Source organism: Trachurus japonicus, chromosome 9 (genome assembly GCF_045865225.1).
Source record: "Trachurus japonicus isolate A0001 chromosome 9, Traja_1.0".
NCBI lineage: Eukaryota > Metazoa > Chordata > Actinopteri > Carangiformes > Carangidae > Trachurus > Trachurus japonicus.
The window spans coordinates 31,147,091-31,264,161 of record NC_140915.1 but is presented as its reverse complement, the minus strand read 5'-3'; the positions used below and the strand labels follow the sequence as shown (position 1 = coordinate 31,264,161).

General features: G+C 42.5%; 7 protein-coding genes across 12 annotated transcripts in view; 3 read left to right on the top strand and 4 right to left on the bottom strand.

The window, feature by feature from the left end:
- Positions 1-12,883, bottom strand: part of plpp5 (phospholipid phosphatase 5) — a 23,194-nt gene extending 10,311 nt beyond the window's left edge. Inside the window, exons 1-3 of the mRNA XM_085787381.1 lie at positions 12,750-12,883; positions 11,591-11,726; positions 11,347-11,455 (exon numbers count right to left, since the gene is read on the bottom strand). Of these exons, the coding sequence (XP_085643507.1) occupies positions 11,347-11,455; positions 11,591-11,661 (180 nt within the window). The 5' untranslated portion in view covers positions 11,662-11,726; positions 12,750-12,883. The remainder of the gene's footprint in view (positions 1-11,346; positions 11,456-11,590; positions 11,727-12,749) is intronic.
- Positions 12,884-18,886: 6,003 nt separating this feature from the next.
- nsd3 (nuclear receptor binding SET domain protein 3) lies at positions 18,887-48,160 on the bottom strand. Of its 5 annotated transcripts, none has more exons than XM_085787368.1 (25): positions 47,682-47,900; positions 44,795-45,678; positions 42,982-43,227; positions 42,719-42,881; positions 42,465-42,619; positions 40,877-41,518; positions 40,575-40,794; positions 40,384-40,484; positions 39,850-39,895; positions 39,601-39,731; positions 38,051-38,176; positions 37,832-37,958; positions 37,535-37,735; positions 30,174-30,353; positions 29,233-29,379; positions 26,073-26,229; positions 25,157-25,359; positions 24,953-25,065; positions 24,698-24,844; positions 24,477-24,599; positions 21,615-21,731; positions 21,375-21,516; positions 21,179-21,285; positions 20,878-21,082; positions 18,887-19,176 (listed from the first exon to the last, which is right to left on the bottom strand). In XM_085787368.1, exons 2-25 carry the CDS (start codon positions 45,632-45,634, stop codon positions 18,905-18,907), a joined length of 4,911 nt encoding a protein of 1,636 aa, XP_085643494.1. In that variant the 5' UTR covers positions 45,635-45,678; positions 47,682-47,900; the 3' UTR covers positions 18,887-18,904. The 5 variants fall into 5 exon arrangements, with proteins under 5 accessions (XP_085643494.1, XP_085643495.1, XP_085643496.1 ...); XM_085787369.1 differs by having other exon boundaries at positions 18,888-19,176; positions 42,982-43,230; positions 47,682-48,160; XM_085787370.1 differs by having other exon boundaries at positions 18,888-19,176; positions 29,233-29,256; positions 42,982-43,230.
- Positions 48,161-49,317: 1,157 nt separating this feature from the next.
- Positions 49,318-67,259, top strand: letm2 (leucine zipper-EF-hand containing transmembrane protein 2). The gene is made up of 11 exons (XM_085787365.1): positions 49,318-49,569; positions 51,023-51,091; positions 54,987-55,527; positions 57,328-57,471; positions 58,502-58,645; positions 60,132-60,335; positions 62,101-62,220; positions 62,853-62,972; positions 63,821-63,919; positions 64,776-64,844; positions 65,430-67,259. Exons 2-11 carry the CDS (start codon positions 51,045-51,047, stop codon positions 65,484-65,486), a joined length of 1,545 nt encoding a protein of 514 aa, XP_085643491.1. The 5' UTR covers positions 49,318-49,569; positions 51,023-51,044; the 3' UTR covers positions 65,487-67,259.
- Positions 67,260-68,174: 915 nt separating this feature from the next.
- Positions 68,175-71,703, top strand: LOC146981821 (uncharacterized). The gene is made up of 2 exons (XM_085787363.1): positions 68,175-68,252; positions 68,894-71,703. Exon 2 carries the CDS (start codon positions 68,901-68,903, stop codon positions 70,362-70,364), a length of 1,464 nt encoding a protein of 487 aa, XP_085643489.1. The 5' UTR covers positions 68,175-68,252; positions 68,894-68,900; the 3' UTR covers positions 70,365-71,703.
- A 2,796-nt stretch (positions 71,704-74,499) lies between these two features.
- LOC146981820 (uncharacterized) lies at positions 74,500-89,452 on the top strand. The gene is made up of 2 exons (XM_085787364.1): positions 74,500-74,596; positions 87,722-89,452. Exon 2 carries the CDS (start codon positions 87,729-87,731, stop codon positions 88,908-88,910), a length of 1,182 nt encoding a protein of 393 aa, XP_085643490.1. The 5' UTR covers positions 74,500-74,596; positions 87,722-87,728; the 3' UTR covers positions 88,911-89,452.
- A 2,906-nt stretch (positions 89,453-92,358) lies between these two features.
- LOC146981819 (uncharacterized) lies at positions 92,359-95,125 on the bottom strand. The gene is made up of 2 exons (XM_085788200.1): positions 94,968-95,125; positions 92,359-92,989 (listed from the first exon to the last, which is right to left on the bottom strand). The coding sequence occupies exon 2, from the start codon at positions 92,963-92,965 to the stop codon at positions 92,423-92,425; it is 543 nt and encodes a 180-aa protein (XP_085644326.1). The 5' UTR covers positions 92,966-92,989; positions 94,968-95,125; the 3' UTR covers positions 92,359-92,422.
- Positions 95,126-97,024: 1,899 nt separating this feature from the next.
- On the bottom strand, positions 97,025-112,501 carry rassf2b (Ras association domain family member 2b). 2 transcript variants are annotated; one of them, XM_085787361.1, is made up of 11 exons: positions 112,362-112,501; positions 109,003-109,048; positions 106,394-106,467; positions 105,808-105,883; positions 105,560-105,711; positions 104,397-104,512; positions 100,926-101,068; positions 100,510-100,663; positions 100,279-100,400; positions 100,077-100,174; positions 97,025-97,386 (listed from the first exon to the last, which is right to left on the bottom strand). In XM_085787361.1, the coding sequence occupies exons 3-11, from the start codon at positions 106,444-106,446 to the stop codon at positions 97,317-97,319; spliced, it is 984 nt and encodes a 327-aa protein (XP_085643487.1). In that variant the 5' UTR covers positions 106,447-106,467; positions 109,003-109,048; positions 112,362-112,501; the 3' UTR covers positions 97,025-97,316. The 2 variants fall into 2 exon arrangements, with proteins under 2 accessions (XP_085643487.1, XP_085643488.1); XM_085787362.1 differs by lacking the exon at positions 109,003-109,048 and having other exon boundaries at positions 112,362-112,476.
- Between the last annotated feature and the right edge of the window lie 4,570 nt (positions 112,502-117,071).

Genomic DNA, 117,071 nt, shown 5'->3' with positions numbered 1-117,071 from the left:
GGGTAAGAGGGGACCTGTCAGGCCAAGCTGCCAAGAGGGGTCTTATGTTTCTGCTTATTTTGAAAAACCAAAAATGGAATATAAAATTGACTTTTAAGGTGTTTTACCATAATATTACTGAAAATGTGACTTTTAATTATTTTTAAAGAAATTGCCAAGAGGGGACTTGGATCTCTGAGCGACATTTACCTATCAAAGAGTGGACCTCCACATACTGCAGTGGAGCTGTCTGCACCCATTCATTCACCTAACGACCCATTCACCTAATGAGTCTTTGTTTACAACAATGACTTTCTCAGTTTCTTTCAAGAATGAATAATATAACTTGAGAGTTATCATTACTTATTTTAAAGTCTCTGTAATACAAATTATATATATACATATATAAATATATATATATATTTAAATAATCATGGCCACATTTGAGAGTAAATATTTTTTATTGAATTGCATGCAATTCAGACGTAACATGGCTGCATGCACTAATATCAAGTTCTGCAGTATAAGCAACAACATTTACTTAAAACCAGCTTTAATGAATGAATTCCTTTTTTCTTAACAAAGATAATTTGCTTGTCTGTCTTTACTCATCCATAAATGTGCTGCCTCTGTCATTCTTAGCAGTCCAAGAGGGGACCTACTATCATCTCAATTTTAAATAGTCAAAATGCTCCATACATCTGGTTTCAACCAATTACAGTAATAGGAAATACATTAATATGTAATATGTATGAATAAGAAAGAAATAAGCAAAAGTGATCATTCTTAAGATAATGTTTTTCATCAAAACTTAACACAAACATTTCTAATAAAGTAGCACCAATAATGTTGTCATTATTTTTAAATGGGGTGCACTACTGCAACACACATTTCTACAGTCTATTAATTTTTCCCCTACAAGAGTTTTATACTCCTTGACTGCATTGTTGTTACAGAAAAAATATTTGAATTAAACCAAGGGTTTTAGGTCACATTTAATGTACTTGCATCATGAATCTGTATTTATGAGGATGTATTTTATTTACTGTTTTACATTACAGAAAAAGGTCCACACTTGGTTTATATGGAATGACAGGGGTCCACTGTTGGTTGGTGCATAATGATACAAGTGCCCACTTAGTTAGCATGAAGTGAAATACACACTCCATCATGTATGAATAAGAAATAAATAAGCAAAAGTGATCATCCGTAAGAGAAATTTTTCATCAAAACTTAACACAAACATTCTAATAAAGTAGCACCAATAATGTTGTAATTATTTTTAAATGTAGGGTGTACTGCTGCAACACACATATCTACAGTCTATTAATTTTTCCCCTACAAGAGTTTTATATTCCTTGACTGCATTGTTGTTATAGGAAAAATATTTGAATTAAAACTCAGGGTTTTAGGTCACATTTAATGTACTTGCATCATGAATCTGTATTTATGAGGATGTATTTTATTTACTGTTTTACATTACAGAAAAAGGTCCACACTTGGTTTATATGGAATGACAGGGGTCCACTGTTGGTTGGTGCATAATGATACAAGTGCCCACTTAGTTAGCACGGAGCGACATACACACTCCAGCATGGGTGAATAAGCAGAAATGAGAGAAATTGCTAAGTTTTAAGATACATTTTTAATCTAAATTTAATACAAACATTTGTAACTATTAATACACACACGCACAAACACATGCAAACACACATATTTAAACTAAAGTAGCACTGGTGAAGTTTTCATTGTAGTTTTTTTAAAACATGGGATGTACTGTGAAAATTCAATGGCAACCTATCAAGATACTTAAGTGAATATTTCAGTTATTGACATTTATGGCTCAACAATAAAACATGTATGGGAAAATAAAGGAGGCGCTGGGGGGTCATCAGTTTGTCTGAGATACAAGGGATAATTCTTCTAGAGGATGGATTAACCTCACTAAGTAATATGATATACCACTGCAACACACCTTTCTACAGTCTGTCAAGTTTTTGACTTAATGAAGTTTCATACTCCTTGACTGCATTGTTGTCATGGGAAAACTACTTTAAATAACTAAACTCAGGATTCAACATGGTCTGATGGCCCAGAGCCACAAAGTGTTATTCTGTAGTCACCTAATGTCCCATATAGATGAAGCTCTGTGGTGGCCACCTATTGTCACTCTTCTACTTTTTAACAGCACATGGTTTCAATCAATTTTAATGTACTTGCATTCTAAATCTATATTAATAGGGATGCATTTTACTTATTGTTTTGCATTGCAGAAAAAAAAGGTCCACACTTGGTTTATATGGAATGACAGGGGTCCACTGTTGGTTGGTGCATAATGATACAAGTGCCCACTTAGTTAGCATGAAGTGAAATACACACTCCATCATGTATGAATAAGAAAGAAATAAGCAAAAGTGATCATCCGTAAGAGAAATTTTTCATCACAGCTCCACGTTACACTTGTTCCAGGCTCTGCCCGTCGTTTTTCTCTAGAAATAGAAACTTTTTCCAACTTTTTTATCTCCGTAGCGATCGCACTCGTCTTCTCCTTCTTCTTCACTTCTTGCTCTGATCTACAGTCTCATTCGTTCTACACATCCCAGAAGCCCCAAAATTACTCACAGTGTGGGCAACAGCGTCCCCATTTACCAGCCGCAGAAAACTGCGTTTGACGTATATGTACGTCAATGGCACTCAATGAGTTAAGCGGGAGGTACACAATAAATCTAATTCTAATCAAATTTATTTTGAAAACAAATAGTAGAATGGCAATCTGATTCAGTGATTAATTTGTTACACATTTGGGTTGCTTCCTAATGATTTTTTTGATGTTTTAGTACCCAGCTAAACACAAGTGTGTATATTCCTTACTATCTACAGTATGTATGTGCCTTGTAGGCACTTTACTTGCAAGTGTGTGTATGCAGTGTTTTATAAATCTGAATATTTTTTGTCACATCACATCTACCCCAACACTTTAGAGCGCTTCTGTCTCGACGCCGTGTTTGCCTTCATTCTGACCCGAATACAGCATGTGTTGTTTGGGTTAGAAACATGCACATTTGCAAAGGAAAAAGCAAAATCGATTAGCGGAATCATTAAGCATGCACGCACACAATCCCAAGGAAATGATCACGTGGGAACCAGTTCTGAAGAGGAACCGGTTCTCAATTCCCACCCATAGACTTCAGTCTATGATGTGGACACAAAAGCATTCCTCTACATTGTAGTAGTGAAGTCATCAACACTCATGTATTTCACAGATCCTAAAGCCTGGTACACACATAAAGATTCTCTAAATTTCAACCAATTTTTTTATCTGTGAAAGACCCCACACATGAAGATAAAAAATCTGTGATTGAACAGTTTTGATCGTATTGTGTGTGGTGTGCTGTGATATTCCAAACACAGCGCACCACACACATTAAGATTTTTCAGAATCTTGACCCTCCGGTCAGAAAACTCAGAAAGAGATCAGTATTGTTGTAGCTACTCTTTCGGTCTATTTCCGGAATGGACAATGAGAGCGATGTAATTTTTTAAAAATGAAAGCGGGACACTTCAGCCTTTACAACGATACCATCTGTGTGTGTCTGTGTGTCTGTGGCTTCAGACGCCGAGCAGTAAAGCGGCTGTGAGCGGCGGTCACATGATCGTTTAAACATGGCTGCTCTATTGCCGGCTGTTGCTGGCTATGATCGCTACCGTCTTTGCTATCGGCCACCAGTGTTGTGCAAGTTACTGAAAAATAGTAACTAGTTACAGTTACTAGTTACTTCATTTAAAAAGTAACTCAGTTAGTAACTGAGTTACTTAAACCAAAAAGTAATGCGTTACTGAGAAAGTAACTTTTTCGTTACTTTAAAACGGTTTTTCCAGTGCTCCCTCTAAGGTTGACTGGCTTTCTGCACAGCTCCACTATCCTAAACCAGCCCCTTTATTTCCTGTCTTAATCCAGGTGTGTCTGTGACTCTGGCCTCAGGGTCACAAATCAGGAGCAGCGGATCTGTGGATAAAGCCTTTTCCCCTCTATCCGTCATTTCTGTACTGATGCTGATGAAAAAACGCGTGTTTTTATCTGGAAATTTTACCATCATCATGCTGCATGATGTCAGCCGCTACAGCAGCTTGACCTAACAGAACTGGAAAAATCTTGAGGATACGTCTTGACCGAGTTACATTCAAGAAGCTGTTCTCAGTGACGGAAAAAAAAATTCACTCCAGCGGACGGTAATTTTTTTATCGATCGATCAGCTGTGTTTACACAGAGCTCTGTGTAAACGTTTCAGGTGTCATAATTCGAGTCCGTCCGTCGGACTCCAACCGCTGCTGCTCGGGTGGAGTGGGTGCTTGTGTGTGCGCGCTGTGTCCCAGTTCAGGGGCTGCAGCCTGGGACACAGCTGATCGGTCTCAGATGCTGCGTTAGCTACGTTACCTTAGCTCGCCGTCATGACCTGTCCTGAGGCAGCTGATGTGTGGACAAAACCACCTTGCGTTTCATTCAACCGAACTGTAGTAACGCGCCACTTCACATTCTCAGTAACGGCAACGGCGTTGTAACGATGGGAAAAGTAATTAATTAGATTACTCGTTACTGGAAAAAATAACGCCGTTAACGCCGTTATACTCTAACGCCGTTATTACCAACACTGTCGGCCACCAGGAAATCTCCTGTGTATGCGTGAATGTCTGTGTGAACCTCATGTATTGCCAGGGCTGCACTGTGGCTCTCTGTGGGATTGCCGGTGTTGTGTCGAGAAGTGGCTTGCCGCGAGCAGCATGCAGAGCTTGGCAAGCAGGCACTTCTCAGCACAACACCAGCTTTCCACACGCAAGATGACTTTTGATTCGGAAATATTGAACATGTTTAAGATTTACGATTATCGGCGCCGAACGTTTTCTGAGGCGATTGTTGTGAGAATTTTGACTCTTAACACACCACACACTACAAGAGAATCTCATAAAATAATCTTAAGACCTTAGGATAATCGGCCGATTTTTGTCTTTGGTCGGAAGGGGGAAAATCGGGGCAAAATCAGCCCGATTATCTTTATGTGTGTGGTAGGCTTAACTCTACCTCCACTCTCCACTCTAAATGTGGAACTGGCTTCTGAGAAGTGAGTGAGGGCTTTAAATCTGTGCCAGACGACTTGTGTCAGTCCTTGACTGTCAGCAGTGTGGGGGATGGTTTCTTGTAGCTGACGATGGTCGTTAGCAACTCTGAAGGGCAACCTGGAAAAGACTAACATCCTTCAGCCAAGATCTTATATCCAAATCAGACTAACAGACAATGGAATTCCCCAGTCCTAGGTTGGCCATGTGCTACACACCTATGGACTTCTGTGGCAACTGTAAAGAGTGGGTGTCCCAGCAATAATCCACCCTGTCAAGTCTTTGATGAGTTTTGTAAATGTGTGTGATGCCTTGTGATCAGTATAATATTTTGTCAGCCTTTATATGATCTACCATTGTGTGCCAGTAGAAATGTTGTCTGAAATTAGGTATAATCAGATTTCCAGACATACAGGGGATAAATCAGCTATAGTGGATGGAATAACTCCAAAATACCCACTGTTGAACTACTGCAACACACATTTTTACTTACCAAACTATTAGCTCTACTGGAGTTCATGTATACCTGTCTGAATATTTTTGGTCCACAACAAAAATGAAAACTAAAACTAAATTTGTGTTTTTTTTCCTTCTGTATATTACACACTGTATCACATAGTCATACACATCTATAGATGAAATTGGTGTATAAATTGAAACCTAATTTAAAGTTGTCAAAAGGTACAGGATTGGCACAGGATCAGAGAGTTTACATTAAGTGGGAAGTACACAATAAAAGCTGTATTCAGTTCACACTGGTGCTCAGCAGAAATGGGTCTGGTTGCTTTCAGGATGTGTGGATTGTACATTCAACAATCCCATATTACCTTATTCATAGCATCTGAAGTGGATTATAAACAAATTAAATTAATTGTGTTCAGAAGATGGTAAAACGTTATCTAATTTATTTATATTTTTAAGTAATTAATTTGTTATATATTTTGGTTGTTTCCTAATGATTTTCTTTTGTTTCAGTACCCAGCTAAACACAAGTGTGTATATTCCTTATTATCTAGGTATAACCTTGTGCATGTTGTAGTAAGCAATGCGACTTCATTACATTTACACACAGTTTTCTAAGTAGAGTTGAACATTTTTAATGGGGTTTCAGTCTATGATGTGGGCACAAAACATTCCTCTACATTGAAGTAGTTAAGTCACAGCACTCATGTATTTCACAGATCCTAACTTTAAGGTAGAGTTGTTGAACTGGGATCTGAGAAGTGAGTGAATGGAGTGAGAGCGGAGTGAGTGCCAGATGACCTGTGTCAGTCCTTGAGTGTGGGCAGTGTGGGGGATGGTTTGTCGTAGCTGACGATGGTCGTTAGGTATTTTCAGGTTGGGCTTCAGAGTTTCTACTTTCTTTCAGCCAATATCTTATATCCAAATCAGACCGTCCCAGGTCTTAGGTTGGCCATGTGCTACATACGCACCTATGGCCTTTGGTGACTCAACTTCTGTGGCAACTGTAAAGAGTGGGTGTACCAGCAATATTCCATTTTGTCTAAAGAATTGTCAGTTCTTTGATGAGTTTTGTGAAGGTGTGTAATTACCTGTTATAATATTCTGTGACAGGGCCTTTATATGAGCCACCGTTGTCTGCTAGTAGTAATGCTGTCTGAGAACAACAATTAACATGGAATAAGAAATTAGGATTCATCAGATTGTCATGGATACAGGGAATATGTCAGTGTGTGGATGGAATAACCCCAAAAAAAACCCTGTTAAACTACTCATTAAAAGGTATTTAGAAAATCAAGGGAAACAAAGGAATGCATAAATATAAAAACACATGCAAAGCCTTACAAAGCCTTGTAAAGGACAATTAGGGCACAGCAAGAACTATATTCCTCAGACACGGTCCACACCACTGTTAACTTTTTTTAGTTGTGTTGCAGCAGTTCAACATTGAGCTATTTGGGGTTATTCCATCCACACAATGCCTTATCCCTTGTATCTCTGACAATCTGATGAATCCTAATTTCTTGTGCCATGTTGTTCCCAGACAACATTTCTGGCAGAGAAAGGTAGCTCATAAAAATGCTCTGTGACTCTATATTGCATGTACCCATGTTTCAGTCAGTCTGTTTTGAATGTAAGTAAGTGGAGTGAAATGCACACTCCATCATGTATGAATAAGAAAGAAATAAGCAAAAGTGATCATCCTTAAGAGAAATTTTTCATCAAAACTTAACACAAACCTTTCTAATAAAGTAGCTCAGATAAATACAGTGGGGCCAGGCCGTTAAGTGCTTTAAAAACAAACATTAAAAGTTTAAAATCAATTCTGTAAGGGACAGGGAACCAGTGAAGGGAGTTAAGAACAGGAGTAATGTGCTCACGTCTATTAGTGTTAGTTAAAAGACAGGCAGCAGCGTTTTGGACAAGTTGGAGGCGACTGAGCGAAGACTGGGAGACGCCAACATAAAGTGCATTGCAATAGTCCAATCTAGAACTGATTACTGCAACGCATGGATGGCTTTCTCGAGGTCGTGGCAGTTTAAAAACATTTTGACTGTGTGAATGTGTGTGGCAATAGTTTAACATAGGGATCCTCTCAATGAATTATCCCTTGTATCTCTGACAAACTGATGATCCCCCATTCCCTCTGTATTTTCCCATATCAAATTGTCGTATATCAGTACCTCTTTGATGGTTTACTTGTACATAATATATCATCGTAGGTTGCCATTGAGTTTTCACAGTACACCCCACATAAAAAAACACAACATTACCGTTGCTACTTCATTATAAATGTTTGTATTAAGTTTTGATGAAAGTTTTGAGCTTTTGAGGTTAATCCATCCTCTAGAAGAATTATCCCTTGTATCTCAGACAAACTGATGACCCCCCCCAGCTCCTCTTTTATTTTCCCATACATGTTTTATTGTTGATCCATGAATGTCAATAACTGAAATATTCCCTTAAGTATCATGATAGGTTGCCATTGAGTTTTCACAGTAACTAACCCTAACCCCATGTTTAAAAAAAAAAACTACAATTACAACTTTACCAGTGCTACTTAAGTTGAAATATGTGTGTTTGCATGTGTTTGTGTGTCTGTGTGGAGTGTGTATTTCACTCCATGCTAACTAAGTGGGCACTTGTATCATTATGCACCAACCAACAGTGGACCCCTGTCATTCCATATAAACCAAGTGTGGACCTTTTTCTAAAACGTAAATCAACGAATAATTCCTATACAGATTTATGACGCAAATACATTAAAATTAATTGAAATCACATGTATTTAAAAAGTAAAAGTCTGACCATAGGTGGCCCCAACAGAGCTTCATCTATATGACATGTACGTGGCCAAAAAGTAACTTTTTGTGGCTCTGAGCCATCAGGCCATGTCAAACTGTGAGTAGTTTAAGTATTTTCCCATGACAACAATGTAGTTAAGTAGTATAAAACATCAGTACAGTGAAAAATTAATAGACTGTAGAAATGTGTCTGGCAATAGTTTAACATAGGGACTTTGTGAGATTAATCCTCTCAATGAATTATCCCTTGTATCTCTGACAAACTGATGATCTCCCAAACCCTCTGTATTTTCCCCAAAGATAACAAATTGCCGTGCCAATACTTTAATATCAGTTACTCTTTGATGGTTTATTTCTACATAATATATCATCATAGGTTGCCATTGAGTTTTCTGTAATATAAAACAGTAAATAAAATACATCCCTATGAATACAGATTTATGATGCAAGTACATTAAGATTACCCTAAATCCTAAAACCCTCTATTAAAAAATTAATAGACTGTAGACATGTGTGTTGCAGTAGTACACCCTACATTTAAAAATAATTACAACATAATTGGTGCTACTTTATTAGAAATGTTTGTGTTCAGTTTTGATGAAAAATTTCTCTTACGGATGATCACTTTTGCTTATTTCTTTCTTATTCATACATGATGGAGTGTGTATTTCACTCCATGCTAACTAAGTGGGCACTTGTATCATTATGCACCAACCAACAGTGGACCCCTGTCATTCCATATTAACCAAGTGTGGACCTTTTTCTAAAACGTAAATCAACGAATCTTTCCTAAACAGATTTATGACGCAAATACATTAAAATTAATTGAAATCACATGTATTTAAAAAGTAAAAGTCTGACCATAGGTGGCCCCAACAGAGCTTCATCTATATGAGATGTACGTGGCCAAAAAGTAACTTTTTGTGGCTCTGAGCCATCAGGCCATGTCAAACTGTGAGTAGTTTAAGTATTTTCCCATGACAACAATGCAGTTAAGTAGTATAAAACACCAGTACAGTGAAAAATTAATAGACTGTAGAAATGTGTCTGGCAATAGTTTAACATAGGGACTTTGTGAGATTAATCCTCTCAATGAATTATCCCTTGTATCTCTGACAAACTGATGATCTCCCAAACCCTCTGTATTTTCCCCAAAGATAACAAATTGCCGTGCCAATACTTTAATATCAGTTACTCTTTGATGGTTTACTTCTACATAATATATCATCATAGGTTGCCATTGAGTTTTCTGTAAATAAAATACATCCTTATGAATACAGATTTATCATGCAAGTACATTAAGATTACCCTAAATCCTAAAACCCTCTATTAAAAAATGAATAGGCTGTAGAAATGTGTGTTGCAGTAGTACACCCTACAGTAAAAGAATTATTACAACATTATTGGTGCTACTTTATTAGAAATGTTTGTTTTAAGTTTTGATGAAAGTTTTCTCTTAAAAACTATCACTTTTGCTTATTTCTTTCTTATTCATACATGATGGAGTGTGTATGTCACTCCATGCTAACTAAGTGGGATTGTGTGTCATTATGCATCAACCAACAGTGGACCCCTGTCATTCCATATAAACCAAGTGTGGACCTTTTTCTGCAATGTAAGTCAACTAATAATTCCTATACAGATTGAGAACACATGTATATTGTAAAATTGAAACCCTGTGCTTAAAAAAACTGGACAAGCAACAATAACAAGGTCAATTATTTTTAATGTTTAATCACAATTCAACAGAAATGATCTAAATGACCATTTTATTTAAAATTTTGTTATGGGTGATCAATTTTTTCAATATTTAAAAATTTCTATTATACCTAATACAGTGTTGAGTTTAAACTTAAGACATCCATGAAAACGGAACCTTTATATTTTGTTACAAAGAATAACAAATTATGTTTCAAGGTACTGGTATGTTCACTAAGGAGCCTGTTTGATAGCCTCTCTACAGTCTGAAAGGCTGCCGGGGCTGCAAGTCGTTCACACTATGGAGGAGTGTAAGAAACGACGTGTGTGAATGAGTCGTTAAAACCCCTGCTCCAGCCTGCCGGGGCACTGCTGAATATGGTATTTTACACACACACACACTCAGGTCCCCTCTTGGCTAAAGTTGAAAAAATTAACCAGAAGGTTTTTCACATGATTTTAAGTTGATTTAAAGCATGTCCAACAGGGGACCTAAAAAAAGTCCCCTGTTGGCTGCTTGGTCCCCTGTTGGTGAATGTGTAACGACGCCGATGTCCCCTCTTAGATAGGAACAACAGTGCACACACACACACACACACACACACACACACACACACACACACACACGAAATTTCAGAGTCATGATCAACATGACATGATGTCGAATAAACGTGCGGCGGTTTCGGACAAAAAAACAACAAGAACTCAGTGTGCAAGGGCCTTACTGTCTCCTTCAGGGGCTCTCATTTTCCCTGTTTTCTTCTGTTTTGAATTTCGCTCGCTTGACTTCTGGACTCGACCTGAACGTCTCATGGGGCGGGCGCAGCTGACCATTCAGCCAATCATGCTCGTTTTTCTGAGACAAACGCATGAACGTCACTCGTGATTGGCTGGAAACTTGTCACATGGGAACAGATGCCTTCAGGGTTCACAAAAAAAATCCGGCAGATAGTTGCGGCAGGCTGATTACAACCACACATTCACGAAATGGTCAAATTATCGTACATTTGGCCTTTTTTGGGATTATTGATCGTACATCGTACAGAGGGCCAAATTATCGTACAAATACGATAATTATCGTACACCTGGCAACACTGATATCCCGGCTTAATCCCTTATCTAGGTTTTGTGCAATACCCCTCAGGGAAACATGAGCTAATGATGTAATATGGTTTACATTCTGTGTGATGATTGTGCTCTACAGTCATATATAAGATAAGGAGGTTAAAAATGAACTGAGGGACTGATTTGTCTCAGTGTATCTCACAAATGTGTAGATAATGATACTTACAAACATGAGAGAGGTGGGAACATGATCTCTCTCCACACGATGGAACTTATACAACCACATCTCCTCAGGCTGGATCTCACGGTAGAAAGGAGGAAGCTGCTCCGTCACACTAATAGAACCACACAGTTCTGTTTTTTAATTCACAGTATAAAAACAAACACCCACATCCACTGCATTTGATTGAATGGATGATGCAAATGCAATAATGAGCAGACAGGTGCGACCCAGAGGAGGACATACTCACAGGAACACCACTAGCAGCGCCATCCGGATGGAAACCTCCGAAAGGAACCCGCGAAGCAGCCTCCCCTTCATTTTGTTTGTTGGAGTGAACTTCAGTCGACAGCAAACATCATCACTCCACCTTCTTTTAACTGGGACTGAGGGAAAACACAGGGAGTAGGTTTAGTTCATGGAGTCAGTCTCCATACAAACATCTACTTTGTGGGGCGGTGCGTGGCGCAGTGGCTAAGGCGGCCGCCCCATGTAGAGGCTACAGTCCTCAACGCAGGCGTCCCCGGTTTGAATCCTGCGTCGGGCAGACCTTTCCTGCATGTCATTCCCCCTCTCTCTGCCTCCCCCTTTCCTGTCTATCTCACTATGTACTATCCAATAAAGGCAAAAACGCCCAAAAATATACTTTAAAAAAACATCTACTTTGTGCTCTGGGTTTGGACTAATATAGGCCTACATTACATACCAGCTGCTACTGTAATACTCTATGTAAATCTATGAAAATCAGTATACAAATAAGAAATAGCAGCAGAGGAAGGCCACCAGCCATCATTTCATATGTATTATTCTGTGAGGGGACCCATTCAGATCAAATACATGTAATACATTCATAAAAATGTGTATGTCACCATACAATACATCATTAATGGATTTTTGACTTTAAAACATCAACATCCACATAAAAAGCACAACCAGATAAACATTCAGCCTGGAGCTTCACAGGGTCCCTGGGGGTCCAGCTCCAGACAGACAGTCCTCAGCCTTGTCCCTCAGTCTTCACTGGTCACTTTACATGTCCACCACCTTCCTGCTGGACACACACCAGGTGAAGCACCGAGGACCTGTCCCTCTGTCCTGTCCATAAACAGACTGACAGGCCAACACGCTGCACCTGTGCCCTCCATCTCCAGCTGCAACACACACCTACACGCTGCTATTTAAACAAGTTCAACATTTAGACAGTTTCTAGTGATGCCAGGATGTGAACCAGCCTCCTGCCGGCCTCTGTCCGCGCGCACACCCAAACAAACGGGCTAAAACCGAAGCCCCCCGTGCAGCACAGACAGGATGTTAGCAGCCTGAGCTAAGCTAGGTAGCAACATCTGTCCGACCAGACATCTGGGCCGTTTCCGGGCCGTCAGTCTGCGGCTCTGCGGCTCGGTACAAACCTCAAACAGCTCGTCTTCTCATCTCTTCCTTCTCATATCAACACTGTCCGTCAATGTGAGCGCGGCCTCGGCATCCTCCGCTGCTGCCGGCGGCGGGAGGAGCGGACAGAGACAGAGACGGAGTTGGACTCGGGATGCCGCGGAGCGGAGCAGCGCTGTGTCAAGTTAACTGTTAGCACCGGGCTAAGCCTGCTTGGGATTTTCAAAATAAAGGTGCGCAGATAAATGTAAAATAAGCATCTGACCCGGGTCCTCTTACTCATTCGTCCTCAGTTTTTATCAGTAGATGAAAATATTTAAAATTATTTTTCTCTCTTTACTAGGCTACATAATGCACACAGGTGGATCACTGGTAGGCATTTTGTCAAGTTTTCAGGTTTTCTTTGTATTTTACGAAGTGTGTTGAGACCATAGTCCATTATTTGTCATATATAAGCATGATCAGTAGTATACTGCAAGCTTTTAAAGTGTGCAGTAATTTATTTGAATATTCAAAGGATGTGTACAGATCAAATGAGATTTTTGAAACCATGTGTTCAAGATGGTTTCATACCATCATACCATTAATCTCTAATGTGTGCCCATGTGCAGCCATGTTTTCATTCAATAACCTCTGGAGTTTATTTATATTAATAACGACAAAGCCAAGGAATTTAAGCTTTATAAACCGGAAATAGCCGGGCAGATCATTTGATCTGGCTTGACGAATGGATGCAAGAAGCCACGTCACGTTATAGAGAGCCATCTAGAGGTAAAAAAAAAAAAAAAAAAAGACTATGCCATAACAATTCAATGGGTTTAGAAAAATGTCCTGGGACTTTAAGATACTTCTATATAAATTAAAGTATTTTTTGTATATAATTCTTCATCACTAACACACAAAGTTAAACAATACACACCCTAAAATGGACAATAAAACACTCACCTGTGCAACCATCCCTAATTCCCTACCTAATGGGCCAACCAAAAAGAAAAACACTTTGGCTCTTCTTAAATTTTTTCTTATAAAACTATTTATTAACACGTCTGAATATGTGTGAACGGCTGCTGCAGTAGGTTATTTAAATGTTTTTCATCTATTTTTTCTCTCTTTTCTCTCTCTCTCATGTCTGTCCCTTCTTCTTTGTGTGTATATCTTGTTTGCTGCTTTTTTGGCCAGGCCTTGCTTGGAAAAGAGATTTTTTTTTATCTCAAGCAATCTGCCTGGTAAAATAAAGGTAAAATAAATAAATATATTTCTGTGATACATGACAAAAAAGGCAATCTTGATCTTGAATAATGCGTTGTTTACGGATTATTTTCATTAGCTATTAATGTTTTTTTTTATAAATCAATTGATGGCTTTATCTTTAAAACAGTGAACATAACATGCTGTAATTTTTCATAAACATAAAGTGATATGTTGATACTGCTCATTTAATTTTCTTCAAATAAAAAAAAAGAGCCACGTATACAGTGAGCGTGTATCACTGAGACAGAGTACAGCTTTATTAAAGTCAAACTTCAGGCATGACTGAACTCTTCAAACTCAACTTTAGAATGAAAAGGGACAGAATCAATATTCTCAAATAAAGACAGTCATGTACAAAAAGAGTGTCGTCTCAACAGTCACACACATTTAGAAGCAGAATTGTACAAGCAAAAAGAGCACGCCACAGTAACATGATTCTATGCAAGTTCAATGCAAACTATTTACAAGTTCTTCAACAATATGTAGTATGCAGTAACACAGGCTGAACAGTAATCAACATGGTATTTTGTGTTCATCCACGTTTTACTTGAAGCAACACCACGAGAGATAGATATGACCCCAGTTAGAGTTACTGTAAGCAATTTTACTACAAGTAAAAAGATGAGTGCTTATGAAGGTGAATTTATTTATTTATTCCAACACTATTTCTCCTCTGACAGAACGTCAGGTAAAAACTTAATGACAGTCGGCAACATTGCACAAAAACCAAGAGATGTCACAGTGAACAGAAACATACCCTCTGACAGAAGTGGGGTGGGGGTGGAGGTGGGAGGGGGCTTCCTAAACTTTACTGTATAAAAAAATAATAATCACAATTAGAAAATTCCTGGACACTTAGAAAAAATCCTCAGGTGTATGTAAGGGTCACTTAAAAGCAAACAAACATGCTGTCTTCTCCAAACAAAAACAGAAGTGGGCACTGTACTGAGAGTAAGACGTAACATAACGTACATAAGTATTTTTAAGTGAATGAAATGATGCACGTGGGGACACTTAGTAATACTGCTGCTTTATCAGCTGAGAGGGGCAGAAGAGGACAAACTGGCACAAAGTAATTCATGATCATGTGATCTGTAGGTGCAATAAAATGAAAATAATAATAAAAAAAAACGAAATAAAGGCTGTTCGGTTTTACAGAATCTCTGTGCAATATTTAAAAAAATAAAAAGGAACACTGATCAACACAGACGTCAGCATTAGAATCAGGCATTCAAAGACTCTCCAGCTGATCACAGAAATGAGTTTGACCAGTGTCTAATGTTGGAAGCATGCATTTCAGCTGAACAACAGTCACTCCGAAAAGACAAAGAGGAAAGAAAAGAAAGAGGCTTAAGACCAGTTTTGTCATCGCAACTCATCAGTCAGACCTTTTCTTCTGAAGCCACACACACAAGAGTCGAGGATGCCTGCAGTCTGATAATCACACATATGAATCCCAAAAAAAAATAAAAAAACTTTAATAAATAAAAAAAATTCAAGTTTGACACAGACTTTAAAGTATACAAATAAAAAGTGTCTTATTATTATGCAACTACCTGATAAAGAATACTTAAACCGATAATAACAAGAGAGTTTGGCAAGATTTAGGAGCAAAGCTGCACAAAGAATCCAGCCAGCTCAGTCCTCTGTCAGGGTTCAATTAAAAGGCTGCATGAAATGATAGAAAGACAACAGGAGCAGAGCTACAGAGAGGTCTGAAAGCCGAGTGTGTAAATGTACAGACAGCACAGAAGACGAAGCCCAGGTCCTCTGTCCTGCCTCCTTCTCTCTGATTAAGTGTCTGTATGGGTGCAGGTTTTTTCTCTCTGCTCCAAAATAAAGTTTGCGATTATTTGTTGCTTTGCTTCAGTGTTCAACCTTCACAGTGCAGGATGATGTAGGTGCACGGTTGACAGGGACGTGTTCAAACCAATCTGTCCGAGGTCGAGCCTCAACTGTAAAAGTACAGGATGGTTTTAGAGGGTCAAATGTGAGAGGAGACGCAGAGTTGCACATACACTGGGAAAACTGACTTCTCAGTAAAGTGAAATCACCAAAGTTCTGATGGGAGGAATATTTGCAAATGAATAAATTTTGTTTTTTTCAATGAGAGCGAAGGAGGTTGTGATTTGAACAGGAAAACTGAGCTCATATCAAGCACACATCACTACTTTTTTCACTTTTCAGTATCGCTGGCTGTTCTTCCTCTTTATCCTTCTTTAGGTTTTAGTAATAGTCTAATTTAAAGTCAGTTTATTAGGTACACCTCGCTATTTAAAACTAATATGGTTAAATTCACCAGTCCTGCAATAAGTCCTCCCTGCACATTAAATGTGTTTTAGAGAGGTGTTGGTTCAACTATACGATCATCTTTGTACTGCTGTTGCATTATAAGTGTTATGTAGCCTACCTTAACTGGTGTAGAAGTACAACAGACAGACCTGTCAGTACAAAGTATTCACACACTACAGCCTTAATGATCCTCAAGCTGAATCAGTACCTCTGTAAACGGTGTCAGAGAGGAGGAGAGAGTACTGATGACCAGTTGTGAACAGATGGACAGCTGAGCCCATCTACCACATGCACTCAAAATGACCCGCCATGAACTGAAATGATTCTGGGGACGTTGGCACCGTTTCACCCTGTGGCTCGGCCTTGAACACCGATCACCACTGGAGATGTTAAAAAAAGACAAGAAAAACTAACCAAAAAAACAACTTCTGTAAGGAAGAAGGAAAAAAAAAAAACAGTCGTGAAACCAGGGAAAAGTCGCAGGAAAAACCGCTGAGTCACGGTCACAGGAAAGCTTCCTCCTGTGATGAGTCCAGGTTAAAACAGCAACTAAAACCGCTTGGGAACGGAAACTTTACATTCCAATATTGAACCGCTTCACACTGCTTTAACACCAATTACAGTGAGTCACAATACAGGTCAATGAGCAGCGCCTGGTACCAAATGTGGAATCATTACACCAAATGTAAAAAAAAACCTAACATATGAATGGCTAGATTACAGACAGAATATGTAAAACTCTCCTTGTTTTTTAAATAGTCACTTACAACGTGTTGGAGAGGGAGACAAATTTACTGTACTGGTGTTTGAAAAAGAAATTGGTATAAAATGTGGTGCAATAAATACAAAAGAATTGGATTTGACAGATGAGTGATTAAAAACACTGTACAGAAGTTTGTATTTGTACATTTGACTGGACTTGACAGTTGTTATACCATTATGTCTTTATAGAAAGCCCAGCCTTGACCATGTTCTCCAGCTGGAGAACCAAGACGTGCCTCTCCAGGGCACCGAGGACTTTTTTGTACGAAGCCAGGCCGGCAGTCATTTCTACTTGTGCCAAAAAAAAGAAAAAGAAAAATAGAAACAAAACATCTTTTAGGCCACTTTCCTCAAAAAACAAACCAACCCCAAAACATAACACACTTAGCACTCACCACGTTTCTGACCCGAAACAAAAAGAAAAAAGTTACAATACAGTTTAAATTCCAACGTTACAACAAGAAGAGGTATCCATTTTTAAACACTTGTCATATGTTCTTTTGATATACATTTCTGTATACATATGACCTAGCTAAATTGTGTAGCGACAAGCCGTGTGAAAGTGCTTTTCAGAAAAGTTTGGCAAATCAACAAAACGGAAGAAAAATAAAAAGGAAAGAAAATAAAATTTTTTTTAAATGGATCATCAAAGCGGTCACAGTACACAACGTTACTGAAATGGACTGCACCTGGGCAGTAGTTCCTATAGCCAGAATCAAACTTAAGGCTGGTTAACAATACTTTAAGACAGCACCAGTGATCACAAGCTGGGCTCCTCCACTTACAATACAAATTACAGTAACTGTCTGGAGGAAATGTGAAAACAGAACTTCTCTTTGAAAAAGGAAAATTAAAAAGGATCTGTCTTGTTGTTTTAAAAAAGCGTTTTCCTTCTTCCAGGAACAACCAGAGAGACGAGGCTCCGCCCCTCCTGATCTTTAAGTACTTTACAATATTATGAGCCAATTATGTACACAATGGCAAGTGAGACTGGCAATATGAAAATCACAAGTAATTCTGTAATGTCATACCATTACACTATATACCATTATATTTCACCTTAATAGGACTATTTTCACAAGGAGGTCTGCGTAATGCTTAACACCTAAACAAACAAACATAATACACCACTCACTGAGATGAAGTGAGAGAATCTGTCTGTAAACATTAACAAACATAGATACTGTATATAATTATATTCATCTATACCCATAAGTATATTAAAACCATGTTTAAGGAAGGTTGGAATGTAGTGTGATCCTGAAAAAATTGCACAAAAATCGGTCGTTCTCCCTCCTCCTTTTTTCTCCCAGAGGAAGAGGAGATAAATACCATGACAGATCACGTCCGGGAGTGATGGAGGAAGGCTGCTTCGTTTCCATGGAGCCGTCCGGCTTACAGCAGGTAAACGTGGAGAGGAGCGGCGCGGTGGTGAGGAGAGGCTCCTAACTCCTCTTCCCGTCCTCCACCGCCTCTCCCTCCACCTCACTCCATGAGTTCTTCAAAGTGTCGGTTAACTGATGACGGGACAACACTTATAACTTCCACAGCTGTAAAAAAAAAAAAAAAAAGAAAAAAGAAACATACTGAGGTGGTGGTCTGGGCTCCTCCCATGGGCTCAGGCCGGCTGCAGAGAGCGTCACAGAGATGGGAAAACTGGTGCACGAGGACGCCCGGTCACTTCCTGTGGCGACGCTGCGCTGGCTCTGTGGTGTTGGTCTGTGTCTGAGCAGCAGCCGTCATACTGGTCAAAAAGCTCTGGATTCCCTTTTGTAGTGCGCTGCTTCAGGTCGGAGGTGGACTGGAGCCCAGAGGGGCCGATGGGAGCGCACTTTACAGGGAATGAGGTATCGAGGGAGCGGGGGCGGGGTCACTCGGATGCCTGCTGCTCCGGCTCCTGCTCCTCCTTCACCCGGACGGGGCTGGGGCCGGAGCCGGAGCGCCGCGGCTGCGTGGAGCTGGAGTCGGAGCCCAGGGGGCTGAGGGGGTTGTGGCTGGAGCAGCAGGGACGGCCTTCCAGCGAGGAGGGGGTGAGCGCCCCCGCCTCGTGGTCCCCGCAGAAGGAGCGGGGGCAGAAGTCACAGAGGGACGAGGCCTGGCCGCCGCAGACGCTGCAGTCGTGCCACGGGCATTCCCAACGTCCTGCAGACAGAGGAGGGGGTGATGGAGGGTTAAATACCAAGGTGATGTGATAATAGATCCTGACATGTCAGTAAGACCGGACTTCCTCACTTATAAGTCAGTATTCAATCAGAAGGGGGTCTGTTGTAACAGACTCCACCGCCTGGGACAAACTGGACCAGGATATGATCAGAAAGTTTTTCAAAGTTTGTGGACTGTGTTAAAGGGATCCTTCACCCAAAATCAATAATTCAAGTCATCAAAATGCTTTTGGAGTTCCAGGGGGGGTCCGGCTGGCTACGGATTTTCATATAATGGCGGTGGATAGAGTTCACTTTTGAATAATCCAAAACACACACTATTAAACATCCAGATACCTCCCCACTGCTCATCTGTACTGACCCAAGTGTCCTGAAGTCGCCACATTAAAAATTTGTTCAGAAAAAATTTATTTGATCTCTGTTTTTAGCCTTGTTGTAGCAGTAGCTCCCAGTGGCTGTTGATGTTTGTGCGCATGTGCGAGGGGTTTTCTGCAAGATGTTCTTCCATGTTTACATCATACATCCAATAGAGAGCCTAAGCGGAAGCAGGAAGTAACGGTCACCATGGGACCTCAACTCTGAAAAACTCGCCATTCAAATGAACGGGACTGAAAATTTTATTTCGTGATCCGTTTGAATTGTGCCATGAGAAAAAAATATGTCCTCTACCTGTTTAAAACATCACGTTTCATCCCGAGAAATCAGCAGTTTGTTGTAAAACTATTGTAAAATAAAATTCAGAAGAATCCGTAACCAGAAAGACTACAAGTCGCGCAGGTGACGTCACACACCAAATGCCGCCCTTTCCCTTGTCAGTTGGTGACGTATTTTTTGTGGGACACAGATCTGTAGTCCGTGGAGCGGTCTTTACACTAAATACATTCTTCTGTTGCCGTTTTATGATAAACGGCTGATTTCTCGGCATGAAACGTGACGTTTTAAACAGGTAGAGGACATATTTTTTTCTCATGGCGCAATTCAAACGGATCACGAAATAAAATTTTCAGTCCCGTTCATTTCTATGGCGAGTTTTTCAGAGTTGAGGTCCCATGGCGCCGTTACTTCCTGCTTCCGCTTAGGCTCTCTATGGTTTACAACGAAGAACGAACATCTAAAAACAGATGTGGATGTTTCATAGTGTGTGTTTTGGACCATTCAAAAGTGAACTCTATCCGCCGCCATTATCCGTAGCCAGCCGGACGTCCCCTGGAACTCCAAAAGTGTTTTGATGACTCTGAAAGTTCTCCGAACCCTTCCTTGGCATGACGGTGAGTAGAAAATTGGTGAATTATTGATTTTGGCGGCCTTGCACGGCCAGACGGCATGTCCCTGCTCTGCCTCTGGACCACACACTCTGGTTGATTTCTACTTTATGGCAGCAAACTGCTCTGTGCGCAACAGAGATGGAGTAAGGAGAACAGGTGCCAAGCAGCCCAGGACGAAGATGAAGATGAGCTCCTGAACAATGAGCTTATTGTTGCATATAGCTGCTAGAAATTAACAGAGCAAATGGAAGGAAAACAGAAAATAAGGAGGCTTCATATCAAAATATGAGCAAATATACTTATAAAACAGAGGGAATTAGAAATAAAAGCCTGTCCTCCAATGGAGCCTGGTACCCTGGGCAGTTGAGTAAATAAAGAAACACAGTACACACACACACAGCTCATCTAGTCATTACCATATGGTGGCTTGGTGAGGTTGAGACAGAGCAGGTGGTAGGCTTTGGGACAGTCCTTCCTGTCACACATCACCAGCTCTCCTCCTTCTCCGCAGCAGAAACAGAAGTACTCGTGTGTGTGTTTGCCCTCCGGCCGCAGTTTCCGCTTCTTGGGTTTTAGCTTGGCGTTCCTGGCCTTCTCCTCCTTCTCCATCACCACGGCGCTCTGGAAGAAACATTATAGAATAACTAAATGTTCACCAAACACAGACTCTGAGCCTCGCACACAGAGCTGGACGGAGGTGAGCGTCCTCGTCCTCACCGTCGGCTGCACCCCGAGGAACCCGGAGCAGTTGTCTGATCCGCAGTGACAGGACGTTCTCCTGTTGCCCACACAGTGCAGGTTGTAGTTGAAGGTCAGCTCCGTGTCTGCAGGAGAAGCAGGGACAGTGCATGTAGCATATATGTAATACTCTCAGAGATCATATATGAGTCCATGTCTTTCCATGGGAACTCACCTGACTCGATGTCACAGAGGGCGAAGAGCCCGATGCGAACGTCTCCGTTCACCGTCCACTTCTGGGTTTCACAGTTGGGGCTGCAGCTGTGGTTCATAAACCGGGAGGAGTTTCCTTTGGGGCCGGCGTCTATCACCCGATCCTAGGAGGGGACATGGACATTGGGACACCGGGTTTAAGAAATGCTCGGTTTCTCCTCTGAAAAGGCATTTCAGCGTTTATCCGCGTCCCTGACGTTACCTTGGTGAGGGTGAGCATGTAGAAGTTGGTCACATGATTTTCATGGGCACGTTTGATGCGTTGCTGGCACTCCTCAGAGTCTATCACCTCCCCCACGTACTCTGTCACAAAGTCACCCTGAAGGAAAACACAAACACTGGCTTCAGTACCACTCAACCTGTGACTGAGGACACTGCGGACACTTCAGACAGACAGAGACGGTTAGATTCTGTGTGTTGACATGACTGCAAACTGCTACAACATCACAGCCCTGGACCCAGTGAGCTAACACCAGGCCAGGTGTCGTTCACCTCTCGTTCTGCTCTCTCTACTTTCACTCATCTAGAACTGACTTCTGAATTATGACAGTTCTTCTTTGACGTTGTTACTGTTGTCTTCAAAAGTTCCCTGCATCAGAAAAGTGTAGTTACATTTTTGAGGAGTATACAGCAACAGTAAAAACATACAGGTGCATCTCAATAAAGTAGAATATGAAGGTCAGATAGTGGAGCTACTGAACCAGACTAATGGCCCTTTTCCACCAGTCCCACTCTGCTTGACTCTACTCAACTCTTTTTAGGGTCCGGGCAGCTAAGCTGCCGGGACACTATTGTATTCCTAGGAATTCTTCTTCTTCTTCTTCTTCTTTCTTCTTCTTCTTCCAAGGAAGTCATACTTCCCATGGGTGAAAACTCACCAAACTTCACAGAAACATCCAACCCCATGCCAGATTCACTCAACTCCAAGGACATGTGCCCCCCCCTCCTAGGGGGGGCACAATAAGCGTTTAAATTTAAAAACTTTAAAAATTCCTACCAAACCAACGGTAGATGCTACAGTGTTGAAACTTCACCACAATGTAGCCTCAATACTGCTGAAACTTTTGTCAACTTAAACTTATTACAAATTATGAAGTCCATCACTCTGTTTTAATAACTGTAAAACTTTTAAAATGTATCTCCTCCCACAATTTTTGCTCAATTGACACCAAACTTGCTACAGAGCATCTCCAGACTGTCCTCCACAAAACTTGTTTCTCGGATTTTTGATTAAGCAAAAATTGAGCCTACAGTGCATGAAAACGTTTGACTGTAAACACTACTGTAAACATATACCATCAAATTCTTGATAAATACATTTTCAATCTTCCTGAAAAAAAATGACAATATTCTGGAGTCATGGTTGATGAAGTTTGGCAAATATCAGAATTTTATCTCAAAAACTGAATTTTCTAGAATATTTTGAATTCTGCTCTCATGGGAACAACTGCAGTCAATGTGAGACTGGAATTTATAAACATCATATTTTCTCTTATGAAGCAAAACACTTATCATTAAAAACAAATCACCAACATTTCCATGCTGTCAAGATGCAATTTATGTATTATCAGATTTTTGTTTAGATGACTGAATTTCTGAAATTTTGACCATTTCATCACAACAGCTGCCCGGGCACTGGCTCACCTGAGTGGATAAATGAAGCTACACAGCAGGTCTCACTACTAGCTAATTAGCTCAGCGAGTTAGGAGCTGGTTCTTGGTGTCAGAGATTGTGAGTTCGAGACCCAGCGAGGGTGATGATGATGATTACGGATCAAAATGTCACATGTCCAGAAGCTGTTTTGCTGTCTAGATGCAATTTATGTGTTAACTGATTTTTGTTTAATAGAATTTCTGACTTTCTTAAATCTGCCTTGACAACAGCTGCCCGGGCACTGACTCACCTGAGTGGATAACTGAAGCTACACAGCAGGTCTCACTACCAGCCAATTAGCTCAGCGAGTTAGGAGCTGGTTCTTGGTGTCAGAGGCTGTGGGTTCGAGACCCAGCAAGGGTGATGATGATGATGATGACAGATCAAAATGTCAGTTGTCCTCAACACGAAACACAAGACAGTTGTACTGATGGTGGCATCACAGCAAGCCTCTAAGTTTAAAAATCCAAATAGCTTGGACTGGACCATGTGCGAAGGCTCCTAACATCTTAGAGTCACAGTAGATGTTTAACAAATACATATCATTATTTTACCTCAAAACGGATTTTTCTTTTTACTGTGGTTTCAAATCTGCCTGCGCGACAGTGAATGGCTTACTCAATTTGTGAAGCCACTGTTAAATGCCACTTGGCAATTAGCTCAGTGTGATAAACAACGGTCTTTGGTTCTTGAGGTTGTGGGTTCAATCCTCAACTAATGCAAATTGGACATTATAAGGTCAACTGTCTTGTCTTCCTATTCTCCTGTTTGTTGCTCAGAATTGCCTAAATTTGCCCAAAAGTAGCCCGGACCCGACCCATTGCTGCGCAGCAGCTATAATTTTTTTTTTGCTTTTCCACTAGCACCTAGTACCTGGTACATTTCTGGTAACACCTCAGCCGAGGTTCCACGTGAGTCGAGCAGTTACTAAAACATGACGGCGACCGTCCATAATCAAGGTGCAGACGAGTGAGTGTGTAGCTGATGTGAGGATCGAAAAAAAGAGAGTGAGACGACACGGCCGTAGCCGCCGTGATATGACGACCCCGCCCACACTGAGGAGACACTATGATGTACTCAGCTGTAATGGAAAAGGTCCTAAACCAAGTTGAGTGAATAGGGCTGGAACTGTGTAGTGGAAAAGGGGCATAAGAGACCATTTATAGGCTCAGAAACCTTTGCAGGTGTTTGGAGTTCATCAACTGATTAGAGTGTGACACCATCAGGTTACTAAGGTGAACTTTTTCACTATATTTATATCACTATATTTTTCATTAAATGTAAGCCATAATCATTACAATTAAAAGAATTAAAGACATGAAATATTTCAGTCTGTGTGAAATGAATATATATATAATGAAATCAATGAACTGTTCCATTATATTTTCTATTAAAGGACGGGACACACACCTTCCTGAGAGCCTGGTTGGTCCTCAGGCCCCAGCCACGTCCCTCTGTCTTCACCACCTCTGTCTCCGCATACAGCCGCTTAGAGAAGCACTGGTTCTCACAGTTGTCTCCTGCAGGACACACCTGGTAACAACAACAACAACAACAGCATGAAGGTTACAGTATGTTAGGAGGTGCAACATCACAACTAAACAGTAGGAAATATGCACACACACACACACCTGTGGATGACACTCGTACTGCAGCATGCGGTTGAGACACTGGGAGTCGAAGCTGCACGGATGCTCGTCTGCTGGTCTGCAGTTGCATCGTGGGATTTCTGACAAGTCAGCTACGTGTACCTGCACTTTCCCCACTGGTTTGTTGGACTGGCAGGACAAAACACAGCAGTAGAATAAGCTAACACTCTGCAGTCTTATTGAATACAAGGTCAATACATAAATTCAAATTTTCTGGGGATATTTAAATGACAGTACCTTGATGAATTTGTAGGGTGGAGGTTTGCGAGAGTTGCGTTCTTGCTCCAGAGCCTCCCTGCTCTCCCTCTGCGCCTTCAGCTCCTGAAACCGTCGGGCTGCTTCTTCCAGAGCTGCAACACACCAGCGCTGTCAGAAAACCTTCAAAAAGGACAAAACCCTGGCAGCTCTGTCTGAAGGTCTTCCTGTCCGGAATGAACTTACCTTTCTTGAAGGTTTTGTTGATGTTGATCTGCCCAGTGACAAAGTTCTTGTCATTTTCGACGTAGGGGAAGACACGGCCCTGGTTGATCCAGTAGTAGTCGTGGGAGCCAAAGAAGAAGACGGGGAAGTCGCCGATATCGTGGCGAAGGCTCTGAATGTTTGACGGTACCAAGCGAGGGTTGCAGATCTCCGCGGGCCACCACCTGCAAAGGAACCGGACGTTGTTCAGAGAGTGTCGAAGAATAACAACCTGCATTATATATTCACTTAGTCTTTAACTATATCTCATCAATCTAATCCTGTGTTGTATGTGAGAGTTTAAGTTCATATCTGTAAGATCTACATGAGACACCATTTATGTCCCATCTTTTTTTTATCTAACACCATGTCAGTCAACTATAAACTGTGGTATGAATATTAAACTCTTCCAGTGAATGTGAGACAGGAGACCATCCATATTTCCAGATCTATAATGTCACAATGATTCCCATTAGAGATGAAACGCATATGCGTTCATGGATTAAACATGTTAATCTCAACTAATGCTATGAGAAAAACCTAAATCAACTATACATTAGTCTGTCCCCAGCCTGTCTCTGCTACTCTGCCAAAAATCCCATATGATACATTTTTACAAATGAGTCACAAACATTAGTTAGATAATTAAAAAGTCTTAATAATTTCCCAAAACAGGGCACTGTCTTTTTCAGCTGGAATTTAAATTGTTCATTTGGAGTAAATGGTTAATTTCCTGGGGACTACTTTCAGTGGTGGATTGATCCACACTCTCTTATTTGAACAATAATGGAGCTATGTCAGAATTTAATGCTTCTTTTAACAAGAATGATACCAGACCTTAAATGTAAGTGACAGCTGCACAACCTGCAGCAGTCCGTGTTGGGTGTTCTCTGCGTACCTGTAGTTGCCCAGTTTGACCCAGACAATTTGTTTGTAGTGAGGCTTCTTCCCTGCCCTGCAATCACTACAGGACCACGCACCCTCTGGCATCTCCATCTCCAAACACTCCGGGTGGAAGGAAGCTGGACATGAGTCGCAGCACAGCAACTTGCCTCCTACATTTGTATGGATGTAAGTGTGTGTAAGTGTGTGTGTGTGTGTGTGTGTGTGTGTGTGTGTATGTGTGTGTGTATGTGAGTGTGAGTGTATGTGTGTGTGTGTTTGTGCATGCATTGTGGGAAATGGGTATGCAAAGAGAGGAGGAGTGTATGATTAGGTGATGCACCTTAAAACCTGGACAAACTCTGAATCTCATTTGCAGACACGCCTTAAAAAAGGATGAATACCAAAACTAAACTGAAAAGCAAAACCTACAGTGCAGCATCAAGCCATTTCCATATGAATATAATGTCCTCATTGGGGACAATACTTTCATTTAACCATCTAAAATAACATATGGCTTTTATTCTGCTCTTTGCTGGGGTCAAGGATTCTGTGACAACCACACAGAAGGTCGAAACCCCTGCATGTGATTCACTTACAGCTTTTACTACAGCAGTTACCGCATGTCTGGCAATCAGATTCAGAGCACTGTACCAAGACCAGTCTAGGGGAAATACATGCAGCAGCACGGGAGTAAAATCAGCCAGCGAGTTAACAACGAGTCAGTGTTATACCCAGGTAACAGAACACTGGCAAAAAGCAGGCATGCAGTCCTGCCAGTGAAGCAAACGTCTCCCATCACACAGATCACATCCTGCACAGACCAGCTTGCATGGAATCACATATTTCTTATTATTACAATTTACTTGTTTGTCTGTGATGAAATAAACTGTAGTATTACAAAAAAGAGTCATTTATCAAATCTAGTCCTGATTGGAATGGTGTTCCATCCAAGGCAGGTCAAAGCAAAGAAAATGAGGTATGCTGAAATTTCTGTTCATCTGAAAGTTCCAGAAAAATAAAAACTGGAGTGTCAGTCAGCATAGAGGAGGTGAGGCTGAACGAGGCCTTTCAGATCAAAAAACAAGCCCAGAGCGCTGAAGCAGAGAAGCAGTGTGCCTCCAGCAGCAGAAAGCTCCACAAACCACAGACACAACCTGAGCTGCTCCAGAGCACCCTGCATCAGGTGGAATGACCAATTATATTTTCCCAGGGGAGGGCATTTTACTCTTTGATGCTTTAAATACTCTTTGATTTGATCTTACTTATGGCAGCTTTATTGCAAAGTTATATCTCCAATTGACTATTCATGCACAGTGCAAACAAATCTCACAATGGGCCTCTTGCAAGAACCACCCATATCCACAGGTTTGTTTTATAGTGGCACACACACTACTGTCCAGGTTATCAGAGCTTTTGCATTTGTCAAGGTAGCCTGTCCTTCTCCACAGGAAGAAAAGCTGTTTTTTTACTTTCAGAATCATAATCTGAATCACTCTATTTAATAGTTCTGCTTCCTGAATTTTATATAATAGATCAACAGATTAAAGTACAGATTTTGAGGTCTATTTCTAGGGGAACATCACATTGGACACCAACAGAGACATGGGTCATCTGTTAGCTTACCCGTTATGTGATGACACCAGGGCATGTTCTGCCTGCTGAAGAAGACCACGGCCACCAAATGTTCCAAATCTACGTTACCGAATCTTCAGTTTGTAGTTCTTCTAACAACATCTGTTCTTTGTCTTCATGTCAGGCAGCTGTATGAATATCACCACAGCCGACACGGCTAAAAACATATTGTGTAGGGGTTGTCTGCCCATTTCCAGTGGCAGGAGTTGGAAGCTTCTCTTTTTGCTCTTGAATAAAACCTGCCCACAAATAAGGTGTAGCAGACAGACGGCCTTACACAGTGTTTTAGGGTCTAATGATAGTGATATTGAACAGGCCTTTGCCACAGTATGTTTTAACTTGTCATAGCAGGAAAAGTAGTGGTGTCTCTAACTTTAAAAACAGCTCTGGGCACATCTCAATCACCTTAAAGTGATAGTTCAGCTTTTTTGAAGTGGGGTTGTATGAGGTACAAATGGCCACCAAGTATAATATCTGCAGTAGAAAGGTCTCCCCCCCACCCCCCGAGAAACACCGGTGCACAGGCAGTACACTGTTGTCAATGAGGGGCGATTAATCAGTGTATTTTCAAGTCCTGTCTCAAAATAATACACCAGTTCAAGAGTACCATCAAAGGTAAAAAATTACAATGCATCAGCTGGTCAGAAAAAAGTTTGTTTATCTGGAACTAAACGCAGTTATGACACCAATCAGCTGATAGGCGAATTGATCCAGCGCGTCACAAAGCCTACCTGCGCGGAGGAGTACTGAGTGAGTTGGTTAGTTCCAGATAAACTAACTTTTTTACAACCAGCTGATACATTGTAAATGTTTACTTTAGATCGTACTCTTGAACTGGTGTATTGTTTTAAAACTGGACTTCTCGTAGGCGGCGAAAGTACGCTGATTAATTGTCGAAAGTGTTTTTCATTTGACCAGTGAATTCACTATATTGAATTCACTATATAGTGAGTAGGGAGTAGGGAATGAGTGAGTGATTTTGGACACAGCCATGGTGTTTTTAGCTGAATGTCTTCTGTAAAGGATGGTCTCCTCTGTCCTCAGAGCAGGAGTCAGAGCTTTAGACTGATTTAAGGAAGGAATGATTGGGATCTAGCCCTCCCTTTCTGGCCATGTGCCCCAGTAAACCATGACAGTGTCACAGTGAAGCAGCATAATGTGTTAATGAAACCCGTGATTTTCCTGCTGTGACACGTCAAAGTGTCTGTGAAAGAAAGAAACAAACTAAAAATACTCCTTCTTCTCATATGCCATCCCAAAAACAAAACAAAAAAATCAAGTTTGGGATGAGGATACACTGATGTTCTTGCATGAGGCCCACTGTTATCTGTTAATGTGTTAGGGACCTTGGCTGAGGTTACTTTGCGCAACTCTGCATTTAAATTAACTGCATGTTTTAACCAGTTAATTAACTTTGCACCTCAAGGCTTTGAAATGAAAGATGCGCACAAAAAAAGGGGAAACTAAATCAGAACTGGAGCAGGCACAACACAAACACAGACCAGTGGGACAATGGAGAAAGAGAAAAACTGTTTAGTTACCTTTCCCAACATTCTTTTTGGTAGCTGACGAAGGAGAGGGAATCATAGGTAATTTCAACTCAGCACGATTTGACTCAGTCAGAAGGTAGTGGGACTTATAGGCATATGAACTTAATATGGTGTCAGTAAGGTCTTGGACTAACAGCCCTACACAAGACACACAGGAAGAGACGGGGGTGAGCCGCAGTCAAACTCCAAATTACCCAAAATTCACAAAAAGAGAAAGAACACACACACACACACACACACACACACACACACACACACACACACACACACACACACACACACACACACACACACACACACACACACACACACACACACACACACACACACACACACACACACACACACACACAGTTAACACAAGAAAGAAACAAGCAAACCAAAGTTTGTCCCAACACAAAGAGGCCAAACAGTGCACTCAACTTATTAACAAAGCATCAGATGTGAAGTGGCTCAGAGTCATTCACATAAAAAAAAACTCAAAGGATAAACCCTGTGCTTTCTAACTTGTCACCATCGTTTAAGTGGAGTGCAGTGTAAGAGCCTCGATCATTCATAGTATTAGTATAATGATGGGAAACAAACAGTACATTTCACGGCACTGCTACCCATGAACAACAATGCCAAACATGAAACATGGAATATTAAGGTAAAATATCCAAATGTGAAAAAAAAGGAAAATATGTGAGGTTTCTGCATTCACTCAGAAGTAATGGGTATAATCTATAACCCCTCATGATGGAGCATGAAGGCTGATCAGGCCCTGTTTAGGAACCCTGTTCTTTTGCCAGTGCAAGCAGAAGTCACCAAGTGTGGCGACGTTAAGAGCTCCTGCATTTCTCTGCTCCGTCTGTTCGGGGGTCACTGGTGAACGTGAGCTGTTGGAGAGGAAGGCCATTAGTGTGCACTGCTGTGAGTGAGAGAGAGCTCACCTCGGGCACACAGGAAGCACCAGCCCACGTTGACGGGGGAGCTGAGGAGGCCGTTCCTCTTGGCGCTGCCGTGGTTGCTGCAGATCATGATGTGGTGGGTGAGGAGGACGCTGCCCGCCGCCACGCAGCTGTCTCCTGTGTGATAGGCCAACGGGCAGCGGATGCAACGCATCAGACGACCTGGGCGGGGAAGCAGAGCAGAGGGGGGGGGGGGTGAGTCAAAAAGCACTGCACACACAGAGCTGAGGAGAGGCGCGCTCCTTTCATACCAGTTTTGTGTAATGAATTAGGTCAAATTCCATTATGGGTTCCAGCTGTAATTAAAGTAAATCAGAGGGGAAAAACACAACCACTTGTTTTACAGTCCTGACTTCAGATATCAAAATGTAATTTCTCCTCCATGCTTTTTAAAATAGAAAACAAATGCAAAACATGGTCCCACCCTGCACATTTGCAGTAGGAGGTCTGAGCCTCAGGGACCAAAGGGTCACAAGATAAATCTGCAGGGTTGTGAGATGTTAAAAAAAAAGAGGTTTCACCTTTCACGGGCCTCACACAGTTATTCAAATGAAACTATGTGAGAGTTTTAGAGGAAATGGCTCCCTGGCCGAGCTGCTATCATCTCACAGGTCTCTGCAACTTTTGTCTCTTATTAAGACATTGAAAAGCTTTGGAACCACTTTTTTAGACAGTATACAATCATGTCCTGACAGACATATCCTACTGTATATATATATATCCTATAACATGTGATACATGCAACATGAGGGATGTTGTCTGATGAGTTTGAGGAGTCCATTCCTCTCCATCAATATGTCAAAATGTCTGTTTCAGGTTCTTTTATTTTTCCTGCCCAACTTTATTTCTCTGTTCAAATGTACACTGCCTATAAAGTATTCACCCCCCTTTTATTGCTTTATACATGAAATCATGGTCAATATGATTTGGCTTTTTAGAATTTACAAAAAAATAACTAAAAGCTACACAGAAATGGTTTACAGGTAACCATGTCAATGGTCTGGAGTGGCCGAGTCAAAGCCAAGACCTCAATCCAATCGAGAATTTGTGTTGACGTAAAAAGAGCTGCTCACGCCCAATCCCCAAGCAACCTGACTGAAGGAGGAACTTGAAGGGGGTGAATATTTATGCAATCATTTATTTTACAGTTTTGATTAATTACTATGAAAAATTCCAGTTTTACTTTGACATTAAAGGAGTCATCACCTGTTTTTTTATGTATCCAATCCCCCTTAAATTGCTTTGAATCAGTTTTTTTTTAAATTCTAACATAGAGCTTGTTCTGACACTTTTTCATATGGCAACTTTCTCTCGTGAGAGTAGGCGCGAGGTTTTGACTGGTCCGGATGTTCATTGTATTAATGAGGCGCGCATTGATTGGACGCAGGGAGGACAGAGCCGGAATGGTGGCTGGCCCAGTGAGCTACATGCAGGCCATGGATGTATTATATTAACTGGATACCGGACCGGAAAATGGCCGCCGTTCATTTCAATGGAAGTTGCTCGCCTGGCGCATACGCCGAAAAAGTTTCTGACTTCCGGGTTTACTTCCGCGTTATGCGGCCCATAGAGCATGCGCAGTTGAGTCACCCCCCATAATGCTCTGCGGTCTCCCATCATGCCCTGGGGCAATGAGAACGAGCAACCGCCGTTCTAGCAAAGACGGTTTATAAACCAAGACCTTTCATGACGAGTCAGCTTCCTGTATGCATGTCACGTGGGCTTCTGCACGGCCACGCCCCTGTAGAGAGACCAGAGGCAGTTTGGAGTGTATTGATTCCTATGGGACAATTTAATGTGAACACCGATTATGATCGGGCCTTTCTCCCCACGGTCACTGAAGCAAATTTTGGACTCATTTTTCACAAGCCACATCTCTTCTGAACAGTTTGACACCAAAATGGTAATTTTCATACGGAGAGATCCGGAGAAAATCCACTTTGTTCAAGACCTGTCTCTGTCTCTACGACACACTCTCGCGAGATTTGGCACAGATCTCCTAGGCAACGTCAAACAAACGGCCGCGAACTCCCGTGAAAATGATTTAAATTATTTTTGGCATGCTAAATATTACTGTTAGTAGTGTAAATATTTTATGTTATCATAAGAAAATATAAATATCTCACTTTCATCTACCTAAAAATTGTATAAATCCACACACACGTTCACAGACGAGGTGGGGTGACGGTTGGCCACGCCCACTTAGAGAGACAGGAAGTGTATACCATTTCATATCATTGGAGCAGCCGCTCATGGAGTATCTTTCCATTTATTGAATATCTTTGGTTCTAGTTTTGGCGCTGCGCGTTCATGTATGTGTTAGTTGTGGATTTAAGGAATGAGTATTAAGACTTTTACAGGACTCACACGGACTTTAAAACAAAGATAATGATTTAAAAAGTAAGACGACCGATCGTAGGTTTACTACGGTCGTTTATATGATCGTTAAATCGTTTTGACAGTTAATTAATATACGATGTTACACTGAAAACAAGTTAGTCCGAACCTGTAAGCTTAAATCACAATGGAAAATAAATCATAATTAACTGTATTTTTGTTAAACATGACAGAGATGACCACAGAACACCTCAAATAATGTAATGAGGCCTTACCTTTTTTATATTGAATAGTATATTTAACTTGCTGCACAGTTCACCAGTTGTACAGGATGTTGGTGGAGGTATTACAAGCTTAGTCACACGTGTTTTGTTTTTATCAACCACAGCTGTGATTAAAGAAAATTAGAGCTCTTTGGCAAATGCATCTTCCTTTTAATAATTGTCTGTACTGGCTGTGTTCATAGTTTCATCATCATCATCATTAAGCCTTCAGGTGGATGAGACTCTTTGTAATTCAACAGTTTAACCTTACAATATTTCCACAACACACAGAATATCAGTGTCCACTAAATACAGCTGTTACAGAACCAGACATTTTAATTAAACACGATGCCCCAGACACAGTTGCAGATGTTGGGTTTGGTAGAAGAAGAAAAAAGTCACAAGCATGTTTGTTTTTTTCCGAACAATTTAATAATATGATGAGTTTAAGTGATCATTTAGCATACTGACACTGAACAAACACACACTGACGACGGTGAGGAGGAGGAGGAGGAGGATGAGGACGTCCACGGTTCTTCCTCCGGCCCCGGTGAAGACGGGGAGCAGCTGCACCGTCAGGACACCACGACACACACTGATGGAGGAGTCTGGACAAGTCTCGGTTTACATTTTACCACCGTGGCATTAATTAAGCCGTAAAATAAATTAACGTTGACGTTGTGAACGAAGCAACAGGTGTTGAACATCAGCCGCGATGAGACACTGTTGACACACACACACACATACAGCATAAATGACTTATCAAGCTAAAATGACTGAAAAATATGAGTTTTACAGGAGCAGTAATGTAAAACAGTCCGGGTTTCACGCATAGACTGTAAAAAGAATGGACGTAGCGTCCGTGACGTCACCCATTGGTTTGGGGGAGTCTGTTTTGTGCCGCTACTACGGGGGTTTGAGCCGCGCCATGTTGGATTCTACTTGCCATATTTGGAGCGGTGCGGCCGTTGGCCGGCCGAGAGCCCGCCCACTGGCCTCGGAGCAGCGGTCGCCGGACCTGTCACTCAACGGTTCTGCGCCCTAATTGGCCAGAACTTTAAACCTAATAACAGTAAAACGGTAGAGTTTAAAAAAAATTCACCCCCCTCAGAGTGTGTGCGGGGGTAGAAACTATCGGTTGAGACCAAAAAAAATAAAATGTACCAGGCTGTAAATATGTTTTTTTAAGCTGTAAAATCGGCTATTTTAACATGGGGCTCAGTTGGAGTTGCTCCCTTCTGGAGCCAGCCCCCAGCGACAGCCGAGGGGATTGCAGTTTTTTGAACGCGGAAGTGAGCTTCACTTCTCAGACCGACAACTGCCCCCTTGGTTTCACGTCAGTAAAAGCAGTCATTACGAGGCGATCTCATCAATTAAAACGTTACGTTTAAGAATACGAGTTGACAAGAGACTAATAACAGACATTAACTATCATAAAGTTAAATTAACTCGATGTGACCAAACAAAAACTCACCTTTGAGCCGTGTTTTCCACTTTTCTGAGTGATTTTAGCACCGGACAGCGTCTCATTAGTTCAGGCATCCTCGGTCCCGAGACACACACGACCGCGCACTGCTGGTGCACGCACACAGCCGTGACGTCACGGCCAGAAAAGAGACTTTTCTGTGGCTTTTCTGGCCGTTAGAAAACATTTTGACGGATAAAAAGTCCATGACTTAAAAATATAGAATACAAAGATTAGTAATTAACGGAGGTTACAGCTGGAGGTGTCCTGTGAACAGTTTTACAGGCTTCTCTTTTACTATTGCGGTCTATGGGAAAAATCCTTTCTGGGCCGCATGGGATTTTTTGTTGCAGTACCACGGGTGGCCACTGGGAAAAATCGGCGTGCCTGCTGAGAGGATTACAGGGGGGCTGATGCAGGCTGTATTGGAAACCGCATACTATGCTGCCCTGTCGTGTACCGTAACCATGTTATAACTTCATAAAATAAAACAAAATTGTATCGGTTCATTGTAAAACATGTATGTATTGATGCAAATGTGGTGATTTCTGTACTACAGAGCCCCGGTGCAAAGCTGCTGCTGCTCTGTGTGAAGCTTCACTTTTCATTCAAACAAACTAATGCTACTGCCACAATTGTTAGATTTCATCAATGAGACAAACATTTATCTCCTAAAAAGAATTTAACCAGTCGGCGGTAAACCTCTACAAACCTGCGGGTAAGTTAATTAACGACCGTTTCCTCCGCGGGCATGACAAAGTAGTTTGACCGGTTAACGAGCAGCTGCAGACGGGTTGCTGACGAGTCACTCTCCGCTCCTCTGCCTCGCTGGAGCTGCACTTCTCCCAACGCGAAGCAAACTTCTAAGCCGTCATTTGGATAAACTAACCGCACATTGGGGATCTAAACCCTTACTTTCTCGCATGAACAAATATTAAAACCAGGGATGCAAACGGGTCAGGACCAAAAAAGAGAGGAATTGTCTGGCGTGGGGGGGGGGGGGGGGGGTGCTCACCATTAACAAATTATTACATTATAATATCATGGAAAAGTCAATTTCCAGTACTTCAACCACAACCAAGTAATTGAGTGCAGATGGACATAGTTTTCAGAAGGCCAACATTTCTATATTAAAAATGCTTAAAAAAAAAAAAAAAAATCCTTTGCAATATTTCAATTTTGGAGATACTGAATTTTAGGTCTTCACTGAATGTTAGTCATAATTATTACTATTAAAATAAACTGAATAAATAAAGACATGGGATGTTTCATTCAGTGTGTAATGGACATATATATAATGTGTTAGTTTCACTTTAATTGAACACAATCTACATCGCGGAGGCGACGTCTTTCCACTTAGAGCTTCCTTCACCTCTGAAACGGGGCAGAGCTCCGTGGGAGACACCTGCCTGACACAGCAACGTAGAGAACCGTGCATGTCCGCGGCGCACAGCTCCATGGACATGCACGGGGGAAAAAAACGGCGTCGCCGTCGCACCGACTGCACGCGGATACGCGCCGCTTTAATGAGCGCGCATGTCGCGCGTCTACATCGGAGGTGAATAGGTAGGCTGTTATCAGTAGTTCGCCTCAGTTTCACGTGATTGTCACTGTCAGCCTGTTAGATAAACATTTTACTGACCCCAGCTGAGACCCCCCCCCCCTCCCTCAAAACAAAAACTCTTCGGATCTGAACGATTCACACAAGTCACCTACCGTAATTGGTCATGAAAAAAGCGAGTTTCGCTTTTCGGCGCGCTGTTTGCATCCCTGTAAAACTTAATAAATTAACGACCCTTTCCTCCGGCGGCACGACGACGTTGTTATCGGCCGGCTAAACGAGCACTGCAGGCGGATTGAGGAGTCACTCCTCCTCCGCTCCTCTGGTGCTCACTGCAGCTGGCTGCGCCTCACTTCTCCCAACGCGGAGCTAACTTCTAAACAGCCGTCATTCGGATAAACTAACCGCACATTGGGGATCTAAACCCTTACTTTCTCGCATGAAAAAATATTAAAACTTAATAAATTAACGATAGTTTCTTTCGGCGGCATGACGATGTCGTTCGGCCAGGTAAACGAGCGCTGCAGGCGGGTTGAGGAGTCACTCCTCCTCCGCTCCTCTGGTGCTGGCTGCAGCTGGCTGCACCTCACTTCTCCCTACGCGGAGAAAACTTCTAAATAGCCGTCATTTGGATAAACTAACCGCACATTGGGGATCTAAATCCTTACTTTCTCGCATGAAAAATTATTAAAACTTAATAAAGTGACGAAATAACAGCGCTACAGTGGGAAATAAAACAACCCGTAATGGCGGCGCGGCAGAAGTCGGGGTGGTGGAAGAGAGGTGTGTTTATGACATGGTTTATGAAAGCAGGCGCCACGGTGACGTCACCGTAGGAGCAGAATCAAAATCTCGTAATGTTGTGGTGTGCAGCCTCATGAGCTACTCTGGCTTAAACAAAGAGCCCAAACGAAAAAACTCAGCCACTTTCAAACCCCAGGTTTTCAGGCAAGTTTCCACTGAGGTCCAACACCAGTATACATGTTCTAACAAGGAAAAATGCGATTTCCGGGTGATGACTCCTTTAAAGAGTTTTTGGGGGGAATTTTTTGTCAAAAAAAGTCAATTTTATTGATCACGATTTCATTCATAAAAGCAATAAAAAGGGAAAAACATCCAAGGGGGGTGAATACTTTTTATAGGCAGTGTACTGTATGTGAGCAGGTGATGATGTCACAGGCTGACATTTTTGGCACCTTAGCACTTGACACGTCTTCCTTTTTAAACCACAAGTTACTTGATGCAAACAGCAGTATAATGCAGCGTCAACTAAAGACACCTCCAGGGCTATGAAATATGAAATGACTTTATTTTTCTCCACTGGTGTACAGCCTCCGGGGCCCGTCACCTTCATTTAGTTTGGGGTGGAGCAGGATGTTTGTAGCAAGACTGAGTCATCAAATGTTCTGCAGAAATTTCATAGTACCTCCAAAAGTAGCTTTTTTGTCATCTAGTATCCCTCAAGAAAAACACACCATCTTCTGTCCTCCACTGACACTCTATCTGGGAAGTGTAGTCATGACCCTTTACACTTTCTTTGAGTGCCACTAGTCAATAACATCAGCTGGAAGCCAAAAACATAATGGAAAACAAAACTTTTTCATGCATATTCTTCTTTTTCTGCTGATGTAGCACCATCTCACTGCAGCAAGCCCTCCACCGCAGAGTCAAACAGGAAATCAAAAAGGCTACGAAAACAAAGCAGGGGTTGTTTTACCTTTACTGGCTCGTTGCAGGTCTCTCTCCAGGCAGCAGGTAGAGCAGCTGTGCTGAGGGCAGCAGAAGCCTCCGTCCGAGCTGCTGGTGGTGCCCGGGAGTTTGCGGACACAGTCCTCGTGGTAATAGCAGCCGCATCCCAACACGGAGCAGCGCGTCACCTCTTGGCCCGCGACTTTACAGCTAAAACAAGGATGATTGCCTAGAAATAGAGTGGCAGAGAATATCTGATAGTTAAGAGCCTAGCGCAACAAATGTGATGGTAAAGGTGTAGCTGGCCCCGCTCCACGCCACTCACCGTTTCTACATTCCAAACAGGTGAATTTGCCTTCAGGTACGGACGTCAGACCAAGACACTCCAAGTGAAACTGTCTGTTGCAGTCACCTTCACACACCACCAAACCCTCTCCGTACACCTCACAGATCTACAAGGAGTCACAAACACACAGAGCGTGATACGGACTCAGTACCTTCAGGCTTTTAAAATACAGACAGGTGCATCATGAACAGCGCTGACCTGGCACACCGTGTCCCTCTTGCCAGTGCTGCTGTCCTGCCGGGATAAGCCAGAGTCCACAGACTGAGTATCTGAAGCGTCTGCATCTGCTGCTGCTGGACTGTCCAGACTCTTCCCAAATAAACCCTGTGATGGGAAGAAGGAGCAGAAATACGCCAAATGTGAGACACTGAACTTTTGCAAGCGTGTACATGTGGATTTATTAATGTATGATCTTGATTAACTGACTGATTGTTGGGTAAGGCTTGTACTACTTGTACAGCCCATTTTTACAAACAGTTTGTCTCAAAGGTCTTTACACAGCATCGTAACAACATCCTCTGTCCTTAGACCCTCACATCCACTGAAAACTCCAAAAAAACTGTTGAAAGCTCAGGGTGAGAGACAGAGGAGGGGTCCCTCACCCAGGACGGACAGACGTCACATAGATGTTGTATACAGACAAGAAAACAGTTTGTAACATGGAATATGGAATAATACCTAAGGAGCAGGTCCACAATCTGAAAGGTGGTGGTTGGATTCTAAGCTACTCTGAACACTCTGGACACTGAACTCGAAAACCGCTAATGTATGATCAGCATGTGAGTGTGTGGAGCAGAATTATGTGGATGTGGAGTATGTGTGTGAAATGGCAGCAATCAAAAAGCCCATTTTAAGTCATGAAAACAATAGATTATTCAGATTAGAGAAGACAGAAGCTTAAAGGCATATTTCAACATTTTGGCAAATTGGCCCATTGCCATAATCCCTATAGTTTTAGGAGTAGGTTCATTACCTTTAATTGCCGGTGCAAGCTGTTTTTAGATTGGTGGGGCAGAAACACGAGCTCTGTACAGCGTGCGGTATTTCCGGGCTTTCCCTCACCAAACTCATCAAATACACAATCCAACAACTCCAAAGCACTCTCGTGGACAAGTTGTGACCTGTACATTCATCACCATGCTATGAGATAATAACTGAACTTTATGAGACAGAGTTGTTTTCGAGGTAAATACGTAGACGGAACTACATTCCAGAAAAATGGCTGCTGGGAAGAATGACTTCAAACGCTAAAGTAGTTCAGAGTATTTGCTTGATGTGTTGTAATGTTACATAATTATACATTATTATTTCATAGCGTGGTGAATGTGCAGGTCACAACTTGTCCACGAGAGTGTTTTGGAGTTGTTGGATTGTGAATTTAGTTTGATGAGGGAAACGTGGAAATACCATGGGCCTCCGTTACGTTAGCTAAGCAGCTCATGTCTCTGCTCCGCCAATCTAAAAATAGCTTGCACAGACAATTAAAGGTAATGAACCTACCGGTACTCCTAAGACTATAGGGATTATGGCAATGGGCAAATTTACCAAAAATGTTGAACTATCCCTTTAAAAACACCTGAAATGATAACTCAATGATTGAAATCATTAGGTTAATTCATGGAGTCATCATTTTCAGTTTGGGTTGTGACATTGTGAATCGAGTAAAAATGTCTTGCACATTTTCTGGTATATATAGTGTTTTCCTCCCTGTGTGAGTGGGTGTTAGTGCACACGTCTCCTCAGCCGACCTGTGGATCGTTGAGTCCTCTGGAGTCAGAATCAGAGGTGTCTCTGTACTGAGACGAAGCCATCTCCACATCTGTCGACGCCCTGCTTCGCTTCTTCAGGGGCTTGCAGGCGTCTGAGATCTCACTGGCACCTAGAAGATCACACAGAGGGGGTGGCCAAAAAGAGAAGAATGATGAGGTGTTAGAAGTATGGTATATGACCCACCCCCACACCACCACAGAGGTTTAGATGACAGAGGGATCCTCTACCTTTCTGTGAACCGGTCTTCATTGTGGTTTCAGGAGCCATCTCTGCCTGTAAGGAGTTTAAACGTGGAAGTTTAGGAGGTTTCAGTGGCGGTCAGTCAGACTCTAGTAGCACGATCGGTGATGTTCAGACACACCACAGTTCAGCATCAATAATGAAGCCCCCTCATTCACTGGGTGAGTGTGTGTTGAAACCTTCGTCACAAAGCAATACAGTGTTGGATTAAAAAGCTATAGTTTTTAGTTTTCCCAGGTATCAGACACAAGCGTTCACAGCTTCTTATATTTTTCATCATTATATTTTTGGATTTTTTTAGGTGTATTTGACATATTTGATAGCTGAATCTATATAGTGAAAATTATATGAAATGCAAAAAAGTGTGGGTAACGTAGATTCATCCACATTAATACGAGACTTTTTTATAACCAAAAGCAAACTCCTCGGGGTCTCTTTAACCAGAGGCCCTAGCTGTGTGTTTTTTGGAATGTACTGCTAGTGTGGGCCTGAAAAGCTGCTTATCTGTGGAGGACTGATACCTGTTCCTTTTTGGTTTTCTTCTTGGGGACGGGATCGTTGCCTCTCTCTGACTCAGACCGGCTCCTGACTGATCGTCGCTGCAGCTTTCTCTCCTGAGAACCTGGAAACGCATCAAACAGTTGAGGTGCAGCTCTCACTAACGCGTCTCTCTCTACACGTCAAACAATGGCGGTGCCTGTGTTTCACCCACCCTGTGGACTGCTGTGGTGCGACCCCGGGGAGGAGGTCTGCTGCGTTCCTCCCTCCTCACTCCTCCGGCTGGCGGGGGAGCCTCTCCTCTCCTCCCTCTCCTCCCTCTCCTCCCTCTCCTCTCTCTCCTCTCTCTCCTCCCTCTCCTCCCCCTCCTCCTCCCCTTCGTCCCCCTCCTCTTCCTCCTCTGGACTGGGTTCGGGTTTAGCTCTGCTGTCCTGCTGAAAGCATCAACATCTCAACATCACATTGCCAAGTAACTCATCGTGTGGACATTTTTCTGTCTGAGAAAGTGACACCAACCTCAGGAGAGCAGTATCCCAGGTCGGGCTGCCGGGTGTCTCGCTCCACCCTCTCCTCCTTCTCCTCCTCCTCCTCCGCTTTTTCTTTTTTGGGAGAGGGAACAGCTTTTTTCTGCAGCAGAGGCCAGTCGCACTTAGTGATCTCCACATTCAGCCTCTTCATGGTGATGGAGAGAGGCAGCAGCTTCCTGGCAGCAGCTGTTTTCCAGGCCCTGACTGGTGGCGGTGAGTCCTGCCGTGCTTGTGCGTCACAACCGGTGATCTGTTTTGGGGAGCTGCCAGCCTTGCGCTGCTCCCCCCTCTGGTTCTTCTCTTCGTTGGAGGCCTGGGAGTTGGAGTTTTCTTCTGTGTTTGAAACGCTACACTGTCTGCGCGGCAGCTGCCTCCGCGGCGGCTGCTCTCTCTCCGGTGACTTCAGTCCTCCCTCTTCCCTCTTACCGACCGAGCCGCTGGAGCGCCGGCTCCGTCTCTCGGCTTTAATGGTGGGTTTCTTGTTGGGCGGGGCTACGGTAGGGTCCGGGTCCACGTAGATGAAGGTGTAGTTGTCGATTCTCTCCTGCCGCGTCATCACAAAGGCGTCCTCCGCGTGGCCCACGCCCACCTCCCACTGAGAACGCTCCCGCTGAGGGATCGGCTTCAGAAGCTGGAGAAGAAAAGAGATGAAGCTGATGAGCATTATTTCTAAATAGAGCCGGTCTTGCTGCCATTCATGATGTTTAATAAAGAGAAAGAGACATCGTGACCTAAAAACATACACAGGATGATTAAAAAGCAGCTTTGGCAATAAGTCCAGGTAATGGTCCTAATTTTGTTTGTCATTTTGACCCAAACTGTGTGTCCCACACATCCAAATAACATCTCATGAAGAGAGCAGCTCAGAAAATGATTCCATTAATAGAGACTGAAGAAAAAGGAAATGCTAATTGTTCTTTCATGATAAGTTTGAAAGTCAGATTCATAACTAACATGTGCTCTGCATATATCTTGATCATTTCAAATAAGCAAATTAACCCAGTGATGGAAAATGTGTGATTTTGGGTAACGTTAATGATTTTAAAAAATATATAAAAATAAAAATCTAACAATAGAGCACTTTGAGTTGAGAGGAAAGCGTGACATAGTGGAGCTGAGGCTTGTGTGGATTCAATTGATGATTTAAGACTGTAAAATAAAATACCTCACCTCTAGATTCTGTTTTTTTTTTTTTTTTTACCAAATGTCTAATTTAAGGAAATCTTAACTACTCTACCAATATAAACAACAACAGGGAATCACAGTTAATAGATTATTTTTTCTATCTGCATCAACTGGGTTCTGTTTCTACCTATACTGTGATCTTTTTCTATATCTGTTACATGTGAGCTCGCCTTCTTCTTCTTCTTAGAATGACTGAACTCCTAACTGCATGAAATTAAATTCTGTATACACATCAATCAAAGTCAATCCTGAAATAAAAAACCTTGCTTGCCTATAAAAATCTGATTTTTTTAGCCTCTGTGTTACTGAAAGTTTACTCTGATGAAATCACTCTTTGCCTATAATATATCTTTATACTGGGTCACTCTTTTCTTCGATGTACTTCTACATACTTTGTGTCTCTCTACAGGGTTTGTGGCTTTGCGTAGAGTGTCGGACTGAAGGTCATCAAACTGCTTTTTTCCTTGGTACAGGACAATCCTCTTCTCGTGGATCCACGCTCGCTCAGCCACGCTGCCAAAGAACTGGACATGATACTCCCTGTGACCTGCACAGCAGAGACAGTCATGGGAATTAGTATTCACATATTCTAACACATTTAGACAAAATGCAATTTTTTTTTTTTTGGATGGATCTGTTCAGTTACCTCTAGTGTTGATGCGAGTGTGGACTTTCATCTGTGGGTCAGAGGAGACCATGCAGGGCCACCAGGGGTAGGTGCCCACCTTGGACCACACCAGGTCTCCTATGACAAACTCCTTACAGAAGCCCGTCTCTTGGATCACTGATGGATGATGGACCTTCGGAACCTAAACATGAAAAAGCACTCGTCACTGCTGTGCTTTCTAAAATGACAGGTTGTCAACTGAACAACTGAAGCTTCTACACAGCCAACAGTCCCGCTCTTGCCTTTGGTGTCTTTGGTTCAGCTTTGATAACCGTCTTCTGTGGCTTCTCCGTCTGGTCCGGGGGTGCTTCTGTTGGCTGGGGATGGACGTGGGTGTCCTCTGTCTGGCCCGTGGTACCTGCCTGTGTTTGGCTCTGGTCCAGGCTCTGTTCCTGGACCTGCTGCTGCAACCTCGCACTTTTTTTCCTCTTCTCCTTCTTCCTCTCATGTCTGCGCTGCGTCTGAGCAGTCTCGTTCTTCTGAGACTCCTTCTGAGGATTAGAAAATAGAAAAAGGAAAAAGAGCGGTGATGAGACATGAGTCAATTTTTTTCCCCTGTTTCCACAAAGTCAACTCAAAAATGGATCAGTCCGTCTGCAGAAATAAAATCTTCCTCAGATATCTACTTCTAAAGCTCTGCTGAGAAAAATCATCAGTGTAATCACTACATGAATTTACAAAAGTGTAGCTTTTAAAGATACACATTATTATATTATTGTATGCATCTCGTTCTGAAACATTTTCAATATCCTGTTTAAGCTATTTTTCATTTTTTATCACATTATTTTAATGTGAAGGTTTCCTACTTTTCATGATCTTATGCAAGAATGAACTGTGAATTTTTTATCCACATGCATTGCACTTTATGTCTATTCACACAGTGATGAGATGGAGCAATTTAGCCTTCAGTATCTTTTCCAGGGACACACATGTGGACTGAGCCGCATCTGCCTTTTTTTTTTTTTTTAGCAGAAAGCAATGGAATTGTGGATTGCAACTCATAGCTGCCATGTTTCTTTATATTCTGGCCTCTTTACAGGGCTAACAATTCACGTTTAGAGGACAAAGTTTTCATCAAGTTGTATTGAGTAACTGTCCTGTCAGTCATTTGAAATGATTATTAGTTGCAGTACAACCTATATGTACATTCTCCTTTTGGTTACCCTCGGCCAGGGTTTTTTTTTTTTTTCAAATACTTTGTAACATCTCTGCATGATGCTTCAGACATCTTAGCAGTTGTTGATGTCAAACTTTGCTCTCTGATGAAATCAGTTTTAAGAAATAAATGATATTTATCTTAAAAATGTCATCTTTAATTTAATCACAAACACAGAAATAATAATAAAATATAAACAAAGCTCATAAGCTGCAGCAGTGGGAGAGCAGAGGGATGAGGTTAAGATAAGCTTTGCGCTTTTTTTTCTTTTTCTTTTAAAATGTGACTGTTTATTTGAGTGTCACGTTTGGCTTCATGGTCTGGCATGTCCCCTGTTTGTTTGATCTGCAGAGCAGACGTTAATAAAAGACAAGAAAAAGATAAATGCAGGGTCTTAAAAATAATATACACGTTGAGATAGATACCGTAATTCAAGAAATATCCCCAGATGCTCATGTTTATATCGATGAAGACAAGTGAGTGAGGTTACAGGAGAGGCCAGTATGTTGGCTTTGAGTTAAGACTCTTCATGTTGTGCTCAAGAGGATTATTTTGTAATTATGATTTTTTTTCATTCATGTATCTCATTATTATTCTCTCAATTAATCAACTGCTTATTCAAAAAGTGTCTGATTTTTTTTTAATTCCATCACAATCTCCCAGAATCCAACCTGCCATCTGCAGCTGGCAACTTATTCATTTCATTTCATATAAAACAAAACTGGTATTTGAGAAATTCTGTCCTCTGACTGATTGATTGTTAACTAATCATTTCCATTCGATATCAAGTTTTTTATTTAATTTTACAAACTATAGAAGATTTTTCGGTGGATTTTAAATGAATAGCCTCTTTGATATGTTCTCCAGTCCTGTGTGTGTAACCAGGCTGAACACATTACCTGCAGCTCTTGCAGGAGGTCTCCACACAGCGCAGATTCAAACAGCTCCTTTCCGTTCTGATACGTCTTGATGATCTTCAGCTTGATCTCGGGGGAGCTGGTTTTCTTCAGCACTCCACCGGGGGTGTTGGACGGGGCGTGGGAGGGCTGAGAAGAGGGGGTACTGTCCACGAGCGAGGGGGGAGGGCTGGAGGAAGGCAGGTGTAGCGGAGGGGGAGGGGGCAGCGTGTGGGTGATGATGTGCGGTGTCTGGGACAGGTGGTGCTGGGGGGGCAGCTGCGGCGGCGGCGGGCTCTGTGGGTGCGGGTGGGTTTGTATGTGAGGGGGGTTGGAGTGGAAGTGGTGTGCGTGGTGGTGGTGGTGGTGGTGGGGGTGATGGGGGTGGTGGTGGTGGTGGTGGTGGGGGGGGTGGAGGTGCGGGTGATGCGTGGGCAGGGGCGGAGACACGGGAGACAGGGGTCTCTCCTGGAGGCCGGGGCCCCTCAGGACCGTCCCCTCCCCCGGCATGAGGCCGTGCTCTCCGTAGCTCCGTATGGCCCCGTAGCCGTTGGCCGAGCCGTTGGGGAACTGCGAGTACATGGAGAACTTGGCCTGCGGCTCGTACATGCCCAGACCCGGGGGGAAGCCGTTGGAGACCTGCTGCATGTCCTCAGAGGCTGACGGCGGGTAGGAGAACTCTGCATCCAGGGCAGCATCGTAGGAGGGACCACCATCCTCACCCGGGTCACTACCGGTGTCGCAGGTGCCTTCCTGTCTGATGTTGGCTGAGTCAATGAGCTGAGGGGGTTGCTGAATTGTATTTCCCATGATCCCTTGCATGAAAGAGAAGGAGAAATCCATTGTTGGGATCCTGCATCCTTAACTGTCTTTTTCTTTGACTGGACCTGTTGACAGAGACATGCGAGTGAAATGAGACACACATAGCTTCAAAACCGAGACAATTCACCCAAGTGCCTCGTCAAAGATCATTGCATTGCAACGTTGCAAAGAAATTATATAACGTTACTCTGTGCATGACCCTTTTCAGGCACCTATTGACCTCCCGATGCATTGGTTTGTGTTTTTTGTTTCAGTCTCCATGAGGTCTACAGTGCAAACTACACATAGCACCTTCATAATACCTTACCCAGAGGCCCAGAAACCTACCAGCGCTCCTATTCTGGGAGATTATCCTGCCTCTGGTCTGCAATGTGTCAGTCGCTTGGTGGTAATGTGAATAAACACACTGTAAATGTATTTAAGAATATGCACCTTTTAGATGTAACATCTGATTTTTTTTTTTTTTACTGGATCCAGCCAGGGATCTTTGCTGCATCTTTTGTGTCTGCATATGGGTTTGTTAAACTGCCGCCTAAAGGAAGAGCAATTCAAAAGATTAATCCTTAAAAAAAAAAACAGCACTTGCCTGTACCATTGCATCTAATATTGTGCTTTCGTAGTGCATATTTGCAAACACATTTGCATGTATGGCAAACAAAAGAACAGCCAAGGCTCCGCAGCAGATCACACTTTGTCTGGCAGGTAATCCAGCCTGGATGCTCGGAGGAATCATAGGATATTACGTGACATGCAGCAGCATCCTGAGCCCGAGAATACAAAGAGTATTATTCCAATCTAATCTCAGTTCCTAATAAACACAAGAACTGAAATGATCAGAAGATGATCCTTATTGTGGATTTCTCTAGAAAACATAAATATCAGTTAGTCAGAGCCTGACTAGCTCACAGGGCTGTCTGGCTGCTGGATGCCAGTGGACAGTAAGTGGACTTTAATGGTGAAACTCTGTCCAACAACAGGAGCAGGTCCTCAGCCAACATTAAAATCAATCAATCACCTTAGACTTTCTCTCAAAACACAGAACAAACTCCGGGCAGCGTGTGCTTTATTGACTGAGAACTTTTGCAGACAGCTATTCATTATCTTTGCACAGGCTTACAGATCATTTAGTGCTTTTAATTTCATCAACACAAACACATGGTGCCAGGCTCGTCACGGGCAAAACAAAGAGCAGCTACCGGTGGCTGCTTTGCCTCCTCGCGCTTGACAATCTTAATATGTGTAATAATAATAATAATAATAATGCATTAATCAGGTTAAAAGTGTTGAAGCCCGCGTGTTCACAGCGGACCCACTAATCCACTGATTGTGGTTTAATGTGCAGGCAGACCCGAGCAGCCCACCATTGACAGAGGTGGATAACGGTGATGTAAACATCCATTGGGTCTCAACTAACGGTCACCGCACACTTAAAAACGGCTTGTGGTTTTATATTTAAGATGAAACCCGCTGGTGTGAATATAAACGCCTTGTTCAAACCGAGTGGTTGTGTTTGGAAACGACTGCGCAGACAAAAAAAATGTTTCATGAATGATTTTATAGCTTTCTGCGATGTTAGCCTAAAGCTACCTGACATCAAAGGGGCTTGTGTTTGAAAAGACGTTAACCGGTTCAACCGTTAGACAATAAACACACAACTGAGGAGCCGACCGTTTGTCTTTTGGCCCGCACGGTTAATAAACCGTTTCCCGTTACCGTTTGTGCATTTATGTCCACCACACATGGGAGAGAAGATGAAAGGGAAAGCTAATGTTGGCTAGGCTAACGTTCATTTGCCAATATGGCTGCCTTTGCCCCTTTAAATCAAATTGTCTGGCGTGATTATACCTCCATCACTGGCGGTTTGTGAGGGAAAATGTGGCTGAAAATAAGCGACCGAACACGGGCCGTGTGGAGGCAGAAGGAGGGGGAGAGAGCGACATGCATCGACAGCAGCGGCGGCTAACGGCAAACACGCTTATCGCTAAAAGAGGAGAGAGGCGAAGGAGCAGCACAGATTTTGATGCCGAGTCGAGAGATGCAGGGGAAATTACAACAAAAATGCCAGTACCTTCAGCGTGTCCCATTCTAAACACATACACCAGCCAGCAACGTTTCCTCGTTTAATCAATAGGGGGGAAAAAACATAAAAATAAAAATAATAATCCTGTACTATTGATAAAGCGCAGGCCTTTCCTTTTCGTTTTAACGCAATTCTCTACACAGAGGAGGAGGGGGTGTTACGCTATCTGCTCGCTACCCAATCCCAAAGCTTGGCTCTTCCTCAATGTAGGGACTGGAGCGTTTAGTGAAAACCCTGCTGGAGACAGATATGTTCAATTCTCGCACCCCCTCCTGCGTGTGGTCCTCATAATAACGGCAATAATAACGATCTCTGGCTCCCTCTTTCTCTGCTTTAACAAAAGCTCCCTGCTTTCTTTAGTCTTTAGGCCCCGGTCGGTATCCAGCTCAGCGCCAAATCAAACTGATCCACACACTGGGCTGAAGGGGTCAACAGGAGCACTCCGGGATGTGTAGTTTACTTCAGACAGCGCATACTTTATTAGGAAGGAGTGAGCGCTGTGAAAGGAGGGGGGATCAAATGTAGAGGCCAGTATAGAAAGTCACGCCTACACTAAAAGGAAAGAGGAAATGTATATGGTGGAGAAGTACTCCCACAGACCGCCTCTGAGGCTTCTAATAGCTATAATGGTGTGGTAGATTTAAGATTGTGAACAGAATTAAATAATGGTTTCAATATTTTCCCACCCCGATGCACCACAGTCGGATTTAAGTTTAATACGCCTCCTCGCCTGATCTTTGGCTGAGAGGAGGCAGAAGTAAATAAACCTCTCACTCCGTCTCTATTTTCTCATACCATAGTTGTTGTAAACAGCAGACAGCAGGGGCGGTAATGTCAAATATCCACTGGGATTTTAACCCCCATTACAAGAGTTTAAGGTCTAATTTTGCAGATAGCATCAAAATTTTAAAAAAAAAGTAATTTCTCCCAAATGTATTTTAGGTAGCATTTTCCACTCGATTTGTATCTGTGAGAGCTAGCTAAATATTAAAACATAGGAAGTAGTGGAGCTGTGCCTATTCCCATAAAATAAAATCTTAGTAAATATGACTTTGTACATGTAATCTGATAAAAACTCCCTAACTAAGGCAAGAGCAGCATGATTAATGGCAATTTTGTTCGAATTTAAATGAAACAGAATCCGCTGCAAAATACCAGGCTACCAGTGTATGTAGCTACTGTACTGATAACGGTAACTGTTATCTACTGATACTAATTTATAACACACCTAGCCTACTAATTTATAACAATCTTGCAATCAAATTATGCAACCCAAATGATATGAAGTAAACCACCCATTTGTATTATTGTTGTGACATTGTGGTTGTTTTGGTTTGTGGTCATTTTGTGTCTTTCAAATGGGCTCTGTGACTTTTAAATTTAGAATAGGCCTATGGCGAGTCACCAAACACAGAGGCTGTGGATGGAAATTCATAATGATGCAAGAAGATCTGAGGAAAAAAACAACAGTAAAATTCAGAAGGTGAATACGTTGAGTTATGCACGCTTTTACTGAGCGGGAGGTGGGACGCCGGTTTGGCCACCGAGTATTTGATCTGTGTAAAAATAGACGATCTTTGGTGGGTACATAGACAACACCCGCGCATGCGCAGTGCGACTCCTCAGTGCAGCTACCTGCGAAGGCTGCACACACACACCAGCGGACGAGCACTAGCCTCAGGACGACGTCTCAAGAACCGGCTCAATACGATAAACCCACCCTAAATGGGTTTGTCACCACACCGGCCGTTACTGTCGTTGCTCCCGTTTACATCGACCGACTGTTGTGGATGGATTACAGTATTTACGTTTCACCGAGAAGCCTTACAACGCCCAGTCGGCAGCGGCAGCCATAGCTCGGTCCTTGACACTGGAGGTGAGTGCGCTGCCATTTCACTGGCTAGCTTCGGAGTAGCCGGCTACGCTAGCAGGCTGACCTGCTACCCCAGTGGCGCTGCTAGCTCGATGCTAATTTGATCCGAGTAAGGTTCTTTTTTTTTGGACAGCAGTAATATTTCTACACGTTTTGACCTCTAATTTGAGACTATTTGAATATTACATTCGGGAAGTTACACGGCTAGCCTTCGTTAGTGGAAAATTACCGAAATGATGCGGATTTCGTCCCGTGTTTAGCATCATGTTACGTCCATTTAAAGTAGCCCTGCTCTATTTACTGGCAGCACTGTTTACGCATTTCTAAATTCCCACTATTGATTTGGGAAGCGGGTTGATTGTTTCAGTGTTATTGAACAGATAGGCTACACGGAGCAGATAAGCTTTATGGCCATGATGTTGTTACATAATAATGAGCATTCACCACACGTGGATAACTCGTAGATTGACAGACTGACATGTCTGCATATTTCAAGTCTTTTTGAAGCACTTTTAATTTATAAAATAAAACCCACCTGAACTGTCGGATTAGAAATCCTGATAGCTAAATCTGAACCTGCAGCATGTTGTCATTTGTGTTGTGCCACACAAACGCTAGTAACAGATGTAAACGGCAGCCCATCGTAGCTTTATCATGTAAGAATATTAAATCGATACAGGTTACTGAGAAATTATTTTAGTGTGTTGATGTACTTTATATGATAATTACCCACCTATTAGGACTAGATTATTTTTTTTAAATCACTTAAAAATATCTTATTCTAATGTAGTTTGTAATATTTTGCATGAAAATATATAAACTGAACGACAACATTAGATTATTATCAAATTTAATTGATTGATGTCATTTAATTTGACAACCTTCAAATATAACCTTCAAAAAGTCAATGCTGAAAACCGGTTTATGTAATTTTAGTGTTTGTGTGACTAAACGTGTTTGTTGCTGGTATATGACTGTTACTCCCATCTGTTACATGTGCATTGAGGAGAAGCTCACACCATGACACTGATATAGGCCGACCACGTTTACTGAAGACTTAATGATTAATTAAAGTGTCAATGCATTGACTTTCTGATATTATTTTAAAATAAGTGTGTCATGTTCCACCATGGCTTAATTTAGGATTTGATGAATCAGTCTTCAAACTGCTCTCCGGAGCATGATGAGAGTAAATGGGATTATGTCAGCCTGGGTTAAAACATACAATAATACAAAATACAGTGGCCTGGTGTGATCATGAGAGAGTTCTATAATGTTATGTCATTCAGCGTGGGCCAACCCACTGCATATGGTATGGACCTGGTGTAGCTGTGCTTTTTGTATTTTTCCAGTTAGCCTGTAGCTATGAGCTGTAATCAGACACCTATGCTCTCTCTCTCCCTCCCTCCCCCTTCTCCTCCTCCTCCTCCTCCTCTCTCCATGTGTGCTTCAACAGAACACTGTAATCTTCCCCGGCAATGGCGGTGTTTAGTCACCAGGTGCTCTTTGCAGTCACCAGATCAAGGTAAGCTAGCAGCAGCAGCGCGCGTTACACTTGTCCACTCAAAAGCAAGCAGCTCTGTCTACACAGCTGTCCCAGTAACTGATCCTATTGAAGTTACCAGGTCCACAAACTAGTGCACAAGTTGTTCTCTTCATCTTGTTCACTGACAGTATTTACAAACTCTTGAAAGCAGTCTGTGCTCATTGGAGGGGAGTCAAAAACACAGGCTGTCTCTGTTTACATAGTGTCTGCTGCAGTGCAACCTTCTCAGTGTATCCCATGACTTGAGTTGAGTCACACACACACACACACACACACAAGGTACACACACAACAACTGTGGTTTCTTCTGATGATGCAGAATCAGAAAGACTGGGCTGCCTGACTGGAATTCAAATGCAAATACAGTGAAAGGACTAGGAAGCTCATTTAAATTAGCAGATGTCTGTTTTTTTCTGAATTCCCATGGTTTCTGCTGAAAAGACATTAGATTTGTATTTGGAAGATTGCTTTTAGATCATAAATGTAAATTCTAGACAGCAGTTTTTAAACGTTTCGGTCGTGGTGAATGGTGAATTAAAGGCAGACTATGCAAGGGATCCTCTGTAATTTAGTGCCAGAATACAGGTGGACATGTTTTTGTTAGTAAGTTGGGGAGAAGTGTCTAAATCTTTGCACTGAAACAAGATTTTGATGGAGTCATCCGGTTTTACAACATGCAGCTGGTGTTATGTAAGTAGTAACAGAACATGTAGGGCAATGGAGCAGGCCAAGATGGAGCTCTGGTAGAGATTCACCTGTTGTGATGCCGTAATAAAGCTTTAAACAAACCTTCATTGCTTTTCCTTCCTTCGGAACATGGGAGGACTTTGGGGTTTCACAGTACATTTTGGATTTCTTCAAAGCTTGAAAGATATTTTGCAGATTGAGTGGCCTGAGAACATAAAGCTTTACAATAGTTACTGTTTACAGTGTTAACTCAGTCGTACATGGCTGAGGAACAGAGCTGTAAATATTCAATGAAGATGTGTATGCCTGTATACCAGCTATTAGCTTACTGTATTCCTGTCTGTATTAGCATTGTAAGTATATATTGAGTTTACTAGGCTGAGACATACTGATATTGTGGCCCACCCTTGGTGTATATTTACATTGTGTCAAGCGTTACTGGTAGTCTATGACCTCAGGCAGCGCTCTGGGCCTTCTTTGTTGCTGTTCAAATGAGGGGGCCACACATGTAAATGAGGGAAGGAAAGAAAAAGACCTCTAGGTACTTAACAGAGATGTACACAATGCAGGATTAGAAAGGCTTACGCATTGAACATGTTTGTTGGAAAACATTTGTTTTACAGGGATATATTTAATTTAGCATCAGGACATCAGTCTTGTTTTCATGCCCTGTATCCTTGTTGTTAGTGTATTTAATGCTGAGCATCTCCATGTGCTTCCTGTCATATGGTTCTTGACCTCCTTAGATAATCAGATCATCATTAAAGCAACAGAGACTCGTGAGGAACATGTGACATAACAGAAGAACAGGTAGTTTTTCTCAAAGTGGCCTAACCTCCTAACCTCCTCCTAACCTACAGATAACAAGGAGAGTGTTTGATAGACAGATTCACTTTTGGTTGTGGTGGGAACATCTTATCAAAAGTGATCTGAGCAAGATGACACCTTTTAATTGTGTTGTTTTGTCCAACCAGCAGCCCAAAATGTAATTGGAAAGATTCGGTTTCTAAAGATTTTGAAGCAGTGGACAGATCTCAGTGGCAGAATATTTTAAAGTTATGTTCAAAAACACGTCTTAAAGCAGAAGTAAGCGATCCGGTCGTTTTGGCTAATGCTGCGTTCCAGGCAGGCTTTTGAAACCTTAAATTACAGATTCAACTCACGACTTCCGACCTTGTAGCGTTCCAGGCAACCCACTCGTGTTTTTCCGACCTGTTGCCTGTGAAAGTGCACTATAACGGCCACTCGTAACTTCCCGACCCGTGAACTTGTACCAGATCGAACTGGTACGACTTCACAGGTCGGAAAAACACGAGTTACGGGTTGCCTTGAACGCACCATAACGTCTTGTCAGCCGATGGAGTTAGCAGCCCCCGTCCTCGTCATGGATCTATTGGCCCTCGTCCCTACGTCACCACATTCAGGCGCATCCCTTGGCTGCACACACAGCCCTGCATGCCGTTCTCTCTCCTCATTGGATAAAACCTGTAGGATACAAGAAAAGTTTTCTCCTCGGCTCAGAGCAGAGCAGAGTGACTGAGAGACCCGTGTTTCGGTCCAAACACTCTGGGGCCGTTTACACGAAGACGCTTGCGAGTAAAGACGATAAAATATTTTATCGGAAGTGCCTTTCGTTTATATGGTGACGGCGTTTTTGGGGCTTGAAGACGCAAAAATCTCAAACCACCCCTGAAAGTGGAAAAGTTGAATACGCTCCAGCGCAGCGTCTCCGCCTAAACAGGCCAAGACGCAAAACTGGCTCAGATCTGCTGTTCTGCTCACGTCAAGTCGGCGTGTTGACGTCACGATACAAACAAACATGTCGGATTACATCCACCCTTCAGACCTGCAGGCTACTTTGGCCGCAATAACTACAATTATACAACAGTTAGTTCCGACAGGTCCCAACCGAGCAATTTGATTGGACAAGAGACGTTCCATGAGTGCTGATATACAGTATAACAGCACTGCAACCTTTTACGGTCGTTATCACTCCGCTGTTCAGCAGTGGACAGAAGCTAAGCTATAATGGAGCTAAGTCAGAGCCAGGCTCCCCATACAGGAGCTGCCCCATCTCTCTGCTGCTACTACAGTTAGAAACGGACCTGAACATTAAAACCTGGACCTGACCTGGTCCGTCTAATTGGAGATAAATCTCTACTAAACCCGGCTGGAAAAAAATCGCCGCGGGGCAACTACGTTTTGACGGCGATGTGTTTTGATATTAGCTTTAGCTGTTGTTAGCCACGTAGCTCAGCTACTTAGCTTCAACTGTGTTTATAATGATTACATAGCAGATAAACAAATGTAATACGGTATCGATAACGTCTCTGTCTGTCTTCACGCTGGTCCTGTTGCTCCGGTGCTGATCAGACACGGGCTCAGAACCAGAACCAGCACTGAAGCAGCTCGGTGGAAAAGCTTGTAGCTAGTAGCAAGCTAGTATGAAATGTTTATGTGTTGCCTGGCAACAGCCTTGTCTCCCTTCCAGTTGCGGAACTATTTCTGTTGGCGGAGCCAAATAAATGATTAAATAAACAAACAAATCATAATCTCTTGTAGTTTATTACTGTTCTAAAATGCGCACGTAGCACTGTTGTATAAAAGCAATATCACACTGGAGGTCGTGCTGTTGTTAGCTGTAGCCATGTTTTCCTTTTCTGATTTCCCGGCACAGTGACGAAAAGAAGGAAGGTTCTACGCATGCGCTTACGCATTGCGGCGTTTGTGACAGCACCACCTAGTGGTCTGGCGTGCATTAGCAATGGATTTGTACACACTTTTGCGTCTCCGTATGCACACAGATTTCCTCCCGAGAACGCTCGTGTAGACGCGAAATAAAAAGTGAAGACGCGACGCCACTTTTGCGTCTTCTGTTCACACCGTCTTCGTGTAAACCTAGCCTCTATGTAAGTGATTGCTGTCGGAAGATATAACTATTTAAGACTTATATTAACACAAAAATATCGCTTACTTCTGCTTTAAACAAGTAAATTACCAGATTGTTGACTGTTAAGTTTTGGTCTGATTAATTGCTTAATGTGACCCATGGAATGCTTGAACGAACCTTTTCATGCATTGTTAATCAGGTAATTAGTTCATCACACAGAGCCTTTTTTTTGGGTAAGAAGGTTCCTCCATGTATTATTATGTAATTACTAACCAGTTTTTCTTGTTGCTGTCAACAGGGGATCATATTTGTTGTCCAAGAGGCACAGCTGCTCCTCTCTGTCTTCCAAAGCCTATCTCCACATAGACCCTCCTCGCCACGTCTTGTCCTCGTTCCCACTCAGGCACTCCCGCTACAGCTCCCCCAACTGTTACCGGGGCCACGCCCTCAGCCGCTGCCCCTGCTCCGTCCTGCTCGCCCGCTCTCTGCACAGCTCAGGTGTTTGGCTCCAGGACATAAAGCATGAGGACGCAAAGGCCTCGTCGGCCCCTCCCCAGGATGCTACTCCTACAGGAGCTAAAAAGGACCCCGTGACCACTGCGACCCAGTCTCAACCAGCATCAGGTCCCACTCCAGCGGCCTCCGCCTCCACAGCGGCCTCTGTCCCTCCCACGCAGGAGAGGGCAGTCGTGAAAAAGTCTCTGTATCTCAGGATTGTGGATGAGCTCAAGCATTATTACAATGGCTTCCGATTACTTGGCATCGACATTAACATCGCAGGCAGGATGGTGTGGAGGCTGCTGCACGGACAACTGCTCACACGCAGGGAGAGGAGAAGGGTAAGAACAGTTCAATATATATAACAGGCACAGGGATGTAGAAAACATTCAGATGAGAATCAAGTGCATATAGACATAGAGGGAAACCCAGACCCAACTGCAGACATGAGACACGATGGGCCCAGCTTGATAGATAAAACTTTAAAACTGCAACAGGAGGCGGGTCTTCCACCGTGTGGCTCGTTCCGGCCAATGAGAAGATCATCGCAGCAGCCAACTTCCTCCAGCTCAGACTAAGAAAGCCTTGACATGTAGACATCAGTTATGAGCATTTTATATATTTTAATGATTCATCGAAACATTTAGTTAGTTACAGCTTTATAGTCGTGCTTTTAACATACAGTATTTAGGTAACATTAAAGGCTTTTCTGTGAAGGATATTTTACTACAAAAATGTAGTTAAGTCAACTTATGAAGCTATAGAATATATTCAGTAAATCTCAGTCTAGATCATTTACACAAAAAATGCTTTTCTTTGGGTAATCAATTAAATCTGCTTGTTTTTAATGGAAAATGACCTGAAAGTAAATGTATTCTTGGTTAAATCCACATTACAATTTAGATACATAGCATTTCCCCGTTTGCAGTGTGTTTTTATGTGTTTTTTTTTTGCGATGCATTGCCCTCAGGTCACTGCAGCATGTCTGTCTGGTTCATTCCCAGTTATCAGCTTTCTGTCCTTATCCTGCTCCTTATCACTCTGCCTTTTATGTCTTAAGGGCTCCTTGTGAACAGTTCACACATTTAAATGTCAATATGGAAGTGTACTGGATGTTCCCCAGGTCGTAACAAATGTGTGCCAGAGCAGGTATGCAGCCAGGAGTGGCTCCGTTGGTTCAACAGGCCTCTGTGGGTTATGGCTGTCACTCTCCCCCGGATTAGTCAGATTTGAAAAAGCCTAGTAGCACGTATAAGAAAATAGAGTTTTGTGTCTGTGTTGTCTCACTGATAATATTAAAACTTTTAATCCTGTTATAGGTAATAGGTGTGCATCAGTTATGCATCTGGATGAGTTACAGCTGTACAGCTGTCTTTTCACTTGATAGCAGAAGACTTTTTGTTGTATTTGACTTGAAAACATTGTTTTCCACTAACAGCAGCACTTTGAAGGTGTCGTACAACTGCACAGAACTGCATAAAGTGCTCAGTAGATTTTGAGTGTTTGAGGCCTGTATCCGTATTTGAGAGTTTTAAGTGATGACATTACGTTGTGATAAGAAGATAAGCAGAGAGCAGAGCCATCATGCTTTTGGGTTTTTTTTAGCTTATATTTATGTAGATTGAGAGAAAAAAAAAAGCTGACTCTGCCAACATTTTTCAGCTGATATTGATTGAAACTCCTCAAGTGAAAGTTCCAGTAGTTCCAGTCTCAGACGCTGTCAGTCGGCCTTTAAACAAGTTGTGACAGCACTCAGATGATGTGGTCAGCTGAGCTGCTCTTGGTTGTGTTCAGAAAACACAAATGTTAAGAAATTAAATGTATTATCTGAGACTGCGAGCTCTCTCTTAAACCCATGTGTCCATGTTTCAGATGGACTTTCTTTGAACTTCATGTAGAGAAAGACGCCAGTAGATGATTGAAAAAGAACACGGTGTATGTGTCGCTGTCGCTGACTGACGGATGTGCATGTGTTCCAGCCGGAGCATGCACGCTCTCAGGCTCACGCTGTGCACATGCCATTACAAAACTATATTTGAGCTATTTTAGAACAGGGCTGGCAGAGCGTCAGTGCACTTTGGTTGACAGCCATAACGATACTGGCCCATTTTGCATTAGCCCTGTCTCTCTTTGTGTTGCAGCTGATGAGGACCTGTGCTGACCTCTTCCGCCTGGTGCCCTTCATGGTGTTCATCATCGTTCCCTTCATGGAGTTCCTGCTTCCCGTCTTTCTGAAACTCTTCCCAGAGATGTTGCCCTCCACCTTCGAGACAGAGTCCAAAAAGGCATGTGGACATGTACACACAGACACACACAGACACACACACCCTGCCGTCTGCTGACCTGCAGCAGGGGTTCGTCGACATTATGTAAGCGGTCAGATATGGCTGTGGCTGCTGTACTAAGAACCCCTGGCTGTGCAAGCAGCTGACTATCTAATCTGGGCAATTAACTGTGGGAGCTGTGCCATAACATACACAAAATGCCTCACACACACTGGACCTAATCTTTTACAAACCTGCTTTCTGATTGGCCCGTTGTTTCTGTGATTGTAATAAACCAATAAGAGGCCTTTCTTCTTGTTAACTTTGAGGGAAAGCAGCAGGTTTTCTGTAATCGGTGCACTTGGCTTGTTAAATGTGATGTTCCCTGGCTGTACTGGAGCACGGCTGACTGACTCTCAGATATGCTCTCGTGCTCCTGGACGGCACAGAGGTGTCCGGCCTCTGAAAAAATGCCACTGAAGACTGAAGAAAACGAAACTCGGCATGTTGGAATTACAGATCACAGAGCTGTGCAGAAACATGGCAGGATACCAGAGAGAACCAACACAAACAAAACAAACTGGACTTTACTGTCCAGGTTTTGATCTGTTTGCTTTTTCATTGGGAATAAACACAGTCCTTATTCATTAAAGCGCAAAAATCTTCATTGAAATCTTCATTGAAGGTAAAGGAGTTTTAGTTAAAAGTTGCCAGCAAGTCATTGTGCTTTGAATAAAGTCAAAACCAATATTTTGTGGCTGAGAGAAACAACAAAAACATGAAGGAAAACATCAGTAAACATGAACATGGAAAACACATGAACAGCAGATTTAATTACAGTGCTGTTTTTATATTTTCATTATGTGCAGCTGTCTCATATTGTCCACAGCTTTCTGTGCTTGACCACTGAGCCAACAGCTGTGTCCAAAAATATCCATCTACTACAATAAGATGTCTCAGCTCTGTAATCCTGAAACATAGAGAATATAGAGGGAAGATAATATAGTGGTATAATAGTGGTTTCTAAACGAACCCTGTCTCCTTGATGCAGGAGGAGAAGCAGAAGAAGGGTCTGGCTGCCAAGCTGGAACTGGCCAAGTTTCTCCAGGAGACCATCGCCGAGATGGCGCGAAGGAATAAGGCTAAAGCTCAGACGGAGGACGAGACGCAGCGCTTCTCCACATTCGTTCAGAAGGTAACGCTTTACATCCTGTGTCCAAAAAGTCAGAGGCAGCTCCGTTAAACATGTTATTCAGTCCAGTCCAGATTTACATACTGTCAGTCTCCCAATGGAACGACTGCTGAGTATTTCAGCTTTTGAGTCCTGCTTGGTTGTCTGGGAAACAATGAAACGACCCTGTGTAGTGGGGGTCAGTAGGGCGGCGGGCCAGGACCCTGTTTTTGTCCCGGGGCCCCTGTGGGGGTTAATCCTGCTGTGCTCCTCACAAAGGCCCTCATTTATGAAACTTGCGTACACCAAAAAAATGGGTGTACACCAAATTCACCGCAAGGATCGGCATTTATCAATCTGAACGTGAGCGTACGGTACGCACAAATCTCACGCCAGCTCTGACCAGGTGTACGCACATTTGGAACCAGCGTAGAACATGCAGAAACGAGTGCTGCTGTATCACAATGATTATTAAACCATAGTCTAATAACGCAGCGATGTGGACCACATGTTGTTGTTGTTGTTTATATTGATAAAAAGTTAAAAAGTAGCCAAAAAAAAGAGAAACGATACCACCAAGTCTGTGTTGAAAATTTAACTCGACTTTTATTTTGAGCAACTGAGATGAATTAAAAACCAGGACGTGACAGATGCTCGTTAATCAGCTGTGTAAACACAAACAGTCAATGACTGACAGACCTGTTACTGTAGATCACACACACAAACTTCCAACATCTGCAGCACCAGAGCATGACCGGACGGCTCCTCAGTCTCCCTCTCTGCCGGACACCGGAGGGGGGGGGGGCTCCGCTACCTGTCCAGGTCCAGCTGATCTCCGCGGCGGAGTGTTTTTTTTTTTTTTTTTCCCCGTCACCGGGACCTGTCAGCGGGACATCGAGCCAGTGTTTCACATCCCTCCATCAGCCGAACCATGCCAGCGGTGCTGATGGTCATAAAGTCGCGTTCGCAGCAGTAATATGCCTATGATTTCTCCTCAATCACTTGTGTTTAGTAAACTGCAGCAGCATTTCATGAGATCGCTGGGTTTCCTGACGTGGTCGGTGACACGTGCGTCTGCAGCCTCCATCCACCGGGATGACGCTTAATCACAAAAACTATCAATCTATCAATGTCCAGATATTTAATGTTGCCGCCCTCTCCCTGTTCAGCGCGGTAATGTCAGTAAAGTCCCTCTTCTTGGCCGTCTTCCGTGTCTCCATGTCGTAAAAGGGGCAGGGCGACGCCTCTAAAGCAGGAATATATCGGGGCGTGACATTTAAGTGACGCTCGTTTTCAGCCGCCGGATTTATCACCACCACGCCGGTTCTACGCAGAAATCAGCAGCGTACACACTTTTAGTAAATCACACGTGACACTTGGCTTACACTGATATTTACACCAGAATCTACACCAGATCCTGCGCAAGTTTGATAAATGAGGGCCAAAGAGAAGACTCAGACCTCCTGACGCGGTGTGGCGGTGTTCAGTGATGGTTGTGCTGTCTCCTCAGGTCCGGGGGACAGGAGAGCAGCCCACCACCAAGGACATCGTCCGCTTTTCCAAGCTGTTTGAGGACGAGCTGACGCTGGAGCACCTGGAGCGCCCCCAGCTGGTGGCTCTGTGCAAACTGCTGGAGCTGCAGCCCATCGGCACCAACAACTTGCTGCGTTTTCAGCTGATGATGCAGCTCAGGACCATCAAATCAGACGACGAGGTGAGACACAGGCCATAAACTAGGAGATATCACACCATCTCATTCTGTAGTATTGTTTTTACAGCTGTTTTCCCAGGCAGATCAGTTTTGTGATGTCCCTGCTGTTGAATACTTTACCACATTACACTTCCTAGCTTCCTGTGGTCAGTCATTTAATCCAATTTATCCCAGATTCAAAAAACCTTACTGAGCAATAAATGGCACATTAGCATGAAGAGGTGTGTCACACCTCTCTCTTCTATTAGTGTCTCATCTGTGACTGTTCAACTCCCTTAAGGCCCTTTCACACCGGAGACATATTTTTCCTGCGAATAATTTGCGCATCAATATTTGTTTTCATCACAAGTCCTTTTCTCACCGGCCGTGAATGTTACGTGGTAAAAATGTGACATAATTTTTTTCTGTAGTGAGGTCAATTTTTCTGAGCTTTCGCTCGGTGAATAAACGTATCAACCAGTCATGTAGCGTGAAATGGAGGTACGTCACATCACCATGACAACAATGTAAACAACCTGTGTCTCTCACCAAAGACGGTTTAGAAACAGCAATACTGTCTTTGCTCTCACCTCCTTCTCACCGTCTCTTTTTATACACAGTCCATGTTCATCACCTTGTCTTTGTAAAGTTTGTGTCCCTTGTCAAACAAGACAACGAAATGAAGGACAGTGATCAGATATTGATCAGACAGTGATCAATCAGACAGTGATCAGATATTGATCAGACAGTGATCCGATATTGATCAGACAGTGATCCGATATTGATCAGACAGTGAGCTGCTGTGTTGATATAGTAAAGTTGGTAACAAGACGACAGTGGCACAGCAGGGGAGCAGCCGCCATTCTGCCATCCCACCAGTCCGACATAGGCCTCTAATTGTCTAAATGGCAACTTTTCATTTTCTATCAAATGTCCCATCATTCCGACAATTTTTGCCTCCTATGGTCAGAATGACGGTATTTTTTTAAAAATTTTTTAAACATCCTGCCTTTGCGACAATTCCTTTAATAGCATATTTTTTCCCCAAAACATTTTGCTCTGGTTGGGCTTAGGTAATGAAGAAAGGAGTTGGTTAAGTTGCGTAAAAAAGAGCATGTAGAGGCTAGACAGGCCAGATAGATAGAGTCCAGAAGTAGGAGGCAGTCACCTGTTGAGTAAGGCACATTTCCTTATATTGAAAGCCTTGTCGGAATGGTGGAACGATGGCATGTCGGAATAGCGTTATTTCGGAATGTTGGAATGACAGCATGTAACCAGCACAGCAGATGTTGAATACGTGAAGGATAATTAACGAGTAGTTGTGTTAAACAGATTTAAGGCACAATGTGGAAGAGAAGAACCACCCGACGCAAAGCGAAACTTTGGTTCACCATCGAATATTTCACAATTTCGTATCATTTATTCATCACGTCCCAGGTGTGAAAGGGCCTTTAGTGTGACCAGGCATTCTACAGTCAGGAAGTGGCTGAAAGATGTGATTGGTCACTGCACCTTAACTTGATCAGCTTGTCAATCAAAACTCTTTTCTGTTGTTTTTATTGATCAATTTTAACCTCTTGGAGTTGGTTTTAAAAGATGAATGAAGTTAATTACATTATTCAAGTAAATACATTCTTGAATTCATCATACATTCATGGATAGGTAACTGCTCCATAAAGTCTCACAAATGGTGGATGGTATTAAGAATAACTGAGTTTAAATTTTGACTTGTTCCAATCCCTCTTGATCTGCAGCACTCTTAAACTTGCGTCTCCTAACTCCTTCACAGATGATCGCCGCAGAGGGCGTGCCCGCCATGAGCGTGTCAGAGCTACAGGCAGCATGTCGTAGTCGTGGGATGAGGTCTCTGGGTCTGACCACAGATCAGCTCCGTGTGCAGATGCAGCAGGTGAGCCACTGAAGGACAGCATGCTGCTCAACACTAACTAAACCCCCTTCACGCACTGCAGTGGATTTGATTAGCTTCCTTGTATTAAGCAACCTAAGTCTGTGCTAAACTGAAAGGGAGGAACAATCATTCTACATAAAATTAGAATAAAATCATGTTTGTTTTCTAACAGAAGAGTGTATGCACATCTTTAGGTGTGGAAAAAGCACTGGATTCTGTTCCCTATGAATGAGCTTTAGGAGATATTGAGATATCTTTTCTCTCGCTAATTGCAGCTAAAACAACTTTAAATTAATGAACTATATTTGATAGGTTTATACATTGACTGCCCACTGTCCAGTTATATGAGGAATTATAATTATATACAGCAGGAGAGTGCTGAAAATATGAGATGATATTGTCCCAGTTTCCTTCCATCATAGTTTAACTGTAAATCAGGTACTAAATTTCTTTGTGTGGTTAAACTGATCTCAAATTGAACATGTTGTATAAACAAATGCAATATTAAATAAATCTAGAAGTCTTAGTGTTTGCACCATCATTTGGAGAAGACACGGTGCAACATGCGTTGAGTTAAAGAGGTGAAGCTGTTATGTCTTGTTAATGAATAAATTATGTTCTCCTCTGTCCAGTGGCTGGACCTTCACCTGAAGGAGAACGTTCCTCCATCGCTGCTGCTCCTCTCCAGAGCCATGTACCTGACCGACCTCAAACCCAAACCCCCCGTCATCCCACCAGTTCCAAAACTAGAGGTTTGGACTTTTACAATCTACTTAACATCTTACAGGTCCCACCGCTGCACAGTGGCTCATGTACAGATTAGAGAGCGTCGTAGCCAGTTTAACATTCCAGCTGCTCCATAGCTGGTATGCAGGCCACTGGTGTTGAGTACATTCAGTGTTTGTTCTCCTTATTCAGAGCTGTTTCATAACTATGTATGATGTCTGGCTCTGTGTCTTAGGGATGCACATTTTGAATTTTTTTTCCTGAATGACAACCGATGTTTGTTAAAGGTACATTGTGTAGGAATTACTCCCATCTAGCGGTGCGGTTGTAAATCGCAAGCAGCTCAATCGTATTTTTCATGCTGCATTCACCTGAAATTGGGCAGACAGCAGACGGACAACAGCCGCTGCACGTAACGGCATAAACAAGCCTCTATGTAAACAAGTGGTCCGTCAGCACGAGGCAAAACAATGCACGTGACAATATGTTGTCATGGCGATGTCGTATTGTTTACCTGACCCACGTTTTACCGGCTTTCTCTTGACTTCTGTGACTAAAATGACACCTGGTTTGTTACCGACGGCCGTCTGCCCGACTGCACGTGAATGCAGCATCAGTGTAACGCTCCATTCCTCCTCACTGCGTTACCGCGGTGACTTTTCACAGACGCCATATTTACTGATCGTATTAATCGGTCAAAGTTCTTGTTATTGGTTAATGTTTAAACTGTTAATCATGTTTGTTAGTGGTGATTATTTTCAGGAATTGATTAACGGTCTGGTCTATGACACGTCACACAGTGTCAACACAGCTCAGTACAAAACACTTTGTGATTGGCATTCTACTGACCAGATGTTTGTTGATGTCTTTGCAGAAGGCTCCTCCTCCCCCAGTGGAGAATCCAGGTGCAAACACAGCGCCGGTCAGCACTGACATGTTGGCAGACCCTGCTCTCATCATCAAGGACAGGCCGGTCAGTGCACTCGTGGAAACACAGCAACAAAACACACAGCAGCATGAGATAAGATGTAACTGTATTGATGGCGGAGAGGAAAGTGGGTCAGCTCTGAAGTTAAGAATAGATTCTGCAGAAACACATGAACTTATCAAACTGGATTCAGACGCTCATACAGGCTACATGTAGGAGGATATGAAATCTACTGTGATTTTTCACTCACTGGTCCTCACTGTTTTAGTCCAGTAGTCCAGTCCAGTTAGTCCAGCATTTTTGTTTTTTTTAAGCAGAATATATTTTTACCATTGAGCACCAGAGCAAATCATAAAACAGAACTAAACTGTGACATCTGGACTTGGCAAATTCCTAAAGCAATCACCACTAACCAGCTGCTACTAGTAGCTCCACATTTATCCTGCAGATAGAGAGAATGAGTTTGTGTCTAACTCGAGCAAGAATTTTACCACTTCCACAGGAAAATGTATTTATTTACTAATGATCATTTCCATTGATTTAATCTGAAGAAATCTGTTCTATAAAACACCTGTTACAGCCATGTGGAGCTTTCAGAATGGTTAAGGTTAGAACTAAGAGAATGATTAAATGCTCAGTTTTAAGAAGTGAATTTCTGGAGTTTTTTCTTTTTTTTGCTTGAAAAGAAAAAGTGTCCGAATCAGAATATTTGATATTTAGTTTTTCTTGCTCTGTAGAATTCTCTAAACAATTTCATTGGAAACTGTTTTTTATGTTATTTCAGGGGAAGACGATATTAAGAGATATTAATATTTCTATATGAATGTTTCTTATGGCCCAGAAGAACAATAAAACCCTCAAGGAGCCCTCCATCTGATCTGGTTTTAACTCTGTGTTGTAGGTGGAGGAGATGAGAGACAAGGCTCCTGTTGTCTTGGACAAACCTCTGACACCTGCTGAAGTCCTTCAGGTGAGTCGCCTATTGTTACTTGGTTTTGTAATCCAGTTAGGCCTGCTGCAGTTTGATCTTTCTCACATGACATGTTAATCTCAGAGTGGACAGCAGCTGCTCTCAGGGATAAACAATGTTCAGATTCTGACGTTCAGTTGGTCTGAAGAAGAATTCAGTCTGACAGTAACACTCATATACAGTACAGAAACTTCCAGGCAGAGTGGAGACTGCCTGGAAGTTGTCCTGCAACTTAATCTGTGTGAAGGTTTAAAAATAGCCGTCACATAAACCTGTCACAGACACACACACTTCTAAGAGATTTAGTTTTTTTAAACTAACTGCTAATTTAAAGAGACAGGACACAACATTAAAGCACACTCAAACCCCAGAGTGAGATTAATTTTAGTATCATTAGGAGTGGTGGGGGTGGGCAGCTTTACCTGCTTTACTTTGATATACCCTGGTTCCATATTTACAAAGTGTAAGCGACACTTCAGAAGTCATTATATTCTGTGGTGTTTGTGAGATACTGTCACATTGTATGCTGGCTATGAGATGTCAGATATGTGTGTTTAAACCACAGTTGTGTGACCTCATCCACAGGCTAAAGCAGCAACCGAGGTGAGCCAGAAGAGCAAGATGAGTGCCAACGGCGTGTGAAGAGGAGCAGGAGCCTCTGGACTGGAGAGGAGATGAAGTCACACTGAGCTGGGGGGGAGGAGGGGGGAAGAGGGGGGAGCCCTGTTCCCTCCTCAGGCCGTTAACATCCAGGAAAGGTGCTGCCCCTCCGCCTCCGTCTCAGCAGCAGCGCCCCTCCCTCCCTCCCTCGCTGCTCCACTGTTGTTCTTGTGCACTCCGTTTACCACAACCTTCCGTTAGAGCTGGAACCAGCAGACTCGCACCTCACCGGGCCAGCAGCCCGTTGATGGTGTGGTTGCTTTGACCTAATGTCCGAGACGTGACACCCAAACCGCCCATGACCGACCCTGGTCAGCTGTCTGTTTGATGGTGTCCCCCCTGCAGTCTAGACAGTCTCCTCCTCCTCCTGTAAATGTGTAAATATCTTGTATATTTTCATCTCTCACAATACAGCAGCAGCTTTGTACAGTTTGCTATGCAAAGGCTTAATGTCTCTCAGCAGTTTTACTTTTGTTTTATTTGCTTACCTTTTAAACCCCCGTTCAGGCTGAGAGAGAAGTTGTTGGTTTTATCTGCTGAACCTTTTGGTTCCGTCTCTGTCCCTCCTTCATCTTTGCTCAGTGAGACGGGCCTCCCCGATGTGTCCAGGTGGACACCAACACCAAAACGTGGCATAAACTGAGCCCGCGTTTGAATAAAACGCAGAAAGGTTCAGTGAGTGTCAGGTGGTGAGTGGGCGGAGCAGAGTGACGTAGACCAGCCTCCTGCTGCTGTGACAAGTTCATGAAGACTGTAATGTTAAGAGAGTGGTCACTCCTGAATGGACAATCTGTATAAAATACAACCCAGACTTTATTTGCATATACACTGTATGTATTGTGTTTTAACACTATGATGTTAAGCTCTAAAAGGAGAACATTCTGGCTGTTATCCATTAGATATATTATTAATGTGAGAAGCCACAAATGAGATTAATGTTATTTTTGCAATTGTGGCTCTAAAAGAGGTAAATGTGTAGCATTATGACTGATTCGCCCTATTGTCCCCCTTTATTAAGCTCTAATGATAATACCGTATACGACCCCGCTAAATGTTATTGGAAGGTTGACTGCATAGCTGCGTCCTGTGTGTGTTCTGTAACCTTCTCATCCCCCTGTAAACGCTCAGCATTGTCGTCACGTACAGTATGTAATTGCAGCTGGAAGAAAAGTTTGACTTCAACAGTTTTTCCTCATTGCTATTTATCCATAGGCACCTCGATGCCATAAAATGAAAGGATATTTTTTTAAGCAGATTGATTGCTAATGAAGATTTATATTATTGGTTTTACATATGTGCCTAAGGTTAAAGGGCGATAGGGTTCTTGTTTGCATTTTTCATCAAAGAGAAGAGATTTTCTCTGTTGTATGTGTTTATGTGAGAGAATTCACCTCAGTTTATTGCCCAGTAGCTTCTTTTTCTCTTCAGTGGAATGTCTCCTTCTCCCTCCCATTGGACCCAGGTATCATCCAAGTCTAGACGACTATGGTTCTCACCGGTCATCACTGTTGATGCTGATAGAAAATCACATTTTCAGTCAGATCTACATTTGTTAAGCAAAAGCAAAAGAAAAAATGGATTTAAAAAAGAGTAGTGCTTTATCGATTCAATTTGTTTGCTCTGCTGCAATATTTAAAGAAAAAATCCAGAGATTTACCCAAAACTTCAGAGTTGATGTGAACTGATTTACGCAGAATTTATTGTAGTTGTCTTTAGAAACAAATGGTGCTTTTTAAAGAGTGACTTAACACAGCTGGAAAAATGTAGTTATTGTTCCTGACATAGCTAATGTTCTATACAGATATGCTTTCATTTGCATTTCCTGGTTCAGATGCTTATTGAAATTCGTTGTAGATCAGGCTCATTAGGACGATGGACGATGTCACAGTGATGTCACAGGCACCTGGACGTCTCCAGAAACAGACTTGGAGCAGGTGTTAAGTTGCTCTTTAACAACCCGTTTCAGTGTTGTTAAGTTGATCTCCTAGATCTCCTGAATGAACCCATGTGATGACTGGTACTGTGTACTGCAAGATTAAAAGATTGCACAGACATGAAATAATGGCTTGTTGTTTTCTGCTTTGCCACTTGGACTCAAGAAGCTGTGAAACATTTCCAGCTGGGTTTTTGGACGGGATGCTTTCCTCTGCATCCTCCGCTCCACATTTGTCCCGTCTCATCCTGCATCACTTTCTTCTGTCACCTCTTGGACCTGTTTTCTTGTCGTTCTTTGGCATCATATTGAGTTTTAAGTTAACTGTCAGCACCTCCTGTTGTCTCAGACGCTCTGATGCGTAGATGCCATCATGATGTGTCCTGCGCCCACAAGCTGGTTTCTTTACTTTAAAATTGCACTGCTGCTCAGTTAGTTATTGCCCTGCATTAATGTGTGTATGTCACTTTACCATGGCACATGAGTTTTGGGGTGATGAGAAACAAGAATTCACATGATTAAAATCATGAAACCCTTCACAGTCGTCCCTTATCTCTGTGTTTACAATACTTATGAAATGGAGAGATTTAGTGAGAATGTCACCATTGTTTTGGTGATAGTAACACATGAACATTATTAATGTAAGGAACTGGAAGCCATTTAAACACCGCATACAGCTCCCTCGGGATCAATAAAGTAGCTATCCTATATCCTTCATGGCCAGCAGGGGGCGGCCTCTACATCTACATCTAGATTCTAGAAACTACACCATCCAAAAAACAGCAGCAGTGTTGTGGAGGCACTGACGGCACCAGGTCAGTAGTGTGTGTGTTTGTGTGAATGTGTAGTCATATGCTTTGGTATTATATAGGTCATGTTTGTAACTTTATCCATAGAAAAATGACAATACTTTTATGCAGTGCGTCACCAGCTCCATGGGACCTTTAAGAACAGCACGAGTCTTTTCTAACCGCAGCTACTGGACATGACGTCACACTGTCCGCAGTTACATGTTAGATTTCTTCAGACGCTCGTTGGTGCTCCGAGGAAAATGTACAGATCCATGAAAACAATATTAATAAGAAACATTGTGATTTGACTGCCTGCGACAATTAGAGAAGGGTCTGGGATATTTTAAGCCGGCTGCTATTTTGGACCTAATGGGTTGAAGCAGGTGGTGGGGCAGTGTCTATGTTCACATACTGTAGTTAGTATAGTCACATAGTCACATTTGTTAGAGCTGTGTAAGATGAAGAAAAAAAAAGATTCAATTTTTTTCCCCATTATACAGTGAAAATGTACAACATGAGGTCGGCTATGTGGTTGCTGCTGCCACACATGATGAGGACAATGACTGGCAGATTAGTCCTAAAACAGATCCCATCTAAAGCACTTGTTCAGCACTATGTAATTTTTTTCTCTCATATTCTCTTCTTTCCTTTGTTCCTGTCTGCAGTGCAAAGATGAAGCTGGCTATAACAGCTGTGCTGTGTCTATTCCTTCTTTTGCACACTCATGTCTCCCTGGCCACGAAGAAAACAAAGCTCTCTGAGAAATTGAATATCTTCAAGAAGAACCCCAAAATAAAACCAAATGAGAACGACAGATCTAAAAACTCCCCTAAGCAGACACCTGGACATAACCCCGGAGGTTACCCCCAGCAACCAGGAGGATACCCAGCAGGAGGATACCCAGCAGGAGGCTATCCAGCAGGAGGCTATCCAGCAGGAGGCTATCCGGCTGGTGGTGGTTACCCAGCAGGAGGCTATCCGGCTGGTGGTGGTTACCCAGCAGGAGGCTATCCGGCTGGTGGTGGTTACCCAGCACAGGGCTCCCCATATGGTAGAGGATACGGAGGTCAAGGAGGCTATGGAGGTCAAGGAGGCTACGGAGGTCAAGGGGGATATGGAGGTCAAGGAGGATACGGAGGTCAAGGGGGATATGGAGGTCAAGGGGGATACGGAGGTCAAGGGGGATATGGAGGTTACGGTTATCATGGTGGTTATCCAGGTGGATATGTCAACCACAACCCGAACAACAGAATCCTGAGTCCTCACTACGGCGGCAGCTTTGGTCATGGGGGCTATGGAGCGGGCCATGGCTCTCCCTTCTCCCACTCAGTTCAGTCCATGGGGATGTATCCCAAGGATCAGTCCAGGGGGTTTGGACGCACTGCTGTGTTGGCAGCAGCTGGAGGGGCTGTGGCAGGAATGGCCGTGGGCTACGGGCTGGGAAGGTTCCCTCGTCCTCCTTTCCAATTCCACAGTCCCCAGGAGGAATATTACTACAACCACTACATGTACAACAAGTATGGCGTCAAGTCCACTGATACTAATGACTACGGCAGAGACTACAAGTACAGCCCCCCACCTGTCACCTATGACAGCTACATGGACGGTTGCATGAAGAGAACTGATATTCTGCCTGGGGAGAAGCAGAAGCCTGAAAACAAACCAGCCACCACTACCACTACCACTACCACTACCACAGCTGCAACTACAACTACAACAACAACAACTACAACTACTGCCTCTTCAAACACTGACACAGGCAGCAACACAACAGAAGCCAGCAGCGGTGCAGCAGGAAACTCAACGTCTGCACCTTCAGCCCCTCCCTCTGTAAATCAGTCTGAGGCTGGTCCTCCTCCACTTCCACAGGTAGTCAGAAAATCTGCTACTGATGATGATGATGATGATGATACAGTCAGTATTGTTGAGATTGGCTACCCAGCCCTGATCAAGCAGCTGAAGGTCAAGAGATGTTTGCAGCTGTACATGGTTTACTCTGAAAAGTACTTGAAGAAAAACCCTGCTGTCAGTGGTGGAGTGCAGGGACTGGAGGTGGGCCTGCAGGGGTTTCTGGTTGGACTGACCAGCTCCTTACTGATGCTACTCAACAGCAACATGCCGATGCTCCTGCACTGAGGCCGTCATCAGCTGTAAAGTAAATAAGCAGCATGGTTCACAGGATGAACAGGGTTCCTACGCAAGTGTGGAATTAGATTTTATACATTTCCAGGTCTGGAAAAGTATGGGAAATGAAAGCTATTGTATGGAAATATATTTATCTTAATACTTATCCGGTTTTGGCCTTATGCGAAGTTATTTGGGTTAATGCACTATTGTACTAATCTCCTTGAAATTATTTGGTGACATAATGGCATACAAATTCAGAATAATGAAAACAAACAATTTATTGCATCATTTATTTACATGATACACATCTAATTACTCAAATGTCACAAATTATTTGAATTTTTTTAGAGAGAAGTCTGGAAATTAGCGAAAAAGTATGGAATTTTGAAATTTCAAATGTGTAGGAACCCTGGATGAAAGTGTGAGCAGAGGTTGGACTCCACCAGGTTGTCATTGTTGTCACACTACGATGCCCCGACTTCTTCCAGTCCATACCATCATACCATCATTAGATCATTAGATATTGTGGTCAGACCTCTGCTTTTTGAACAAATACCTGCAATCTGATGACACTCTCACCATCACTCACCCTAATCTAAATTTGCTGATGCTTGCTAAGTGCTTATACTATTCCAACACACAAAAGCCAGGTTGATGGTAAACAGTGTGATCGCATCAGCACACTAAGCACTACTGTGTGAATGTACAACACAGATCTGCAAATACAACTGTAACCTGCGTCTTATTTTATTAACTATGTAGCATCAGTGGCTAACCCTTTGCAACAATTGAGATTAGTGTCATATAGTGATGGTGTAACTGAAGGTAACTGAGTCAAATGCAGTCAAAAGAAGAAAAGAATGAATATTATATTGAATTATTATAATTATAAGAGTAAAATTTTCTTGATGTAGGCTAGCAAACTTAACTGGACTTTTTTTGCGTTGTCTATATAGACAGTTGAAGTACAGAAAGTCAGACCCGGCTTCTTATGACCTCTTTAATTCTCGGATGTTGGAATCAATGCAACAAGTAAAAAAAAAAAAGCACCTTTTCTCAGTATTCATGTAATGTGGATGAATTTCTACATAACTCCTCTTACTTTACACAGTAGGGTGAATGTTTCTCCACACTTGCCTCCCACTTCTTTTTCCATGTATTGTTGTGTCACTTTTTCCTGTCTCTGACAACATGATAGTGAAATGCCTGTCACATCTGAATCTAAACTGAATTAATCTGTACAATTTGTTAACTTGTATAAGACTGTGGCTGCTGAGATTGGCTTATCCTTTGTAGATTGTTCTACATATCAGACAATTCAAAGGTAGACCGTGGAGTTGTCACCGTGGAGTTGTCATTACAACACTGTATTATTTTACTGTGGAAGATTTGTGTTTTGGTGATGAACAACATTGTTTCTTGCAACTTGACAAAATGAGTGTGTGTCTCTGTGGAAAATATCACTGTTGTGTTACTGACATTGTTGGTTTAAATGTAAATTCATGCTGTATTTTTGAGTTAATTTACTTGGACATTTATGTATAGTGTTTAGAGAATTAATTATTTACATATTTATGTTTACAGTGAACTATTTTCATATTTATGCTTATACACTGCTCTCCATAATGTTGGAATCTTTTTTTTTTTTTTTCAGACATACATAAGCCTCTTTTTATTCCTGTGATAAAGGTTGATTGTGGTTTCATTTTGATATGCTTGGGAGAGATTGATCAATAGGGCAGAGGTCAGGATGTTGTTATGATGCTGCTTAAAGCCCTTTGAGACAAACTATTTGTAAAGATGGGCTATACTAATAAAATTGCCTTGCCTTGACTTGCCTTGCCTTGCCAATAAAGTTTTGAGAAGATCTACTTTATCTATCAAGAATAAATTACACTGTCACAATCATTTCTTCAGAAACAGTCACAGTAGCGTCAGTCTGACTTTTTATCTGATGTGACGCAGAGAAACAGGAAGTGCTGCTGTTTCCAAACAGAAGTGTGGAGAAGTGAAACTGCTGCTTGATGACTCTGATGACACATCAAAGCTTCATGTTACATCTTATATGATTAGTAAACTGATATGAGTCGGCTGGCTGATTTGAGGTTTATGTTTTAACTGAATTTACGTTTGTTTTTTGTTTTATTTTTTGTCTTTTAATGTTATCACAGTTCTGATTCTAAAAGAGATGGAGGGGTTGTAGCTTCACAGAATTCAGTACTGTCAATGTCCAGCAGGTGGCGGCATCTGTGCAGTTTTTCTGAACTGCTAAAACACTCATTCCTGTTGTGTGAATCAGTTGCTCAGTTGTCTGAACTCATTCACTGAATGGAACAACCTTTTGACAAAACCACAAACTATCTTCACCCACAGTGTAACACTATTTGCAGATCTCAATCATTCTTTTTGCAAAAAATTCCAAGCACAATTCTCGTGCAATAAAACACAGTTGTGTGATGGTGCTTGTATTTGCACAACAATATAGTGAACAAGGAAGCAACATAGCTGAAATACAATAAACAGATTGTGCAGTTGAGATTTTAAAAACCCAGAAAAGCCTAGGGAATCTCACCTCAGTAAGCATGAAGAACAAAAGTACAAAGTACAAATGTCCAATTGTCTTTCCCTCCTGTGTGACTAGTGTTCCAGCCTCCTGCTTATGAGCCTTTTCCCCCGTGTGCTTTTCTTACCACGTCTTTTACCAGTTATTCTTTTTTTTTTTTTTTTAAGTATATTTTTTCGGCTTTTTGCCTTTATTTGATAGTGATGCCAGTAGAGATAGACAGGAAATGGGGAGGCAGAGTGAGGGGGAATGACACGCAGGAAAGGTCTGCCCGACGCGGGATTCGAACCGGGGACGCCTGCGGCGAGGACTGTAGCCTCTACATGGGGCGGCCGCTCTACCCACTGCGCCACGCACCGCCCCATTTTACCAGTTATTCTTGGACAACTTTGCCTTGGTTTGTTATCGACCGCCTAGCTTTGGGCCATTCTGGTTTTTGGAGCATGAATACACCTGTTGGATTTTTGACTCATTGTGTAGATCAAATTATTTATTCAACTTTTGTGCATTTTTGGGTTTACCTCTTGTGTTCTGCGTGACTGTCTTGTGCACTGCTCTAACAGCTCCTCAGAGGGAGACATCAGAAAGTCCTGCACCACAGAGTTTCATTTAAGAAAAATGCAACGAAAAGCGGAGTAAGTTTAAACTTACAAAACTCAGTTGTGCAATGATTCAACTGAAAAAAAGAAAAGAATAAGAAAGTAGCTACAAACAATGGAGTCAATGCTAAGAGCAGAGCAAACCCATCCCTATAGTGTTCAGGCTGTCACCAGTGAGAATGTCTTTCAAATCAGCCCACTGATTAATGGACCTGTAGTGTGGATGTACCACAGGGGTCAGTTCTTGGGCTGAAACTGTTCATTATGTATCTCTCCCATCCAAGTCTCTGCTAGTGAATTATTTAATTACAAATCACCAAATTGAAACCAGCAAGATGAATATGTCAGTTTAAATGAATCTACCCCTCCTAGTTACATTAACATGTGCCTCGTAAAACTGGCAGAGGAGAAGGAGTGGCTGCAATTTATCAGTCAAATCTGCTTATCAACCCTCGACCTAATAGTTCATAATACATTTCAAAGCCTTACTGTCAGCTTCTCTCACCCAGACTGGAAAGCAGAGAAACCACTTTTACTTGCTGTGGTGTATCGTCCTCCTGCACCTTATTCTGAGTTCTTAGTGACTTTCTGTAAAACTTAGCATTGAATTCAGTCATTATAGTGGGTGACTTTAACATTCATGTGGACGTCGATGATGATTGTCTGGCCACTGCGTTCAAGTCACTTTTAGATTCACTTGGCTTCTCTCAGAGTGTAAATGAACCCACTTGCTGCAATTTTCTGAATTGCTAAAACATTCATTCCTGTTGTGTGAATCAGTTGCACTTTTTTTTCTAATGAAATCCTCTTTTTGTTAACGAGAGTAAAGCTGGAGGTTTTACACATACAGTAAGACATATTGTCAACAGATTTTGAAGATGCTGGGAAGTGAGTCAGGTCCAGCCGCGCCCTCTCCCCTCCTCTGTTTCCAGGCGACCCATGTCCACGCGCGGGGTTACGTCATGTAGAACTGCCCAGGTTCCTGCCGCCACAGATGTTCGATCAGTTCCATACGGTCTGTGATCAGTCTGAGGAAGCGTCGTGAGGAGGAGAAAACTGCCTAACAACCACCACTCAAGGTGAGACTGTTTGTTTTTTGTTTTAGTTTTTCAAGTTAGCGTCAGTGTTAATACTGTACAGTATTAATATTGTACTAATAGGGATATTGTATTAAACCTGCCGTCACCTCCGCTGTTGCTCGCCTGCCCCTCCCTTCCGCGTTATTAAATAATTCTTTGGAAGGATAGCAACATCCAAGTGAGTGCGTTGTCAGGACCAGGTCAGTGCTGCTGAGCTACTGTTGTCTCTCTATAGGCTACTGTGTAGGCAGTCTACTAATGAGTAGCCTACTTGGTCCAAGCGCTGCTTTGTTCGGCCTGGAAGATGTTGTTCCACCTTTGATAATGAAACAGGTGTTGGGGAGACTTAAACTAGCCCACATGTAGTTGAACTACATAGTTTAACTACAATTTGCTGTAATTTGCTGGTAGTTAAACTACATTCATATTTTGTGCTGTGTCAAGTATTTCAACTACTTTTTGGGTCATTTTTTTTTTGGTAGTTTTACTACTCAATTTACAAACCAATTTTGGCCAATAACATAGGCTATAAATTATATTTTACCATTATTGTGTTCCAGAACTCTATTTGAAAAAAGGCATTTCTGTCAGGTTTTAAACATATTAGGTGCGTTTCCATCAGCTGTTTAGATGTGCATCGAGATCGCATCGGAAAATGATGATGGAAACGCCGTGATTCGCATTAAAATCCCCTGATTCGCACAAAATGAAATACGCTCGCTATGGCCAACACGTTCTCACTCCCAGTGCGTCAACCCCCTGACGAACGGTCACTGTCCCTCCTCGTCACATGCCTGACTCATTAGGTACCCGTTTTTCGTCATGAGGTGACGAGCGGGGATTTCAATTCATTCCAATGCAACCCCCTTCGCGGCGATATGTGACGCTCAGAATAAAGTGATCCAGCCGACCGGACGCGGCGCTGAACGACGCACTGAGCTGAAAAACTTTTTTTTCCCCTTTGAAGCTTTATTGAACCTGGTGTGTCTGACATAGCTTTCATCCAAGCCGTCATTTTGGTTATTATTTATTTACTGATCTTGGCGTTGGTGCAGAATAATAAATAAACAAACAAACAAACAAATAAATAAATTACATCCTTGTCGGAAGACCAGACGGGGTGGGGGTGTGTAATAAATAAATAAAGAAATAAATATTTTTGTCCCGTGCGTAATTGTCAAGATCCGCATTTCGATTAAACTCGCCTTTCTTCTTTTGTACGAGTTGTTGGACGACTGCATTTTCATTTTATTTACTTATTTCCCTGTCCTAAGTCATGTTTATGGATACACAGTTGAACATATTGTCATTTTACCCTCGGCATTTTCCCCTCACTTTGCTGAATATCTGTTGATTCATGTCATAAACACGTTTTGTTCATTAAAAATATGTGGTGTTTATTAAAAATATGTTGTTCATTCAAATCGGTTGTTGTTCATTGCAGAACAATAGAATATTAATACGGTGATTTATATACAGATATTGATCGCGCAGTGTGACCACAATCACTACGCACGGAGGCGTGAGGGACATTTGAAACAGCTGTATCAATCGTCCCTGCAGCGACTACTGACACTTCAACCTGTTTTGGCTCTAAACTTCAAAACTATGACATTGCATAGTTTAGGACCTGTTTATGTACGAATTCATCTGTTGTTAGGTCATATTATTATTGCATGAAACACACAATACAACTTTTGATCACAAAAAAAACTACCGCACGTAACATTTTACTTTCCGTAGTAAAAAAAAAAACAGGTTCGCGCTAATAACTTTTGAATGGCGTGACGTCATTTCACAAGCTTTCCCAGGATTGGTCGGTGTTGAGTGCTGAACTAGAGGATGTGACGTCATTGCAACGGCGCCACCATAGACTGCGACACTGCCATCTACGGCGTCTGGACGGAACTACAACACCTTAACAGTGTGTTTGTGATCATGAGGAGTGGAAATTAAGCCATGTTGATTTAATTCAACAGCATGTGAATAAACAGTGAGGAATCAGAACAGTTAGACAGCTCTTTTTCAACAAAGTCCAAATAATTCAAGTAACTCAAGTCATATAGGCCTTCTTTTTTTTTTAATTGCAGAAAACAACATTTCTCCCCCCTTCTCCCTCCTCCCGCCCAGGAACCTTAGTTTATAATATAGTGTAGAATGAACCCGTCCACTGTAGTAATGTTTATGCACAACTGCACCATTTTAGCCAGCTCCTTTATTTCTGGTTTTACATTGGACAAACTGATTAAGGCTCCATTTTCAGGAGACACAGCTATTCTTTAATAACTTCCACATTCGTTGGGTTACGTTCAGAGGTTTATCAGGGCAGGGCCTAGGGTCATCCAGTGTTAGCAATTACAGACCCATCTGACCTTCACAGGGGTCACAGGTCAACTTTTCATGTGAAATTTGACGATTTTTGCTATCAATTCAGGCATAAAACACCAATACTTGGAGCTGGGAAGCTGAAATCTTTAGATTCTAGTCCAGACCTTGGAGCAGATTGACGGTGCCAAATATCAGAGCTCTGCTCCACTCGGAAGTGTCCAAAATGGCCAAAAAGCAGTGTTCATTTCTAATCCTCCATTGTGTACAAGACTAAATTCAACAGATAGTCTTTAATAACTTCCACATGCTTTGAGCTGGAAGTCTGAAAGTTTCAGGGTTTTGTCAGGGGCCTAGGGCCACCCATTATCTGCAATTTCAGACCAATCCCACATTCAGAAGGGGTCAAAGGTCAAGGTTTAGTGTGAAATTTGACGATTTTTGCTATCAATTCAGGCATAAAACACCAATACTTTGAGCTGGGAAGCTGAAATCCTTAGATTCTAGTCCAGACCTTGGAGCAGATTGAAGATCAGAGCTGTGCTCCACTCAGAAGTGTCCAAAATGGCCATGGTAAGTGTCAAAGGTCACAGGGGTCAAACATCAAAGTTAATCCTAACAAAACACACACGCTTTAAGTAATCATCATGAAATTTAGATGAGTTGTATATCAGAGAGTCCTCTATCATTATATTGTATTCCCATTGCTCTGGGGGCCACGGGGGGCCCCTGGGGGCCACTTCGCTTTCCCATGCTCTCATAGATTTGGGTGTCGGGTCAGTGGATAAGGGCCTCACAATGAGTCCACAGGCCAAGTTTCAAGTGATTCGGTTGGTTTCTATGGAAACAGCGGCCTCCTGGAGACAGAGGAATGCGGCTGTTTGAAGCCCCGCCTCTCGAAAAGTAATGGCTCAATCAGGACCGAACGCACATCAACGCGTTCGTCTTGGGCCCCCGGAACCACTGATATCAAATTCAGAACTGTACGACTTTTAGAAATATATTTCATCCATTTCAGCTTTTCAGATTCAGAGCCTCTCAGACTTAATGCCTGAGAGACCTTCTGAGTCAGAAAAGCTGAAATGGATGAAATATATTTCTAAAAGTCGTACAGTTCTGAATTTGATATCAGTGGTTCCGGGGGCCCAAGACGAACACGTTGATGTGCGTTCGGTCCTGATTGAGCCATTACTTTTCGAGAGGCGGGGCTTCAAACAGCCGCATTCCTCTGTCTCCAGGAGGCCGCTGTTTCCATAGAAACCAACCGAATCACTTGAAACTTGGCCTGTGGACTCATTGTGAGGCCCTTATCCACTGACCCGACACCCAAATCTGTGAGAGCATGGGAAAGCGAAGTGGCCCCCAGGGGCCCCCCGTGGCCCCCAGAGCAATGGGAATACAATATAATGATAGAGGACTCTCTGATATACAACTCATCTAAATTTCATGATGATTACTTAAAGCGTGTGTGTTTTGTTAGGATTAACTTTGATGTTTGACCCCTGTGACCTTTGACACTTACCATGGCCATTTTGGACACTTCTGAGTGGAGCACAGCTCTGATCTTCAATCTGCTCCAAGGTCTGGACTAGAATCTAAAGATTTCAGCTTCCCAGCTCCAAGTATTGGTGTTTTATGCCTGAATTGATAGCAAAAATCGTCAAATTTCACATGAAAAGTTGACCTGTGACCCCTGTGAAGGTCAGATGGGTCTGTAATTGCTAACACTGGATGACCCTAGGCCCTGCCCTGATAAACCTCTGAACGTAACCCAACGAATGTGGAAGTTATTAAAGAATAGCTGTGTCTCCTGAAAATGGAGCCTTAATCAGTTTGTCCAATGTAAAACCAGAAATAAAGGAGCTGGCTAAAGTGGTGCAGTTGTGCATAAACATTACTACAGTGGACGGGTTCATTCTACACTATATTATAAACTAAGGTTCCTGGGCGGGAGGAGGGAGAAGGGGGGAGAAATGTTGTTTTCTGCAATTAAAAAAAAAGAAGGCCTATATGACTTGAGTTACTTGAATTATTTGGACTTTGTTGAAAAAGAGCTGTCTAACTGTTCTGATTCCTCACTGTTTATTCACATGCTGTTGAATTAAATCAACATGGCTTAATTTCCACTCCTCATGATCACAAACACACTGTTAAGGTGTTGTAGTTCCGTCCAGACGCCGTAGATGGCAGTGTCGCAGTCTATGGTGGCGCCGTTGCAATGACGTCACATCCTCTAGTTCAGCACTCAACACCGACCAATCCTGGGAAAGCTTGTGAAATGACGTCACGCCATTCAAAAGTTATTAGCGCGAACCTGTTTTTTTTTACTACGGAAAGTAAAATGTTACGTGCGGTAGTTTTTTTGTGATCAAAAGTTGTATTGTGTGTTTCATGCAATAATAATATGACCTAACAACAGATGAATTCGTACATAAACAGGTCCTAAACTATGCAATGTCATAGTTTTGAAGTTTAGAGCCAAAACAGGTTGAAGTGTCAGTAGTCGCTGCAGGGACGATTGATACAGCTGTTTCAAATGTCCCTCACGCCTCCGTGCGTAGTGATTGTGGTCACACTGCGCGATCAATATCTGTATATAAATCACCGTATTAATATTCTATTGTTCTGCAATGAACAACAACCGATTTGAATGAACAACATATTTTTAATAAACACCACATATTTTTAATGAACAAAACGTGTTTATGACATGAATCAACAGATATTCAGCAAAGTGAGGGGAAAATGCCGAGGGTAAAATGACAATATTATGTTCAACTGTGTATCCATAAACATGACTTAGGACAGGGAAATAAGTAAATAAAATGAAAATGCAGTCGTCCAACAACTCGTACAAAAGAAGAAAGGCGAGTTTAATCGAAATGCGGATCTTGACAATTACGCACGGGACAAAAATATTTATTTATTTATTTATTTATTACACACCCCCACCCCGTCTGGTCTTCCGACAAGGATGTAATTTATTTATTTGTTTGTTTGTTTGTTTATTTATTATTCTGCACCAACGCCAAGATCAGTAAATAAATAATAACCAAAATGACGGCTTGGATGAAAGCTATGTCAGACACACCAGGTTCAATAAAGCTTCAAAGGGGAAAAAAAAGTTTTTCAGCTCAGTGCGTCGTTCAGCGCCGCGTCCGGTCGGCTGGATCACTTTACTCTGAGCGTCACATATCGCCGCGAAGGGGGTTGCATTGGAATGAATTGAAATCCCCGCTCGTCACCTCATGACGAAAAACGGGTACCTAATGAGTCAGGCATGTGACGAGGAGGGACAGTGACCGTTCGTCAGGGGGTTGACGCACTGGGAGTGAGAACGTGTTGCTATGGCCGGGTTTTGGTTGATTCGAATGGGATGGAAATAGCTGTATGCGAATAAGTGTGACGTAGCGCACTTTCACCCCATCTGCTCCTGTGTTTGCAGTTCACTCACAAGACAACATCAGGGTTTCCGCTGTCACACAACAATTAATTAATTGTGGCGCATCGCCACGGCAAAATAAAAGCCCCCACACACCTTCATATGTGATTACTGCACAGTTCTTCATAGTTCCTCCTCAGTAAAAAACAAATTTATCAACCAGCGCGTCCAGCGTTTATCATTAATAAAGTCTGGGGCGGCGCAACTCTCTCTCTCTCTCTCTCTCTCTCTCTCTCTCTCATTCTCTCTCTCTCTCTCTCTCACGAGAACAGCCTGCTCTCTCTCTCACACACACACACACACACACACACACACACACACACACACACACACACACACACACACACAGGTCGCGTTATGACGGTAATAAACATATGCGCTAAATCGCGCTAATGTTCAAATCAGACCGTCCGTCCGGCCGGCCGGCCGGGAGGGGGGGGGTGCAAAGTCCGTAGATGGAAACACACATGATTCGAATTTCTTTTAATGCGCATTGCCCAGTAATTCGAATAACTTTGGATGGAAACATTAGCCTGGCTCTCGCCAGACCATTGTAGTTCCGCAAAGCTCCACCAGAGGCGCTACGCTCAGCTTCACACAAGGGTCTGGACTCGAGGCCAATGCAAACTTCTTCCCCCGGAGCAAAAAATAATGAACCAATCAGGATCGCCGGGCGGGACTTTCTGAGGTGTGACCAAAGATCTTAGGTGCGTTCGAGATGAGCCAGGCGTGCGCAGAATCGATCGCCGGTGACCAGCGCACAATGCATGCCGGTTAGATTTGTGTCCGACTTGATCCCGACTTGCTCTGACGTCATGCACGCGCCTGCAACGATAACCTCACGAGATCAAGGCGGCCGCAGTTTTTAGAGCCAGGCGCCGCAGTTGCTCTCCACCGACTGCAACCGCCTGCAAGCCTCAGGGCATGATGGGAAACGCACCGGATCACGAGCTGATTGGCTCTTAGTTAGGACTGCAAACACTACGTGTTGTTGTATGATGCTAGATTATATGAATCTCGAGATTATAATATTAAGCAGTATAGGCCAACAACATGTTGTAGGCCTATACTGCTTAAAAAAATATTCACACTGAATCAAACTTATATCCTGAGAAATATATTGGTTATTTATTGGACAATTGCAGTACAGCATAAGAAATATATACTTTGGTGACTTCCTGTTTGTATTGACGGCGGCTGGAAACTGTCCGACTTGACTGCGGCTTTCTGTCACCGCCCCCTGCTGCTGCCGCCTGCTCTCGTCGACCGTCCAGGCGAGGCGCAGTTCATCTCGAACGAGCCTATTCAATAAATGGAAAGATACTCCATGAGCGGCTGCTCCAATGATATGAAATGGTATACACTTCCTGTCTCTCTAAATGGGCGTGGCCAACCGTCACCCCACCTCGTCTGTGAACGTGTGTGTGGATTTATACAATTTTTAGGTAGATGAAAGTGAGATATTTATATTTTCTTATGATAACATTAAATATTTACACTACTAACAGTAATATTTAGCATGCCAAAAATAATTTAAATCATTTTCACGGGATTTCGCGGCCGTTTGTTTGACGTTGCCTAGGAGATCTGTGCCAAATCTCGCGAGAGTGTGTCGTAGAGACAGAGACAGGTCTTGAACAAAGTGGATTTTCTCCGGATCTCTCCGTCTGAAAATTACCATTTTGGTGTCAAACTGTTCAGAAGAGATGTGGCTTGTGAAAAATGAGTCCAAAATTTGCTTCAGTGACCGTGGGGAGAAAGGCCCGATCATAATCGGTGTTCACATTAAATTGTCCCATAGGAATCAATACACTCCAAACTGCCTCTGGTCTCTCTAAAGGGGCGTGGCCGTGCAGAAGCCCACGTGACATGCATACAGGAAGCTGACTCGTCATGAAAGGTCTTGGTCATGGATGTATTATATTAAAGTGGAGGTGAAGCAGCCAGCCAATTTAACATAATTCATTAAATGTATTTCCAGTGTGCTTAAACTTAGACAAACTAACACATGAAACACAAGCATTTAGGAGAAAATGCGAGTTGAAAATTGCATTTTTTAGCTAGTGCGCCGCCATCTTGTCGTTCGACTGTCCGTGACGTCACGGTGTTGGTTGGCTCCGCTGGCTGACAGCCACAGACAGTGAAAGTGAAGGACATAGCTACAGACAGAGACGGTAAAACATGAAACTGTGGAGGCACTGGATTAGAACAGACACAGAGGAGACCTCTACTGTGTTGCTCCTTCTGTGACAACTAGTTTTACAGTGTTAAAAACTAGAAAAAAAACCCTCTTTTTTTCATTAACTGCCGCTAAATGAGCCTCCGCAGCAGCGGAGCTGTTAACAAGACTCCTCTGCTGATCTCGGAGTGATCATTTCTTACAGCATGTTTACATCCAGTCTGGATGTGGTCCAGAGGAAAATTCTGATCAACTCTGAAAGTTGATCATTCACCGGATCAACCGACAACAACCTGACTTTACTCCGAAAGTTTTCAGTTTAGCTGCCACAGCCCGTCCTCCGACCGGCCCACGTTCACACCGTGATAAGCATCAGTCACCGCGGGGAGACGGGCTGGACCCTCCGCTAGTCCGCTCACACACCGAGGGATCACCCACCCACACACACACACACCCACACACACACAGCAGCGATCTGATGACAATGGTATTAATGTAATAGCGCCCATCACCAATAAATAAGAAGGGAAGATCTCTGATCTCATCCTCCACACACCCAGCCCTCAGCAGAAGACTATTCAAACAATATGTCTTACCTTTACAACAGGTGTCCAACACAGTCAGCAGCAGCAGTCATCCAGCTCCAACTGTTTAATAATCCACCGATATTCCCGTTTACATGGCGTTCCTCATCTATGGCAGCCAGCGCGGTGCTTCATTCATTTACATTGTGTGGGAAAAAAAAGTTTTAGCTAACGTTAGCTTTAGCTTTAGCTTCAGCTCCTGACAGGAGAGGCTGACAGAGGAGACAGTGAAGCCTCTCTGCTGCTGGTACCGAGTCCAGACCACCGGTCCAGACTCCAGACAGTCCGACACACCGCGTCCGAGCCGCGCGGACCGTGTCCGTGTGGAAGTAACGTTGCACCGGGAGTAAACAACGCGGTGGAACCGGACAACACAGACCCGGTTGATCAGAAACACGGCTGCTGCCGCCGCTAATTTTTTTTTTTTTTCCCACACAATGTAAATGAATGAAGCACCGTGCTGGCTGCCATAGATGAGGAACGCCATGTAAACGGGAATATCGGTGGATTATTAAACAGTTGGAGCTGGATGACTGCTGCTGCTGACTGTGTTGGACACCTGTTGTAAAGGTAAGACATATTGTTTGAATAGTCTTCTGCTGAGGGCTGGGTGTGTGGAGGATGAGATCAGAGATCTTCCCTTCTTATTTATTGGTGATGGGCGCTATTACATTAATACCATTGTCATCAGATCGCTGCTGTGTGTGTGTGTGTGTGTGTGTGTGTGTGTGTGTGTGTGTGTGTGTGTGTGTGTGTGTGTGTGTGTGTGTGTGTGTGTGTGTGTGTGTGTGTGTGGGTGGGTGATCCCTCGGTGTGTGAGCGGACCATAGACTGTAAAAAGAATGGACGTAGCGTCCGTGACGTCACCCATTGGTTTTGGGGAGTCGTTTTTGTGACTCAAATATGGCGGCCTGAACAGCGCCATGTTGGATTGGCCGGCCGAGATCCCGCCCACTGGCCTCGAAGCAGCCTGTCCACGGAGCTGCTCAAACCTGTCACTCAACGTTTCCGCGCCCTAATTGGTCAGAGTTTTAACCTAATAACAGTAAAACTGTAGAGTTAAAAAAAAATTCACCCCCCTCAGAGTGTGTGCGGGGGTAGAAACTATCGATTGAGACGAAAAAACGTTCTGACACCAGGCTTTTAACATGTTTACTGAGGATGTAAAGTCGGCGATTTTAACATGGGGCTCTATGGGGAATGCTCCCTTCTGACACCAGCCCCCAGAGGAATTCGAGGGGATTGCAGTTTTTTGAACGCGGAAGTGAGCTTCACTTCTCAGACCGACAACTGCCCCCTTGGAGCGGACTAGCGGAGGGTCCAGCCCGTCTCCCCGCGGTGACTGATGCTTATCACGGTGTGAACGTGGGCCGGTCGGAGGACGGGCTGTGGCAGCTAAACTGAAAACTTTCGGAGTAAAGTCAGGTTGTTGTCGGTTGATCCGGTGAATGATCAACTTTAAGAGTTGATCAGAATTTTCCTCTGGACCACATCCAGACTGGATGTAAACATGCTGTAAGAAATGATCACTCCGAGATCAGCAGAGGAGTCTTGTTAACAGCTCCGCTGCTGCGGAGGCTCATTTAGCGGCAGTTAATGAAAAAAAGAGGGTTTTTTTTCTAGTTTTTAACACTGTAAAACTAGTTGTCACAGAAGGAGCAACACAGTAGAGGTCTCCTCTGTGTCTGTTCTAATCCAGTGCCTCCACAGTTTCATGTTTTACCGTCTCTGTCTGTAGCTATGTCCTTCACTTTCACTGTCTGTGGCTGTCAGCCAGCGGAGCCAACCAACACCGTGACGTCACGGACAGTCGAACGACAAGATGGCGGCGCACTAGCTAAAAAATGCAATTTTCAACTCGCATTTTCTCCTAAATGCTTGTGTTTCATGTGTTAGTTTGTCTAAGTTTAACCACACTGGAAATACATTTAATGAATTATGTTAAATTGGCTGGCTGCTTCACCTCCACTTTAAGGTTTATAAACCGTCTTTGGTGTGACGTAGCGCTGAAGCGACTGTTTGAGTCAAACAACAATGGCAGCTCGCAGTGAGTGGCTGAAGTAGCACGTCATTCAAGATAACGGACAAGTGGTTTATCCAATCACATACAAGATTTTTTTTACAAGGCCCCGCCTTCTGAAATGAATCGCCTATGGAGCAGTCCCAGACCCTTGTGTGGAGCTCAGCCGTTAATATAATACATCCATGAGCTCAGCGTAGCTTTGCGGAACTACAAGGGTCTGGCGAGAGCCAGGCTATGGAAACATGGCTATTGTTGTTAAAGACACACAGCGATCTAGAATATTTCTACCTCTTTGTATTGTTTATGACATTTTTGTTGTTGATTACCCAACATGCCTATAGATTACCCAACATGTCTATGCTCAACTGACAGGGTGTTGACCAAAAGTGTCAGCTTTTTTTCTTTAAAAAATAAAATAAAAAGAGGCATATTTTTGCTGGCATGTGAATGTTTTTTAGGCTATTATATTTTGTTTAATAAACACCACATGTTGATTTATTTAACACTGAGTTAAATGATGTAATATCCCTTTAACATCCCGTAATCATAACCATCAGTTAATTAATTATAAGTTAATACAAAGATACTACTTATCTCCAAGACGATGCTGCCAGATCGGTATTACGCAGAGTCCACTAAGCCAGTTATGTCCTCACAAAGTGCTGGGCACATACCTGCACATGATGTGGGAATGCCCTGGGGTCTTTTCCTTTTGGCTCAGTATTTCGAACACTCTTTCTCGTTTAATGCAGACAAACATACCTTGTCTACCACACATCTTGCTTTTAAATGATGATACTTCCTTGAATCTAAAATTCTATATGAAGAGAGTAGGCTACTGTTCGCAGGCCTAACTGCAGCAAAGAAAATGTTAATAAAGAGATGGAAACCACCACATGTTCTAAACGTGTCTCGGTGGAAAGTATCATTTTATGAAATTCTGTAATTAGAAATCTCCAGTGCCCGAGTTCAAATGGCAAAGACAGAAACTATATAGAACTTGGAATTGGCAGCTGAGGAAGTTAAAGCTCTGTTTTGAGGCTACTTGAATGTATCTGAGAATGTATTACAATGTGTGTATTTTATTTTATTTATTTTCTTATTTTCTTTTTCTTTCATGTAGGCTAGGCCTAATTGTTTTCATAATTTCATGTTACCCTCATGATAGGGGGAGGAGTAGGCCTAAGGGGAAAAATGAATGGAAATGAAATGAAAAAAAAAAATTTGATCACAAAAAAAACACTAAGTTAAATGAGTATGAGTAGAAGTTGCTAAAGTTACTTTGTTTTTAAGCTGTAGTTTTACAAACTACATCTCTCCAGGGGTAAAATGTTGTTTGTTCAAACTACTGCCAGGCTCAACTACATGGAGTTTTACAAGCTACACTTGCAAAGTAGCTTCCCCAACACTGCAAGTAGGTCCTGTCGCTGCCACATCTGTTGTGTGTTTACATTTTATTCAGGCAAAGTTAGGGTTTGGAATTAGCATAACACCTTTTAGAGAAAAAACATGTAGGATAAGACCATACTGTGCTGTAGCTGGGGGTGTGACCATGTGTCAGTGTTGGTCAGTTGATGAGAAGAGGCAGAGTGAGACCAGAGGCCACACCAACAGCCAGCACTCCCTCCTCTCTGCTCAGCTGTAGTTGTTAGTCTTCTAGTCTCTGGCTGTATCTGCTGCCATCGCTGACAACACACACTGAACATGAGGAAATGGGTTGAACGTTCTGTCTCTGATAACAACAGGAAGCAGTAAATGTATGGAGGAGTATTTAATTATTGATAAGAAAAACTTGCAATTAAAAGGCCATACACTCCTGAAACCACTAGATCAGATGCTGTGTAATGCCTTTTGAAACATGGACTATACAAATAAAATTGCCTGTTTGACTTTTGTCTGTTAATGACACATGTTACACAACCTGAATGTAGTAAATCACATCCATCCATCCATCCATTTATAACTACAATAGGTAGGTCGCTTTTCAGTGTAAAGTGTTCCAGTTGTCACAGACACTTTTCATAACTTTACCCTAAAGAATACAAGTAACACAGTCAGGTTCAGGGTGGGCTTTATGGTTAAAGTCAAGAACTGATTGGTCAGCCTGGTAGCACTTGATTCAAATCAGTTTAACACCAACATTGTTTCACCTTGAAATATGGTCCGATGTCCCTTGGGACGTTAACAAGCCATGCCTTCCTTAAATCAGTACCAACTGGGAAGCGATGAAAGGGAAGTAGTTTTTCAGACTCCCAACGTTTGTAGCTATGACTTGCAGCCAGAAACGCAGCAGTTATACGGTTTGTTAACCCACCCTGAGTGATGACGTAAGGAAAGATGGCGACGCTGTGAATATGGTCAGCTGTGTGATGATGTCATTTTTAAAGCTAAAATTCTCTCCGTCATGTTCATATGATAATAAACTACATATGAGCTGCTCTGATAACAAGTTTGCAGATGCCAATTTCGGGTTCAGGATGGGAGTTTATGATGGACTTCATCTGCTGTTTTCTGTAATAAGTGATTCTGTTGGTTCTCAATCTTCCCTTTCTCTCCTTAACTATCCCCACAGGGAGAAGATGAAGCTGAACTCATTACCTGTGCTGTGTCTGTCACTTCTTTTGTTTCACGTCTATTCCTCATTGGCTCAGAGAGGGGGGCGTGGTAGCTCTGGGAAAGGAAGTTCTGGAAGTTCTGGAAGTTCTTCCTCAAAGAAGACTACGCCAAGCCGAACCACCCACAGTAATACAGGCTCTAAGACTAATCAGGGTTCCAGCTCTAAGGGTGCAAACCCCAAACAGCCTGCACAAACAAATTACGGAAAACCTAGAAATCAAGGCAATACCCATAATCAGCATGGTACAAGGATGCACTATCCAGCACATGGCTCCGCATATGGAGGAGCTCATGGTAGTCGACCAGGTCTTGGTGGTCCCGGCAGTTATCCAGGTGGATATGTCAACCGCAACCCAAACAACAGAATCATGAGTCCTCACTACGGAGGCAGCTTTGGTTATGGGGGCTATGGAGCGGGCCATGGCTCTCCCTTCTCCCATTCGGTTCAGTCCATGGGGATGTATCCCAAAGATCAGTCCAGGGGGTTTGGACGCACTGCGGTGGCGGCAGCAGCTGGAGGGGCTGTGGGAGGAATGGCCGTGGGCTACGGGCTGGGAAGGTTCCCTCGTCCTCATTTCCAATTTCACAGTCCCCGGGAGGAGCGTTACTACAACCACTACATGTACAACAAGTATGGCGTCAAGTCCACTGATACTAATGACTACGGCAGAGACTACAAGTACAGCCCCCCCCCTCTCACCTTTGACAGACACATGGCCGCCTGCATGAACAGAACTGATATTCTGCCTGGGGAGAAGCAGAAGCCTGAAAACACCACCACTACTGCCGTCACCTCAGGTAGAAACAGCAACACAACAGAGGCCAACAACACCTCCACCCCCGCACCTTCACCCCCCCGGGTCCTGACTGGGCTTGAGGCCCATCCTGAGCCCCCTGCTTCACAGGCCCCCAATGATGAAGATGAAGATACAGTCAGTATCGAGGAGATCGGCTACCCGGCGCTGATAGAGCAGATGAAGGTTCGGAGATGTCTGGAGCACTACATGGTTTACTCTGCAGAGTTCCTGAGGAGAGAGGCCGGGGGGGTGCAGGGCCTGGCAGTGGGGTCCCAAGGGCTTTTAGCAGTGGCCACCAGTACAGTCCTGATGCTACTGAACAGCAACATGCTAATTTTGCTGCGCTGAGGCCCTCGTTAGAAGAGAAAGTGATGGGGAATGGCTGTAGGTATTTCATTTCATGGGTGGAAAACAATTAAGGAACTACTCACCTCTTACATTTTCCTTTTAGCTTGCATGTCTAAACTACCCGCCAATGTATGCTGGGAAAGGAAGTCTAAAGTGTTCCCTCTCACTCCTCTTCTGGCTCCATTAGCTCTACTCTGATGCATGATTGTGATGGTGGTAAGAAATGTGATCCATTAATGTCCATTTCGATTTGATTTAGCAGGCTCTCTGGTCATGGAAGTGATGGGTGGCACCAGCACTGACTCATCTGTCTGTGCTCTCCTAAATTATTTATCCGTAGAGGGAAACTAACCCGGGTTTTTTGTCTTTTTTTCTGTCTCCGAGGGAAAAGCATCTGAGAGGGGTAGTTTGCACTGACGGGTGTGGTGCAGGCTCTGCCAGGGTGAGGATCTGTGTAAATAAACAGCTTTGCATTGATAAGAGACATGCTTGAAGGATGATATGTCATCAACTCCAGACACATTGAAGGGATAGTTCAACATTTTGGCAAATTGCCATAATCCCTATAGTAATAGTAGTGGGTTCATTACCTTTAATTGTCGGTGCAAGCTACTTTTAGAATGGCGGCGCAGAGTGGTGAGCTGCTCAGAGCTACACTACGGGGGCTAATGGGATTTCTTGGTTTCCCTCATCAAAATCATCAAATACACAATCCAACAACAACAAGTTGTGACCTGCACATTCACCACACTATGAGATATAATGGAACGTTACGAGACAGAGTTGTTTTCGAGGCAAATGCAGAGACTACTTTCCGAAAAACTGCTCCTGACGGGAATCCACATCAGCGGTTTTTCATGAATTTACCTCAAAAACAACTCCATCTCGTCACGTTCTGTTATTATCTCATAGCGTGGTGAATGTGCAGGTCACAACTTGTCCACCAGAGCGTTTTGGAGTTGTTGGATTGTGTATTTGATGAGTTTGATGAGGGAAACCAAGAAATTCCATTAGCCTCCGTAGCGTAGCTCTGAGCAGCTCGCAGCTCTGCTCCGCCGTTATAAAAACAGCTTGCACCGCCAATTAAAGGTATCGAACCTACTGCTATGACTACAGGGATTATGGCTATGGGCCACTTTGCCAAAATGTTGAACTATCCCTTTAATGTTGAAGGATGATTTAAGGGTAGTACCAGAGTTTTAGACACTGTAGGCATGACTGGATGTTTGTAACGGATCGTCTTTGTAGCATGTGTGAACTTTTATCATACAATGTCCACTGAGCCGCAGAAAAGCAAACCAAAAAGGCTCAGAATTTATGCCTCTGTTTGTACTTTTTTATGAATGTTTATTTATTTATCTGTGTACTGTCCTTTCTTTGTGTGAATGTTTTCTCATATTTTGTATACTGTACTTGCCACTTCCCCCTTGTCTACCCAGTGTCTCTGGGGTAGCTTGCCACTGAAGTGCTCTTAAAGTGTGAGGCTCTTGATCCATCCACTCAGAAGCTGAATTCATCTCCCAAAGCTGCGGAGAGTTCTCTTGGATTATCAGCTGAACGTCGCCAAGTTGAAATAATACTTTTTCCTTATTATGGGGGCTGATGTCTTCAAAGGCTGTTAGTGCCTTTTAGGATCTGTGCAATACATAGACTAATGTGACTTACTAATTAGATAGAAACAGTGTAGGTATAAAGTCATCTTCACCAGTTCAACACCTTCTGCCTCTTGTTCTTTCTGTTTCAACATCTCGTGCCACTCTCCGTGATTCGCAGGGTGCTGACAATTAATCACTCAACTATAATCTCAACAGCACTTTGTATAGGGTTAGGGTTCAAAACTCCAGTGGACCTTGAATGTGTTGTTGATGATTTGTCTGGCTTTGAATGTTTCTAAAAATGCACATTAACCATACGTAAATATAAATGTCTGTACTGTCATCTAATCTTTACTGTAATGTACTGAACACTGAGCACTGACTCACAGTGTTTTGCTTGTCTGTCAAATAAACCTCATAAGTTGATCAGTTTGCATTTGTGGGTACATGAAACACTTTCGATGATAAAAAAAAGTCAACAAATATTATCTGGGTGAACCGTTTCAGTGCGTTTACATCAAATGATAACCTCATCAAAGGGACACCTTGAGAATTGATTTTATATATTTTGTTAAGAAAGTATTTGATGGTAAAATTACAAAGTGCAATGAAAATCATGAGAAATAATTTGCGACTGCAGTTTTTCTCAAAGACGTCTGGATTCCTAAAACAACTTCTATGACTGACTTCACTTTCTATAGAGGGAAAACACAACACTGGCTTCATGTAAACTCAGACATTGAAAGGTCAAGTGTGTTGTAGCAACACTCATGTGTGATGATGTGTGAGTACTGAATGACCACAAAGACTGCAGATGGTTACTGTAGTATGTTTAATATAAACACACATTACAGACGTGAGATTTGGAGGTGGTTTCTACTGCACTTACAGAGGAGGTAGAAGAATGCTGGTGTGCTAAGCTGTGCTCTCATCAAACTGAGACAACATCAAGTCTACAGGCAGCCAACGGGATGCTGAGTCATGCTAAACCACTCTGTTGTTATGGAGCTGCCACTGTAAACTTGTCCTTTTACAACTCCTTGTCAGGTTAAAGATTGGACTTGAAAAGATCAAGGTGCCAACCAATGGCTGTGAGATGTGATGGGAAGCTCTGGACAACAGTTGAGCTTGAGTTGAGTTTGTGTTTGACTTCTGCTGTCGATTCAAGAATCAACTGTTCAGGCTCAAAACAACTGCCTAAAAATCAATGCACACATGTAGATCTAAACATGGACACTCCTCTCTTATTTTAGCAATTAACATCTGAATAATCAATGTAAACAATTAATATCAACAGAGATGTTCTACTATACAACAATGTTAAGCAAGGAATCATAAATTTAGCTATTTTAAAAAGTTCAGAGAATGGCATAAACATGTGCTTAGATTAGGTAATGTGTACAAACATAGACTGCTACATATGCAGAGTAGATGTTGACATTTAATGTAATATTTAGCTGAATGGCATTGTCATATAAGGAGTAGAGCTGCTCCGTGTCTTTGGGCCTGATGTAGATTCTTGAGGTAGACTTTACCTGATTACACATCTAGTGATTGTTAATGGAGAAAACCACCACCATCAGCATCACCACATTAATCAAAAGTAGGCTATGAAAAGACTGGCCACAATAAGAGGTGATATGTGTGGGATCCAGTGGAGCCAATCAGCTGGCAGCTCTGTCAGATATCTGGGGAAGGGTCTTTGTTCCTGAGTAGGCCTACACCTGCAGAATGGAACACTGACCCTCATCTCCTCTTCCTGTCTTCATGGAGCATCACTCAGGTGGTGTTGGGGAAACATACAGTCTCTTCACTGTTAAATTTGATGTGACTTTAAATCAAGGGTATAGTGTTCTGTGGGCTACTGTCATGTTGGGTTGTGTTTCTTGTGTTTGGTCTGATTTGGGGAGCTCAGCTCTACATGACAGCCACCCAGTGTCCCATCAGCAGGGACAGCAGGGAGCCGATGACAACAATGATGCTGTTGTAGATGGGGCCACTGGATGCTGCGGTGTAGTACTCCATGTCTCCAGAGCCCTCTGAATCATAGCCGGGCCTGGGGCCATAGCCACCACCAACATGTCGCGGGTAGCCGTACCCCCCTCCGTATCCTCCATATCCTCCTCCGTATCCTCCGTATCCTCCACCGTACCCACCGCCGTAACCTCCATACCCCCCTCCGTACCCGTACCCAGGGCGGCTCAGAGCAGACCCGATCATGGATCCTCCTATGGCGCCTGCAGCGGCAGCTCCCGCCACCTTCCCCGCGCTGGGTCCGCTGCTCTGGCCGGACACTGGTCTGTAGCCGCCGCCGCCGCCGCCGCCCCAGCCCCGGCTGTAACCTCCTCCTCCACCTCGGCCAAAGCCTCCAAAGCCACCACGCCCACGCCGGGCCTCAGAGGCGGGTACCAGTGTGGCGAGCAGCAGCCAGCAGAGGGCTACGGTAACGGGGAGTTGCATTGTTACTTCGCTTTGATTTTTATTCTGTAAAAAAATAAGACAAAGGAAACAGTGTGAGGACAGGAGAGTTCATACACAGGAAGACTCATTCACTGTTGTTTGCTGCTGACTGCTGACATGAACTGAAGTTATTGTAGGCTAGTGATTCCACATTCACACCTACTTCCCTATAATAACAGTAATGGCACTCTATCAACCCTCTGTTACTGATAATAATAAATAAAAGAATGGGAAACCCAGGAGACTTGAGCTCTCAGATAACTTTGACCAAGGTATCAGACAAGATATTTAGCCTACTATTTACAAAGGGGGCTACTAGGTACCTTTGCTGGGGGCCCTTTTCATTTTCTGTCATTTTGAAAATATCAAAGAAAAAAAAAGATATTGTTTAAAATGTAAAGAGAATTTGTCATCTGTAACTTTATATCTTTTGGAGATCATTTCATCTTCCACTGGTTGAACTGTTCACATTAACACCTGTATTTTGATCAGAGGGGCCCAAACCTTGGCATGCCACTGTAAGTAGCCTATTTAATTATATTAACATGCTATATCTAACAACAAACTATAGCTGTTAAATCAGTGCAGGACTCAGTGGGTAAAAACTACAACATTTCTCTGAGCTACTACATTGAAGTATTTCATCATTCTACTTCAGTGAGGAAAGGTGCTCAGAAACTTTCCACCAGTGGATGATGTCATCTCTGTGTTTGCTCACACAAACACACAGAGCCTGATGAGATGTTCTCAGCAGCTTTAGTCCTGCTTGGAGGTATTTTTATGTCTCTGACAAATTAAGAGCAGCACAGATCACTGCTCTTAATCCAGCTTTAACAAAAACATCTTACACAAGCTCCATCACAGCTGCAACACAACTTAACACTGCAGCTGACACAGGAGCAGATGATCATAATCTCTGGGTACATGGTCTCACAAAGAATATCTGTAAAGGGTGATGTGATGTTCACACATTAAACAGCACGTATGTAAGATTTGTCACTAGGTTATCACTGCACACACATGACTTACACAGTATTTATCTGTTGCTATAATGTACTACTGAATAATACATCATACAACTATCAAACTGAATATTGTGACATGTTCCTTTTGACCGGAAATCTGCTTGATTAAAAAATGTCTGAACTTTCAAATGACTGTTGGACTTTCTGCCACACCGTTGACAGAATTGTTCCAACACAATTACAAAATGTCAGTAAAGTCAATCAGTAATGTCAGTAAATATGACTTTGATAAATTAGGCCTATATTTTGTATTATCCTTGAGGTGTTTCTTTCCATGCCACTTTATGAAATAACTCTGCTACAATTCTGTTCTACTAACAGCTTTAACGGCTTGTTATCTGGGTATGGCTGTAGATCTACAGCTGCAACTCCACACAAACCACTGCAACACCAAAGTATTGCTCAATTATAAATTAACCAAGATGAACCCACTACTATTTACACTAGATGTACATTTAACTGCAAATCCTGTCGGATCATTTCATTTATAACAAGGTAATGGTATAAAAGAGTTTGAATACTTCACTGACCACAGTATGTTCAGTGATCAGCATGACATCATTTGCTCTCCTGTCGTCAAAACTGCCCTCTAATCTGTGTCCTCTCAGAAGATGAGTGGAGCTATAATTACACTGGGTCACTCAGTAGACAAATAATCCAGTGACTCTCAGATTACAGCTACAGCAGCCTAGACTCACATAGAGGATTACACCTTTCACTATATGACGTTGATTTATTTAATAGAGAACAATGTCATCTGTTTCCATGTGGTATTAATTGAGCTTTCTAGAGATCGGCCCTGATTGGTCAGAGAACGTATTAACATCACATTAAAAATAAAGGAGATGTAGGAGAAAAATAAGGCACATTGTTTTAACATACAGTACTGTAAATTTGCACACAACTTTATACTAAAACAAAGTATACATCTAGCATTCTTAGAAATGTTGCTCCATTTCATAAAATAAACAACTCACCTGTTGAATGGAGAGGAAGCGGTGCAGCAGTTGAGATGATCGTCCTCTTCCACAAAGTGTGTGTGTGTCTGCGTCTCAGTCTCTCCGACGTCTGTGGGGAAGTGTGTTTCAGGGCCAGCCTGTTATCCTCCAGACAATCTTCATCAGGTGGAGTGGATCACTCTGATGCACACCTGCTCATTGGCTGGATGTAAGCTGCTGTACCACAAACACCACTCGTATAAATACCTGAGTGTGTTTCTATATTGGTCTAAATTATTTAACCCGCCCCCCGAGTGAACACTTAACGAGCTCTCCCGAAGCTTCCACCATGACTGATGCTCACATGCCTTATTATACCATCTTTAATTATACAAGCTTTAAGCTTCATTATATAACACGCTCGGCTTTTAACCCACTGACCTGAACAAGACAGATGGAGACCACATGTAAACATCTCATCAAGATCACTTTTATTATTAAATAACAATCATTGTATGAAAAAAAAGCCTACATTATCTAGTGGCATGAGTTCTGAACACTTTAAAGACTGACTTTCTTCATTATTTCATAAAAGACACAATACAAAAGCAGGCAAATCTCAAGTCACTAAAAATATAACATGCACACTTTCAGAACCACACACACATACACACACACACACAGACACACACACGATGACACAGTCCACTGTGTATTGTGCAGCAATTTCTCGAAAGGGGTGTTAAGAAACACTGAGCTGATGCTGTACACACACACACAGATTAAAGCAGACATTATGCAAAGCTTTGTACACATGGAGGCAAACTGTGCTCTGCTTTGAAATGATCATTTAAAACATTCTCCATTAAACAGAATCAGTATAATTCACAGTCTTGTGGGATTTCACCTGTTTTGTGCTTCTTCCGTTGTTCTTGGACGTAAGAGAGAAAAAAATCCACCCATGGATATTCTTCAATGAGGCTAAAACCAACCAGGATTCTTTGTGTGAAGAATGATGCTAATGTTGTTAATCTGTCAGAGAGTATTTTACTGAGTTTAAAATCTCATTGTCATCTTACTTAAGGCAGCAACACAAGAACATTCAGACAATCAGTTACATTTAAAGGAATAGTTTGACATTTTGTAAAATATACTCCATTAGATTTCTTGCTGAGAGTTTGAAGATTGGTACAACTTTCATGTATTCACCTTCCAGCACTTCTGAAACATCACTAATCAAAACATCTTTGATTAATCTGCACTAAAGCAGAGGTGTAAAAGTAGTACGGTAGTTATTTTGATAACAGTCCTGTTTTTGTACTGATGTGTATTGTACAGAAGAAACGACACACAACATGTTAATTACTGAGCTTCACAGGTGCTGGAACATGGATTCTGTTACATTATTTAGGACACAGACTTTTCCATCATTATGCTAAACTGTGGTTAGCTAAGTGGCTGCTGGTGGCCTGATGTAACAGTTCTCTTAGCTTACTACACAACTACATGATGGAATGTATTTCACAAACTACTCCTTTAACTTCACTGGCTTTAACATTCAGTTCATATGCATGCAGAGAGAGGCAACTGTTGCTGATGGTACCAATGTAAACTAGTTATCTATTCACATGACCTATAAGAATCCCCTCAGCTGCACTAAGAAGAAGAGGCTCAATGTTATTCCTTCAGTTACAATATCTAACAAATTCTAAACCAGGGAGGACCATGAACGCACCACCAGGGACTGATGGTGTCAGGCCTTTGCTCCTGGTGGGGTCAGTTTAACTCTGATTCTTCCACAGCAGCTTTGTACTTTCAATCCCAAAGAATCTCCTATCAAATATCTGATGGGTTGTGTCTTTGTGCTTGGAGCAACCTTTAAAACAGGCACTTTGCTGAGGGCATATATCATGATGTTTGTGCTTTCAATCCGTTTTGGGTATCAGTGTGCAGTCAGAAGACAGGACTTCACATTTTAGACTCATTCAGAAGTCCATTGCTGCAAAGACATTAAAATTGTCTAGAGGAACGTCTCTCTGTGTCTGCTGCACACGAGGACAGAGAAATATACAGAACAAAGCAGAGATGGAGTGATGGAGTTTGAGTACACTTTACAAAGCTGCATGAGTCATGATGACTCTCAAGACTATTGCTGACATCACACCTAACATGCACATAAGTCATGGCAGGTTGAAGTTTCCAGGTAGGTGGACTGACTGAATGATTTGAAGAAGACTCAGATGCAGGATTCAGAGGAGGAGAAGGATCACTGAGTGACGTACATCAGGTGCAGCTTGTTGTCAGGCACAGCAGGGTGGAGGGTGTTGGACTCTGGAGATGGGTCGGGACAGTTTGATGTGCTGGAGGGAGTTCCTCACCACCAGCCCGTCACATACACGTCGCCCCCTCTGGAAGACATCGGAGCTGTTTCTCTATTATACACCGCAGGTAGGTGTACCTGCAAGTATAGGCAGACAGAGGCACATGGGGGGTGAGGAGATGTCTGGGTTGGAGAATACACATTTAAAGGGATAGTTCAACATTTTGGCAAATTGGCCCATTGCCATAATCCCTTTAGCAGTAGGTTTGTTACCTTTAATTGTCGGTGCACGCTATTTTAAGAACGGCGGAGCAGAGCAGAGAGCTGCTCAGAGCTACGCTACGGAGGCTAATGGGATTTCTTGGTTTCCCTCATCAAACTCATCAGATACACAATCCAACAACTCCAAAACGCTCTGGTGGACAAGTTGTGACCTGCACATTCACCACGCTATGAGATAATAACGGAACGTTACGAGACACAGTTGTTTTAGAGGTAAATTCATGCAAAACCGATGATGCACGTTCCCGTCGGGGGCAGTTTTTCAGCAAGCAGTCTCTGCATTTACCTGTAAAACAACTCTGTCTCGTAACATTTTTTATTGGTTTTATTGGTCTAATTAACATTAACTACAAGCATAGGTCACAAGCTCTGTTTGATTTCACCACTGTACCATGACACCGTGTGTATGCGTGTGTGTGTTAAAGGACAATTCCGGTCGAATTCAACTCGGGGGTGTATTTTCATATCATTTTAGGTCTAAAAGAATGAATCTGAAGATTTTCAGTTTAATCGCTCCTGTTTTGCGGTAGTTGCGTCTGTCCGCGCATCGCCGCGGCAGCAATGAATGGGAGTGGATGTAAGTTCCGCTGTTTAGGCTGTTTCCAGCCCTCAAAGCCGCAATTTTTTTCCACAGACAGCGTCAGATGGAGACTCAAACATGCACCGAGAAGTTTATTTACTTCAAGCAAGCCGACATGTTTGTAAAACTAGATCTAATTCAAAGTCTCCCGGAGTCTCGCGCGAGACCCAGTTGCCGTGCGCGGTGTGTTCAGGAGCAGTGGGAAAAGCTACCGTTGTGTCATAAACACAGGAATATCAACTCTTTACTTGCTTCAAGTAAAAAAAACTTCTCGGCGCATGTTTGATTAGCCATCTGACGCTGTCTGTGGAAAAAAATGTACACTTCAAGCAAGTAAAGAGTTGATATTCCTGTGTTTATGACACAAGCAGTAGCTCCTACTGCGCCTGAATACACCAGCACTGCAACTTCGGGCTCGCGCGAGACTCCGGGAGACTTTGAATTAGATCGACTTTTACAAACATGTCGGCTTGCTTGAAGTAAATAAACTTCTCGGTGCATGTTTGAGTAGCCATCTGACGCTGTCTGTGGAAAAAAATTGCGGCTTTGAGGGCTGGAAACAGCCTAAACAGCGGAACTTACATCCACTCCCATTCATTGCTGCCGTGGCGATGCAGGGACAGACGCAGCTACCGCAAAACAGGAGCAATTAAACTGAAAATCTTCAGATTCATTCTTTTAGACCTAAAATGATATGAAAATACACCCCCGTGTTGAATTCGACCGGAATTGTCCTTTAAGTCATGGGAAATTTCTTTTTCAAAAATAAATCGGCAGAGATCTTCTCATCAAAAACCAAAACCACAATGACCATGTTTCATGTTGAAAGCGTTTCTGCAACAGACTGAGAAGAAGAGAGGAACACTCTTCTACAGAGCTTCAATTGGACAAAATAAATTCTGCTGGATCTGAGCTGTGCCTGCGCACATTTACTGTATTTATCTATTCAGATTAGATCCTGGTCAGTAACATGGAGGAAACACATGACACTTTGTTGTAATCTTATCGTGCAGTGGTTTAGGGTTATATTGTTACTCCCCAGTCCCAGTGCCAAATATTGTCTGACTTCAACACCGGCCCAGCTCATGGCAGGCTTGGGCAGAAAATCTAAATCATGCTATATACCAACCAAAAACCTCATGAAAGTTACCCTGGTCTGAGCTCTGTGTGTAGACGTTGGTGCAATAACATGACATCATCATGCACCACAGAGAGGATGGAAGCTGCTCAGCCTTCAACCACATTCACAGCTGAACTTCTGCTTTAACGGTAGTTTATAGAACGTCCTATCAGCTTCCTCTCAGTGTTTTGTCAGTGCCCTCCAACTTGTAAACTCTATTTTTCATAATTTTCAAAAATGGACTCAGTCGTTCATCAGTTCAAATTCAATCTAAGACTGTTCATTTAGAACAACGTCTATTTTCATGGGCTCTCAGCAATCAACTGTCAATCTCTTTTTTCCTGCTCCAAACTATTGTTCTACGATTGGCCTTTAAATATCCCCCATCAGTCGACCTCTAATACATTTCATATAATCAGTGATGGGAATAACAGTGTTATAAAATAACGGTGTTACTAACAGCGCTATTTTTTTTCAGTAACAAGTATTCAAAAAAGTTACTTAAAATAAAATAATACACCTGTTAAAGTGTACGTTATAAACAAACAACGTCGGAAAAAAGACGTTTATCTGGAACTAACCAACTCACTCAGTATTCCTCCGTTCCAGATAAACAGGAGGTTATGGTTATGGTTAGGGGGTTGGGGAAGAGTTACTTTTCCTGGTAATTAGTTACTTTTATAATGTAGTACTTCAGTTACTAATTCATTTACTTTTTGGGGAAAGTAACTACTATAACTGATTACTTTTTTTTAAGTAACAAGCTCAACACTGCAAATAAAGTGCTTGTAACAGCAGGTAGAAGCAAGTTCTACATGATGAGGTGCGGTCTGCATCATCTTGTACCTTCTCCTGAGTTTCTGCACCTCTCTGTCCTCCTCCTCCTTCAGCTTGGTGATGAAGCTCTGCAGGACCGGCATCTCAAACTTGATATACTGCGCCACCTGGTGGAGGAGGATAGAAACATCATGACAAAGCAGAAAAGAGGAGTGTCTCTATGTATCCCATTCCCAGCAGGTGTTATGTTACAGTCAATGTGGTGATTTACATCGTATGTGACTTCTTCAACCAGATCTTCTTCCATGAGGAACACCTTGCAGACCTGCTCACATGGTCCCTGCATTATCCTCAGTCCCAGGGGATAATCGCTCCGCTTCAGCTTCACGCGCTCTGAAACATCCACCAATAACATATTGACTTGGACACATTCTATTTTGCTGGTAGAGCCAGAACACCCATTTCTACTGTTCCACCTGTAGAACAGGTAATTCACACTCACCTCCACTTGTATGGACAAGGTAGAGCGCAAAATCATCTGGGCTGTTCTCAATCTTAAACTTGTTGAGGAGGACTCGCAGCACTTGAGGCGTTCTCATGCAGCTGTTGATGCGAACATTAGTCACTGAGCCGAACGCAGGAGTAAACACTGCTGTCTGAGGGGAAGAGGGAAAATCAGTTACATGTCCTGTATACATTTATGAGTCTTCATTTTGGTACAGATTCTTCACACATGCATGGGTTCTTGGCAGCAACACTTATATCCCCTAAGAAACAACCATAGGTCACACTCATTGGAAGAGGCAGGTGTGTGACTGATAATATTTTTTCAACTACTCCACACTGTGTTTTATGCAAAAATGCATTTACAGTGAGCCTCTGTAGGAAAGCCCTGGACAGACAGGAGGCAGGCTTCACCTTATGGTTGTAGAAGTGTCCATTGATGGAGAAGCGATGGCGCCTGATCTTCCTCTGGTCGCTGGGCGAACGTCGCTGGCCCCGCCTCAACACCCCAGCATCACTCTTTGTCCTGAGCAGCTGGGAGGAGCTCTCACTGTCCTCTGAGCAAGCAACAAATTGTTTTGATTCATTTTTCATATTTACACAACACAACAAACATCCCATTCAGAAGAAGACAGTAAGACTCAAAAAATACATCATACTGTAAATACAAGTCTAAACTACAGACAAAATACTAATAGCAGAAATCAGACATACCCACCACCTATGTGGCCCAGACACTCTAAAATTTAACTATGTTGATGAGAGATGAAAACTCATGTTCAAAATAAGAAATAAAAGGCCGCCAGACCTTACAATACTGTTGCCCTGCAAAGTAAATCAAAGATGCTCTAATTTAAGGTGTGCCATCACCTCCTCTGCTCATTGTTAATGGGATGGCGGTCTGTGAACAGAATGCTATTGCTTTCCTTTGAATAATTCTTAGTGGTGCTTCCCCTGGTGTCACCCTAAAGATGGCTGTCACGGGACGGGACTCTATATCTTTATTATAAATGGATGAGAAAGTTCTAAAACCTTTGGCCCAGAACTCTTTCAGCCTAGGGCAAGACCAGAACATGTGACATGTAGGCTGGCCCCGGTTTACACCTTGGACAAGTCGAGTCAGCCCCCTGATAAATTCTTGCCAGTTTGTCCCTTGATAAATGAAATCTGTGGAACACCTTCAACTGTATCAACCTGCGTCTAATTTAAGAAATCAACAATAACCTTCAATATTGGTTATCATCCAATGTTCTGACTGTTGTTTATGTGCTGGCAATCTTCTAAACAGGTGTGGATATCTTCAGTCACACTGACATCATTGGATTTAACATCACATGTGAAAAGCTGGAAACAATATTTATATCATTTATAAAACAAGATGAAGCAAATATAAGTGTGTAGAGCTCCCGTTTTATTTTAAATCTAAGTTTAATGTTTTGATTCTAGGTAATGGAATTATACAATAGCTCTTTAAGAGCTTGCTATTTTGGAGATGAGATTTCCACCCAGTAGTGACGGTGTACTTAAACAGTTGCAACCTGAAGTTTACATATAGTTGAACAGTGTTTGGCAGAATTGCCTTTCAACAGTTTAACTTGGATCAAATGTTCTTGGCAGCCTTCCACAGGTTTCCCACAGTGTCAACTTTGTGGTCCTTCTTGTTCACACACACCTTTTCAACACCACCCACACAAGTTCTGTAGGGTGGGGGTCCGGGCTTTGAGATGGCCACTCCAACACTTTCACTTTGTTGTCCTTAAACCACTTTGCAACTAATTTGCTTAAAAGTTTGCTCATGATCATTGTCCATGTGAAAGACCCATCCACATCCCAGCTGTAACTATCTGGTCCATGTTTTGAGATGTTGCTTCAATACAGCCACGTGATTTTCTTTCCTCATGACTACGTTGTGAAGTGCTCCAGTCTCTCCTGCAGCAAAGCAGCCTCACAACATGATGCTGCCACCCCCTTACTTCATAATTCATAATTATGACCAAACAGTTTAATTTTTGTCTCTTCAGACCACAGGACACACTAAGATCTTTGTCCCCATGTGCAGCTGTAAACTGTCATCTGTCTTTTTCATGGTGTTTGTGGAGCAGTGGCCTTTCAGCTCATGTTGGTACAGAACTGGTTTTACTATAATGACACTCCAGTTACCAGTTTCAGCCTGTATCTTTACAAGTATTTTGCTGTTGTTCCTGGCATCTGGGAATTGTATCTAAAGATGAATCAGGCTTGAGAAGGTCCACAGTTCTTTTCCTGATGTTGTGGTTGTTTCTTTTGATTTTCCCATGATGCTTTACACCCTTGTGTTTGAAAGAGCAACTTCAAATACTGTATATCCATAGCCTATCAGAAGCCTCTAATGTCAAACATCATCATGTGGAATCAAAGCTGTTTAAAGCCACAGTCAACTTGGTGTATGTAAACTTCTAATTTTGATGAAAGTAATTCAATAATTCTCTGGCATTATTTTGACATTTCACAACAACAACAAAAATTGTGGATTGTAATTGGCCTAAAACAGGAAAATTTTCCTCAACTTTACTGCCAGACGAGTAAAAAAAAAAAAAGTGAATGTGTCCTTATCTGAACTGGATGTAAACTTCTGGTTGCAACTGTAAGCAGCTGAGAAGAAGCGAACATATTAGTGGCCAGCAGTCACATTCAGTATCTTATGTTCCACAAATAAAATAAGTTATTTCAGTTTAAAGGGATAGTTAACCCAAAATTCAAATTATACTCATTTTCTACTCACCCTCATGTCGACTAAGGGTTGGGAGAGGTTTTAGAGTCCTCCGTGCCTTCTCTGAGTTATAGCGGGGCTCCGTGCAGCACTGCATGTCCATATGACGGTTACGAACGGGCCTCACTTTTCTTCGTCCAAAAAGACACACCAAAAAACATCCAAATACCTCCATAGTGCTCGTCTGTAATGTCCCTCTTGTATTGAAGCCCCAGCATGAGAAATTGTTCTGAAAAAAATTAAATAAGTAGTGTTGCTCTGCTGAAATCTCGCACGATTTGCGGAGCCGTGAACTGGGTGTCGCTGCAAATCACGCGAGATTTGGACGGACCAGGAAGAGCAGTGCTGGGCGCTTCCGCTACAAACAAGCTTAAAACATATACTTATTTAATTTTTTTCGGAACAATTTCTCGTGTTGGGACTTCAATACAAGAGCGACATTACAGACGAGCAGTATGGAGGTATTTGGATGTTTTTTGGTGTGTCTTTTTGGACGAAGAAAAGTGAGGCCCGTTCGCAACCGTCATATGGACATGCAGTGCTGCACGGAGCCCCCCTGTAACTCAGAGAAGGCACGGAGGACTCTGAAACTTCTCCCAGCCCTTAGTCGACATGAGGGCGAGTAGATAATGAAATTTGAATTTTGGGTGAACTATCCCTTTAAGGTCAGTACTTTAGTTTAGAGTATTTATTGTATTTTTACACATTTTTATGTTTTACTAAATGTTCCTTTGCCTTTATCTACGGTATGTATTTTTAGAATAATCTTCTACATAAAGACCTTTTGGAGAAATGATTACATTTGAACTGTATGGTAACTTCACTGACCTTGATTGGCAGCATAAAAAAAAGAAAAAAGAAAAATAAAAAAAAGTAAAGGATTCTTCTAATATCCTCCAATCATGGTTGAGGGTTGAAATTTAGAATTGCATTTAGAATTTAGAACCGCATGCTTAATTTAATTGACTTTAATGAACCTAATCAAAGGTTTCTGTTTTGTCTTTGCAATTGAGTCAGTGTGCAGGATTTTTATCTCTACAACTGATACAAAAGAGAAAAACCAAACAAACATTGATTTCATGCCCTCTAGACTACATCTTTATTAAGGCCAACAAAGTGTCAGTGAAGCCACTCACCTTCTGTCTCTTCTTCTGTCACACCGTTGTCATTGAGCTGGATGTCAGGCGGCGTCACCTCCACTGTGGGCGGGCTCTGCTCCGTCATCTGTTGACCATCTGTGCTGTTGGGGGAACTGTAAATAGGAAGCAAGAGAATGGGGCTGAACCAACTGAAGAAGAAGAAGAAGAAGAAGAAGAAGAAGAAGAAGAAGAAGAAGAAGAAGAAGAAGAAGAAGAAGAAGAAGAAGAAGAAGAAGAGTACAGCCAGGAGACTTTGTACCTTTAAGTTATTATATTACACTGTAAGGGAAGGCAAGTACCAGTGCTAAAAAAGTACAATTATTGATGACACCAACAGTGTTAGAACAAAGAGTTTAATTTTAGCAACATCACCGCATCAAATACTGATACAGGGCGGAGTCTCACTTCCTGCTGAGAAACCAAGAGGTGGCAGTTTGTTCCACACAGTGTGCATACATCAGATCGTCACATCCCTGCTGCTCAGCTTCAGCAGTGACAGCTGCTTCTCTCTGCTGCTGCTGCTGCTGCTGCTGCTGCAGTCAGTGTGTATGTGTGGGAGATGAGATGCCAGGATCTGTGAGTCATTTTCAATCTTCTGGATCTGTGTAAACTTGTGTATTATCCAAACCTGATAACCAGTCTGGCTAACACTGATAACAGCATCCAACCTCACACAATGCAACCTGTACTGAGTGTTATGGCTATCTGTCTAATAAAATCACCTCTACAGCTGAGGTTACAGGTCATTTAGACTAAATGCCATGTTTGTGTCCTTGCTGATCCCGAGGATGAAGACTGGTGGATCTGTTGTTGTTTTGGGGTTTATTTTAGGAGAGCTGAAAGCAGGGCTAATGACACACACTGACCTGGGAAAGCTTTGGGATAAATCCAAAACTGAGCCAGCCGTGTGGATTAAAGGGATCACTTTTTTGTAATGTACCATTTCCAATTTATATGTTATTGAGAATTTCAAAAGCCTGTGAATTTGCAAGGAATTAAACCTGCAGTAAAAGATCATGTCAAAACATAATGAGGTTCTTTCTAGAAAGGTTAAGAACAAATGACAAACTAGACAAAATCTATATCTGCCCTGGTTGACCTGGTGTCTATCACCAATTCCGGTCAGTGAGGTGTAACTGGATCTAGTATGCATCTCTTACTCTTGACTGTCCAGATTACAGCCCGAGTGCCAGGACGTGGAGGAGGGGGGTGGTCGGATCCGCTCGTGGTCATCCTGCATCTGAAGCCTGATTGGCCGCCGCAGACCCCAGAAGATATTTAGCAATCCCTCGACAATTAGCTCCCCCTCTTCCTGTTGGGAGAGAGGACAGGAACAACCATCAGTGCACACGCACACACACACACACACACACATCATTATCATTAACATATCATTGTAAATACTCACCTCTCTGTGTCTAAGCTGTAGATTTTGCCCTTCATAGTAGAGGTTGTACGTCTTCAGATGGGATAGGATTGTTGCCCTGGAAACAAAAATGGTATATCGCTAAAAAAAGAAATGCTGAGACAACTCACTGCTCCATGTGTCCATCACTGGTGGTGACTATTTTCCACAGCAGCAGAATATGAAGAGTTTGAAAATCATAAGCTGGATGTGAGGATGCAACACACCACCGTCACCATGTCATGATATAAAAACTGACTCTTGTGTTTACCCTCACTCTGCTTGTTATGCACTTGCATGACATAAGATATTAAAGGGATAGTGGGATAGAAACCAAGAAATCCCATTAGCCTCTGTAGCTTAGCTCTGAGCAGCTTGCGACTCAGCTCCGGCATTCTAAAAATAGCTTGCACCGACAATTAAAGGTAATGAACCAACTCCTAAAACGATAGGGATTATGGCAATGGGCCAATTTGCCAAAATCTTGAACTATCCCTTTAAAGGTTGTCGTGACAGTTTGGCAGAGGCTTGTCTACAACTGTATGTTTATGCACATGTGACTAACAGTGGCTTGTTTATTCATCCTTACTTGCTGACGAACTTGTTCTCTCCAATGGGAACCCCGTCCTGTGTATCATCCATGTTCAGTCACCATGAGAGGAGCTGAGAGACAAAGAAGCAACACAGAGTTCACAACTCCCATCCATCCCACTCAGTCTCATGACTCCTCATGACCAGCAGCGAGAGAGAGAGCAGCTTGGAGAGGAGGAGAGCCTCAGCAGGAAGAGGAGGAGCAGCTCTGGCTCCAGACACACAACAATAACAACAGATCACATCCACTTTCATGTCAACTACTCCCTTCAACACGCACACCAACTGATAGTTACACACCATGTGTGTCTCCAGACAATCCACACATGTGCTGTGTGATGGATGAAGACAGCTAATCTTCATCCTCTCTGCTCCTCTTTCTTACAATATATTCACTTTTCACTGTCGTCTTTTTACCACTGTGCTTCTGTTAGTCTCCTTTTTTACACATAAACACTCCTAAACAAACAGAAACACACACACACGCAGCTGCATGAATGGCACTCTGCCATCATCCTGAAGCGCCTTCCTTCCTGCTTTGCTGAATGAGTGAGTGTGTGAGTGTGTGTGTGTCTTTGTGTGCCTACAGAGGAGGAAGAAGGAGATGAACAGGTGCAGGACACATGGGCCACCTGCTGCATCAAATTATTTCAGCTTCTTACACAGTTATATCTGAGCATGTGACTGGCACCACTATCTATCTATCTATCTATCTATCTATCTATCTATCTATCTATCTATCTATCTATCTATCTATCTATCTATCTATCTATCTATCTATCTATCTATCTATCTATCTATCTATCGATAGACAGACAGACAGACACCGTAGATAAATAGACAGACAGACAGACAGATGTAATTAAGATTCTTGCCATATCAATCTGGACATGTGACTTTAGTGTTGGTCTATAGGCAACCATGTTGGTCTAGGAAATATCCTAACAATTATTGGCTGGATTGATCTACATTTATTTTTTAATCAACATTTATGGTCTGGAAAGGATGTAGCCCACTGTTTTTAGCAATCCCCTGAATCATCTTCTAGCACCAGCATGAGGCTGAAATAGTTGGCTCTTAGCCAGCTGTCTTGGCAGCGATTGGATGGATTACTATGAAACTTGAATCAGTGCCCAGAAGATGATCCTGATTACGCTGATGATCCACTGCCAACATGATGTTCACTTTTTGTGGTTTTAAATGCAAAGTCAAGGAACGCAACTATTAATTAATGATCGGAACAGGATTTCGTCCCCGCGTCTTTGTGATGATTATCAAAATAACTGGCAGATAATTTGATGTGAATCCACCAACTCATCGATCAACCAACTGTCTCAGCTCGAGAATCATCTCAGCAATTTTTTCCCTCCCGTGGAGATCAATCTCTAACAACTAGTAATGATCTTGACCATCTGTATTTTCATCAAGGGCCATAATTAGGTCAAAAATTCCCATCAGCCTTAGCTGTATTACTAATAAGCAAATGTTAGATTGTTATTAGGTTATGCTAAGATTGTTAACAGGGTAACTATTACACCTACCACCAGCCGGTTAGCATTTTTCACTCTGACCATAATATATGTTTCTATAATCATAGAAAAAACATCACTGTACAATAGCACCCAGTTGCTAGCACGGCCTTAGTCTCAGGGCTGAAATGGGACTGGGCCTAAGAGTCTGAGTTTACCTCTGGGGTAGGGGTGATTTTCTTTGCGATTAAGGTAACCAGTATATGAAGTGGTAGATTCTTTTAACTTGTTTATGTTGTGTAACCTGATTTGACAAAGCAAAATTAAAGGGATACTTCACCCAAAAGCAATAATTCACCAATTTTCTACTCACCGTCATGCCAAGGAAGGGTTCAGAGAACTTTTGGAGTGATCAAAACACTTTTGGAGTTCCAGGGGGGGTCCGGCTGGCAACGGATTTTCATATAATGCCGGCGGACAGAGCTCATTTTTGAATAGTCCAAAACACACACTAAGAAACATCCAAATACCTCCATACTGCTCGTCTGTACTGACCCAAGTGTCCTGAAGCCGCCACATGAAAAAGTTGCTCGGAAAAAATTAATGTGATCTCTGTTTTTATCCTTGTTGTAGTAGTAGCTCCCAGTGGCTGTTGATGTTTGTACACATGTGCGAGATTTGCTGTGAGATGTTAGTACGGACGAGCAGTATGGAGGTATTTGGATGTTTTGTAGTGTGTGTTTTGGACGAAAAACTGAGCACTATCTGCTGCGATTATATGAAAATCCATTGCCAGCTGAACGCCCCCCTGGAACTCCAAAAGTGTTTTGATGACTCTGAAAGTTCTCCAAACCCTTCCTTGGCATGACAGTGAGTAGGAAATTGGTGAATTATCCATTTTGGGTGAACTATCCCTTTAAGTAAGCGGTAAATGGACTAAAATATGTTGCTGCCCTTTCTGTTCCTAAATCTAAAGCCTTCTCTCCTACGACACGGTCTCTGTTCAGTTGACGCAGCAGCCAGCCAGTGTGTCTTTAACACAGCAACTACCCAAACATCAATACTGAATCTCAGAGACACACACCTGCCAAACGGGTAATGATGCAACAGCCTGCGGCGAGAGAACAGTCGATCTTACCGTGGTGAAGACGCTGTGATCTTGTTGAGTCACCGGCGAGAGGGAGCTGCAGATGTGGAGACAGAGATCCAGAGATTAGACGGGTAGATTCAGTACGTATCCTCAGGTAGGAGCAGTGTTGTCACTCAGGTAGCGATTTCAAACGGCCCTCTAGGGTCTTTTTCTTGTCAGCGTGACGGCCGACAGACGGGGAAGAGTGGGGGAGTTTAAAGGAAGCACTCCCCTTCCGTTAAATGGCTTCCTCCTTTACTCAGTCAGTCACACAGGAAACTGACACTAACCCTCAACGCAGCCCGAAACTTCCTCAATTCAAGCAGCACGCATGAGCTATTATCATGTACACCCAATCAGTTAACACACACAAGCACGGCTAGAAAATCTGACCTTCGGCCGGCGCACAATGACCACCACAGACTTTATCACACTCCCATCCAACACAACCACAACTGTTGACTGTAAACAAAGATGTTCAGAGTCAGAGTAATGATAACTAACATGAAGCTGTCAATCTCTGAAACACGTGTGCCCAGTTATTGTGAACATATTAAATATTAAAACAGCAATCAGCCCAACCCCAGCCAAGCTCTATCAATATTTCATCACCTATTTTAGCCACCACTGACCCCACACAATAGGAATCATTAGCCTTTAATAGTGCAGTCACGGTCAAGGCCAGCCATGCTTGTAGCTTCATTAACACATGATGCCAGTGGTGTGAGACAGAGATATAAACCAAGACAACACCGTGAGTGTCAGGCAAATCAATGGGAACTCTGAGTCAGCTAAAATACCATCAGATGGCATCATCTCATGATTACTTCAGGTTCCTGAAAGTAAGATCAAGTCAGACATCACACCAGATGCATCACGTCATCACTGTTTAGCTTTTCCTGTTGGTGGGAAAGTTTGCAGAAAAAATAAACCTGTTTAGTTTTAGTAAATGTGTTTGTTTTCTTCTGGGAGATACCTCAGTGCAATATTGATGTCATTCATTGTATCGCTGTGACGAAGCCTCATGTTTCCCAGCTGTAAAGGCTTCATTACAGTTGACTCTCTATTTCAAAACATACTAGATGATCTTTCCAATACCTCTCTGTAGAGTGAAAACCAACACGGAAACCATGAACAAAAATAATAAACTTTTGTCCAGACACAAGTATGTTTACACAGACTGTGCTGAAATACAAAGTTAATATGGTTTGACTGTGAAACAATTAAACCACCTCATGAACCTCTATGGGCTATTAGGACTGGAATGGTTATCTTATTTATCCTAGAGCACATGGTGGCATAATTACATGTCTGTTTCGTTCAGCCAAGAGTACAAAAGCCAAACATATTCCCATTATGATGTAATATGTTTGAAAAATGATTGATCGATTTTCAAAATAATTTTCTTTGATAGATTAATTGACTTATTGTTGTAGCTCCAAAGCCTACAGAACCGCATTCTAGTTGCGAAAGGACTTCATCTCTGTGGAAATGATCCGTAGGTGCCAGAAAGCTGTCTCAGCTTTTTGTTTGGAGGCCAACAGCAGCATAGAAAAGCAGCCAGACTGACCCACAGCTGACCCAGTCCTGTTTCAGATCACACAGCTCCTCTCTGTGCTGGTCTGGACAACAACTCCAATAAACCTCATTGACTCCCTGAAATCCCCTGTGCCTCATTAGACGGTCGGCGAATCCTCAGCATCCATCCATCTCTCCCTCTCTCTGTTTCCTTATGTATGGTTTCCTGACGTCTTCATCTGCTCAGTTGTTTCATACCACAGTAACTCAGTTTATTAGCTGGCCAATTCTTCTGATTAGGAAATTCTTTCCGCTATCTGACTGTTTTTCCCATTCAGCTTGCTCCTCTGTGAAGCCATCCACTGTGCTATTAAAACACATGACCACAACTTCCTGACTTTTTTCCCCCTCAATCCCTCCCCACAGTTGTGTTCTGTTGCCCCGTTGCCTCTGAACACCCTCTGTCAAAGTCTTTGGCTGAAACAGACCATGAATAGCTCCAAACCTCCTTTTCTCCTCCTCACTTCCAAACCCACCAGCAGCCTCCACAGTAGCCTACTACTTCCCCGTCTCACTATTGTCACCATTGTCATAGCAACACTAAAAACATCTGAGCTCCAGAAACTAGTATCCCACAACACTGAGCCAAAAATAGTGTACGTGTGTTTGTCTCTCCTGCTCCTTCTCAGGCGTACTGAGGTTGTTGGAATATGTCGCCACAGCTCGATACAGATTTAAATATGGCTCCTTGATTTTCAACATCAAACCGGAGCTATTCCTGCATCCTGTCCCTTTATCTCTTTTAAACTACTCACTCAAGTAATCTTTCAAGCACAAAACAGTAACAGTGAATGGTTCAAGCTTTTTAAATGATTTTCTTCGTCTAATATGAAAGTAAACTGAATATCTTTGAATTAGCAGTTTGTAAGAGGTTACAATGGCTCTAGGAACTTGTGATAGGCATTTTATTTGCTTTTAATTGAGAATATGATTATTGGATCAATGAATAGGGACAAGAACAATCAGATTAGGTCCACAAATGTAAATCTAATGCAACAACATGGGATCATTTCTTCCTTCAAAGTTATCATGGTTCAGTTTTTGTTTAAACTGTTTCAAAGAGATGTTAATTCAACTTTATGATGATTTCAGAGCCTGGGTGTAGCTTGATGTTGAATTGTAGCCTACTGTTTTGAACCTTTTGTCCGTCCCCCCTTTACATCAACATGGGTCGACTAAACATTGGAAAAGGACTGCAGTGTTGAAACCATATGTCTCTGAGACAGTTACAATAAAGGATTAAAGGTTAAATAACGGTTTTATTATATGGCTGTTCTATTAGTTTTAGTTGAGCGTGCTGTATACTCTGACAGCTGAGTGCACATCACAAGGCAAAAACATTAGGTATGCACTTTTTGGCAGAGGGTCTGTCTCCCAGCTCTCCCCCTGTCTGGCCAGCATTATGTTGTCCTGAGAGGAATCTTAACTGTGCTTGTTATGTAACCGCTTTTTATTAAAACACAGCTGCAGTCCACACGCCCAGACACAGACAGACCACATGTGATTACGCACAGATCATCTCTCATCTCCTGTTCAACATTTACATTGGGCCGTCATGTAAAGTGCTACAGAACATGGCACACACCACTGCACGTCAACTACACGCGTCTCCCGTGTCTTATATCAGACATTCTTCGTCTAGATGTGTGTGGGCGTTTTAGTATGTGATGTTGTCAGAGCGGTATACTATCTAGTCTTCTGTCGGTACGAATAGTCAGTCACATATCAAACTACACCCAGTCACACACAGCGCCACATTTCACCCACAGACATCACGACCATCAGCCTACTTAGCTACACCGACGCTTCTGTGAGATTCCTGCCGACTTTTGGAGCTGCTCCCACGGCTCACCAATCCCAGGGACGCAGGCTCTTCGGTTCCTCTCCCGGTCCTGTCCGTTAACGGTGGGAAACTCCTCGGCTAAACTCGTCCGCTCACCGGCCGTACGAACGAAACAATCACTTGGGCGCGTGCATCCACCACCGGGCTGATAGGGAGAAGAGGAGGAGGAGGAGCGCGAGGAGGGCGCGAGGGGTCCATCTGTTGTGGCGGAGCTCGCGCACAAGCTCGCGGCACAGCAAACCTTGGGGCCCAGCCGACAGCCAATCAGAGGCCGACCCCGACGCCCCCTTTGTTCGCGCTGAATGAAAACATGAAAACAATGGAAGAGCCGCTGGAGAATCAGTCAGTCATGATGAGTAGCCTGCTCAATGGAAGCTCCGGGAAAATCCGGATAAAACTACATGACGCGTTTGAGTGTCAAAATGTCAAACTCTCACGTCCCATTGACAACTTCCATGTGGCTAGGAAAGCTCATTTCAACCAGAACCTATAGAAAATAATATTTAATCATCAATTTCCCCAGCCGTTTCTGCACTAATTACAAAAATATTTGCTACTGGATCTATTTAGCTATGGTATTCTGCTGTATTTCATTACTCATATAATTGTGAGTGTTAATTGTACTAAATGTTGTAAGACACCTGGGCATTGTGACCGAGTTTAAAAGAAAAAAGAACAAGAGTAGCCTAGTTTCGACCTGCAGAGGCTGCATCAGCCTGCTTGGGAGAAACACAAACTCCTTTCGTACTTGAACACAGCACTTTCATGTGGGCCAGAAGCAAAAATCTATTTTGTTTCCATTTTCCACCTTAAGGGGATAAACAGAACTTCTACAATCAGGGCAATCAATAAAGACAGAAGACTGCTTTCATTCTATAACATCTTATTAAATAGTTTTAGGAACAAAGAATAAAACATTTTGTTGCTACAATTAGTTTACACAATTTCTCTTCCAGAAGGGTTAGCAAACTTTACTCCATTAAATATACATTTATTTTTTTTTGTTTTTTACATTTAAAGTTTTTCAGCTCGATCTTGAATTGATACTGGTAATGTGTTAACATGGACGGAAAGCAATGTTAGAGTAAAAATACAATATGAAAAGGTCCTAACAAACAAACAAACAAACAAAAGGATTCCAACAAACCACAGATTGAAAATAGGATAGAAAATGTATTTACTTTTAAAAGTACAACAAAAATGGTGCGCTTACCAGCATGATTTAAGATTTAAAGTTATGATTCGTTTCTTACAAATATTTTCTTGCAAAAACATAAAAATGATGTATAAAAGAACAAAAACATTGAAAAAGATAAAACACTTGATACACAATAGTATATTCTTCAGGTAGCACCCCCTTCATAACTGAAAGGGATCAATGTCTGTGTTACACATTTAAGGCCACCTTATCAAGAGCCATCTGCTGGGTAAAATAATAATTTATATAATTCAATCTAGAAAAATGTGAAGGGTTTGTGTCTGGCCATGTGAAATCCAAGGTGTTAAGAGGTTCGTTCTGTGGAAAAGATTAGACAGAATGTCAGGTAAAAACCGGAGGGTGACAGTTGAAGTCAAGAGAAAGTTGCACAAAATAGGCAAAATCAACCGATGTTTATCTTGCTGTAACGTGATAAGGCAGGTTCACTCAGCTGCCAACGACCAGCAGGCTCTCAACAAGGTGGCCAGTGTCTTCTGTATCCAGAAACAACAGTAAGAATTCCCAGGGAGAAAACCAGGTACACTAAACATGAGAGGACACCTATACATCATCATCACTGCAGGATCTGGGGAGTTGAACAGTGTGTGTGAGGACAGAGGACGTGATGGGAGATGTCAGTACTGGATCCATCAACATGACATGACACAGAAAACTCGGTCACAAGTTGTTGATGGGATTATTATTACGTGCACATGCAGTGTCCAGGAGAATTCGGTGTAGAGGTGACAGTACAGAGCTGTTCGACCACCTGCTGTTTACTCCCTCTCTGTGAGAGACGCAGCAGGGGGCCGGAACCGCTCTCCAACCTCTACTCCGTCATCCCTGCCACTGTAGCGACGCTACACAACGTGGAATCTGAAAACATCTGCTGATCTGACCAACCACCTCATAAAAACACTTAATCCACAGCTGTCCTGCTGCAAGCCCCCAGCACAGCTAACATTTACATGAGGATGGTGAGGTTTTAGATTTACAGTTTCCACGCACATCAGTGGTGACTTGCTAGCTTTGCCTCCTTAGAAACCTCATCGCTCTTGATGGCTCTGTTCAGTGATCCATCACAAGTGGTCAGCTGAGCACGTCTGTCCACACCTGCTTAAACTGCATCTCAATTGGCTTCATATGCAAATTAGCAGATATGAATCTTTTTTAGAGCTGGCTGACAGACACATCTGTTGTCAGTGTGTTAATGTGAGGCCCACAGCTCTTACAATGAAAAAAAAGGTTCAATCATTTAAAAATGTTAAATATTTTCTGTTCATTATGAAGCAGGACTACTTAGAGTAGGTGGTCTTTCATTGTGGTCAGGATGCGTTTGTGTCCACACTGTACTTGAACTGTCCACTTGTGATGGATGTTTATACCAGAGCTGAATGGGTCTGTGTTTCCTAATGACTTGGTCATATCACAGATGTCAACAGCTTATGCAGAATGCTAAAACATCTGGTAATGCCAAGATTATGACAAATTCCTGTCAGAGACATTTTAGGCTTACTTTATTGCATACTGAATTCTGGTTGGTGTAACTGAAAATGGTTGCTCTGTTGTATTCATGTTCAAATTTTGACAGCTGTAACTCTGATGTACCGCCAAGATTCAGATTCTATAACTGTGCAGGATCAACAACCCAAATAAATACTGCGAGGAAGCCATATATGGTGTTATTTTACGAGTGGCCATTGCCAGTAAAGAACTTCAGCCACAAGCAGAGGAAGGCTGTGTAAATGTTGGGCTTGGTTTGAACATCATCTAGGCTGACAACAGACCTTAGTAAGATCACAACAATACCTTTGAACATGCAACCACAACCGGGTAGCAGGAAAATAATAAACAATAAAATCCCCCCCACCGACGTATGCACCAAGAACGCTGTGTAACTGTCATGTACAGAGAGATGAGGTCATGGTAGGGCTGTGACTGTAAACCTAGATAAGGACCTAGTGACATCACAGGGTCTCAGGTCAGTGGTGCTGCCTCTGACCCTGATCTTCTTGGCACCATTACATTTGGAGACAGTACTTTTATAAGAAGGCCCTGACTCGTGCAACATTTAAGTGTTTCTCTTTATATCAAATAACTTGAGATAACTGGAATGAAATATTTTTATATTACAAACCAACCCTAATCGAAAGCCACCGTCCTGAGGTGAGTGTTTAAAATCACTTCATGAAGCTGTGGCTGCGGGTGGGAGGAGTAGTCAATCGTCATCTGTCAAATCCTTACAGGGCGTCAACTAGTGAAATAATAAATATACTTTCAACAGTTGTGCAAGAGACAAATAAACCTGCTTCAAGCATCGTCATAAACATCAACTTTCTTCTCATAAATAAATAAATAGCTTTAATTAAAGAGATAAAAAAAGACGAGAAAATTTGGGAACAAGGTTTCAAACTAATTTTTTTTTTCTTTCTTTTTTTTTTTTAAAACAGCGTCTGCCAATGCTAATTAATTGTTTTGGTTTATGGTAACAGAAAAATAAGAGATGTAAAAAAGAGCTTTTAGCAATTTGGTTTAGTAAAAATCTTAGCTGGGCTAAATTTTAGTAGTCATCTTTTAGTTGTTCTCTCTCTCATTGTGCTACTTCTCATCTCTATATTTACCAATATTATATGTCGCAAAATCTATGTTTATTTACACTGATGTTTTTTTTTTTTTCAATTAAAGCAGCAGAGGCACAAATTAGAGACTCGCTCTACACACCTGGGTCAAAAAGATACAGGCTGCTGAAGCTTTAGTAACTCAGCCTGGATGTGCTGCCACAGCCTGAACCACAACACACTGACAACAGTGACAAACATCAGTAGGAAACTGAGGTGAGAAGAGGGTGGGAGGGGGAATGTGAGGGAAAACTGTTACTGACATCAGCAGCAGTTGTGATTGGCTGTTGCAAAAAACACACACATTCACACCCTGCACAATCTGAGTCGGTCCAGAGGACATCTCCAGTCCCCTGTTGTTCCATTTAAATCATCTACATCCAAACTGACCACCCTTACTTCTTAGTACAAGTGTGCAAGTGCCATTTAGCACAATGATGGGGCTACCACATGGGTTTGGTAGGAGGGGTTGGGTGTATATTATTTCATATAAGGAGCAGTCTTTACTGCTTTCAAACAGCCAATGTGTTGCATCAAAAATGTTTTAGATGATTAATTCTCCTGTTGTCATTTTACGTTTTCTTTAGTACTTAGGTTTAGTACTTATGTTATTAGTACAGCTTTTGCAAATTCACTGCTGTCATTAAGGCAGCATTGTCTAAAGCTTCTTTTACGTAAATGCCTAAGTGCATTTAGAAAAGATATTACATAAGTAAATTGAAGTTATTAAATAAAATAAAACTTTGACTTTCACCAATGAAGCCAAATAAGTCAAAGTGTTCAGGAAAACTACTGATTGGGTCTTGTTAGTCAATTCTGTCTAATACTGGCTCATTAAAGA

Excerpts from the sequence above, each read along its gene's own strand:
- nsd3 (XM_085787369.1), bottom strand. The coding sequence starts at position 45,634 with ATGGATTTCTCCTTCTCTTTCATGCAAGGGATCATGGGAAATACAATT. Across the intron at positions 40,485-40,574 it reads GCACCACAGCAGTCCACAGG|GTTCTCAGGAGAGAAAGCTG; the intron begins GTGGGTGAAACA and ends ATGCGTTTCCAG. Across the intron at positions 21,083-21,178 it reads TCCTCGGGGTGCAGCCGACG|AGCGCCGTGGTGATGGAGAA; the intron begins GTGAGGACGAGG and ends TGTTTCTTCCAG.
- letm2 (XM_085787365.1), top strand. The coding sequence starts at position 51,045 with ATGGCGGTGTTTAGTCACCAGGTGCTCTTTGCAGTCACCAGATCAAG. Across the intron at positions 58,646-60,131 it reads TCTCCACATTCGTTCAGAAG|GTCCGGGGGACAGGAGAGCA; the intron begins GTAACGCTTTAC and ends CTGTCTCCTCAG. Across the intron at positions 63,920-64,775 it reads TCATCATCAAGGACAGGCCG|GTGGAGGAGATGAGAGACAA; the intron begins GTCAGTGCACTC and ends TCTGTGTTGTAG.
- LOC146981821 (XM_085787363.1), top strand. The coding sequence starts at position 68,901 with ATGAAGCTGGCTATAACAGCTGTGCTGTGTCTATTCCTTCTTTTGCAC.
- LOC146981820 (XM_085787364.1), top strand. The coding sequence starts at position 87,729 with ATGAAGCTGAACTCATTACCTGTGCTGTGTCTGTCACTTCTTTTGTTT.
- LOC146981819 (XM_085788200.1), bottom strand. The coding sequence starts at position 92,965 with ATGCAACTCCCCGTTACCGTAGCCCTCTGCTGGCTGCTGCTCGCCACA.
- rassf2b (XM_085787361.1), bottom strand. The coding sequence starts at position 106,446 with ATGGATGATACACAGGACGGGGTTCCCATTGGAGAGAACAAGTTCGTC. Across the intron at positions 101,069-104,396 it reads GACAGAAGAAGAGACAGAAG|AGGACAGTGAGAGCTCCTCC; the intron begins GTGAGTGGCTTC and ends TTGCTTGCTCAG. Across the intron at positions 97,387-100,076 it reads GTGCAGAAACTCAGGAGAAG|GTACACCTACCTGCGGTGTA; the intron begins GTACAAGATGAT and ends CTATACTTGCAG.